Raw genomic sequence first — 144,179 nt, 5'->3', positions numbered from 1 at the left:
CCGCTAGTCGAACCTCGGATACAGGAGGAACAATGCGGTTTTCGTCCTGGTCGCGGAACACTGGACCAGCTCTTTATCCTCTCAAGGATACTTGAGGGTGCATTGGAGTTTGCCCAACCAGTCTACATGTGTTTTGTGGACTTGGAGAAGGCATTCGACCGTGTCCCTCTGGGTGTCCTGTGGGAGGTGCTACGGGAGTATGGGGTGTCTGGCCCATTGCTATAGGCCATTTGATCCCTATACAACTGTTGCAAGAACTTGGTTCGCATTGCCGGCAATAAATCAGACTTGTTCCCGGTGGGTGATGGGCTCCGCCAGGGCTGCCCTTTATCACTGATTCTGTTCATAATTTTTATGGACAGGATTTCTAGGCGCAGCCAAGTGGCGGAGGGCTTTCACTTAAGTGGCCTCAGAATCATCATCGTGAGTAGCTTAATGTTGTTCGTGTGTAATTTTACGTTGAGTAGGCTAACCACGTTATTAAATTAATGCATGTAAGGTGAACTAGCAAACATCATCATAGCTACATGCGGCTGTCTTCTTGTTTGATGGTAGATACTCCCTTCACCCTGGCCAAAAAGGCTAAAATGACCAAAGAAAAAGTGGAAAACAGTTAAACATGAGAGGTTTTTGGACAAAGTTGGTGTTTTTTCCATTGTTTAAGCACTGCTTCCAGCCAAGAGTGATACCATATATGCCCCATAGCTGCAGAAAAGGCTAACATTGTTATCTTTTTACAAAAAAGCAGCTGAACATGAGAAGTTTTTGGACCAATTTTGTGTTCTCCATTCTTTAAGCACCGGTTTGAGCATCGTTTAAGCACCGGCACCGTTTCAAAAGTACCGGTTTGGCACCGGTATCGGATAAAACCTAAATGATACCCATCCCTAGTCTTAACAATCCAATGAAGTTGACGCTTCTTGTAGGCTGCAAAACCTTGTGTCAGGATGTTTTCAATGGTGCTTCTGTAGAAAGTTGTGAGGTAAAGTGTGGAGAATCCTGCTCTGCTTTTCTGAGTCTCCTGAGGGAATGGAGACGCTCTGGTGCTTTTTTTGAACTGCTGTGGTGTTAATGGAGAAGGACAGGTCATCAGCAAGGTGTACACCCAGGAACTTAACACTGTTGATCCACGGCATCACCATCTATGGTGAGGTCAGTGTGGTGATCTCTTCCAGCCTTCCTGAAATCGATTACTATATCTATAAAAAATGTCTTTCACCAGTTTTCAGCTAGGTATGTTTGAGCTGGGTCAGTCTAACCCGGCACTATGTGTGTTGTGTTTAGGAGGTTGGTGTATCATCAGAGACCTCATAAATGACTTTTCTGAATTCTTAGTTGGAATGATTGTGAAAAAATGACAGGATTTTAATCTTCGCACCCTGGAAAAAATTTTTCTGAATGACCATGTCATTGTGCAGGACTGTCTCAGGGGCATCTTTGCACAGCCTGCACCTGGGGTTTTGAGTGATATGGTAGACCCCTGCCTCTGTGGCTCTTGTGGATCTTAGTGCCTCTGTGTTGTCTTGGAGTCCATCAATGTCCACTGGCAGAATTTCTTAATATCCGCCACTTCTTCTATCTTCTGGTGGTAGACAAAAGAAGGTGAAGGTGGCCACAACACGGTCAGTTGTTGTTGTGATTTACTCATGAATGTTTGTTGTCTCACCTTTACAGTGAGTCCTCAACCTCCTTCTTTTTGTTTAGCATATAGCCTCAGGGTGCTTACTGGGGTGAAATCCTCCGTGCATTGTGACCAGCTTCCTTGTCTAGATGTCAGTGGCATCTATCTCCTTGTTTTTACAGCTGATTATCCCAGCTGGGTATCTGATCACCGGTGTAGATGTTGATTACCTGGATCTTGTTCTTCCCATTCAAACGCGATGTTGCCTGTGAGGAGCTTCGATGTGGTACTGAGGCAGGTTAATTGGCCAGTATTTGGATGGGAACGGTTCCTTTTGGGGGTCCATGAGGATCAGGACTGTCCAGCCTTTGGTCGCCATTCTGGATGTGTCTTATCATCTAGCAGTTTGTTCATTTGTGCTCATAAGCGCATGGAGTGCATAAAGCTTTTTCAGCCATTAGGCATGAATCGTGTCAGGGCCTGTTGCTGTCCAACTTTTCATACTGGAGACTCTTTCTTCGATGTCTGCCACTGTGATGTTTATTGGACCCTGTTCGGGGAGGTTGCTGTGGTCTGCCCTCAGATCCACTGGCCACTGAGCATTGTTGTTATCGGTTGTATCGTTATCCCAGATGGTCTTCCAGTATTGTTCAATCTCTAGCCTTGGTGGAGCTGTTGTCATATTGTTCCCTGCCACTGAGAGTACACCTTGGATGGTTCAGTGGACTACAGCTTCAATAGTTGTCTAACTTCCCTGCTGCCTTGATCTTAGCCTCTAGTCTCCTTCTCCATGGAGGGTACTGCTCCTTGTGGCTGTCCGTCTTATACCCAAGCTATAAGACGGACGGCTGTTTACTACTGCAGTGCTACAGATCAGCTGGTTAGTTTTGGTGAAGGTTGCAGTAGGGATTGTCCGTAATGCTGCATTCACATCCTCTGGTAGACCTCCAGAGGGTATTTCACATAGTCTTGGTCACGGAGAGCCCAGGTTTCCCGCTTCACCATGATCATCCATCTCTTAGGTCAGGAGTGTCCAACTCCAGGCCTCGAGGGTCCGTGTCCTGCAACACACCTGAATCTAATGATTAGTTCATTCTCAGGCCTCTCGAGAACTTCAAGACATATTGAGGAGGTCATTTAGCCAGTTAAATCAGCTGTGTTGGATCAAGGACACATCTAAAACCTGCAGGACACCAGCCCTCGAAGCCTGGAGTTGCCTACCCCTGTCTTAGGTCATCTGGTCTTGCATGCCTTGAGCTCTACTTGGGGCTTGGTAATCTTGAGTGAGGGTGATGATCTCTCCCCCCAACCTGACTTCATGGCTCACACTTCCCATAGCATTTGTGTTGTACTTCATCAGTATCCAGCTGTTGGAACACTGCACTTTAAGAAATAATGGATTGGATTTAATTGACAAAGTTAAGGCAATCTTTTCCACAGAACCTGGTCAATTAAACATAAATCAATATGGTTATTATCTGCAATTTCAATGGTGATGTATATCAGAAGTGAAATTGTTCTATAAAAGCAACAGCTTTCCTTTCATTGTTACTATTTAACACCATTAATTAGAATTTAAACACTTTGTTCATTTTATTAACTGTATTGCTTTAGGTTCAATTGACAATATTAATTTGAATTTAATGGCACCGTTTAGATTGCGTTTTGGACCTAATTAATTTGATTAATTATGATTTAATTAATAGTTTCATCTATATGCTAAATGTTTAGGTATCAACAAAACAAGTCTAGAAAGGTTCCTGAGTTGTCATCTATACATTGTAATTAGGTGTTTGGACCTTTCAGAAGTCTTCAGCAAAGGTCTAACACTTAACTACAGAGTACAGGTGACAACTCAAAAACCTTTTTACACTTGCTCACACGTTACCATTTATAACATTCAAGATCCTTGCACTTCAATAGAAAACTCCTACACCAAAGCATACATAAAGTGTAAATGCAAAAAAAGGGTGCTGCATCAACAACTTTATTTACTGTGAGCCTTAACAAGGCAAAGCTTCTACAGGGAACAACACTGCATAAGGCAATATTACATGCTTAAAGTGCATGACCAAAATTTAAACATTGGAAACAACTTTCCGAGTTTCAACAAAGTGACATTGTAGTATGCCGTAAGATGTCAAATTCAATACAACTTGTGATTATAGTCAGTACTGCAGATTTACCACAGCAACTTAAAAATCACTGCATGCAATGCAATTACAGAAAATACCTAAGTGACACAAAAAGGTAAAAACGATTTAGTCCCCAGTTACAAAAATCTGATTCAGAATTATAAGTTTTCTATTATATAATACATTTTACAATAAAAAAAATGCATATAGCAAATCTCAAAATATTCTTAATTAAATGCTAAGACCAAAAATCCAGCACTTAACTTGAGTACAGGTGACAACCTTAGAACCTTTTCACATTTGTTTGCACATACACTTTAACATTTATAACAATCAAGATCCTTGACCTACAATGGAAACCTGGTACACAAGAACTAATATGAAGTGTAAAAACAAAAAAAATTGTGTTGCTTTAACAACTTGAACAAAAGCCTTCAACGAGGCAAAGCTTAAACAGGGAAACAACACTGCATAATGCAACATTAAATGAAGTGTGTAAAATAAAATGTAAACATCTGAAACAACTTTCCAGTTTCAACTAAGTGACAGTGTAGTGAGGAGTAGGATGATTTCAGGATCTACAGTTGTAGGTCTGCAATGGCTACAGTCTGCAGAATTGCCACAGCAACTCAAACTGAAGAAAATGTTGTGAAACAAGAAAATATATCCATCTGCGTAATTTTGTCCCCAGTTCCAAAAACTCAGTTTCTGAATTATGTTTTCTTTTTCACAATCAAAAGAAAAATGGCATTCAGTAAATCTCTTAAATATTAAAGCTATGACAAAATATTTACAAACAAGGATCAACATATATATATTTATAAACTTTTAAACAGTGAAACAGAGCACTTATTTTGGGAGACATTTCGATCTAGAAGAGTCATTGCGTCTCCTTTTGGCAGAGTTTGTTCTTCAGCACTTGTATTTTGTTAGACAGTTTTTTGTCTTCCAGTCCCATGAGCACCTTCTGGAAGAACTCAAATGTGTAGCGAAGTGGCTTTGGGTAACTCAGATTCAGGCAGTAAATTAGCCCAAACAAAAGTGCACACCTGCTCGCCACATCGTGAAGATCCTGCAAGACGGTGCATCTCTCGATAATGATGCCAACATCTTCAAGCCTGAAAGCCTGAAAAGGACAGAAATATTTTAAATCCGTTGTATTTTGGTCATTGCATCATCTATCTATTCACTCCATTTTAGTTCAAATGGTCCACACTACCCTAATTACACATATCCCTGAATGAGACTGAGAAGAACAGACCAAAGAAAAATGTGGATTTAAGACAATCACCAAATAAAGACCAAGAAGAAGATACATGAAACATGGACAGAGGGCAGAAGGAGTATACATTAATAATATTATCAATATTCTGCTGACCAGGGCCATTTTCTTTAGTTTCGCATAAAACAATGTAAGTGAATGGAAACAAAATCCTAGTATTTTCCATTCACTTTATTGTTGTAAGCTAATTTAAAGAAAACTGATTGCTGCCGGAACAGGAGAATGCCTGGGCTTGTTTAGAAAATACATGTTTCAACTTACAAAACTCTGGGAATTATGACAGTCAAAATTTTACTGAGGGGTGGAATATCCCTTTAAAAGAAACTTACCATGTACTCTTTGATGAGATTTTCAGGGTTCTCATTCAGGTATATAATCACAGCTTTAAGGATGCATTCACGCTTCACTTCGATTCGGGAACTCTAAACAAAACAACACATGCAGTGCAATTACTTTTTTGAAGTTTTTAGAGACTCCCACAGAACTTAAGTCAATTTTTATTGTTGTTTAACCAATTCATAATTGTTTCTAAGTAATTTTAAACATGCTTTTTGCAAGCAAGTAGTATTTTGTGTTAGAGAATGAGAAGCTTACCAATTCAAGTTATGAGTCCAATTACACTGATTGCGATACATTGGGTCGTGGAAAATGCAGCTTTAGTGTGGTGTACCACCTGAAAGAAGGAAGAAAAGTGTTGCTGCATAGGAGTGCTGTTCAAAGGAATCAAAAACATTTTGATAGAGATTTCCAAAAATTAATGACAAAAACTACACACTGTCACATTAATATGAGGTATGCGGGCTACCACCACATTTGCAGTATTCATACCAAGTTTGAGTGAAAAAAAATAATCTATTGTGTTACTGAGTTGTGGCGAAATGTGAAATGTTGTCTGCCTTTGTCTTTTCTCAGTGTAGCTAATTATTCTTTTGGAAAATTAATGAGTAACAAAAAAAAGAAAAGAAAAAAGCTACAATGCCAGCAACGGCACTTATGGCCTCTAGGGACATGAGTTACTTAGTTCTGCTTTGTGTCAGGACCAAGTCCAGAATATAAGCCAAAAGCAAGATGAGAAGTATAACGCAGGAGAGAACAAGCATAAAATAACCCAAGAAAGTTAAAAATACAGGTTAATAACCAGACCTCAAATCAACCTGCAACTAATCTATTAGTTACAGAACATTATAACAAGACAGAATACCCGTGAAATTGCAGACAACGCTGCTGTGATCCGCCGCACTGTTTCCCCTCCTTTTTTTCGTAGAATCTTCATCAACTGGTCAGAGTACTGGTCAAGACTGCGCATGAATGTGGACAGCAGTGGAACTGTGGTGATAACCTAAAAGACCAAATAAGAGAATTCAAAATGTAAAATTGCGTATTAAGGAAAAAGTAAATAATATGCAAGCATTAGGTACCTTCAACATGCACTTTTGGAGCACAGCTCAAATCTCCGCAGCTCCAAAATCCACAACCAGCAACCTGAGAGAAAAAGAAAAACAGAAAAAATGAATCGTGTACAGTGAGACACATGCAAAGGGGTAGCACAGAGATGGTCTAAACTTAAGAACACTCCTGTTTCTTTTAAAATGTATTAATAATACAAGTTAAATTTCAAATGCTCCAAAATTTCTATTACTCATTTCATAAATCTGTTCCTGTGAGCACGTTTACCATTATATACCGGAGCAGCCCAGTCTGTGAACGTGACCCTTTGAAGGTGACCCCCACTTGCCCCCAAAAATAAAATCAAGTATACTGGGTGGTTAGTGCTCCGTTTGTGTCGGTTTGTGCTGGTAAAATCATCGTTTGTATCGCTAGGTGTCAAAGATATTACACTTTTATTTAATAGGTCATTCAGAGTTCACCCCCCCCCCCCCCCCCCCCCCAAGCAACACGAAAATGGCCCAAAATAGGTCAAAACATGCCACAAAATGCTCGGGTGCGAGCGAGCGTTCCCTACGACGTCTACATCACCCGGACGCTCACTCGCGCCCGTAAGCACGGGGCGCGTGCTCGGCGCCCGTGACGTCACCGCGAAAAAGTAAAACATTAATAACTGGTTAACCGTAGCAGCACAAATGTTAATTTTAACGGCACAAACAAGCACTAACCAAGCAGAGCATTTTTTGGCATGTTTTGGCCTATTTTTGGCTGTTGTCGTTTTGCTGGGAGGGGGCTCTTCAACTCTCAATGACCTATTAAATAAAAGTGTAATATCTTTGACACCGTAGCAAACAAACGGAGCACTAACCACCCAGTATACTTGATTTTATTTTTGGGGGCAAGTGGGGGTCACCTTCAGAGGTCTCTTTGAGACTTGATGCGCGAAGATATGCAAACTACGCAGCTAGCGGTTCTCTTCAGTGAAACAGACGAGTCCTCAACAATCACTGCACGTGTATCCCAATTCTTCTTCGGGCTAACGTTCTCCTAACTTGGTAGTGCAATAAAACAAATAAAATAAGTGTGCTATTCGGAGTTCGAATGAAATTTTAAACGCAGATGGGAGAATATTCAGATGTGCAGTAACGTCGAATATGCAAATGAATGTTTCCAATGCTAGCAAAATGCTACAACCTACAGAACACATACTGCCCACATATTTACCGGAAAAATATACGCCATATATTATCACAAAGTACTAGTTAAATTATATTCTATTAAAAATAGGAAGAAATTACCTTAACTCCAACGGATGAATCGTGATTAATCCCTCTTTCCAGACACGTGGCCAAAGCACACTGCGGCGTAGATGAAGAAGGTCAATGCGTATGCGCGAAGATTTTTTTCATTCTCTGCGCATGCTCAGAAAGGATGTGGAAAGGGCTCTTTGGATTTAATTAAATGTGTTCAATAAATTGGAAATATCAATATTATTTAACATTAAAACGGTATAGAATTAATTAAATCAAATTTAAAAATATTAATTACACCCATAAGATTAACAATTTTAAGTATATTGAACATAAAACTAAGAATTAATTTTTAAAAAGCCCATGTTTCATTTCTTAGAGTGTGAGCTACTAGTTGTTTCACTGTCAGTCTGGATGTTGGGTAATGAAGATTTCATATGTTCCACAATGTCTTTATATGTTTATTTATATAGTGCCAAATCACAGCAACAGTTGCCTCAAGGTGTTTTGTATTGTAAGGTAAAGACCCTACAATAATACAAAAGATTATTCTTTAGCGATTAAAAGCTGTACTCTCTCACAAAACAAAGCCAACACTAGACCTCTGTTCAGTGACTATCTAAAAGAAATGATACACTTGCTTTACCTCTATTCCTACCTCATCATTTGAAATTGCTTCACAGTGTTTAAATGAAAATTAAAGTAATGACAGTAGCATCTTAATAGAATTGGAACTTGCACATGAACTCCCCAGAGGTACACACACACACAGCATAAAGCATTCTCTCAGGTGACACTACTCTGAATCCCATTAAAATGTCTGTGGTTATTATTGTCATTTGATTGGACTGTATTTTGACACTTGCATAATATTACAAACCTAACAGCACATTGTGTCTGCAACCCTCAGAGATAATGCTGAATGAACTGAGTATCTGCTGACAGTCCTTGACACTCCTTGTTTGCTTTGCATATTGCCTGTATCTATCAAGGGTGTTAATACGCACATTTCATTAACACTGAGAGGACTTTTTTTTTCTAACTGAAGACATATAATCTGTCAGGATGTCCTCACGGATTAGTTTTATTTTTTTCCTATCCATATTTGGTTGCCTGCTAAAATTCAGATTCATTCATAGAATAGAATAGAATAACCCTTTATTGTCGTTGTACATCTGAAACAAAATTGCTTGTGCTCCACACCAACTGTACAGGAATAAAATATAAATACTAAGACAGCAGGAATAAAGAGCAAACGTGAGAAATATATCCAAACAGGAGGAATACATACAAAACAAGAGAAAGGCACACAATAGAAAACTTGGACTTGGTGGCCTTAGAGACGAGGGTTATTTCTCAGACCATGTCACAGATTGGAGGGTCAGTGGGCAGAGGTGGGGTGTGTGTGGGGATCAAGCAGATGTTGGGCACCCATGATGTGTTGGGTTTTTTCACGAGAGAAGACAAATATGCTCAAATGATAACTTTTCACAATTTATTATCAAATGGTTAGAATTTCAGATTTGTTTTACATGGCACCATGGACCTTCGTCTCTCTGGCTCAGAGACAAAAGCAGTAAATACTCAGGCAATAAACACTTTTACTGCATGTGGTGAACACAGAATGGTAACCTGATTGGTCAAAAGTTGGAGGAAAGCCTTTAGACCCCATGTCTGGCTCACGTTTCATCTCCTGCACCTTTCAGACATCTCGATATAAGGAGATGACACTTTTGTTGGCAAATCATTAAATAAATCATTAAATAAGTCATGTAAGTGCTAGAAAGAAACTCTAAGTTATGTTTTGTACGTAAGCTAATAAGCAAGTAAACGTGATGATGCGCAGGCAGAAAGTTCTTGCGTCCATGGAAGTAATTATATTTCTCATCGCTTGCTTTCAGTGTGTCAACAGAGATATTATTGCAATACATGTGGGAGATATTTAAATTTTGCCTACACATGACTCATACAGGGAAAGGGAAACGTTAGAAAAGCCATTATGAAAAGAAATGGAAAATAAGGTTTTCTGCATCTCAAGTTAGTCTTTCTTTTTTCACTGAACTCAAATCCTAAAACAAACAAAAGAAAATATGGGGTTGTTTCTGAACTTGTTTACTGAAACTGCTCTGAAAAATATAGAAAAATGCTCTGAGAGTTAATAATCTACTTTGAAAACAATACACATGCATATGTATTAAAGTACTAATAAAGTAGAGCACTACACTATTGCTTTGTAAAGACTATTGGAGGAAAAAGTTCCTCTCAGTTTTGCCTGCAAGCCAGAGGATATCATGTTGCTGTCACAGCAATCGTGTGATGATGAGAAGGAGGATCCGAGTAGCAGACCGCGGCGGTGATGTGGGTGAGTTTATTTACAGTGCACAATACATAACAAAAGAGAGGGCTGAACTAAACATAAACCTAAATTGGGAAAAACTAATAAACAAACCTGAAAACATAAGGACACCGGAAGATACACGGAGATGATACGGAGAAAGCAGGGCAGAGATAATACAACTCTAAACACCAGAACCAAACCCTAAGAACTAATACAAAATCAGAATTAACACAAAACACAAAGTGATACCAAAATGAAACTCAAAACGCTGGGTCGAATGACCCAGGACCATGACAGTTGCCTTCACAGTACATCAGTGCTAACCAAGGATGGAATCTGCACAGTAAAGGGCCCCATTCACTAATACAGTATATGTTCAGTCTGTGTCCATTTTAAATGTCTTCATACTGTATGAACAAATAAAGGTAAGAAAGTATTGATGGACTTTAAATTGGTGCATGAAACATTCATATGCATAGATTTCTGTGTATGCACTGTTTGTGAATTGTCAAAGAGATTCAGATCCCCCATCCCATCTTTCCTCATAAGTGGAAAAAAGCACAGCTTTTTTATGGGAAAAATGATACAAAGTGCCAAACAGAGTTTATCCTATATGTGACTTTGCTAATGGTGAATCATGCTTAATGTTAATAAAGTATAATTAAGAATAAACCAAATCAGTATGATGAAAAAGAAAATGTAGTTTGAGTGACAAAAATAGTCTTGAAGTCTGTCTTTCTCGCCCACATTTCAGGGGAATTAGTATGACTAGGATGTGTCCTTGGCTTTTTCTGTGTTTGGGAGAACAGCACAATGATGTGTGCGTGTGTGTGTGATTTTGTAAAAGACAGACAGTTGTGAGAATCCTTGACTCTAACATGTATGATTTCCAAAATGATCTATTGAATATATTGTAATTGACACACAGAGTCATGACGAGAAAAAATACCTGACATGAGGTGATGCTGGTGTTAAGGAGTTGAGGTGGAGAGAAAGAACATCTACACCATTCCTCTCCTCTGTTACTTAACAATAAATAAATAAAATAGACACCCCGCTCCCAGTACATATATATGTATATATACATACACACACATATATATATATACTGTGTATATATATATATATATATATAAAAAAAAACACCCAGCACGCCCCTGCGGGCGGTTTATCCTTCAAGCTCGGGTCCTCTACCAGATATATATATATATATATATATATATATATATATATATATATATATATATATATATGTATGTATATATGTATATCACTGTTCCAAAAAATAGTAATGTCAAAGTATCTTACTGTATATTTTACAGTTTTGTACTGTCTTTCTAGAATATCATTAAATTTACATAAGTATACTGTGATTTTACATGTCAAAGGTGAAATAACATAACATCACTGTAAATACAGTATAGTAAAACACAATTTACTTGTTTTTAAATATATTTTTTGTACATATGCATATTTAGATTGTAAAAATACATTCAGAAATGTATCATAACTTCACTAATATTTGTCTGTTATGTGAGAGAATGATCTGTTAAATTCAAATGTAATACTATGGAAAAATATATAAAATTATTGAAAATCAATGCGAATAATCAATAATTAAAGGAGTATTTGAATTATAATTTTGCTGAAAATTTCATTTCATCTAGGTCTGATTCAATAATTCAGAGGTAACAAGTGAAAATATAATTAATAGGAATAAAAACTATAAAAAACATATAAAACATTGCACAGCCACGCTGTGCTAATTATATATTTAAAAAAGAAATAAATGTAGAGGTAGGAATTGCAATTAATATAAGTCTCAAAGTATTCACAACATTCCTGAAAAGAAATAGGCCTCTGCACCTGGGGTGAGGGTGTGGCCATGAAAACAATGTGACATGCCATTGGATGTTGGGACACATGATGCTAAGCATCGGCCAATGAATGTGAACTAACAACCACAAGGTCGCGGGTATGGCTGCACTGTAGGAAAACATCCTAATATAAAAGTATTTTACTGCATTTTACAGTTTTGTTCTGTTCTTCTAAAATATCATTAAAGTTACGTAAATTGGCTGTGATTTCACATTTCAAATGTAAATTAACGTTAAATCACTGTAATGTAATAAAACATAATTGTCATGAGTATTAAATGTATCTGTCTGTACTTATGCATATTTAGATTAAAATACATTCACAAATGTATCATGATTTCACAAATATCTGTCCGTTATTTGAAAGATTGAACTGTTGAATTCAAATGTAATGCTATGGAAAAGTATATAACATGATTCCTATAAGCTTGTGTTACATCACATAAATATTATTATCATTGCTCTTCAAGGTGATCGTGGCTCAAGAGTTGCCAGTTCGCCTTGTGATCAGAAGGTTGCCGGTTCGAGCCCCGGCTCGGACACTCTCGGTATATGTATGTATGTATGTGTATGTATGTATGTATATATGTATGTATACACGTATATATATATGTGTGTGTGTATAGCATAGTAGTAAGAGGCCTATGACTGAATGCTCCACACCTGGTTCCTGGAATGCCTAGAAGTATACAAGATCAACAGGACCCTAAGAGCCTTAATCAGGAATTCAATGGGGATGTGCCAACTTCAAGCCCATAGCACAAGTCAACATCAAGTGCGCGATCTACCAAGGAGATGTTCTGTCCCCACTGCTGTTCTGCATAGGCCTGAACCCCCTCAGGTAAATCATTGCCAAGACTGGCTACGGATACCGACTACGGAATGGAGCAGTTGTCAGCCACCTCCTGTACATGGATGACATCAAGCTGTATGCCAAGAGTGAACGAGACATCGATTCTGTCCTGGGTCGTTTGTGTTTTGTGTTTAGTATTGCCTTATGTTTTGGGTTCTTTCTTGCTTTCTTGAAAGAATTCTTGTTTTCTTAGCTTCTTGGGTTTTGGTTCTTGTGTTTAGTGTTTCTGTTATCCCTACCTGCGTCCTCTCCCGGTGTTCTGTTCATGTCTCTGAGTTTGTGTGTGTAAAACAGTCTGTGAATTTCCTGTTTTACTTTGAAGGTCTGTATCTCGTTATGCCCGTTAGTTTTAGCTGTGTCCACCCCTGCGTATCATTTCCTCATTACCTGGTGTTTATTCATAGTGTGTGTTTGCCTCTGCTCGTCGTCACTCCGTCTGTGTAATTTGGTAAACCTTCGCGTCTCTTTGCTTTCCGTTCTCAGCTCTTCATCCTCTGTGTCACCTTATGTTTTCCCTGCACGTTATTCTCTGAGTTAGGGTTTCAGGTTTTGTTTGTCATTAGTTTCCCCAGTTTAGGTTCATGTTTAGGTTCTGCCCTTGCTTTTGTTATTTTCACCTTCTGCAATAAAGCTCCCTCGCATCACAGCAAGGGTCTGCATTTTGGGCCCTTCATCACAACACCACACAACTGCTGCCCCAGCCATGACAGATTCACTGATCCACACCACCAGGATATACAGTAGAAATGTAGTCAGATGATAACAAAGAGAGGGGAGGTAGTCAGAACTGAGTGGATCGAACTACCAGAATGCAACATTGCAGACATAGATGAAAGCTACAAGTACCTGTACCTGTACCTCCCTCAAGGAAATGGGAACCATGAAGAGGTCGCTAGGAAAGCTGAAACCACCAAGTACCTGCAGAGGGTCAGGCAAGTCCTGAGAAGTCAGCAGAATGGTAAGAACAAGATCCGGGCTATCAATACCTACGCCCTGCCCATGATCAGGTACCCTGCTGGCATAATAAGGTGGCCAAAGGAGGAGATAGAAACCACTGACATCAAGACAAGGAAGCTCCTGACCATGCATGGAGGGTTTCATGTAAGTCCAGCACCCTGAGGCTGTACGCTAAGCAGAAGGAAGGAGGCCGGGGACTGGTGAGCGTCAGCACGTCAGCACGATGACACAATGAACATCCACGAATACATCATGAAGATGGCCCCAACTGACAGCGTGCTCAGTGAATACCTCAGGCAGCAGAAACCCAAAAATGAAGAGGAAGAGGAGGCACCATCATGGAAAGACCCGGCACAGTATGTATCACTGGCATAAAGCGGATGTGGCTGATATCCAGAAATCCTACCAGTGGCTGGACAAAGCTGGACTGAAAGACAGCACAGAGGCACTTTTTTTCTTTAGGTCACGAGCAGTTGTCTAAGCATTTCTCTGCATATCGTACTGTGTATGACTGTGTACGTGACAAATAAAAATTTGAATTTGAATTTGATTTAAATTTGATTTGATTTAATCATGGCAGCACAGGAACAAGCTCTGAGTACAAGCTCCATAGAGGCTGGGGTCTATCACACCAGGCAAGACCCCAGGTGCAGGCTGTGTAAAGATGCCCCTGAGACAATCCAGCACATAACAGCAGGGTGGAAGATGCTAGCAGGCACAGCATACATGGAACGCCATAACCAAGTGGCCGGCATAGTATAAAGAAACATCTGTGCCGAATTTGACCTGAAAGTCCTGAGGCCAAAATGGGAGACACCTCCCTGGGTGGTGGAGAATGACCGAGCTAAGATCCCGTGGGATTTCCAGATACAGACTGACAAAATGGTGGTGGCTAACCAACCGGACATAGTGGTGGTGACAGGAAATGTGGAGAAAGGTAGACTTGACAACAGGACATGGACTACAGACTGGAGGAATGGAAAGGAACACAATCAGAGGAACATGGGAACAGATCAAGGGGACGAGGAAAGGACATAACTAAAAGTTATACATAGAGGACACGACAAACTTACACAGGAAACAGGCAAATGACAGATAAAACAGAGAGCATGAATGACAATATTAACTAGACTTAACCTTAAATAACACTAGAACTGAACATTATCCACAATACATCATAAGAAATGAAAAAATAACTCAATTTGGGTTGGGTTTTATATTATTTTTTTAGCCATTTGGAGGTGAACTTGCTGGTTTGTTTTGGCTCACTGTCCTGTTGTATAACTCAAGTGCACTTGTGCTTAAATTCAAGATAAAGATAAAGACCCAACAATAATACAAAGAAAACCCCAACAATCATAAAACCTTTTTAGGAGTAGGTGAGAAGGAAAAACTCCCTTTTAACAGAAAGAAACTGCCGGAAGAACCAGGAGGGGCAGCCATCTGCCACAACTGGTTATGGGTGAGGGGAAGAAGACAGGACAATGACACGCTGTAAAGAGAGCCAAAGAAAAATAATAACCAATTTTGAAATGCAGAGAGCTGTATAAACACAAAGTGAGTGAAGAAAAAACACTCATGATGGGAAACCCCAAGCTGCCCTGTAATAGTTACACTGCAAAAGGGATGGTATGGTACTTACGTATGGTACTTATTGTTTCCTTTCCTCATTATTTAAAAATTCCGAGTAGTTGTCAAACAGCTAACAGATCATCTGCAGAGGAATGGTTTATTTGAAGAGTTTCAGTCAGGTTTCAGAGCTCATCACAGCACAGAAACAGCTTTAGTGAAGGTTACAAATGATCTTCTTATGGCCTCTGACAGTGGACTCATCTCTGTGCTTGTCCTGCTAGACCTCAGTGCAGCGTTCGATACTGTCGACCATAATATCCTATTAGAGCGATTAGAACATGCTGTAGGTATTACAGGTACTGCGCTGCAGTGGTTTGTATCATATCTATCTAATAGACTCCAGTTTGTGCATGTAAATGGAGAGTCCTCTTCACACACTGAGGTTAATTATGGAGTTCCACAGGGTTCAGTGCTAGGACCAATTCTGTTTACATTATACATGCTTCCCTTAGGCAGCATCATTAGAAGACATAGCATACATTTACACTGCTATGCAGATGACACCCAGCTCTATCTGTCCATGAAGCCAGATAACACACACTAATTAGTTAAACTGCAGGAATGTCTTAAAGACATAAAAACCTAGATGGCCGCTAACTTTCTGCTTCTTAATTCAGATCAAACTGAGGTTATTGTACTCGGCCTTGAAAATCTTAGAAATATGGTATCTAAGCAGATTCTTACTCTGGATGGCATTACCTTGGACTAATTCTGTTTACATTATATATGCTTAGGTAGTATCATCAGAAGTTATAGCATACTTAAAATGCAGTTAACACCAACGTCATCTGTCCATGAAGCAAGATAATACACACCAATTTGTTACGCCCCAAGGATACAGGAACTGCAGGAACTTAAACTGCAGAAATGTCTTAAAGACCTGTATGACCTCTAATTTTCGGGTTCTAAATTCTCATAAAACTGAGGTTATTGTACTGGGCCTACAAATCTTAGAAATATGGTTTCTAACCAGATGCTTATTCTTGATTGCATTACCTTGACTTCTAGTAACACACTGAGAAAATACAGTCATTTTTGACCAGGATATGTCCTTCAGTGCACATAGTAAACAAACAAATATGTAGGACTGCTTTCTTCCATTTGTGAGGAGCGTGACTTTGATGATATGGGCACGTGGTCAGAAGTGACAAAAACTTGGTGGCAAGAACAGCTCTGCGACTCAGTCCCCAAGGCCGGTGACCAAGGGGCAGACGAAAAAGGCGATGGATAGACCGAATTAAAGACGACGTGAAGAAGAATGAACCTGAACGACTGCTCTTGATCTTGTACAGTTCTAGGCATTTCAAGCATCCATGTCTGAGGAATTGAGTCATAGGCTTTCTTGTAGTCAATCCAAGGTTGTAAACATGTTGGTCAGTCTGGTCCTTCAGACTCAACTAACTGTTTTATCTAACAATAGTTGGTGTTTTGCTCACCTTGTTTCTTGCCAATTCCTTTCTGTCCCCAACTCATATATTGAACCATATATTGTGCCTGTTCATCTTAGCTGCCCGATGCCTGACAGGAGCTTCCATGTGGTAATGAGGCAGCTTATTGGCTGATGGTTGGATGCAACCAGTCCCATCTGGGGATCCTCAGGAGTCAGTACTGTCCAGCCTTTGGTTATTCTGAATGTGTCTCATCCATTAGCAGCTGGTTTTATTTGTGCTGTCATCTTGGTCTCTCATCTCCTTCTCCATGAATGGTGGTTGTTCATCTTAAATGGGCTATAAACACCTACATAGTGCCAGTGATCAGGTAACTTACTGGGATAATAAGTTGGCCAAAGGAGGAGACAGAAGCCACTGACATCAAGACCAGGAAACTCCTGACCATGCATGAAGGGTTTCATGCAAGGACTGAAAGACAGCACAGAGGCACTAGTAATAGCACCACCAGAAGTAGCTCTAAGCGCAAGATCCATAGAGGGTGGAGTCTACCACGCCAGTCAAGACCCCAGGTGCAGGCAGTGTAAAGATGCCTCTGAGACAATCAAGTCCATAACAACAGGGTGCAAGAGAGGTGCAGGGAGGCCATATATGGCATACGGAAACGTCTGTGCCAAATATGGCCTAGAACACCAGAGGTCAAAATGGGAGACGCCCCCTAGGGTTGTCAAGAATGACCATGCTAAGATCCCGTGGGACTTCCAGATACAAACGGACAAACTGGTGATGACTAACCACCTGGACATAGTTTTTGCCCCCCCCGGGGAGGAGACCTAGGACGCACTCAAAGAGATTATATCTCTCAGCTGCCCCGGGAACACCAGACAAGCTGGAGGAAGTTGCCAGGGAAAGGGAGGCCTGGGCTTCTCTGCTTAGGAAGCTGCCTCTGAAACCCGGTCCTGGATAAGCGGAAGAAGATGACATAATCTGGCCTGGGTGTCGCTCACCTCAGGTTTCCAAAAATGGTTAATCAGAGTTAATTTATTACTTAATTATTCTTTATTTAACCATGTTTTTTGGAATGCTGCTGAATGTTACCACATGGAGCTAAGTGAAGCCATTGTGGAATGCCTTAAATTTGCTTTTTTTCTTTTTTTTTTTTTTTTTTTTGGCCTGTCCCGTTTGGCTCTTTTGCCATCAGAATTGTTGTCTAAAGGCAAAGAAAGATGCCCAACGGATTTACTTTACCAAACTGACCATCCCAGCCTTGTCGTAATGGTCCATTTGATTCACCTTTTATTGTTTATTTTATTTTCACTTACTGAATACGGGACAGACTTGACTGGGGGAAAGAAGGGGAGAAAGAAAGAGGGAAAGAGAAACAGCTGAGAAGAGGGACGGGGGAGAAGGGCAAAAGACAAAAACCAACAGAACGGGCAGAGAAAAAAAAATGCATATATCAATCACCTGGATCACCTGCTGAGAAAGAAAAAAGAAAGCAAGCAGAAGAGAACAAGAGTAATAGAATAAACAACATCACAATGATATATGGGAATATGACAGTAAATACTAAATGTTAAACATTATTGTGCAGCACATAAGATCAACAGAACACAGTGTGCTTTGAGGTAGGAGCCAAAAAGGGTGTAGTTTGTGGGTGTGATCACCCGTGTGTACACCTGTGAGCATGGACGCGCTTGTTTTTTGTTTTTTTAAAAGGTTCCTTCATGTAATAATCTGCTAGAGGGTGTGGGGGGGCCACAGCCCCGTCGTCCAGGGCGTGAAGCAGGTGTGGAGGAGATCAAAACTCCAGACATCCAGAGGCCCCCAGAACACAAGAGACCAAGGAAGACCAACAGAGGGGCAGCTGCGCCACTGTCCTGGAAAGAGCTGAGGAGAGTCCCAGATGAGGGGTCACTCAGCAGCCGCGGAGCAGAAGCCAGGGGGAGTTGCAGTGATGCGCCCGTGAGCTCCGCCGGCAGCCAGCTGCGCCTGAGTGACCGAGCCCCAGGCCGAGTGGCCGGTGGCACCCCACCTCCGAATTGGCCCGAGCGAGCCCCAGGCTCCAGGCCCCGATAAGCGGCCGCCAAGGAGTGAGCCGGTGTGTACCTGGACGCCCATCCCCGGACACAAAGAACCACCAACGCACCGATGTCTGAGGGAGTCCGCCACTGGCAGGGGAAGTGGTGGTAGGGGGAGATAGGCCTCCAAACCTTGGAGGGCCTGAGATGTCCCCAGAGAGGTGGCGCCTGACACCCAACCTGACATATAGACACAGACATACAGGCACACACAGATACAAACATCCATTCCCACCCTCATGCTCTCATATGCACTTACTCCACACTCAACCAACGTGGAGACAGACATAAAAAGACGTTGTACACACAATCACACTCCCCAAGCGTACTCTACAAACCGGGTCTAGGTGCCCCCGCCCCTGGAGGGGGGAACTGCACCCAGACCCAGGTGGTGTTTCCCTTTTCCCTGCGGTGGGGGGAGGCAGACCGCCCCGACTCCGCAGCAGCAGGAAGGCTCCACACTCCAGACCGCAGTCGGACGGCCAACTCCTCCTCCTAGTCCTAGCCCCCCTGCTCCAGCAGGTCGCAGAGAACGGGGGTGAGAGAAGACTCCGAACCTCCCTCCACCCGCTCATTGTAATGTTGATGCATGTGTGTTCTAAGGTGCATTTAAAACCCAGGAGGGCTTGGAGCTACCTGCCAGAGAGCAGCAGGTAAGCGCATGGTCCCTCCTGCTAGCCCTCAATGTCTACGTGTATTTAAAATTGAGAGGTGGGCAACAATGCCAGGGGTGGGGTGTACACCCTGATGGTACTTTGGACTCCGTGTATCGTGCCCACCCCCAAGATCCTATATGTATGTGTAATGAGAGTGTGAGTAATGTGAATGTCTAAGTTGTGGGATAAAATTGAGGCAGAGGCAGCCAGAAGGGGACAGAGGGGGGGGGGGGGGGGGGTAGCCTCCTCTGCACCCTGGTGACATACCCCTACTCCAAGGCCCTGCATGTGTGGGTGGTTGTGGTGGAGCGGGAAGAGGGAGGCAGCTGGAGATGGGGAGGGAAGGAAGGGAGGGGCAAGTGACCCCTCCCTGGGGCCAGCTCCCCCGCTGACCCCAGTAGGCACCCCCATACTCCGCGACCCGCCAGGGAAAGGGGGCCCAGGCCCATCCAGACTGGGCCCAGTGCAGCAGCGCCGCCCGGCCCCACAGAGCCCGGGACAGTCCACCCAACCCCACCACAGAGAAAACTGCACCCACCCCACCATCCACTCATCTTCCAGACTACATAAGACAATAAACACCCAGGCTGAGATCTTCCTCCACCTCTCCTGTATCTCCCCCTCCTGCAGAGGGAGCTCCTGAGGAGAGGAAAGCTCCTGCAAGATGTGACAATCTCCCCCACCAGTTGAAGAGCCCCCCAGGTGGCTCGACGCACCGGCGGCACCCTGCTCCAGGGCTGGGCCCCCATGCACCCACCCGCCCACAACCCCGGCAACACACCAACCAGGACCCAAGCCCCCGAGGCCCGGTCCGGGTCCCAGCCCAGAGACGGAGCGCCCCCAGAACCTCACGCCCATCCCGGACCCACCCAGGGGCAGCCAGGCTACCAGGTCAGTAACCCACGTCCGTCAGCACAGACCCTCCCCTAGCCCCGCTGCACGCAGCCGCGAGGAAACAGTCACCGGAGAGCCAACAGAGCCCCTAACCGGACATGACCGCTACCCCGGGTTGAGCCCCCCAAGGAAGATGCCTCCGGGGAACCCCCCGACGCCCTAAGCCTGTCCCTACCCCCACACCAATCACAACAGTGAAGGCGGGACCAAACTATGACCCCCCACCCCCACTAGGTGATGGAGCTGATCAAAGGAGCCCAGAGCAATTGATCTGATGTGGTGGCAGAGGCCGTATCAAGACTAATGTAATCTAATAGATAATTTCTATATTGGTTAGAATTAAGATTATTTTTATTTTTCCAGTTCATGAGGACTGTTTTCTTGGCTATGCATAGGGCAGTGAAAACCATATGGGCGATATTCTTTTCTGAAGTGACATTATCTAAGCTGCCCAACAAACACACTAAGGGGGAAGTTGGAATGTTACATTTCAGACACTTCGATAAGTCTTCACATATCTCGCGCCAAAACTTCTGAACTGGTGGACAGAACCAAAGAGCGTGGATATAATTGTCCGGTGAATTGGTTTGGCAGTGTGAGCAGTTGTTGGTAGACGTAAAGCCCATCTTGAACATCCGATGACCTGTATAGTGCACTCTATGTAATATTTTGTATTGAATTAATTGAAGACTGGGATTTCTAATTAGATGAAAGGTTTTTAAGCAAATCTGAGACCAGAAGTTTAGGTCTAAGTTAACTGATAAATCCGCTTCCCATTTTGCAATAGGAAGTGATATTGATTCATCTGTTTTAGAAAGTGTTCTGTATATTTTGGATAGTAATTTGGGGGGTTTAAGAGTAAGAAATTGAACCACACTTGGTGGTGTTTGTAGTTCAACTTGACCCGGTTTAAATTTCTTTTTTACTATGGATTTAATTTGTTGATATTCTAAAAATCTTTTCTTGTTGATCCCATATTGTGTAACTAGTCCGTCAAATGAAATAAATTCTGTTCCTTCTAGTATATGTTCTAAATATTTGATTCCTTTATCACTCCAATCTGAAAAGTTTATCATATTATTGTTTTGTAATATGTCAGGGTTGTTCCAGATAGGTGTACGTTTGCATGGGATTAATGAAGACGCCGTCAATTTTAGAAACTCCCACCATGCTGTCAGAGAAGAGCTGATGTTGATGCTTTTAAAGCATTCATGTCGTTGGATGTTTGAGCTGATAAATGGTAGGTCTGAGATCTCTAGATTATTGCAGAGTGCTTGTTCTACATCTAGCCAAGGTTCATCTAAGAGGGTGTGTTTTAGCCATCCTGAGATAAACTGAAGCCTGTTGGCTAAGAAGTAGTGCTGAAAGTTAGGCAGTTCTAGTCCTCCTTTATCCTTGGTCTTTTGTAGTGTTTTTAAGCTTATACGTGGGGGTTTATTTTTCCAAAGGAATTTGGACATACATGAATCTAGAGATCTGAACCAATCTTGTGGCGGTTTAGTTGGGATCATTGAGAATAAATAATTTATTTTTGGTAAGACCATCATTTTTATAGCGGCAACCCTTCCCATGAGTGATATGGGTAGACATTTCCATCTAGCCAGATCATCTTCTACCTTCTTTAAAAGTGGGATATGGTTTAATTTAGTTAGATCTGCAAGCTTGGGAGAAACATTAATACCTAAATATTTTATATTTCCCGATTGCAGTGGTGTAGAAGAGGAATTATGGAAGGAGCAATTAATCGGTAGGACTGTAGATTTTGACCAGTTAATTGAGTAATCTGATATTCTTGCAAAAGAGTTTATCAATTCAATCACCCCAGAGATATTGGTTTGTGAATTTTGGAGAAAGAGTAACACATCATCCGCATAAAGGCTGATTTTATGTTCCACATTCTTGCATTTTATGCCCTTAATTACTGAATTCTGTCTAATTGCTGCTGCTAGTGGTTCAATAAAAATTGCAAATAGTGAAGGGGAGAGTGGGCATCCCTGCCTGGTGCCCCTCAAGAGACAGAAGCTGGAGGATGTCTGGTCATTTGTTCTAACACAAGCTGTTGGGGAATTATATAATATTTTTAACCAGTTTATGAAAGAGGATCCAAAACCAAATTTGTGTAAAGTTGCAAATAGAAATTTCCAGTTAACTCTGTCAAATGCTTTTTCTGCGTCTAAAGAGAATATTGTAGTTTCTAGGTTTTTACTGTATGAGTAGTCTATCAAATTAAGTAATCTACGTGTATTTGTTGATGAGTGCCTACCTTTTATGAAACCAGTTTGGTCAGGATGAATTAAGAGGGGGGTTATTTTCTCCAGTCTCTTTGAGAGAGCTTTGCAGATTATTTTAAGGTCTACATTTATAAGGGATATTGGACGATAGCTTGAGGGATATACAGGGTCTTTGCCTGGTTTTAGCAGGAGATTAATGTTTGCAGAATTCATATTTGATGGAAGTCTGCCCTTTTCTTTAATTTCCAACAACGTTCTGTAGAAAACTGGTGCTAGAATCGACCAGAATTCTTTGTAGAATTCTGCAGGAAAGCCATCTGGACCTGGAGCCTTATTATTGTGCATACTTATCAGGGCTTCCTGGAGTTCACCTGGTGTCAGTGGTGAATCCAGTGCCATTGCTTGAGTGTCCAATAATTTTGGAAGAGTTATGTTGTCCAAAAACTGATCAATTTCTTTTTTAGATGGGTTTATTTGTGGTGAATACAACGTTTTATAGAAATCCCTGAAAATGTTGTTTATTTGTATCGGTTCATATAATGTGTTCCCAGATGAATCTTGAACAGCACATATAGTTGTTTTTTCTTTATTTATTTTTAGCTGGTTTGCTAGAAATTGACCGGATTTATTACCATGTTCATAATTTTGTAGGCGTAGTCTTTGTACTAAGAATTTTGTTTTTTTATCAATTATCTCATTTAATTCTAGTTTTGTTTTGCGTATTTTGTTCAATGTTTCCTGATCTTGGTGGGACGCGTAGGCTTCTTCTAGTGATTTGATGTTTTTTTCTAATTCCTGAATATTTTTGTTTTCTTTTTTCTTTTTATGTGATGAGAAAGAAATTATTTTACCTCTCATCACAGCTTTCCCTGCTTCCCATAGAACAGAAGCTGATGTTTCGGGAGTGTCATTATAGTTCAAATATGAAGTCCACTCTTTTTTAAAATATTTAATAAAGTCTTCATCTTTAAGTAGTGATATATTAAATCTCCAGTTTTTTCTTGGCGTAGTATTATTCTTGTGTATTAGTGTTAAAGATACAGGACCATGATCACTGACAGCTATAGGGTGAATCTCAGTGTCTGAAATGTCGTTCAGCAGTGAGCTGCTGACCAAAAAATAATCCAGACGAGAGTAGGAGTGATGGACATGTGAGAAAAAAGTATATTCCTTACTGGTGGGGTGAAGGGAGCGCCATGCATCGCAAAGACCAAAGTCGCTCATATACTGTTTGATTATATTTGTGGACTGCCAATTACGCTGAGTTCCCGCTGTATTGAGCCTATCCATGTCTTCATTTAGTCCAAGGTTGAGGTCACCTCCAAGAACAAGTGTGCCATCTAAGTGTTCAGAGAGTGCACTGAAAAAACCGTGAAAGAATGAGGGATCATCAACATTTGGACCATATACACTTGCAATACATAGCTTTTTATCACGTATAGATAGTTTAATGATTAAGAATCTGCCCTCTGGATCTATAACTGTATCGAGTACTGTGAAATTAATATTTTTATGTATTAAAATTGCTGCTCCCCTTTGTCTAGAATTATAACAAGCTGAGAACACATTAGGAAACTCAGGTGTTTTAAGTTCATTCGAACCTCTAAGAGGTCTGTGGGTCTCTTGTAATAGGACAACATCTGCCTGTAGTTTTTTGAGTTGGTTAAATATTTTTAACCTCTTTTCTCTGGAGCCAGCTCCATTTATATTCCATGTAATGAACCTCAGTGTACCCATAGATGTTTGTGTATAACTAGGGATGTATGCTGTGTGCGTTGCTTAGACAGGTGGAGAGAATACGTCACTTGTTCATAAATAAAGAGAAGGAGAGAGAGAAAAAATGTGTGGCGAGATGCTCCCTGAGTCTGACTTTGTGTATGCATAGTTACTTTTTTTCTAATAACTAGCTTGTTGCAACTTTTCTGGTATCAAAAACCAATCAAATTATACAGTCTTTAAGAAAATGGCTTTCCTACCCTTTTGATTTGTGACCTCAGTAAACACTTTCTTAATCTTAATTTTTGTAACATTATATTTACGTCAGACTGTGATTCATAAAATAGACAGTACTGCAGCGTATGCTTTAGGGCTTGTGATTTACATTTGATTTCCAAACTTTGAAATGGTGATGACAAAAATGTTTCCAAACAGGGCTTTGCATACCATGGTGTCATGCAACCTTCTATATGTTTATATTTTTTTAAACACAGGCATATTACACTACCTTTGATGATCCTGGTGTGTTTTCCCCGCTCTTACGGCTCCTATAGTGACCCTGTTCATATATTTTCTTTTACGATGACCATTTAAAATCATTTTGATGGCTAATTGGGACAATATGAACAGTGTGCAATTCCATAGAGCACTATATCTAACAAATATAAGTATAGATGTCATATATCACATGCAAAGACCAAACAGGATGTTGAGCGTGACTGACCATAACTAGCGTTCAGTGATTGGAATGAGCTCCACAAAAATAAAAACCTGCAAGACTGACACTAGTCTCTGCTTCCTGCTGTTTCACTAATGTTACCTAGATTGCTGACACAGCGGAACATCAATCAATAACGCAAAGTTGTACTGCTAGTTTTTCATTGTAAGCCCTTGTCACTTTGATACAAGTTTAGCTACAGGCTAGGCATCGTAATGACAAAAGAAGTAGTTGCTGGTTTACTCATCTGTTAATATAACTTCTGTTTGGTTTCATGAATTTACCACTTTTTAGGATAAATTCATGATATATCTCAACTTTTTTAAACTATGCTTTGTACTAGAACTCTGTGTTGCTGTTTGTGACACAGTCTTCATTATAAACAAAGAGTGAATGTTACAAAATAAACTCAATTGTTGTCGATGATTTTGTTTCTCAGTTGTTTCTTTAGATCAGCAGAGAAACTGAACATCTTTTAGTTGCCTGTTGCTATGGATAGTCAGTTTAAAAAGCAAAACAAGTAAAATAATATGCGTATCATTAATTACTCAGAATATGCCAACATGTTACATTTGTTGGCTTTTTTTCCAGAAATGCATGACTACATGATGTATCTGATCATAACTTTCTGCAGCTCTATGAACTTACAGGAGTCCCATCTGGGAGTCTTTGTTATAATAACTGATTGAAAAGTGAGTTTGAAATAATATCTCAAATGTGAAATCAAATAAAACAGAACCAGGATGTATATATGATGCTAAAAAAATGAATATTCTCAGTCTGAACAGTTTTCACCTTCACTCTTTTGACTTTCAGTGACAAACCTTTTTTCCCTTCACACCCAATTCCCACTCCACAATCGACAATTCTAATCATTTGTTTCATTCCCAAGTGCTGTTATTTCTGATAATTACCTTCATTGTCACCATGTTTGATTTTAAATATTTGAATGGATGATTTCAATATTAAATGCCTCTCCTTACTGTCTCTTTTCTGGGACCAGACGATAACGACCCACATCTAATTGGTCTGTAACTTTGACAGTTAAAGCAATTAAGATGACAGGTAAGAGTTTTTAAAGGGTCTTGTGCTGAACAACCCCCACTCATCTGAGTTGGCAGCTCCTGCTTTAGTCCCTGTTTCTTTATCTCCCACCTCAGTTCCACTTTTTTGTGCATTTACTTTACTTTGCCATTTTTGCTGAAGTACTCCATGACTGCCATTCTTTCTCAGTAGGCTTATTTTGCGGTCTTTCAGTTTTTGTGTTCTTTTTGAATAAGAATTTCACACTGAACCATGAAGATACCATTTGTCTGTTTTTTATTAGATACTACATGTTTAATGTTTTATATACAGTGTTGTAACAATTAGATAAAGACAATCAGAATGAACACAAAATGCCGTTTTTAAGTCATTATTTCAACTATTAACAAAAAGAACCTACCTGGCCCTTTTTCAAAAAGTAATAGGTCCCCTTGTTAAATCTTGAAATAACAGCATTTTTTGGAAGCCTCAATTTTACTGGCCAGTTGAGTTTTTACGTTCAAGTTTTTTTTAGTCAGTATTGAGTTTAGTCCTTTTAAGTTTCAGAGATTATTTGTAATTTCTGGTTTATTTTATCTTGTCTATTGTGTTTGCTTTGTGTCTTCGTCCATGGGTGCCTTGCTTCCCGTGTATGTGTGTGTCTCTTGCTGACTTGCTCTCCAGGTGATAAGCAGGTCCTTGTGTTTCATCTCCCTCGTCTTTTCCCATGTTTCATTCCGTATTCAGTTTTGCTTCCCCCTGTTTCGTCTTGATTTGTTCCTGCTGTGTTCCCTATGTGTTTCCACTTCCCTCGTCATTCAATTCTCTATATATTGGATCTTTTTTCTGTTTGTCAGGTTGTCTGTTCATCTCGTGGCAAGTTCCAGGTTCTCATGTTCAGGTTTTTTTTTCCATCTTTAAAGTTTTATTTTCTTTGTCTGTAGCTTTTAGTGTTTTACTTCTCCCAGTTCGTTCTAGTTAGTTTCATATTAGTTTCCTTCTGCCTTTTGTTTCTGTTATGTTTTATCAGCCAATAAATTGGCTTGCCTTTTGTTAATATCCTGCTTCAAGTCTTGTTAATCTTCGTTTGGTTCCTCACCTCAAATCTCACAAGGTCTGCAGCCGTGGACCCCTGACAATTTGGAAAAGTGGTGAACCTTCCCAGGAGTAGCCAGCTACTCCAAGTGTGCATTGACAGACTCATCCATGAGGTCACACGAGAACGCAGAACAACACCTGAAGAATTGTAGGCGTCACTTGCTTTGTTGAAGGTCAGAGTTCAGAATTTAACAATAAGAAAGAGGGCTTTAACGTTTAGTGGAATATCATTATTACAAGGTGCTATTTTTTCAAGCGTGATCATGAAGTGATGAAGGAAAACAACACAAAGGAAACATCGAGAGATGCTGTGAATGCTCAGATCAGGACAAATAAACACAATGAGATCAGCAGACAAAGCAATGCAGAGAAGCAATCATTCAAATGAAAGCCCCTCGGAGGTGCGCTCTTTATTGAATTCAGACGTTTTCTATTCCAAGCTCATCTGCTGCAGCAATAATAGAGAGAATGTGTTAGTTGATTAGCTACCTGCCGTGCTGTCGTGATACATAATATAGAGGAATACACTCATCAAAACATTCAAAATGGGACTGATAATTTCAGGGAAAAATGGAAGTAGATGGCAGAGCGAAGAGGAGGGGGAGCAGAATTCTGACCAGATAAGCTTTTGCTGGAAAACACCAGAAAAAAATGTCCTTTCCTCCACAGAAGCAGAGGGGAAAAGAAATAAAAGCAGGGTGAGAGAAAAGAAATGAAGAAGGGAATTACCAGGACTAGAGAGGAAACAGTGGAAAAACAAAGCTGAGGGTCTTTGTAATGTAGTATTGGTGGATCTTCTCCCTCTTCGTTGCCTGGTTCAATTGCAGTGACCTAGAGCAATTCTTGAACAAATAAGATTGCCTTTGTGTGTGCATTATTTTCTGTTGACATTTGCTAAGCGCTAGAGCTCCTGGCCATGGGAGATAGATGAGGGCCCTAAAATGTCTCTGTATCTGCCAGGGCCTTTCATGTTACCTTGAGAGCAGCGAGCATGTGTGTGTGTGTGTAAGGGAGAGGAGAGAGAAGGATAAAAAGCAATGTGATTGCCGTTCAGTAGAAATCCACTGGAGCTTTGTTTCTGACAGCTGAAGGTAAAGGTTATTGCACTGCTTTCTTCCTCTGCCGTTGTGTGCTGTTTTGGTGGAAAACAGGCATAGAAATACTCTATATTTTTAGGTGATATCTCAGTGGAAGGTAGGCAATTGACAGAATCTCATTTGTGGGTATGCGACTTTGGAGGAATGCGTGTTTTGTTTGCAGATCGGAGTCCGTGATTCTGATGTGCTTAGGTGCCACAGGTTATTGGGATGTGAAAACTCTCAATTATATATCAGTCAATTGCCAGTACTGTAAATATAAATGTGCTGAGCCCAGATAAGATAACTTTTCCCAAAAAGTGCAAAAAGATGATACCTAATCAAATCCAGTTAGCCCTTATTTTGTTGAACGTCCAGTGATTTCCAAACTTAAGAATGCTATGGACTGAATTGTGATCTATGAAAATCTCCAATGCACAATGATGACTTACACTCATTGTGGGCATTCTTTATATTGATTTGCTTATTAAGCTTTATTTTGCCATGGAAAATAAAACCCACTTCATAAATAAATATTACTAACCTAAATACAAATGAATGAGTTGAAACAAAAGTACAGCAACTGTCATACCTGCAGTAACATCTCTGGGGCCACTAGGGGGCTGACACCTACATACAGCCTAGCTGCTAGCCTGTATGATAGTTTTAAGTTACTAATATAAAGTGTTTAAAAAAATTAAACCTGGGTTGCCAAAGTTATCATACACAAGGCATTTTTTAATTGTCTAGGCCTTTTATTGTAAAATTGTATATTGTGCTGGAACCGGCCACATGAGGAAAAATCCATTTCTGACTCCAGCTTGTCGGTCAGGTGAACCACCTGTCACCTGACTCAAACACGCTCTCCTTCACATTGTCCTCATTCATAAAGTGCTTTACAAAACTGAACTGCTAACAGGTGGATTTTCCCATTTGAGTGCAGCTAGCCAAACAACAAGGAATCACTTAGAGTGAAAATGGAGAGTATATCCTCTGTTCTTAATATAATACTCATTGTTACAGGTAAAGGCAGTTTAAAAGTGTTCCCCTTAAAATAATTTGTAGTAATAAGTCCCCTTGTTTTCCCCTTAGTTCTTGGTTCTGTTACTAGTTAGCTAAATTAAGCTCATGTCTCACCCAATAATATTACATTCTTTACTGGCACAAGATGGTGCTAAACATATTTTAAAAACTTTAATCTTAAGCACTTATTTCTTAAATCCAGCTTCACAGACAGAGTTTTTGAGAGCAAGGCTCTGTTGTGGAAAATCTAACAATAACCTGCAACACACCCAGTGAGATTGATTTGAAGTGGGTTTAGTAAACGCATTGCAATGTGGAGAGAGCATCCCAGTGGATCACCAGGATCACCTCTGAATTGTGGCCACCACCCTTACATCTTATATACAGAGACACAGACAAAGAACATCCACAAACTCTTACATGTTGGCCCCTCTCATAGGAGGGCTATACCTCCTCCCTCACATAGAGAATTATGACCTTGTTTTCCGCTTGGCCGTCACCTAAAGATTTACATCCCCGATAAGGAGAAGGAGTCCCACTATCTGTTTAACGTCTCCCATTACCTCCCATGGCCTCACTGTGTTAACATTCCACATGCATGCAAACTGGTGACAGGAGTGCTCTTACTATAGTAAAGTGAGAAAGTGGTATTACTATAACTAATGTGATATGATTAAATATTTGATTAATACATGAGAAAAGAAATCTGCCACCACAGTAACACATAAGTGTCCCATGTCCACTTTAAAGCGAGAGGAGTTAAAACAGTTTGCCTCAGACAGAGGATAAACTGAGGATATGATAAATAATGATTATTTTGAAAGGTAAATGATATAAACCAAGACCAGCAGAGTCAAGAATAAAGATATAAACTGGAAATGAACATTATATATTGGTCCCTCTGTATGAATTGTCCAAAATGGGTGAAACTGGGGAACCAATGGTACACCCATGTTTCCTGTAATACCAGCTCTTGTATGTGAAACATGGAAGGAAGACACAGTTCCAAGAGCAAACACACTTGGTGAGCACTGCGAGAGGTCCATTTGTGAAGGATGGGGTCATCCTCTAATCTCTTACGAACAATCTCCACCGCTTCAGTAAGTGGAACACAAGTAAAGAGAGATGTAACATCATATGTGAACATTGTTTCATAAAGACATTTCTCACCTTCTCACCAAACTCTAAAGTGTTGTGAATATGGTGTTTAGAGCTGCTCACCAACAGGTTGAGGACCAAAGCAGAAACTATGAGGCCAATTGTCTGTCAATAGCGTTGTTCTTTTATAATTGTTTCAGACAATCTATCACCCTCTTCCTAACTTCTACCTGGATCTTGTTTCAGAGGCTCAGTTTTAGAAACACGGTGCACCTCTTCTGATCTGCCAGAATAATGATGATGATGTTGTTGTTCTTACTACGTTACGTGAGTGCTTTCCTCTCCTCCATACTGATATTGGAAGCTGTGGGCTATGCATTGGTGAGACAGACTGAAACATTTTGATTCTTGCTCTCTTTCAGATGTTTGTTTAATTCAATGCAACTCAATTTTATTTATATAGCGCCAAATCACAATGATTGCCTCAAGGCGCTGTATATTGTAAGGTAAATACCCTATGATAATGATCCCCCTTATGAGTAAGCATTTTGGTGAAACTGGGAACTCCATTTTAAAAGGAAGAAACATCTAGCAGAAGCACCTACCTCTATGCTTTCTGTAGGATTTTACTACGTCAGAAATCACATAAAGTTGATTCGGTTCATCTCTAACTAAGGGAGGATTCAGGGTCACCTGGTCCAGCCCTAACTATATGCTTTAGCAAAAAGGAAAGTTTGAAGCCTAATCTTAAAAGTAGAGATAGTGTCTGTCTCCTGAATCCAAACTGGAAGCTGGTTCCACAGAAGAGGGGCCTGAAAACTGAAGGCTCTGCCTCCCATTCTACTTTTAAATACTCTAGGAATAACAAGTAGGCCTGCAGTGTGAGAGCGAAGTGCTCTAATAGGGTGATATGGTACTACAAGGTCATTAAGATAAGATGGGGCCTGATTATTTAAGACCTTGTATGTGAGGAGCAGGATTTTGAATTCTGGATTTAACAGGAAGCCAAAACAGGAGAAATCTGCTCTCTCTTTCTAGTCCCTGTCAGGACTCTTGCTGCAGCATTTTGGATTAACTGAAGGCTAATCCATCCATCCATGGTTATTGCATGGCCTGACCTTGGGGTGAATGATTTAGGATGTCCACAGCTGGAACGACTGAGAACATGTTAACAAACACCTAAAGAGTTAAGACCAGCAAACCCCCCAAATACTTTCTTGTATGGAGCGGTTCACACTTAATGATCAGTTAAGTTAGTGATCCTGAAAAAACAGCTCATATATTTCTTACTTCTAGGGTGAGCTATTGCTACTCATTATTATCAGGTCACTGTGAAAGCTCCCTGAAAAGCCTTCAGTTGCAGTAGGCTTACCTGTATTTTCTAGAGATTTTGAAACAAAGAATGGGAGTCATAGCCTTCTGCAATCAGGCCCCTCTTCTGTAGAACCAGCTTCCATTTTGGATATGTTACAAACCCTGTATCAAGTTTTAACATTGGCCTTTCCTTTTTGACAAAACTTAGGGTTAGGGCTTGATCAGGTGACCCTGAACCATCAATTAGTCATGCTGGAATAGGCTTTCCCATGCCTTGACCATATGATCAGAGTTGATGGTCTGCTCGTTCACCCTTACGTGGCACAGAAGTACCCATAACTTTCATTGATTAGGGACCGGGGGTATCGTGTGTATCATGGCATTATAACCCCATGGCTGGTTATATGGGATGCATGCTGATGTTGTTTTGTGTTAGTGCTATTAGATTACACAACACAATATCCCAAAATAGTGCATTTCATAACGAAGAGTAGCACGTAATGTCCAGCAGCAGGATGCTGACAGATCAGGTCAAATTGGTGAAAGTTCATTAGTGATGATGAACACAAATGGGTCCAGCGGTTGAATCCTCTGTTGTTTGCATTATGAGAGGTAACCCAGGCCTCTGCAGGATTTTGTTCCTTTCAGCAGGAAACCCTGCAGGGTTCTGGACCCCCTTAAGGAAAACTAGGAGGAAGGTCCGAGACTCAGTTCCATAACATTAAATTAATTTTTTCTGAGAGCAAGCTCTATAACAGCTTCCTTCTTTTACCTCTAATTATCCATCAACTGGCAAGGACCCTTCATGGAGACTGGGAGATGTCGACAATGAGGTTATGCGAACATCCAGAGGAGGAGCAGCACAGGTTTACCACCTCAACCTCAATCTAAAAGGCATGGAGGGAGTCTGTCCCACCCTGTTCCTCAGTGATGACCATCTCTCACTGGCCCAGAGAACAGATATTGCAGAGTTGCAACAGCAATTTGCTGACATTCCCCAATACCTGATATATGTTCTGAGTGACAATAAAGTGGCTATTCTATACTATTCTGAAAAACAATTTTCTCCACTCCATATGAGCTGTACTCATTTGTCACACTTGCTTTGTTTGGTGCCCCAGCCACCTTCCAGTGCCTCATGGACAGAGAACTGCGGCCCCTTTCTGTGCACCCATCAATGTCATCATGATTCACAGTAACACCTAGGTGGAGCATATGCAGCAGGTGGCAATGGTGCTATAGTCTCTGAGGCAGGATGGGCTGGTCAGCCCAATGAAGTGTGCAGTACCTGGGGTATCAGTCAATCCCAAAAGTTCATTATGTATTTCATGGATCTGACCTCCCAAATGACCTCTCCCGAAAAGTGCCTGAGATGGAGCAGTGTTTAAGAAAATGTATTTATATAATATATATATATATATATATATATATAGCAAAGTCACCTGTATCCCAGCTCAATGTTATGTTAGCCTAATAAATGGTTGTAATGGGACAACATTATTAGACTAATTAGTTAGCTTTTAAGGCAGCACGGTGGCACGGTGGTTAGAACTGTTGCCGCACAGCAAGAAGGTCCTGAGTTCAATTCCACCATCAGGCCGGGGTCTTTCTGTGTGGAGTTTGCATGTTCTCCCCGTGTTTGCGTGGGTTCTCTCCGGGTACTCCGGCTTCCTCCCACCGTCCAAAGACATGCAGCTTGTGGGGATAGGTTAATTGGATAATCCAAATTGTCACTAGGTGTGAATGTGAGTGCGAATGGTTGTCTGTCCCTGCGTGTTGGCCCTGCGACAGACTGGCGACCTGTCCAGGGTGGACCCCGCCTCTCGCCCTATGACAGCTGGGATAGGCTCCAGCGCCCCCCGCAACCCTGAAAAAGGAGAAGTGGATGGATGGAGAGTTAAATTTTAGAGCTCGAGAGTTAATTAGACTTAGGTGCAACCAAGTGCACGTCATCTTTTTACTTAATTTCATTGTCTTATCTTTTATTCACACTTTTCCCTTCTTTCCTAATTTACTGTTTTACTTCGTTCCATTTTTTGTCATTCACTCAATGGACAGAGGTCTTTTTTTCTTTCACTTAATATCCTATTCACTCAGTACTTTCACACTAACATCTAACAGTTGGCACCCCGTTTTTTCATCCCACTCCTCTTCATCCTGTCTCACTCTGTACACTCCGGGCATCCCCCACCTCTGAAACAGCTGTTTACACACAGACCTGTTTTTTTTCCCCTCATTTTCATTACAAGGCAGAACATCCATTTTGTCTGAACATGAGTATCTAATTGGCTTGCCTTCACAATTCACCCAATTCATCATGTTATATTGGGCTGTTAGTGGTATCCAATATGCTGGTGTTCATCAACCTACATATCCATTAATGCCTCAGCCTGAGTTGTCATGTAGCATCACTGGAATGGTTAATTATCGTGAAGACAGCTTTGGTGTGCAAGGTAAAAGCTAAATTGATCAACTATGAATGTTATTATTATTATTATTATTATTATTATTATTATTTAACATAAAATAATAGCAGTGATCTAGAGCTTCAGCCAAATAAGGCATGATATGCAGATTTTACAGATTCACACATTTAAAATGAATGCAAAGAAAGCATGAATATTGTCGGGGAAGATGATGGTCATTATACAGAGTACTGTACAAAAGCTTTATTAGATTCTTGTTCTTTATGAAACGCCATAACAGGAGGTTTTGACAGACGACGGACTCCAACCAATTAGACTTGAATGGTGGAAAGTGGTGGAAAGGTGTGGAAAGTGGTGGAGCAGAGGAGGGAGGAAGTGGAAAGGCTGCAGCCGAGTCTAAAGAGGGAGAAGACTGCTGTGGCCCCACAGTAGCTCCTTGTGTAGAAACCAACATACCTTGTGTAGAAACCAACAAGCCCCAAAGGATTTTTGAGCTTCCTGTTCAAAAATGAAATGCCCAAAATTAATTGAGTATTTCTCTGCAATTACAAACTCTGTGTATACAATATTGGCATCATAAAGCTAACACTTGTGAAATTTCATCAGAGGTGTAAATATTGCAGCAGATATTACTGTGTCAAAGTTACTGAGACAGGCTGACCTGGAACCCCCTTTTACACATTTCATTCCAGAAATTCAGTAACCAACATATAAATATCATTTGTGGAAAGATTTATGTTTCTAAAGTGAAACAGTGAAAAATTACAGCACTGTCAATACATGAGTATCTAGACGTTGTACAAAAATGTCCAATTCTGGCACACACGGAACACCATGGCAGTTGAATTTTTTAGGTATTAAAGAGCAGAAAGGATTTAATTTATTAACAGGCCTAAACATACTTTTATATGTATATATATTAGGGGTGCAACGATACTCGTATCGATATTGAACTGTTTGATACAGTGCTTTCGGTTCGGTACGCATATGTATCAAACAATACAACATTTTTAATTTATTTTATCAACTTTTCTTCTGACGATGCTGTCTGGGTTGAGCACTCAGTGGATCTGCGTTCGACTACTCCACCTAAGCTGCACTGTCGAGTGCAGATCCACTGAGCGCAGCGCAAGCTAGCAAGACAGAAGCTAAGCTAGTTGCAACATGGCAACTACCTCAACGCTACCTAGGGTTGCCAACCATCCCTTAAAAAACGGAATCGTCCCGTATTTAGAAACAAAAGTACACGTCCCGTATTGAGCTAATAAGGGACGCACTTTGTCCCGTAATACAGTGAGAATCAAAAGTAGTCTATAACTTTTAATGGAATTAACACTTTGTTTGAAAACATAATTCCCAGCCCCTCTCCTGCTTTGTGACCAATGAGCTGACAGCACACTTATGACAATTCAGATTACCGCTCATCTCATTGGTCGAGGAAAGGTCGCTTACGGAGAAAATACCGGAAGACAACAGATGACCACAACAAGAAGCATGGCCAACAGGGAAACAAATGCCGACACTGCGGTGCAAGTCTCGGACGACAGTACACCTAAAGCTGGACATACCCTGTGCGATGTTTTTCAGTCACGTTATTCAGCTCCTGCTCAAACTGCACGATTGACTCACAGGGGTTAGAAGTTCATAGGTCACGATGCAGGTCTCACACTATACCGCCCGATGCTCTGATGCGACCTGAGAGCTCACACTGTGCCTCCATAAAATGAAGGTTATAGCAGAAAATCTGTCACTCGCTCTCCCTCTCTGTCTTTCACTCACACAGACACACCACTACCATCAATTTTGCTAAATTGCTAATGAAAAACATGATCAGGCAGCTGTGAATGAGCAGCAGTGTAGATCCAACTATTTTCATGGTTGTTGTGGTCGTGATAATTTTGTGAGGCCACATCGAAAAGGCTCGGATGAGCTTTCCAAAGTTCTACAAGTTGTGCCTCCATCGCTTGTGTCCAGATCACACGCTGCACAGCCGTGCTGCTCCGTCTTTTTCACCGACGTTTACGTGTTTGCGCGTGAGCAGTGTGAGCAGCTGCGGTGACACCCTCACGAGCGATTGATGATCGGGAGCTGGTCGTGAGGTATTAATCACTTCTCGTTACCCCACATATACTACACGACGCACGATGAAGGCCAAAATCGGTCCGATCACCAAATCGGTCGCACGACTCAAAAATCGTCTCAAAATGGGCCAAAAACCGCACAGTGTAAGCCCAGCATTAGAGCAGCAATGTTTGTTCCCCTCAGAGAAAGGGAAGAATGGGAAAAGGAAAACACCTGGCTGGAAAAAGTTAATATGGGCATGTGCAGTGAATATCAGCGCTATGTGGCCAGAAGTGTGATAATATAACTTATTTTGTGTAATAAACAACTGCAAGGATAGATGATTACAACAAATAGATGACTAATACATAAAAGTAATACATAGATGAATAATGATGATGAATTAAGATGCGTAATCATGGGAACAAGCGGGTTTACAAACAGGAGCAGCTGATTAGCATTAGAAAAGCAGAAATAATACCTCAACTGAAGCCAATTGTAGTAAATGCACTATATGTGCACAGTTACAAGAATATTTTTCTTTCTATTGTTTTCTATTATTTTAAGTTAAGCAGGACAGAGTTCTTTTAAAGAAAGATTTACTTATATTCTCAAAAGTTAAGCATGACAGGCTTCTGTTTAAGAAAGAGACCTGTTTTACTGTGTTAATGTTGTCATTTTGAGCTAAAAATAAATGGCTAAATGATCATTTGTTTCACATGTGTTCATATCACAAAGAATAGAATATGATTTAAGTAGAATATATCTACTTAAATCAACTTCAAGTCAAATGGTTAAAAAAATGATTTCACACACAAAAAAAAGAGCTAGGAAGGGTGAAGACAACTGGGTCGCCCGGCCCTGGCCACGAGGTGTCCCTTATTTATTTTTCAGGGAGTTGGCAACCCTAACGCTACCCGAAATTTAACCTCCCCACCCTCATTCAGATCTGGCGTTTGGAAACATCTGTGGGATCCTGTTTGTCCGGGATTTGAACCAGGAGAACAAACTGTGGCAGGATCAGCCTGATATTATTTGGATCCCGCTGTAACTTTACTGTATAAAGAGCTAACATCTCCAAAATGTCAGGAGTAGTTAGTCATTACAAGAAGTGTTTGTGAACTAAAAATCAAGAATGTGGGATACTGTTTCTCCGTGATTTGGACAGCCCAGCGTGTGCTCCCGACGAAGGGAAAACCAATTATGCAGGGGAGACCTACCTTGGCACTTGTGCAGATGAAGCCAAAGGGAAGACATGCTTCATCATATTTTCTAGTCATTGGCTTAGAATGAAGTTGGTTTGGAAACATATTCAGCTATGCTTCATCTCCTGCTTTGTGTTTGTGTGGCCGCCCCGTGCTAGCAGTGTCCAAGCGTTTGTTTGTTTTTCCCCTTTTCATACCGCGCCCCCCCCTGCAGTGGCTCTTTGAGAAGCTCTGCTCTACCTAATCACATGAGCCAAGGTGTGAAAAAGGGTGTAGGTTACAATCAGCCAAGGTTTCGAGTGAGCTCATTGTGAAACCTAGCCCCCACCCTATCATGTGATTTCCTGAGGTCAGATGGCCCAGGATGTGAGTGGGCGTTAAGGCGTCTGGGAAGGGATCTCAAAGAGGAGAGGTGAGAAGTGAAACGTCTTCAAGCAACTTACAGAAATCCAGACGCTTTTCTTTCCAAGCTCCTTAGACTATGATGACCTGGATGACTGAGAACCTTCACAGACACATTCACGTTAATTCAACCAATCAGATGTTACAAGGCCAAACCCCAGATGGGACCAAATTTACTGCATGTGGCATCTGTCCAGTCATGTGTCTGTAGGTAGGTCTAAAATGGAAGTTGTTGATGGCTCTGATGCAGCTAGTTAGCCGTGGTAACTGCTGATAATCATGAGGCTACCGGCTACCAGTGAAAATAAAAGGGGAAATCGGGACAGTAAGCCAATTTCTGTCTTTGCGCATTTGCGCCTGTATGTGCTTTTGTGGTTTTCTTTTGCGGCTCTTTCAGTGAATTTTAGTCAGACCGTGGTAAAACTTGGTGTTTGGAATCAGTGATAGCTCTGGAACATACCTAGCCTTTTTTTTTAGCCGGTTACATGAACTCTGAAGAATTTTTGGTTTGGTTTTGTTTGTTTAGTGAACTTGTGCACATTTACGTAACTGTTATTTTAATCATGGCTTGTTTTCGTTGTGTTTGGTGGTTGTAGAAATAGTTTATATGAGATTTTAGCTGAGATTCAGAGGTTTCTGTGGATACCACACATGTTGGGACTTGTATTTCTGACCCTGTGCTATAACCAATTAAATGTGATCCCCTCCCTTTTACCCCCGGAAGCAGGGTAGAGTCAGCTGAGTCCATGGCTGGCTGGATTATTCTGTCATGGTTTGCTGAAAGAGAGGACACATAATGCAGAACTCTTCTCATTGCAAAACAGTGCGTTTATTTACAGTGCCCAATAATCCACAGAATAAGCAAAGTGTAAAGTCCAAACAGTGCTTTTCTCCCAATTCCTGCTGCGACTCCATCCGTGATATCCAGCGACTGTGTTTGTGCTCCCCAACTGTCCACTTCGTCCCAGAAAACAACACACGACAGGTGAGTAGGCTTCCTAGCCGACAACCTTACTGCAACACAGAGCTCATTGACACTACCGGCTTAGAGTAATAATCCAGCGCTGACTGTCGCCGGACCACACCGTTAAATACTTCTACCCAAGCTGAAGGAAGCTTAGAGGTAGCTGGCAGAAAAATTAAGTGCGGGTGATCCAGCTTCATGCAGGGTTGCTTCTGGGTTGGAGGCCGCCTGGCTGATTCTTTTCCGGAAAGCACGAACTTCCATAAACAAATGCACAGATGAGCAGGTCGGAAAAGGGAGAGAAACACACACACATATAACAGGCAGGTTGTCCGGGGAGGACAGTCCGATTATGACACTAGCTATAGCTCACAGTTTAGGTTTCACGTTACAAAGTTTTGTCTCATAGTTCATAATTTTCTAGCTCACAGTTCATAGTTCATAGCTTTCTGAATTTCTTGCAAAATTACTGTTTGTTGTTATCAAATAAGTCACTGTAAATAAAACACTGTATCCACGTCAGTTTTGCCTTCATCTGTGTCTGCACTTGAGTCCACACACACATGGCCACCTTTTGGAGGAAGCCGATTTCCGCCGCTTGTATCCACGTTGTTGTTCTTTCGGTCACTACCCACAGCTCGTGACCATAGGTAAGGGTAGGAACGTAGATCGACCAGTAAATTGAGGGCTTTGCTTTTACACGCAGCTCCCTCTTCACAACAATAGACAATGAAAAAGACCCCGATATACCTAAAATCCTCCACTTGGGGCAGGAACTCGTTCCCAACCTGAAGTGGGCACTCCACCCTTTTACGGCCAAAGACCACCGCCTCAGATTTGGAGGTGCTGATTCTCATTCCCACTGCTTCACATTTGGCTGCGAACGAGAGATAGGGTGAGTAGTTCAGTCATCTGAGAGGGGCTCAGAGTAGAGCCGCTGCTTCTTCACATTGAACGGAGCCAGTTGAGGTGGTTCAGCGATCTGACAAGGATACCTCCTGAGCGCCTCCTGGTTGAGGTGTTCCACCTCCCACTGGGAGGAGGCCCCAGGACAGGATGGACACACTGTAGTCCGTGCTGCAGGGAGAATGGACTGCCATACCCATTATGTGTCTGTGAGCGCGAGGGAGGGGAAAAAAGGAGAGTGGAAAAGTACGAGTTGTCACGGAGCAGAAACGGGAGCTGGAAGCATGTAAATATAATAATAACCACTGCACCCAAAAAGAGTGCCTGACGAGCCCAGTTGTAAGTAAGCTATTAAGACTCGACTGTACACCGTGTTCTCCTCCAAAACAATAAGTTCTGTTGCAGCAGCCTTTCAACGCCTCTCTCTGTCTCTCGCTTGCAAAGTCGACCCAGACAACAAAGTAAAGCTAGTTTTCAGCTATGAGCCCGACACGAACCCGACATATTAGCCAGAGGTCCCTTTACTAAGGTTCGGGGCCGCGGACCTGTTTTATATACACACAGAATAGTTTTCTATACGAGATCGCTGCAAAAAGTGCAGCCTTACCTAATGTCCACCTACTGTTACTCATTTATATCAAGATTTAAATCTAGTTGGTGTTGGTATGGCGAGTATCCTTAAGTAATAGTAATAAATCACATAGCAATAGAACATTCATGTAGTTGTAAAAAGCATGATAATATATTAAGTAATCCAAAGTATTCAGAATACATTACTCTGATTGAGTAACGTAACACGTTACAAATACATCTTGGGGCATGTATTCTGTAATCTGTAGTGGAATACATTTTAAAAATAACCTTCCAAGCACTGTAGATATTGCAATGTTTAGCAAAACTGTTGCTACAAGGCAACCTTTCACCTTCTCTGGTGTTTTTAGCATTAAAAGTCCACCTCCTGAGCAGTACAGAGTGATGCCTTGCAGAAATGAAAGCACAGAATGGGTGTGAAGCCTGATAACACAGTAATGCTGGACTTACTGCTTCCCTCTGTTATTGAGTGTGATAGAAATCAGTATGAACTGATATGATCAGTCATTTCACTTGCCATAAAGATGAAAGTGCTCCAGAGAAGAGTCACATATGATTGTAATATTACGCACTGTTGAAAAGAGAATAAAAAACACATCAAAAACACATAGGATCTTTCGGATCAAGACTTTTTGCCTCCATGACGTTAATGCACTATAGCACACAATATTGCCTGTAAAAGCTAATATTTAAGCAATGTGTCATAAACCCTAGAGTGTGGAGTGATATTAATAATAATTGCACATGTTTTTTTCTTAGATATGTTAGCCTCCCTCATGTGTTTTTCTTTTTTTCCTGTGGAGAAAAGGCAAATCGCTGAGTTTAAAAAATGAGTAAAAGTGTCTCTTTTCTGTGCCACAGCCTCATGCAAAGCTGTTAATTTGCCATGTGGGAAACATTATGGAGCCATTAGAGGCTCTTAAATTGGATTTAAGGAGGAAAGTCATTATTGTCCACATAAGGAAGATTTCAATTGAGAGTGCTTCATGTGATATTCGATATAACTACCATATTAGAGGGAAATGTTGAATCAGATTCTCAGGCAAGGATAATTCTTTGCAGCATTGGGGCATTAACTTTATTTCATTTTAATAAGAGTTGTGGATTTGTTCATCTTTTATTTCCCTGCTGAAAATGTTTCTATATTCTGTATCCTTAAAGCAAAGAAATTGGTGTGGTCAGTAAAGCTTCATTGCTATAGTCCAAGCAGAATTTCTTTGACCTAGTCTTCTCTTTATTCTGTAGTTCTGTTTATTGCCTAAATGGATGGAAGAGCCATAGATTTCCAGCGCATTCACAATGTAAAGTATAACATCTTTTAGGAAAAATGAATCATACCTTTATTATTGCGTTAACTGTTCAGTACTGTACTGTGAGCAGGAGAGATTGGAGGAGACTGTAGGAGACAGAGAAACAGAAAAGAGAATCAATCACTTATCTGGCTATTGGAGCAGAACTGGAGTCTGGATATATTTAGAGTTACTATTGGCATAGTAAGGTGAGCTATTTACCTTTCGGTATTTATGCTTGGTTACACCCTGACTCAAGGGCGTAGATTTGGTTTCGGCATTGGTGGGGACGGATGATTCAACCACCGAACTGTTTCTTTGTTTTTCCTTCCTTTTTGTCTTTGCTTCTTGATAAAAAAGGAAAAATATACTTGCCTACATATCGTATTCTACATGCTTTTAAACCATTTAAAATTACAATTCATAGTTTTATATGTGAATTATATAATGTTAAATTATTATTAAACAAATGATTAAGTATTTTAGGCTTTAGTTTACTTCAGCCATATTCCACATAAATCAGGTAACATACAAAAATAAAAATAGCTTCAAATAGAGTCATGACAATAAAAGAATATGACTTTAAGGACTTAACAACATTACTTCAGTTATAGTACATCCACATCTGTTATACATTTAGCACTAAGGGAACACTGAATGACCTGGTGGTTTTTGTCCATAAAACTACTCATCTAAGATTACTACAAAATTATTATTGTGTGCTTGATGTGCCTTTGGCCCTGGCTCTTCCCTCTGACTGCACTAGGACATATTGCCAACTGATAAAATGACACATTGATTCCTGCCATAAAAAAAGTGAGACATGTCAATTCAGATTCTTTGTCAAATGTACACTAATGAATCAATTTACATCAGCAGCCTAACCAATTGTCATGATAATAAATACTAGTTAATCTATAGCACCAAACCATCAGTCAGTCACCTGTGACCTCGCCTCTTCACCTCTGTCCGAGCTACAACATGGCAGAGCTGCCTCTGTCACCTGATGAATAACAGTGAGATACTCCACATACATGCAGTCACACATGTGCTTCAAATACAGTAATGAACCACCAAGTCATCATCCAATTCCACCTGTGATCTTGTGTCACCATCACTCTCTGAGCTTTGTGTTGGTTCTTCTGTCACCTGACAAATAGGAAATACATGACAATAAGAATAAAATGTGGAGCTGCTTCAGTGTTTCTGTCACTTTGTGCAGATCTTGACTCGTCAGTAATGTTTGTAGGGTAAATGCATTTTTAAAACAATTTGTGCAAACTGCACTACAAGGTGGAATATTTGCAAAATCATGACTACCTCACGATATTTTGTCTCAAAAATTAACCCTATGAATATGTCAGTGCCATTAGAATGAAATTATTGTGTCACCAACATTTTAATGTTAGACATATAATTCTAACGGCCTCTGTAAACTAATATCCTGGCTGCTCAAAGCTGCCGTTTTCTCTGACAATCAAAATTAGAAATGCTGCTCTGAGACTGAGAGAACTAACAGTGCTGCCTGTTGTACAGTTAGTTTCCAAAACACGTTATTCATGGTTAACGTTAATTTTAGACTGACGTGGGCTATGCAGGCTATGCTAGGCCAAAGCCTAGCATAGCCTGCAATGTTATTATGACGTACACATTTTACGAGTAAAGTTGACTTTAAGTAACTTACAGGTCTCTTTGAAAAATACTTTCTTATATCCAGGTTCTTCCTTTTTGCAGCCATCCTCCTCTCCTCCTTACAGGTCGTTGCAGCACAGGGTTGCTGCTGCTAAAACTAGATAGAGCTCCCTGAAAGTCACAGCCAATCACATTGGCCATTTTTGTCACATGAGGTTGGACTCCGGTAGAGACCGTAATTTAACTCTTTCTGCACCGCTGGGTGAATGAGAAGTTGACAGATCGTTTTTTTTTTCCACCTTTCTATCGGGTTTGTTTTTCTTTACTCAAAGAGATCAAATTATTGGTGGGGACAATTCAGTAATCGCTGGATATTGGTGGGGACATGTCCCTTCTGTCCATGCCAAATCTACGCCGTTGCCCTGACTGGAGCTGAAACTGCAAATATGACTTTGATGTCCATTTTTTCAGAAAGAAACTTACATAATTATAACAATTTGAAGCTACTTTGCGAGCAGCACTAACAGTGAAATTAGAAATATCCTGTCTCAGAGTGACGCTGAAAAACTAGTTCATGTTATTACTTCCAGGCTGGACGACTGTAATTCATTATTATCAGGATGTCCTAAAACCTCCCCGAAAAGCCTTCAGTTAATCAAAAATGCTGCAGCAAGAGTACTGACAGGGACTAGAAAGAGAGAGCAGATTTCTCCTGTATTGGCTTCTCTTCATCAGCTCGCTGTTAAATCCAGAATTGAATTCAAAATCCTGCTCCTCACATACAAGGTCTAAAATAATCAGGCCCCATCTTATCTTAATGACCTTGTAGTACCATATCACCCTATTAGAGCACTTCGCTCTTGCTCTGCAGGCCTACTTGTTGTTCCTAGAGTACTTTCAAGATTAGGCTTCAAACTTTCCTTTTTGCTAAAGCATATAGTTAGGGCTGGACCAGGTGACCCTGAATCCTCCCTTAGTTATGCTGCAATAGACGTAGGCTGCCGGGGGATTCCCATGATGCATTGAGTTTTTCCTTTCCAGTCACCATTCTCACTCACTATGTGTTAATAGACCTCTCTGCATTGAATCATACATGTTATCAATCTCTGTCTCTCTTCCACAGCATGTGCCTGGTTCTGCCGGAGGTTTCTTCCTGTTAAAAGGGAGTTTTTCCTTCCCACTGTCGCCAAAGTGCTTGCTCATAGGGGGTCATATGATTGTTGGGTTTTTCTCTGTATCTATTATTGTACAATCTACTGTACAATATAAAGCACCTTGAGGCGACTGTTGTTGTGATTTGGTGCTATGTAAATAAAATTGAATTGAATTGAATTGAAATAGAATCTTGGCATAATCACAGTATTTTTATGGACTTCCTATCTTTTCACTTCTTCAACAGATTGATTCATCCAGAAGGCAGTCTTCAACATCGGCTGCAGACTCATCCACCCCCACTGCTGCTGTTCCACCTCTGACACCTCAGCCACTACACACCTCCTCTGCTCACTACTCCTCACACCCAACCACAGCATCCAGCACACAACCAACACACGACTCCAGCCTGTCTCTCTCAACCATCCAGGTTTGGAGGGAACCGAGGAGGATCAGAACCAGGAAGGCAGCAGGTCCAGATGGCATCAGCTCAAGGGTTGTCCTGTCAACTGTGTGGGGTGAATGCGCACATCTTCAACCTGAGCCTAAGGCTGGGGAGAGTCCCACAGCTCTGAACACCAATGCCAAAGACGTCCCAAGGACATCAACAGCTACAGATCGAAGGCTTTGACATCGCACCTGATGAAGACCCTGGAGCGGCTGGTCCTAGCTCAGCTTCGGCCCCTGGGAAGCTCATTACTGGACCCACTTCAGTTTGCCGACCAGCCTGGCACTTGGTGTTCGCGCGCTCTGCGGTAGAGTACCACTTCCTGTTCCTGCTCAAACACAGTGGTGTTTCTGAGTAGCTTATTTGCTTAGCAATTTAAATTAACAACTTTTAAATACATTCTTTTTCATAGTATAATCTTCACGTGCTTCATCCGAAGCACACTTTCTGTGTACTCACTACCCAATTTATAGCCAAAGTATTCACTCACTGTCTCTGTACTGTTTCGCTAGCTTAGCTTAGCTCGTAGCCGACTCGTTAGCACCATGGCTACTTCACCTGCCCCTCCTGCACTTTCTTGCTCATTCAATTCAATTCAATTCATCCATCCATCCATCCATTCGCTTCCGCTTATCCTTTTCAGGGTCGCGGGGGGCGCTGGAGCCTGTCCCAGCTGTCATAGGGCGAGAGGCAGGGTACACCCTGGACAGGTCGCCAGTCTGTCACAGGGCCAACACACAAGGACAGACAACCATTCACACTCACTCGCACATTCACACCTAGTGGCAATTTGTATTATCCAATTAACCTATCCCCACAAGCTGCATGTCTTTGGACAGTGGGAGGAAGCCGGAGTACCCGGAGAGAACCCATGCAAACACAGGGAGAACATGCAAACTCCACACAGAAAGACCCCGGCCTGATGGTGGAATTGAACTCAGGACCTTCTTGCTGTGAGGCAACAGTGCTAACCACCGTGCCACCGTGGTTAGCACAATTCGATTTTATTCATATAGCGCGAAATCACAACATAAGTCGCCTCAAGGCGCTTCATAGATACAGAGAAAAACCCAACAATCATATGACCACCTATGAGCAAGCACTTTGGCAACAGTGGGAAGGAAAAACTCCCTTTTAACAGGAAGAAACCTCCGGCAGAACCAGGCTCAGAGAGGTGCGGCCATCTGCTGCGACCGGTTGGGGTGAGAGAAGGAAGACAGCTATTTCGCTTTTTTTCAACAAACATAGTCATTAGTCAGAAGTATTATGTTTGGCTGATAAGAAGGAAAAAGAAACTCAATCAACTACAAAAAGGTTATTTAGAAAATCATCAATGAACACACAAAACATATAACATAGCAGAGGTGGGCTAGAGCAACATAAAACTACACTGTCAGCTAAGAACAGGAAACTGAGGCTACATTTTGGACCAAAATTGGACAAAAGATGATTGGAAAAACGCTGTACTCCAATTGCACCCACAGTCACCTGATCTGAGTCAAGCAGAGCATCTTTGGAATGTGCTTGAAAGGAAAATGATAAGCAGCTGACAAATCTGCTTTCTGTAATTAGAAAGCAGTCCTACAACTTTTTCAAAGAAAAGAATAGGTAATGAACTCAACCGCCATGGCCTGTATGCGCACGTGTTAAGTCCCTGGCCACATTTTGGATCAATGTGTCTGGATTGTGTCTTTAAGTGTCTCTGCAGGGCCTCCTTCTGATTGGGGAGCTGTCTTGGGCTGGCGTTGACCTGGCAGCTGCTGATTGGTGCCCACTACCAACTGGCAATTTTAAAAACCCTGTCTCTAGCAGTTGTTCTCCTGGCAGCAGTTGGCAGCAGGAGCAGACCTGTCCTCAGCATCCAAACACTCAGTTTTGTGTGCATCTTATGAGAACCATTAGGTTTTGTATACAGTGTTGTAAATACTCTTGTCCATGTGTAAATAAGCACTGAAGCAGAAAGGGTGATCATTTTTCATACAGTTTCTCTTGTTTATTAAAATTGGGAGTTAGAAATAGTGTTTGTGTTTGGTTTTGTTTCATGCAGGTAGCACTTTTTTGGAACAGCTTTTTTTGTTTATTATTTTGACCAGCAATTATTTTGGAGTTAATGCTTTCACGTACCTTTAACAGCATATTAGCTATTGGGTCTGTCTTTGGGGACCGGGGCGGGGACAACGTTTCTTTAACCCTGCCTCCACTTTCCTGTCACTTTTCACTGCATCGATCTAATAAAACCAGAAATAGGCAAAGACAGCACATTTAAAGTTTACTGAACAACGTTTAAACAGGCTTCTGATTTACTGGGAGAATGCGGTGTGGTCAGATGAAACCATAACTCTTTGGATGCCATAATACACACCGTGCTCTATTTGTTTTATCATCTGATGACTTTTATTTGTGATCACTACGTTGAATGAAAATAATGTGTTTTATGTGTGACTCACAATGAAGCTTATAATCAGGCTACTGTTTCCTGCCAGAGTGGTTGGGAGCTGTGTTTAGTTGCATGGTAACTGCTAATTAAATGAAAATGTCAAATGCAGCGCACATGTTATGTGTGGCTGCATGTAATGGGCGTGTGTGCATTTTATTCAAAGTCTTTGACCCACAGAGACAAAGTCTTTTCATCATCACGACGGAAGACTTGACAAACACTAACAGGGTAACTAAACAGATTCTATATAAAGATGTCTATATAAAAAGAACAATTCTGTTAGAGTAGATCCCTAAGGAAATAGTCTGCTTTGATGAGTTCTTTAGCTTTCCTATGCAATCATCTACAGTATGTTGCTCTTCTTTTACCAACGTCTGTAGCTTTTCGGACAGGAAAGGAGGCAAACCCTGGTTTATATATGGAAGTCAACAGAAGGCATGTGGACTGTCATTCTCATTGTCATTCTGAAATGTCATTCTCACCACACTTAATGCAGTTTCTAAAACAGATGCTTCTGACATGGAATTCCCACCAGGTGTCGGTAACAACCCATCCAATCCACACATGCAAAGAAATTAAACTATAGATGTCCATAAATTATGTGTAATAATGAAATGTGGCACGGGGAAAAAAAGCATTGAACACATTAAGAAAGGAAGGTCCCTGAGAGTGATATCGGCTGTGATGAGAATAATGGCATTAAAAATTTTCAGTTACTGGAACATGCCGCCATTATCAACACACGAGTCAGATTCTTTCAAGTCTCTTATTGCCAAGATACCAGCAAGAGGAGTAGGCCTGCCATGTAGATAGACTATTTCCAAATACATAGACAGTAATTATGCTAAAATTAAATTCGAGCTCAGAAAGACATTTGAGGAGTAGACTATGTCTCTACAACAGCAGACATCTGGACTGAACGTAATAAAAGCTATCTTGTGTAATGGTACACTGGATAAATCCACACACCATGAAACATGGGAAAGCAGCACTGGCATGCAGAAGTTGTTATACTCATGACAATATTGCTGTTGAGTTGGACGACATTCACTCATACTACGACATATTCCGCAAAATACCATCAACTGTCATGGACAATGACTCAGTTTTGTCAAGGCCTTCAAAAAGTACCAGCCAGTTGAGGAGGATCACCAGCACACCAACATGACGTTAATACTTGTGCAAAATGTTAGTAATTAGGAGGAGGACGGTAAGTGACGGAAGTGACAAGTAAGGTAAGCGACCCATGTTGTAGGTGACGTCAGACGCCGGAGAATTGGCGGAAAAAAAGCAAATGGTAGCATAGAGATTAACAAAGGTTTTTCAAGCTTCAGTATTACCAAATATACTAATCAATTGTCATATAACTAACAACATCTGTTCTATCATCTCCAACACCCTGGAGGACAACGGGGAGAGTTTAGACGCTCTCCAAGAATACATCGACCACTGTTTTCAAGATTTAGTAATGAAGAAGGCCCAGAGTGCATCCTCCCCGGCCAAAATTGAGACGCCGTCATCGAAGAGATGTCGCCCGGCAGACTCCCCCGGTACAACATCGCCTGCCGGCAAAGACATCGCAGACATCCTGGAGTCAATTGACAAGCGATTGTCCAGTTTCGACGCGAGGCTGTCCCTGGTGGAGATTTTACACCGGGAATTTAAATCTCTGAGAGAATCCCTGGAATTCAGCCAGCAGCAGGTGGAAATGCTTGCCGCTGAAAATACCACGCTACGGGAGTCGGTCAAATCTCTCACCGATAATGTGACCCAGCTAAACATTGAAAATAAAAAAATAAAAGAGTCCGTTATCGATCTACAAGCCCGTAGCATGAGAGATAATCTTGTTTTTTCTGGTATTCCAGAATCTGCCGGAGAGGACGCGGAGGCAACGGTGAAAAGCTTCATCAAAATCCACCTGAAGCTGCTGGAGGACACCGTAAAGAACATCGACTTCGATAGAGTACATCGCTTGGGGGGCGTGAGGTTGCGGACCGGGAGACCATGGCCTATTGTGGCCAAATTCGGTCAATTCAAACAGAAGGAACAGGTGAAGAGTCGCGGCAGAGAGCTGAAAGGAACGGACTTCAGCGTGAACGACCAGTTCCCCAAAGAGATCCTGGAACGACGCAAGGTCCTGTTCCCAGTTCGACGTAGCTTCATCCAGAAAGGCTCCCGTGCTGTCATCGCCGTGGACCGGCTCTACGTGGACGGACAGCTCTACCGCGACCCCGGCACCACACCGTGGTTATATTGACTGCACTCCAGATAAGAACCCGCTACACTCTTTTCTTATTCATTCACACTTTCTCCTTTAACATGGGTTTAACCTAGTAATATCAATATGATGTCATAGCAGATATAACACCGTCACCCTCCGTCATTACTTTAATTGGAATGTTTCCGTTTCGTTTCTTTTTTTTTTTGTTTTTGCTCACAGTTCATGTGGTTTCTTTCTTTCTCTTGTCTTTCACTGCTGTGATCACCTACTTCCCCACTCACCTACAAACAACACCCTCTATTTCTCCATATTTTCACACCACAATCACGCAAACACATCCGCTCAACGGCAGCACATTCACAACAGCCTCACAGCACGCACAGACTTGCAGGACACATAACACAAGCCACGCTTGTTCATATTAGTGAATATTCACACACATAGTCAGACTTATGGAGCCTCTCACTACACTTTTTTTTTTCTCTCTCTCTCTTTCTATTTACAAACAAGGGATGTTTCCACATTCTCTTTTTTTTTTTTTTTTGGCCTGTCCCGTTTGGCTCTTTTGCCATCAGAATTGTTGTCTAAAGGCAAAGAAAGATGCCTAACGGGTGGTATTTACTTTACCAAATTGACCATCCCAGCCTTGCCGTAATGGTCCATTTGATTCACCTTTTATTGTTTATTTTATTTTCACTTACTGAATACGGGATAGACTTGACTGGGGGAAAGAAGGGGAGAAAGAAAGAGGGAAAGAGAAACAGCTGAGAAGAGGGACGGGGGAGAAGGGCAAAAACCAAAAACCAACAGAATGAGCAGAAAAAGAAAAAAAAGAAGAAAAAAAGAAAAAAAATGCATATATCAATCACCTGGATCACCTGCTGAGAAAGAAAAAAGAAAACAAGCAGAAGAGAACAAGAGTAATAGAATAAACAACATCACAATGATATATGGGAATATGACAGTAAATACTAAATATTAAACATTATTGTGCAGCACATAAGATCAACAGAACACAGTGTGCTTTGAGGTAGGAGCCAAAAAGGGTGTAGTTTGTGGGTGTGATCACCCGTGTGTACACCTGTGAGCATGGACGTGCTTGTTTTTTGTTTTTTAAAAGGTTCCTTCATGTAATGATCTGCTAGAGGGTGTGGGGGGGCCACAGCCCCGTCCTCCAGGGCATGAAGCAGGTATGGAGGAGATCAAAACTCCAGACATCCAGAGGCCCCCAGAACACAAGAGACCAAGGAAGACCAACAGAGGGGCAGCCGTGCCACTGTCCCAGAAAGAGCCGAGGAGAGTCCCAGATGAGGGCTCACCCAGCAGCCGCGGAGCAGAAGCCAGGGGGAGTTGCAGTGACGCGCCCGTGAGCTCCGCCGGCAGCCAGCCGTGCCTGAGTGACCGAGCCCCAGGCCGAGAGGCCGGGGGCACCCCACCTCCGAAGTGGCCCGAGCGAGCCCCAGGCTCCAGGCCCCGATAAGCGGCTGCCAAGGAGTGAGCTGGTGTGTACCTGGGCGCCCACCCCCGGACACAAAGAACCACCAACGCACCGATGTCTGAGGGAGTCCGCCACTGGCAGGGGAAGTGGTGGTGGGTGGAGATAGGCCTCCAAACCTTGGAGGGGCTAAGGTGTCCCCAGAGAGGTGGCGCCTGACACCCAACCTGACATATAGACACAGAAATACAGGCACACACAGATACAAACATCCATTCCCACCCTCATGCTCTCATATGCACTTACTCCACACTCAACCAACGTGGAGACAGACATAAAGAGACGCTGTACACACGATCACACTCCCCAAACGTACTCTGCGAACCGGGTCTAGGTACCCTTGCCCCTGGAGGGGGGAACTGCACCCAGACCCAGGTGGTGTTACCCTTTTCCCTGCGGTGGGGGGAGGCAGACCGCCCCGACTCCGCAGCAGCAGGGAGGCCCCACACTCCAGACCGCAGTCGGACGGCCAACTCCTCCTCCTAGCCCCCCCGCTCTCCACCTGTCTAAACGAAACACCCAGCGTACATCATTAGACATACACACACAATTATGGGCATGCTGAGGTTTGTCACATGGAATGTAAATGGAGCTGGCACCAGAGGAAAGAGGTTAAAGATATTTAACCAGCTTAAAAAACTACAGGCAGATGTTGTTTTATTACAAGAAACTCACAGACCTGTCACAGGTTTAAACGAACTTAAAACACCTGAGTTCCCTAACGTGTTTGCAGCCTGTTATAATTCTAGACAACGGGGAGTAGCAATTTTAATACATAAAAATGTTAATTTTACAGTACTCGATACAGTTATAGATCCAGAGGGTAGATTTCTAATTATTAAACTATCAATATTGAACAAAAAACTATGTATTGTAAGTATATATGGTCCAATGACAGTAACAAACCAGCCATCATTGTGAGATTTGCAAACAGAAAACAGAAAACAGCACTGTTAAAACAAGGAAGGAAACTGAAAGGATCCGATGTCTTCATGAACGAACATCTGATAAAAAGAAATGCGGACATTGCCAGGAAAGCACGTTACTTGAAGAAACAGGGAAAAATTCAAAATACATGGACCACCAACTGCAAAGTATTCATTAAACTCAATGGAACACCGGAACAAGCCAAAGTGTTGGTCATCAGAAATATGGAAGAGCTGGACAAATACTGAGGTCAACTTACTCTGGAGGTATGAATACACATGTGACGTGACACACAACACAACACATGGCACAGTCCAAAAGAACTTCATCTGCATCCGGCAACAATATCAACATGACTCATTGGAATTCTCTTTATGATAATCTGGAACTGAGAACATTTCGATACACAGACCATAATGTTCTAGACTTAGAAAAGGATATAGACCCGGAAAATAATTTCTTCTACAACATCAGCTGTAACTGCTGCTACTTCACTGATGAACAGTTTAAGCACACCATCAACACGGAAAATAAATTATCAATAATCCATTTTAATAGCAGAAGTCTGTATGCCAACTTCAACAATATAAAGGAATATCTAAATGAGTTGACAAATCCATTTGGAATTATTGCCATTTCTGAAACATGGATCAATGCGGAGAAAGGAATGGACTTTGGACTGGAGGGATATGAAGTGAATTTTGTAAATAGAAGGAACAAGAGTGGAGGGGGAGTAGCTGTGTATGTGGATAAAAACCTAAACTACAAGGTGGTAGAAAGTATGACAACTGTAATTGATAATTTACTAGAATGTATAACAATTGAAATTTATAAGGAAAAAGAAAAAAATGTAATAATTAGCTGTATATATAGAACACCTGGCTCTAGTATTCAAGTATTTAATGACTTCATAGAGGAAATATTCTCTAAAACAAATCAAAAAGTTATGTTTATCTGTGGTGATTTTAATATTGACCTGTTGAATACAAAAAAAGCATAAAATGACCGACGAATTCCTAAACACTATGTACAGTTTGAGTTTACATCCTAAAATAACCAGGCCTAGCAGAATTACTCCACATTGTGCCACCTTACTTGACAATATTTTCACTAACAATATGGAAAACAACATTGTGAGCGGAATATTAATTAATGACATCAGTGATCACCTACCAGTTTTTGCAGTTTATGACACTAATTATAAGAAAAATCAGCATGAAGAACAACTGAGATACAGACGTGTAAGGACAGAAGAAACTATGACTGCATTTAAGAACGATCTATTAAATCAGGACTGGGACAAGGTGTACAAAGAAGCTGATATTGATATTGCATATGGCATATTTTTAAGAATATTCATGGAGTTGTACGATAAAAACTGTCCAACAATAAAATACAACAGAAAGCACAAATATTCAGATAGACCATGGCTCACTAAGGGTTTACAAAATGCATGTAAAAAGAAAAATACACTCTATAGGGAATACCTAAAACAAAGAACAAAAGAAGCTGAAAATAAATATAAAAAATACAAAAATAAGTTGACCAATATTATACGTGTATGTAGAAAGGAGTATTATAGTAAAATATTGAACAACAATAAACATAATATGAAAGGAATATGGGATGTTTTAAACGGTATCATTAAAAATAATTCTGGACAACAAAGTTATCCACAATACTTTATCGATAATGGCAATATTATGGAAAACACTGCTGATAAGGTCAACAGCTTTAATCATTATTTTGTAAATATTGGACCAAAACTGGCAGAACAAATTCCTGAGTCACTGCCATCAGTAGAATGTAGTGAAAACCTGATTGATAGGAACCCTAACTCAATGTTCCTCGCATCAGTGGAGGAAAAAGAAATAATTGACATTGTACACATGTGTAAATATAAAACATCCACTGATTGTAATGATATTGACATGAAAATCGTCAAAAAGGTCATTGAAGGAATTGTAGGACCTCTAACATATATTTGCAACTTATCATTTCAGACGGGAAAAGTGCCAAACAAAATGAAAATAGCTAAAGTTGTGCCGCTGTATAAAACCGGGGATAGACGCCACTTCACAAATTACAGGCCTGTTTCTTTACTACCACAATTCTCCAAAATCCTAGAAAACCTGTTTAATAAACAATTAGACAAATTCTTAGATAAATATAAATTACTCTCTGACAGTCAATATGGATTCAGATCAAAAAGATCAACATCTCTGGCATTAATCGAATCAATTGAGGAGATTACGAATGCTATAGATCAGAAACAGTATGCAGCTGGAGTATTTCTGGATCTCAAGAAAGCATTCGACACAATCAATCATGACATATTAATTAATAAACTGGAACGGTATGGGATTAGGGGGGTTGTACTGCAATGGGTGAAAAATTATTTAAGTGACCGGAAACAATTTGTGAAGCTGGGTGTCCATTCCTCATCATGCTTGGACATTGCTTGTGGTGTTCCACAAGGCTCTGTACTGGGTCCAAAATTATTTATTATTTATATAAATGATATTTGTAAGGCATCTGATATATTAAAATTAGTATTATTTGCAGATGACACAAATATTTTTTGTTCTGGGGGGAATCTAAAGGAGCTGCTGGATACAATTACTTCAGAAATGTGCAAAATTAAAAAATGGTTTAACAGGAACAAACTATCGCTAAATCTAAGTAAAACTAAAATTATCTTATTTGGGAATTCCCTTAGAAATGCACAAGTGCAGATTCATGTAGATGGTGTGGAAATTGAAAGAGTACTTGAACATAAGTTTCTTGGTGTGATTATAGATGATAAATTAAACTGGAAGTCTCATATAAATCATATACATAACAAAATTTCAAGAAGTGTCTCAATCTTGAGTAAAGTAAAACACATTCTGGACCACAAATCACTCCACATTCTCTATTGTTCCCTGATTGCACCGTATTTGAATTACTGTGCAGAGGTTTGGGGCAATACTTACAAATGTTCGCTATCATCAATCTTTATATTACAAAAAAGGGCCATAAGGATAATCCATAAAACTGGTTACAGAGATCATACAAATCCACTATTCTTAAAATCAAAAATTCTAAAATTCACAGATCTGGTTCATTTTCTCACAGCACAAATTATATATAAAGCAATAAATAACCTGCTTCCTGACAATATTCTAAAAATGTTTTCTAAAAGGGAACGGGGATACAATTTGAGGGGGGAATTAAATTTAAAACATCCTCGTATCCGTACAACATTAAAAAGTTTTTGCATCTCTGTGTGTGGAGTGAAGCTGTGGAACAGACTAAGTAAAGATATGAAGCAATGTCCAAGCATGGCGCAGTTTAAAAAGCGGTTTAAGGATATGGTTTTTACAGGGTACAGGGAAAAGGTAGAGATTTGATAGGGTGTTCTTGTCTAATATTTTCATGTGTGCGCGCATGCACGGGTTTGTTGGTATGGGTATATATATATATATATATATATATATATATATATATATATATATATATATTAAATATATATAAAATTGTAGATTGTGTATCCTTCAGGTGTTAATGGGGTTATTGAAAATGTGTATATGTGCGTATGTGTGTATATACGTAGGTATGGATAGATAGAAACATATGTGTATATATTAAAAAAAAAAAAAAAAATTACACATAACATATAATGTAATTACAAGGAGGTATTTCTGTAGTCTATTGATACTAGATAGTGGAAAAGGGGTGGGATTAAATAAGCTTATGCTTCTTCCTGCTCCTTTTTGAACATGGACGTTATTTGGAGTTGTGGTTGCTCGTTTTCCTTTTGTTTGCTTTGTTCATTTGTCTCTTTTAATTCTATTTTTTTTTTTTATACTTTTTCAACATGTTCAAAATAAAGATTCAATCAATCAATCAATCAAATGTTGATGAACCCTCATTCTTCCACGGATTTTTTAGTGCACTCTCTAAACACCTCGATTGCACACTCATTCTTGGCGGTGACCTCAACCTTGGACTAAATGAAGACATGGATAGGCTCAACACAACAGGAACTCAGCGCAATTGGCAATCCACAAATATAATCAAACAGTATATGAGCGACTTTTTTCTCGCATGTTCATCACTCTTACTCTCGTCTGGATTATTTTTTGGTCGGCAGCTCACCGCTGAGCGACATTTCAGACACTGAGATTCATCCTATAGCTGTCAGCGATCATGCTCCTGTATCTTTAACACTAATGCACAAGAATAATACTACGCCAAGTAAAAACTGGAGATTTAATACATCATTGCTTAAAGATGAAGACTTTATTAAATATTTTAAAAAAGAGTGGACTTCATATTTAGACTTTAATGACACTCCCGGAATATCTGCTTCTGTTCTATGGGAAGCAGGGAAAGCTGTGATGAGAGGTAAAATAATTTCTTTCTCATCACATAAAAAGAAAGAAGAAAACAAAAATATTCAGGAATTAGAAAAAACCATCAAATCACTAGAAGAAGCCTACGCGTGCGACCAAGATCAGGAAACATTGAACAAAATATGCAAGACAAAACTAGAATTAAATGAAACTATTAATAAAAAAACACAATTCCTTATACAAAGACTACGCTTGCAGAATTTTGAACACAGTAACAAATCAGGTCGATTTCTAGCTAACCAGTTAAAAATAAATAAAGAAAAAACAACTATATGTGCTGCTAAAGATTTATCGGGGAACACAATATACGACCCTGGAAGAATAAACAACATTTTTAGGGATTTCTATGAAACTTCATACTCACCACAAATAAACCCATCTAAAAATGAAATTGATCTGTTTCTTGACAACGTAACTCTTCCAAAATTACTAGACAGTCAAGCAATGGAACTGGATTCGCCACTGACGCCAAGTGAACTCCAGGAAGCCCTGATAAGTATGCCCAATAATAAGGCTCCAGGTCCAGATGGCTTCCCTGCAGAATTCTACAAAGAATTCTGGACAATTCTGGCACCAGTATTCCACGGAATGTTGCAGGAAATTGAGGAAAATGGCAGACTACCACCAAATATGAATTCTGCCAACATTAGTCTCCTGCTAAAACCAGGCAAAGACCCTTTATTTGCCTCAAGCTATCGTCCAATTTCTCTTTTAAATGTAGACCTTAAAATAATCTGCAAAGCTCTCTCAAAGAGATTAGAGAAAATAACCCCCCTCTTAATTCATCCTGACCAAACTGGTTTCATAAAAGGTCGGCACTCATCAACAAACACACGTAGATTACTTAATTTAATAGACTACTCATACAATAAAAACATCGAAACCATAATATTATCTCTAGATGCAGAAAAAGCATTTGACAGAGTTAACTGGAAATTTTTATTTGCAACTTTACACAAATTTGGTTTTGGAAACTCTTTCATAAACTGGATAAGAATATTATACAATTCCCCAACAGCTCGTATCAGAACAAATGACCAGACATCCTCCAGCTTTTGTCTCCTGAGGGGCACCAGACAGGGATGCCCACTCTCCCCTTCACTTTTTGCAATTTTTATCGAACCTCTAGCAGCAGCATTTAGACAAGCTACAACAGTTAAGGGCATAAAATGTAAGAACACAGAACATAAAATCAGTCTCTATGCGGATGATGTGTTGCTTTTTCTGCAAAACACACAAACCAACCTCTCTGAGGTAATTACTCTAATAAACTGGTTTTCAAGAGTTTCAGATTATTCAATTAACTGGTCAAAATCTACAGTTCTCCCCATTAACTGCTCCTTCCATAATTCTTCCTCTGCCCCACTGCAATCCGGAAATATTAAATATTTAGGTATTAATGTTTCTCCTAAGCTTTCAGACTTAACTAAATTAAACCACATCCCACTTCTAAAGAAAGTAGAAAGCGATCTGACTAGATGGAAATCTTTACCCATATCACTCATGGGAAGGGTCGCCACTATAAAAATGATGATCTTGCCAAAAATAAATTACTTATTTTTGATGATCCCTAACAAACCATCACAGGATTGGTTCAGATCTCTGGATTCATATATTTCCAAATTCCTTTGGAAAGATAAACCCCCGCGTATCAGCTTAAGAACGCTACAAAGAACCAAGGATAGAGGAGGATTAGATCTGCCTAATTTTCACCAATACTTCTTAGCCAACAGGCTTCAGTTCATCTCAGAATGGTCAAAACATACCTTCTTAGATGAGCCCTGGCTAGATGTTGAACAGGCACTATGCAAGGATCTAGAGATTTCAGACCTACCATTTATTAGCTCAAACATCAAAAGACATGAATGCTTTAAAAGTATCAACATCAGCTTCTCTCTGACAGCATGGTGGGAGTTTCTAAAAATAACGGAGTCTTCATTAATCCCATGCAAACGTACACCTATCTGGAATAACCCTGACATATTACAAAACAATAATATGATTAATTTCCCAGAATGGAGTTGTAAAGGAATTAAATACTTAGAACATATATTAGAAGGAACAGACTTTATTCCATTTGACAGACTAGTTACACAATATGGGATCAACAAGAAAAGATTTTTAGAATATCAACAAATTAAATCCATAGTAAAAAAGAAATTTAACCTCAGTCAAGTTGAATTACAAACACCACCAAGTGCGGCACATTTTCTTACTCTTAAATCCCCCAAATTACTATCTACAATATACAGAACACTTTCTAAATTAGATGAATCAATATCCATTCCTATTGCAAAGTGGGAAGCAGATTTATCAGTCAGTTTAGACCAAAACTTCTGGTCTCAGGTTTGTTTAAAAACCTTTAAATTGATTAAAAATCCCAGTCTGCAATTAATAGAATACAAAATACTACATAGAGTGCACTATACAGGTCATCGGATGTTCAAGATGGGCTTTACATCTTCCAACAACTGCTCACACTGTCAAGGCAATACACCAGACAATGAAAGTCACGCTCTTTGGTTCTGTCCACCAGTGCAGAAGTTTTGGCGCGAGATATGTGAAGACTTATCAAAGTGTCTGAAATGTAACATTCCAACTTCCCCCTTAGTGTGTTTGTTGGGCAGCTTAGATAATGTCCCTTCAGAAAAGAATATAGCCCATATGGTTTTCACTGCCCTATGCATAGCCAAGAAAACTGTCCTCATGAACTGGAAAAATAAAAACAATCTTAATTCTAACCAATATAGAAATTATCTATTAGATTACATTAGTCTTGATACGGCCTCTGCCACCACATCAGATCAATTGCTCTGGGCTCCTTTGATCAGCTCCATCACCTAGTGGGGGTGGGGGGTCATAGTTTGGTCCCGCCTTCACTGTTGTGATTGGTGTGGGGGTAGGGACAGGCTTAGGGCGTCGGGGGGTTCCCCGGAGGCATCTTCCTTGGGGGGCTCAACCCGGGGTAGCGGTCATGTCCGGCTAGGGGCTCTGTTGGCTCTCGGGTGACTGTTTCCTCGTGGCTGCGTGCAGCAGGGCTAGGGGAGGGTCTGTGCTGACGGATGTGGGTCACTGACCTGGTAGCCTGTCTGCCCCTGGGTGGGTCCGGGATGGGCGTGAGGTTCTGGGGGCGCTCCGTCTCTGGGCTGGGGCCCTGGCCGGGCCTCGGGGCCTTGGGTCCTGGTTTGTGTGTTGCCGGGGTTGTGGGCGGATGGGTGCATGGGGGCCCATCCCTGGCACAGGGTGCCGCCGGTGCATCGAGCCACCTGGGGGGCTCTTCAACTGGTGGGGGAGATTGTCACACCTTGCAGGAGCTCTTCTCTCCTCAGGAGCTCTCTCTGCAGGAGGGGGAGATACAGGAGAGGTGGAGGAAGATCTCAGCCTGGGCGTCTATTGTCTCATGTAGTCTGGAAGATGAGTGGATGGTGGGGTGGGTGGAGTTTTCGCTGTGGTGGGGTTGGGTGGACTGTTCCGGGCTCTGTGGGGCCGGGGGGCACTGCTGGGCTGGGCCCCCATCTAGATGGGCCTGGGCCCCCTTTCCCTGGCGGGTCGCGGAGTATGGGAGTGCCTACTGGGGTCAGCGGGGGAGCTGGTCCCAGGGAGGGGTCACCTGCCCCTCCCTTCCTTCCCTCCCCATCTCCAGCTGCCTCCCTCTTCCCGCTCCACCACAACCACCCACACATGCAGGACCTTGGAGTAGGGGTATGTCACCAGGATGCAGAGGAGGCTACCCCCCTCTCTCTGTCCCCTTCTGGCTGCCTCTGCCTCAATTTTATCCCACAACTTAGACATTCACATTACTCACACTCTCATTACACATACATATAGGATCTTGGGGGTGGGCACGATACACGGAGTCCAAATTACCATCGGGGTGTACAAATGCACCTTAGAACACATATGCATCAACACTGGGTGGAGGGAGGTTTGGAGTCTTCTCTCACCCCCATTCTCTGCGGCCTGCTGGAGCGGGGGGGCTAGGAGGAGTTGGCTGTCCGCCTGCGGTCTGGAGTGTGGGGCCTCCCTGCTGCTGCGGAGTTGGGGCGGTCTGCCTCTCCCCACCGCAGGGAAAAGGGTAACACCACCTGGGTCTGGGTGCAGTTCCCCCCTCCAGGGGCAAGGGTACCTAGACCCGGTTCGTACAGTACGCTTGGGGAGTGTGATCGTGTGTACAGCGTCTCTTTATGTCTGTCTCCACGTTGGTTTAGTGTGGAGTAAGTGCATATGAGAGCATGAGGGTGGGAATGGATGTTTGTATCTGTGTGTGCCTGTATGTCTGTGTCTATATGTCAGGTTGGGTATCAGACGCCACCTCTCTGGGGACATCTCAGGCTTGGAGGCCTATCTCCACCCACCACCACTTCCCCTGCCAGTGGCAGACTCCCTCAGGTGTCGTTGCGTTGGTGGTTCTTTGTGTCTGGGGGTGGGCGTCCGGGTACACACCGGCTCACTCCTTGGCGGCCGCTTATCGGGGCCTGGAGCCTGGGGCTCCCTCGGGCCACTCCGGAGGTGGGGTGCCCCCGGCCTCTCGGCCTGGGGCTCGGTCACTCAGGCACAGCTGGCTGCCGGCGGAGCTCACGGGCGCGTCATTGGAACTCCCCCTGGCTTCTGCTCCACGGCTGTTGAGTGAGCCCTCATCTGGGACTCTCCTCAGCTCTTACTGGGACAGTGGCGCGGCTGCCCCTCTGTTGGTCTTCCTTGGTCTCTTGTGTTCTGGGGGCCTCTGGATGTCTGGAGTTTTGATCTCCTCCATACCTGCTTCATACCCTGGAGGACGGGGCTGTGGCTCACCCACACTCTCTAGCAGATCGTTACATGGAGAAACCTTTGGAATGCAAGCATGCTGATCCACACAGGTATGCACACAGGTGTACACACGGGTATTCACAGACGCGGACTACAGCTTTCTTGGCTGCTGCCTCAAAGCACATTGTGCGCTGTCTATCTTGCGTGCTGCACAATATCGTTTATTATTTAGTATCTACTGATATCTACTGCTAGCTAGTTTATTGTGATGGTGCTGTTTTTTTTATTATGTTGCTCTTTGTTGTTTGCTTTCTCTTCTGTTTTTTTTTCTCCATACAGTTGATCCAGGTGTTTTGTTTGTTTTGTTTTTTTTTTTTCTTTCTTCCCCCCCCCCCTCACCGTCTCTTCTCCCCTTTGGTTTTCTTTCTCTCACTCTCTTTCTTTCATTCTTTCTCCCTGTCCTATCCCCCAGTCATGTCTGTCCCGTTTGTAGCAACTGAAAATAAAATAAATTCATAATTATAATAAAGGTCAATCAAATGGACCAATATGGCAAGGCCATGATGGTCCACTTGGTAAAATAAATCCGCTTGGCATCTTTCTTGGCCTTAAGACAACAATTCTGATGGCTAAAGATCCAAACGGGACACACACAAAAAAAAAAAAAAAAAAAGGTTTAATATCACATCACATATAATAACATAATAACACACCCTGCCTTTATGTGCTGGATTGTGTCAGGGGCATCTTTACACAGCCTGCACCTGGGGTCTTGCCTGGTGTGATAGACCCCAGCCTCTATGGATCTTGTGCTCAGAGCTTGTTCCTGTGCTGCCATGATTAGTGCCTCTGTGCTGTCTTTCAGTCCACCTTTGTCCAGCCACTGGTAGGATTTCTCGATGTCAGCCGCCTCCTCTATCTGCCGGTGGTACATACCGTGCAGGGGCCTGTCCTTCCATGATGGTTCCTCCTCTTCCACCACTTTCTTGGGTTTCTGCTGCCTGAGCTATTCATTGAACATGCAGTTGGTTGGGGCCATCTTCGTGATGTATTCGTGGAAGTTCGTTGTCTCATCCTGGACCATGGTGCTGACTCTCACCAGTCCCCGGCCTCCTTCCTTCCGCTTAGCGTACAGCCTCAGGGTGCTGGACTTGGGGTGAAACCCTCCATGCATGGTCAGGAGCTTCCTTGTCTTGATGTCAGTGGCTTCTATCTCCTCCTTTGGCCAGCTTATTATCCCAGCTGGGTACCTGATCACGGGCAGGGTGTAGGTGTTGATAGCCCAGATCTTGTTCTCAACATTCAGCTGACTCCTCAGGACTTGCCGGACCCTCTGCAGGTACATGGTGGTTGTAGCTTTCCCAGTGGACTCCTCATGGTTCCCATTTACCTGTGGGATATCCAGGTAGTTGCAACTACTATATAAGACATATCTGCAGTGTTACCTTCTGGTAGTTCGATCCCCTCAGTTCTGACTACTTTCCCTTTCTTGGTTATCATCCAGCTACACTTCTCCAGTCCGAACGACATTCCGGTGTCATTGCTGTATGTCCTGGTGGTGTGGATCAGTAATTCGATGTCTCGTTCACTAACGGCATACAGCTTAATGTCATCCATGTACAGGAGGTGGCTGATGATTGGTCCATTCTGTCAGTCAGTTTCTGAAGCCAGTCTTGTTAATTATCTCACTGAGGGGGTTCAGGTCTATGCAGAACAGCCGTGGGGACAGAGCATCTCCTTGGAAGATCCCATACTTGATGGGGACTTGTACTATTGGCTTGAAATTGGTCTCCACTGTTGTTCCAAATATACTGTGTATGATACATCGGTTTATGCAAGCATGGATCTACGAGGCAAGCCAAAAAGGAGACAAATGGTGGCCAAAGTTAGCAGTTGTTGCCCCACTTCTTCTTTGTCTTGATCCAGGGATAAAACTGAATGTGCAGACTCCCAGTAGGCAGCAGTCTGCCACTTACTGACAGCCAGCTATTTGCACACTGTTTCTATTTATGCTTTTTACACAGAAACTACCACAGGTATTTCCAGGTAATAATCACACACTTTCTAAGTTTGCTTTAATAGGCTATTAAATAGAAACAGACAGTTCTGCATTTTGCAGCTGTATTTCCTGCTTATTACACAGAAACCTCCAGAGGTAATTGAGTAGTAATAACTTAGAAACTAGAAAGCGAAAATTTCTGAAGAAATTTTAAGTGTGCCTATGCCGCTGCTAATCAGTATAGGTTGCCATTCAAACGGCTACAGAGAGCAAAACTCAGTGGAGCAGCCATTCTCCACCATGAACTATGGTAAAACCAAACACCGCTCGCGCCTCACAGATGACAGCTTACAGTTTTGTGTAAAGATGAGGTGACTTCGTACAGCCCCAACTTGTAGACGCTGTGCGCAGAGGTTCATAAGCAGACCCGACAATGTTTGCATGAACACACTTTGAAACGTTACGTTATGGACCACTTTTCACACATAGTTGCTGTACCCACACAGCCGGCTGTAGCTTTTCATCTCACAGCCCAACACATACAAAAAAAAAAAAAAAAAAAAAAAAAAAAAGCAGCTGTCAGCTACACAAAAAAAAAAGGAGCTTGGTGTTAGTTGTCTCTCAGAAACAGTTCATAACTTCCCTTCAACTCATTCATGTCACCTAAAAGGTAAACCTGTTTCTCCATCACCAGTTCAGCTCTGATGACTCAGTAAGGACATCTCATGGTTAGGACCAGCCCTTTTTTTTCAGCTGTGGCTCCATCAAACATCAGCTGATACTAGAAATTAAAATCAAATGAATTCTAACAACAGCTGATCAAGCTTAAACGTGCTGCTGTTGTTTAGCGCGATAAACAAACAAGAGAGAAAAGCCGATCATTGATCAGTTTCACGATTGAAGTTGCAACAGGCGAGAGAATGACAGGGGAGCCCGAGTAACGACAGAATAAATCCAGCTTTGTGTCTTCTTCCATTCTACCTGAAGTACAGGACAAACTGTGTTCCTTTTCAGCTCAATACGAAACGCGTAATATTTTCTCTGAATGCGGGAAGATTTCGTTTGCACGGGACGGTTGACAACCCAATAACTAACCTTATGAATACAACAAAGTTCACCATCAGTAACACAGCACCCACCCAGCTGTACGACTTATTGGTCGTGTCCAAATTCATGGGCTGCATCCTCCTGAGGCCGCATTTGTAGACCGATTACGTCATGGCGCGGCCCAGCCAAACTCCAGTTTCCAGCAATGGCAACTGAACTTGAAAGTGTTACTCATTTGTTTTATGACTGTTTATATAGTGCTACATTTTGGAGAGAGCTTGAAAATTATATACTGTGCAAGACAACATACGAAATCAAAATTGAAGGGAAGAACATTATCACTTATTTTGAAACTAAAGAAAAAGAAAAATGTGCCATTGTCAATCTTTATATCTTATTAGGGAAATTCCATATACATAAATGTAAATTTCAAAACTCAACCCCATCATTTAATTTGTTTTTGATTGAAATTGAATATTATTTAAACTCTCTTAAATTAACTTCCAATAAGAAAGGTTTATCACTGATTGAAATTCATTCAGAAATGTTTAACAAATGAGCTGTCACAAGTACTAAAACAGAAATAGTATGATTTAGCACAATAGTAATAAGTTAAACAGAAAAATTGGAAAAGCAAAATGGATAGCTGAAAAAATGATGAACATGCTGAGGGTCCCTCAAATATACTTGTTAAATGACAAAAATCTGCCAAAAAATTTACGACAGCCACACAATTACAAATATGTACACATGAGGAAACACACATGCACAGAGAGACACACACACAAGATCCAATTCAGTCAACCAGTCTAAATATATTGAATTTGAATCTTACAATGAGATCATCCCATTAAAAGGCTTTCTCTCTCTCTCTCTCTCTCTCTCTCTCTCTCTCTCTGTCACACACACACACACACACACACACACACACACACACACAGGGAGAGAGAAGTAAGTTTCTAGGTCAGCCTGGGAGCTGCTGAATTTGAATCCACCAGAGAGCCTGTGCACTTTTTCCCGCCAAAACAGGTGCTTCTGTTTACACACGCAGCACAGAGACACACAGGATTATTGCAGTCTATTTCTCATAGTGACGACTCCCCTCAAACAAATGACCATAATTTCCTAACCGTAGGGGCTAGAAGGGTCATTCTTACACCGTTTTGTTCAGAAGAGATGGGGGAATCTTCAAGTGTTGACAATTTATCATTAAAATATGAATTTTTAGAGATATATGACATGGATGACTTGTTGACTTAGAAGCCACGAATTCCCCAATATGCAAATTTGAATGCCTGGAGCCCACATACATGATTGGCTGGCTGGGAAGCCGTGCAGGCCCTGATTTGTGGATTTGAATTCCTCAGCCCTGATATGATTGGCTGGCTTAGAAGCCATGAAGGCCCCAATATGCAAATTTGAATGCCTCAGGACACATATATGATTGGCTGGTAAGCCGTGCAGGCCCTGATTTGAAAATTTGAATTTCTCAGTCCTCACAGAGGATTGGCTGCCTGGGGACCTGGCAGAAATATATAGAAATACTATGATTAAGCATAAATACTACATTTAGTAGAAATACTATGTTTTAGCACAAATACTATAAAAAGCAGAAATACTATAATTTAGCAGAAATACTATATTAAGCACAAATCCTATAAAAAGCAGAAATACTATATTAGGCACAAATCCTATAAAAAGCAGAAATACTATATTAGGCACAAATAGTATAAAAAGCAGAAATACTATAATTTAGCAGAAATATTATGTTAGGCACAAATCCTATAAAAAGAATAAATACTATAATTTAGCAGAAATACTATATTAGGCACAAATCTTATGAAAAGCAGAAATAGTATGATTTAGCAGAAATACTGTATGTAGCACAAGTACCGAAAAGTACCAGAAATACTATGATTTAGCAGAATAGTAATAACTTACAAAATTACAAATATGGAGGCATATTGAAACACAAATGCACAGGGGGACACAAACACAGGCTCTAATCCAGTCAACCAGTCTAACTATATTCAATTTAAATCCTACAATGACATGCTGCCAAATAAGGGCAGGGTCCCCTCTCTCCCACTAAACACACACACACACACACACACACACACAGAGGGAGAGAGCTGCCGAATTTAAATCCACCAATCAGAGTGCCTGTTTACGTTTTCCCGCCAAAACAGGTGCTTCTTTTTACACACGCAGCACAGAGAGGCACAGGATTATTGCAGCCTATTTCTCATAGTGAGGACTCCCCTCAAACAAATGACCATAATTTCCTAACCGTAGGGGCTAGAGCGGTCATTCTTACACCGTTTTGTTCAGAAGAGATGGGGGAATCTTCAAGTGTTGACAATTTATCATTAAAATATGAATTTTTAGAGATATATGACATGGATGACTTTTTGACTTAGAAGCCACGAATTCCCCAATATGCAAATTTGAATGGCTGAGCCCACATACATGATTGGCTGGCTGGGAAGCCGTGCAGGCCCTGATTTGTGGATTTGAATTCCTCAGCCCTGATATGATTGGCTGGCTTAGAAGCCATGAAGGCCCCAATATGCAAATTTGAATGCCTCAGGACACATATATGATTGGCTGGGAAGCCGTGCAGGCCCTGATTTGAAAATTTGAATTTCTCAGTCCTCACAGAGGATTGGCTGCCTGGGGACCTGGCAGAAATATATAGAAATACTATGATTAAGCATAAATACTACATTTAGTATAAATACTATGTTTTAGCACAAATACTATAAAAAGCAGAAATACTATATTAAGCACAAATCCTATAAAAAGCAGAAATACTATATTAGGTACAAATCCTATAAAAAGCAGAAATACTATATTAGGCACAAATCCTATAAAAAGCAGAAATACTATGTTAGGCACAAATCCTATAAAAAGAATAAATACTATAATTTAGCAGAAAAACTATATTAGGCACAAATCTTATGAAAAGCAGAAATAGTATGATTTAGCAGAAATACTGTATTTAGCACAAGTACCGAAAAGTACCAGAAATACTATGATTTAGCAGAATAGTAATAACTTACAAAATTACAAATATGGAGGCATATTGAAACAGAAATGCACAGAGGGACACACAAACACAGGCTCTAATCCAGTCAACCAGTCTAACTATATTCAATTTAAATCCTACAATGACATGCTGCCAAATGAGGGCAGGGTCCTCTCTCTCCCACTAAACACACACACACACACACACACACCCGTTTCTTGGGTTAGAGGGACAATTTCTGAAATTTTTGGCAAATCAGACTGGACATAGGGCTATGGGGACACCGGGTTCCAGAGGTGCTAGAGCTACAATATGCATATCAAAAATCATGAAAAAAAATCAGCAAACCTATACACAACTTAAAATTTAAACATTTTCTTTGCTCGACTGAGATATAAAAAAGGCTATTTTTTCAGACATTCTGGTGGTTTGTAGAGACTTTTCTGTAGCTCGGTCTATAAGGACAGTCTGGTGTACAAGGTCAGTGATGTCATCATACATATACACAAAGTATAGTCTGTTCTGAAGGGACACATGATGTGTAAAGCCAGTCTACTGTACACACACACACTGATTAAATCTGGTTTAAAAGGACACATGGTGTGTAAAGCCAGTTCACTGTACATATACTCACACATGCACTAAGTATAACCTTCTTAGAAAAGAAGGTGTATTATAAGACTGTGACTGATACATCATTATAGTAAAATTGAATAAATTTGCTTAGGCTGCTGCCCCTTCGACCCGGCCTCGGATAAGCAGTTGAAGATGGATGGATGGATGAATAAATTAAAAAAATAATAAAAAGACTATATTTTGGTTTTCTCTGATGAGCATTACAATCTGACATACAAGCTTACATAAAACACCACAGATCATATCTGTTGTGATCTACTAACAGGTGGTCAAAGTGTCATTAAAACAACTAGAAGCATAACACAACAGTGCTTGCATCAACTAGAACAAACTATGTATTATAGAGTTTTTCATTGTCCTGAAGAAACTGGCACTGAGTGGCTGACCAATAAAACAGCACCTTTGCACACCAGGGGTGAGTCGGGCTGACACCATGACTTATACATAAGACTTATATCAACACACAACACATTTGTTGAATTACTGAACTATATTTAATATAACCAACTCAATAATCAATTCCTTAAAAGGACAGCATTGTAACAATTATTGAAGGAAAATAAAAGTGAATCCTGGCATTAAAAGACTCAGGCTAACCACACATCAAAACAAAACACTGCCTGTGAGCACAGTGAAGTCAACTACATACTTTTTGAATGGAGAACACTAACCTTGAAATCAGGCCCAGAAAGGTAAAGGCTCAGACTGTCAAAAAGTGCATTTAGTGTTTAACATTTATTTATTTTTTTTTAAAGGCCAGTCCTCTGTTGCGCACAAAATCTCAAATGTTTTGAATAGATCTCGTCTCCAAGATAGGTTGTTCCTTTTCTTTGCACTTCAGACACTGCTGGTTGGTGACAGTGATACCGTTTTCAATAAAAGGCTTCATATGTTTCATCACCGCTCCTATCTCCTCCTCAGACCATGGTCTCTTCACACACCGCCTTGATGAAACACGTAAACCTGTTCAATAAAACAAAACAAATTTGAAGTTTAAAAAGATCATGTGAGATGCACTTGTAGGTAGAGATGGTGTTCAAAACTGTGAAAACAAGCTGGTACTTGTCTAAACAAATTGTGTGTGATAATAAATAGACTGTAGACCTGATAAAATTTAAAGTTTGATTGTTTTCATTAACATGATAGTTCATCACACTGCTTGGTAAACACAAAATACATTCAGCTTCTTTATATGTTATATAATGTCTAACCACATGATGTTGGTGTTAACTGCACATAGTGCCTAGTGATGGACATGGCATCTGATTTATATCATACCTTTAGTAACTGAGTCAGGGACAGGAGGTGAACCAGAAGTCACACAGGCATCATTCCCCTGGTCATCTAAAAAATATTGCACAGTATAAATGTATGGGCTTAAAGAGGCTTTCTGCCTACCAATCAAACACCATGAGCACAGAGGGGACAATGACAGCCAGTTCTATTATACTAACTATACACATGGCAATGCTGCTGAACTGGATGAAGTCAACAATACCTTGGGTAATAAGTTTACTGGGAAATGATGTAGATTTTGCACAGGCCAAATCTTGCTTGGCCAAAACTGATGAAGCATCAAAATACTAGTCATAAAGCATTAGTGTCACAATTAGGAATGGAACAACTAACAATCGACCATGTAAAAATGTACTGATGGTTAGTAATATTGTTCTATACACAATCCCAGGTTATCGTAATCAGCATAGTAGTGTTAATAGTAAAGTCTGATTTCATTTTTAATGCAATGAAAAACAGAGATGCAAGTGGCATTAATGAAACAAGAGAGCATCGTTATCATACGTGATGTGCGCTGTTAAAATACGTTACTGCATATTTCACTGGATTTGTCTCTTTTTTTTTTTTTTCTTTTCTTAAATGACATCAGAAACAGCAGTATGCGACATTACGTGATGGCAGAGCTTCAGTTCATCCTTTGTCATTTTTTTTTTTTTTTTTTTTTTTTTAATAAATAGGACAGGGGGAATGAATGAGAGAAAGAGGGGGAGAGAAAGAAAGAAAACCAAAGGGGAGAAGAGACGGTGAGAAGGGGGGGGAAGAGAGAGAAAAAAAAAAAAAAAAAAAAAAAAGAACTCCTGGGTCACCTGTATGGAGAAAAAAAAAAAACAAACAAAAAAAACAAACAGAGGAGACAGCAAACAACAAAGAGCAACATAATAATAGAGAAAACAAAACACCATCACAATAAACTAGCTAGCCATAGATATCAATATTTACTAAATAATAAACGATATTGTGCAGCACGCAAGATAGACAGCGCACAGTGTGCTTTGAGGTAGCAGCCAAGAAAGCTTTAGTCCGCGTCTGTGAATACCCATGTGTGCATACCTGTGTGGATCAGCATGCTTGCATTCCAAAGGTTTCTCCATGTAATGATCTGCTAGGGAGTGTGGGGGGGCCACAGCCCCGTCCTCCAGGGTGTGAAGCGGGTATGGAGGAGATCAAAACTCCAGACATCCAGAGGCCCCCAGAACACAAGAGACCAAGGAAGACCAACAGAGGGGCAGCCGCGCCACTGTTCCAGTAAGAGCTGAGGAGAGTCCCAGATGAGGGCTCGCCCAGCAGCCGGAGCAGAAGTCAGGGGGAGTTGCAGTGACGCGCCCGTGAGCTCCGCCGGCCCCCAGCTGCGTCTGAGTGACCGAGCCCCAGGCCGAGAGGCCGGGGGCACCCCACCTCCAAAGGGGCCCGAGCGAGCCCCAGGCCCCAGGCCCCGACAAGCGGCCGCCAAGGAGTGAGCCGGTGTGTACCCGGACGCCCACCCCCAGACACAAAGAACCACTAACACACCGACACCTGAGGGAGTCCGCCACCGGCAGGGGAAGTGGTGGTGGGTGGAGATAGGCCTCCAAACCTTGGAGGGCCTGAGGTGTCCCCAGAGAGGTGGCGTCTGATACCCAACCTGACATATAGACACAGACATACAGGCACACACAGACACAAACATCCATTCCCACCCTCATGCTCTCATATGCACTCACTCCACACTCAACCAACGTGGAGACAGACATAAAGAGACGCTGTACACACAATCACACTCCCCAAGCGTACTCTACAAACCGGGTCTAGGTACCCTTGTCCCTGGAGGGGGGAATTGCACCCAGACCCAGGTGGTGTTACCCTTTTCCCTGCAGTGGGGAGAGGCAGACCACCCCGACTCCGCAGCAGCAGGGAGGCCCCACACTCCAGACCGCAGTCGGACGGCCAACTCCTCCTACTAGCCCTCCCGCTCCAGCAGGCCGCAGAGAATGGGGGTGGGAGAAGACTCCAAACCTCCCTCCACCCGCTCATTGTAGTGTTGATGCATATGTGTTCTAAGGTGCAATTAAAACCCAGGAGGGCATGGAGCTACCTGCCACTGGATTTGTCTCTGAACAAGACTAACTCACAGATCCCAGCTCATTACATAAGATATGTTGGGCAAACTTTGAGTACAGCATTGAAAATGTACCTTGAGCTGCAGTCTCGGAGAAGTGAGGCAAATCAGAAGTAATATTATTTTATTTATTTATATATATATATATATATATATATATATATATATATATATATATATATATATATATATATATATATAGCTTGATGTCATCCACACCCATGTGTGTTGATTTCTCCCTAAGATGGCAAACTGAAACACTCCAAGTTGGTGACTTTTGGAGATTTGTTTCCCTGGATGATTGAGAATGCATCAAGATGAAACACAAAAGGAAGCTCACCGCTTTTGTTGCTGCCATAAATGCCATTAGTTCAGGGAGGTCCATGAACCAATGAACATGCTCCATGCACCACTCAGCAGGCCATTTGTAAATATGTGTACAAATGGTTGGTTTTTTGTACTGTTTTTATCAATAAATGTCAGCAACAAAGGACATACAAAGGACATGTGTTGATTTCTCCCTAAGATGGCAAACTGAAACACTGAAACACTCCACTCCCCCACCCCCTCAATCACTCACTGAGTGATTGAGGGGGTGGGGGAGCTGCTAAAAGCGGTGAGCTTCCTTTTGTGTTTCATCTTGATGCATTCTCAATCATCCAGGGAAACAAATCTCCAAAAGTCACCAACTTGGAGTGTTTCAGTTTGCCATCTTAGGGAGAAATCAACACACATGGGTGTATGTCCTTTGTTGCTGAGATTTATTGATAAAAACAGTACAAAAAACCAACCATTTGTACACATATTTACAATTGGCCTGCTGAGTGGTGCATGGAGCAAGTTTTGGGTGGCTTGCGACCTAAAATCCAAGTACACAGATGCAAAAAAAATCAGGCCACTGTGCGATGTGTTCACTGCTACAGGTACACATGTGGTAAATGCAGACGACAGATACCGTGGCAGTGCCAGGATTGTGAGTGATTGCTGAAAATGTTGAAATGTACTCATTCACTTTTTATCATTATTTGTAAATATGTGTACAAATGGTTGGTTTTTTGTACTGTTTTCATCAATAAATGTCAGCAACAAAGGACATACAAAGGACATGTGTTGATTTCTCCCTAAGATGGCAAACTGAAACACTCCACTCCCCCACCCCCTCAATCACTCACCCCCACTCCCCTCCCTCCAGAATTCCTAGGTAACGACCTAATATACATATGAACGACTCCAGCATTTGACTGACTGCTCTCCGGCTTTTAAAGGTAGAAACGCAAAATGATGACTCCGCGGTCAATTTAGCCAATTTAGCTTCCACTTCCACCATTTGACTGCTCTCGGGTTTTATAGGTAGAAAGGTAGAAGCCTGGGGATGCTAGTGTTAACTCTTTCAGAGAAGAAGTGCCACGCTGACCTCCAACAGAATGCACCTAAAAAGATGCAAAGATGAACAAGCATCAATGGTACAGTGTCCATCTGATCAAGAGGGACACTCTCAGTCAAACCTTAAAACACCCAAATGATGTTGAGAGGGAAATGCACTGTTAAATGATGACTACCTGTACTTACAATGATTTAAAGACTGTACATGCAGTATAATTGTAATCAATTGATAAACATGATCTTTACAAACCACACTATTTACCAAACTACACATTGATACAATCTTTAGTAAACAGATGAATCCATGCTAACCTCATGCTCAGAGTTGTCTGCTGTAGGTCTAGATGACTGACACTCTGCTTTTAATTCTCTGTCTGTAGAAGAGAACACAAGACATGGAGGCATAGTGCTTTGCAAGACCCCAGGGTTTAACAGGTAGTGCTTACTCAAGCAGGGACTCACCTGTGAATGAGTCTGTAGAGATCACATGGTGCTCCACGTCATGGGCAATAGGCTCTGCAACACACTGTTGACCAGAAGGGATGCTTGCGATCTTTAGCTGGGTATGAAAAGTAGAACAAATATTGTAAACATCTGGCAGCTACAGTGGAAATGTATTTAATCCACTACGAGTGGTCTTTTCTAACCAGTGTCCCCTCAACCCATGTGTTTTTCTGAGTATGCCAAACACTGGAGATGAAACAGTGAAAGACTCAGTTTGAGCTCAGATGTCAGGACAGTGTTCTCACATACCTTGAGTTTGTCTGTGTCAGACACACACACATAGTTAAGCATTTTCTGTTTCACCTTCAGTTAAATACAGTTCTAACTCTCACCCTAACTGCAAGGAAACAGAGTGATTAACCCTTACCTAGTTAAGTGAAGCCAAAGTAAGACAATACTAAGAAGCTAAAGTGACTGTGAGTAAAAGGTGCATGTATATGCCTGACACAGAAAAACCCAAGGTTTTCAAGGACACTGTCCATCAGCCTCATAATGACATCTGAGCTCAAACTGATGCTTTCACTGTTTCACCTCCAGTGTGTGGCCACTCAGTAAAACACACTTGTGGAGGGGACACAAAACAGATAAGCTTGCAATCATCACTTGGGAAAGTCATACAAATTCAAGATTTAGTTAAACCAGATTGAATACCACCAAGAGGACATTTAAATATTGTGACTAGGGCTGAAACAACTAATCGATTAATCGACAACTAATCGATTATTGAAATAATCGTTAGTTGCAGCCCTAATTGTGACATCTAGATATGTATGTTTTAAACAACAATTCATAGGGGGAAATTTTTTTTTAAATGACCCACCTTTTTCCGCCAGGGCCATTCTTTCCCACCATAGTCATAAGTAATTTCACTTCCTGCCGCAATTTCCTTCAGTGCAAAAAGGCAGAGATGTGGCTTCCCTTCTGCTTCAATCAACTTCATTCTGCAATTTGGTGTCCTGTGTTCATCGTTTACTAGTCGCCCAAATGACCCATCTTCAAGTGCTCCATCAATACTGCAAATTTGGAAACATACATTAAACAAACATTTATAGTGACATGCCTATGAACTATACTATAATTTTTAAGCACCAACACAAACACAACATCCAATACAAGTTTAGTTGTTAAATGCATAGTTGATAAGTTAAAGAGGGTCCATCAGTCAAGGACGCATTGCTTTCTGACTGAGATAAGTGTTTGCGCTTCTACTTGTGCTTAGAGCTTAAACGTGGTTTTGTTGTACTGTTGCGCTGACCTAGTAGGTGTGGCTGTTACTCTTCTCTTCTCTTCCTCCTCTTGCCCACTACCTGCTCTGTGCTGCTGCTTGCGCGTGGCCACTGATTAGACCTTGTGCAATCTACAGCTAAGCGCAGCCTGGTGTGCACTGCTCTGCCAGGTGAGTTGAATTAGAGCAATCAAGGGCGGGCGTGCCTAGTAGACCTTAAAATGCATGCAGCAGTCATTTGACCCGAGTGCGACATACTGAGAGGACAGCAAACCAAGCACAATCCACTTTCCACTGTGAGGAAGACTTTGAGTTAGACGGGCTATCGGTAAGCTCGGACTCATATTTGCTGCTTATATGTTTGGGAAATATGGAAGCTCAATTGTGGAAATGTATTTATTAGTGATGGGCAGATGAAGCCCCATGAAGCACTGAAGCTTTTCATCCAATTGGTTCACCCCAACGCGAAGCTTCATGAAGCTTCATTTGCTCTAGCAGGACACCTACTGGACGTAAAAATAATAGCTGGCATGAATTTGAAGAGTGTGGCCTTTTGCACACAGCCTGTAAATGTCAACAACAAAAGGAGTGTGTAAAACATGTATATTGTAGTGATGGCAGTATACTGTGTATATTTATAGTGGCAGTATGGGAAATGATTATTTGGAAATGCTTGAAATGGAAATGATCATTTACTGTGAGGTGAGGTGTGGTTGGGGTGTGGACAGTGGTTGTGCTTTTGTAACGTTGAGGTATGGACAGCTACACACTGAGGCTTTGAGCCTCAGTCCTGCCTGTTCACATTTTATTCTGTAAAAACTAAATTTTCACTGCTTTTATGACCTTTTTAGTGGGGAGAACATAGCTAGGATTTAATGATTTAACAAATCTTTTGAATCCTTTGTCCTCCACAATGCTAAATGGCTGGGAGTCCTCAATCACCATGCTGACCAGGTCTTCATCTATTTGAGATTGTTCTCCTGAGGAAAGACAATAAAGACAAAGCACAAATATAAATATCACACACGTAACTTATAACAGTTGTATAATATTGTTATATCATTTAGTAACATTACTGCATGCTATATTATCATGGCATTTGATGGCTCACCTGGTCTTGCTCCACAATCGGTGTCCCCCTTATTCTCATGCAAAGCTCTGTAGTGCCTAAGCATGGATGAGGTGTTGTTGTTATATCCCAGCTCCCTGGCACATAGAAAACACTTCACCTTGTACAAAAGTCAAGACAGCTCAACATAAATTGTATTGCACCATCAGTATCATGAAAATACATCTTCTGTAGAAATTTACATACCTTGTTGGGATGAATAAGATCAAAATGTTCCCACACAGGGGAGGACATCCTCCTCTTCTTAGCTGGCTCTATTCTCTCCTGACTTTCTCTCCTCACTCTCATAAACCTCCAAACGGTCTCCAAACTCTCACTAACCGCAACTCTCCATCAAACACCCACATTGTGAATGAAGTCTGAGGGGTTTATATCGCTGTCATATCTCGCGGCAAAGTTCGAACCACTTCATGAACCAGTCACGTGGTACAGCCGGGCAGCGAGGCTTCGGACGTCATCATTTTCAGCTCCTCCCATAAATGAAGCAAGCCTCGATACGCGCTTCGCGGAAACGCCCCCTCCATTACTCGACACACGCTCCGAAGCCTCGATACAGAACGTCCCATCACTAGTATTTATGCTTTGGGAAATAGTTACTGCATTTAAGTTTAAAAAATTATTGATATTAAAATAAATGTTTTAGTTTGAATAGATTGTTTATGTAGATAGTGTTTCCCACACATTTATGTTAATTAATACTAAAAGTAATTACCCCAAATCCTTGGTTAAATCTTAAAACTAGTGTAAATATGTTTGGTTTAATTTAAAGAAAATAATTCTTTGTAAAAGAAAATCCTTGGTTAAAGTCTTTATTAAAATATTTGTAAACTCTAAAATGTATACTTTAAAAATGTAATTGTTACAGAAAGTGTAAAAAGTGCAAGGTAGACCACAGTTTATTTCATCTTTGTTGTTTGAAATTACTCACCTCTGATTCAAAAACTAATGAATGTAAAACTAAAACTAGGATAAATGATAGTTTAGACAAAAGTGGCTTTACTGAAGTGTATTTTTGTTATTTCATTTGTCTTCTGTATAATGCATTTAATTTATCTGAATGATTAATGAAATGTTCTTTATTTTTTGTGTTGAAAGGTTTTTCACCTATCCATCAAGCCATCCATCTACCTACCTCACAGGCAGAACACTTGACATGTACTATTTTGGCATTGTACATATTATACAGTAGTTTTGGACACAGTAGAACAGTGCACGGGTCTCCGTGTCCACATGTGCCAAATGCGCACAGACACAGGGCCGCTCATTCAGCCCTGGCCATTTGAATTTTCTCTATCTCTATATTATATTTTAAATCTTCACAGCAGCGTGAGAACACTGTCTTAGCTGTAAAATGTAGGCTTATATTATTACCCCTCTAACCCCGTACATTACGCCCGTGAGTGTGTATTAGAGAAGGCACACACAGGCTTAATACGGGGACTAACGGGCCCTCAGCATATGTGGGAGTCCCGTCAGTCCCCAGTACCGAGAGTTCCCGGGGACCACAGGGTCACCGGGAAATGACGGAGCCTCAGTAAGAATGAGATCCTGCTATTCCACGGGTCCGTCACTCCCCCTTCTATAGATTCTGGGGACTGACGGGGCCGGGTACTAGAGGTAAGGACTCGTTAAAGAGCAATATGAGATGTTTGCTTCAGAAATCCTGACCTTGCAATAGAAATGTAAACATTGAGTCATTTTGAATTTACCACAATGTCTTCTGCTTCCATATGAATTCAAACATGAAGCCTGAACATGCGCTGGGGTACAGGTTACGTCTGTGTTCAGCTTCAGTTGCATCAATAAGCTCCCCTCTATACTCGACCACAAAGTCTCCTTGTTTGAAATTGGCTAAAGTGAAGATGCCACGACCTGAAGAAACAACCATATTAGAGCCACAGGTGTGGCAGCACTGCAAATAATCAATTCATTAAATATGTATATCTGTAAATAACAAGTATGCAATGTTGTGCTTTTTTCAATTCTACATATATAATAAAGAAAACATGTCAAAGTGCAGAAAACATAAATAGCCAGGCTCGCTAATAACTAAATTATTAAAATACCTTTAATTTTAATTTATATTGATGTTTGTACAGGTCACCACTGGTGATGCGTAACCCCTCAGTCTAGCCTGCAGCGTGTCGAAGTCACTCACCTTTAACTGAATTAATAAATTTAATTTCTAACATTGAATTCTTGTCTCTTCTTGCAAGGATGTGATTAATGGCATCCTGAAGGGGAGTAGTTCTCCATGACATGATTTGCTAAGGAAATAAGATAAAAATGTAAACAACATCAAAACTTCAAGCCTTTATGCTTACAAGGGCATTAGTAAAGCCTGAATGAGAAGCACCCCCCCCCATGTTAGTGTACTATTAGTTTAAGGTTATTTTAGTTTGATGAGTGCTGGAGGGATTCTGATTAACAGATAAATGGATGGGGGCAAGGCTGTATTTGTGCAGATTAACTTGACTGTGTTCCACCTGTGTTGATTAAGTCAAGTATCTGACATGCTCCACCCAATATTTCTTATTTCACTAATAGCATGGATACTGAAACTGTTTCAATTGAGTTCTATGCTTTCATTACATTAACATAACAGACACAGACAAGGCTGATGTCTGAGTTGTTTTAACAGAAAGCATGCACTTGCAGATATTAAAGATACTTAAATGTCCTAATTTAACTAAAGCCTGTCTGTCAAACTAAGCTTTAGATCTCTCAGGAATAATGTGCTTCATTAACAAAACTATAAGAGAGCAAAACAAATGTGGTGTTTGGTTTTTTTTTTACAATATTTTATAAACAAATGTGTGCAGAGTGACATCAATACTGTCTCAATTAAATTTCATGAATCTAAAAAAGTTTATTTGTATTTGCCTTCCAATGTTTCCTTGGTATTTGGGCAAAGATCATCTTTTAATATCTTAAATAATCATCTCAGAACAGGAGGAAAACAGCTCCAACTACCACAAAAAAGACAGGTGTGAGTACTACTGCTAGTACAACTGCATCTACTACAACTACTCCTACCATTAGTACAATAGGTAGTAGTTAGTAGTTGTAGAAGTAGCAGCCATTTTACATTAAACAAGTGTAGTGATCTTGTAGTGAAAAAGGCCTTCTTTCAAACTCAGTGAAACATCACACACTTGTGTAATTTCTTACCTTGAAACAAGTGATGAGATTAGGCCAGGGTAAAAAAAAAAAACCATCCCGGTGCTTGGGACAGTCCGGGAATCCCCGCCCCGCGTGTTGCTGTGACCTCCGTGAACCGTTCCACGTGCTCCGGCCCGCTCTGCCGTCCTCACCTCGTCGTGGTCCGGTCCCCGCGGTGCGCTCTCCGCCGTATGCTTTCCACCGTACCTCGTCGTTCCCTCACCTGCCGCCTCACCACGGCTGTGCCTACTCTGAAGCACTGTGTCTGTCAGAACGTCCGTCTTTTAAAAGTTTTATAATTACCGTCTTACCTTTTCTCCAAAGCGTGTCAAAACTCTGCCAAAATTGGGCGCTTCTTATTCATCCATCAATCAGTCGGTCTAAATCATTGATGTAAATATCAATGGTCTAAATGGGTAATGTTAAAATGCGCATGTGCAGCTTCCAATTTCGCGCCATGTGTATAATGTCCCGCGCTCGTGTATAATTTCCCGCGCTTGTGTGTGCGGCATGCAGGGACAACTCGAACCGACAGGGGGCAGTGGCGGACACACAAATATACAACATATGTCAAGTTTTTGGTTTACAAAGACTTTTGAGAAAAACACTTTTTGGGTATTAAAACATGCCCAGAAACCATTTTAAAAGGTCAATTTTATGAGGACAGCAAAATGTCCTCATGTAACAGAGGGTCCTCATAGCTCTTTGATTTGTCTTGAAAATTGTCCTCCTAAAACGAAAAACACACACACACACACACACACACACACACACACACACACACACAAACACACACAGAGGGAGAGAGCTGCCGAATTTAAATCCACCAATCAGAGTGGCTGTTTACGTTTTCCCGCCAAAACATGTGCATCTTTTTACACACGCAGCACAGAGAGGCACAGGATTATTGCAGCCTATTTCTCATAGTGACGACTCCCCTCAAACAAATGACCATAATTTCCTAACCGTAGGGGCTAGAACGGTCATTCTTACACCGTTTTGTTCAGAAGAGATGGGGGAATCTTCCAGTGTTAACAATTTATCATTAAAATGTGAATTTTTAGAGATATACGACATGGATGACTTAGAAGCCACGAATTCCCCAATATGCAAATTTGAATGCCTGAGGCCACATATATGATTTAGACTATGTTTTAGCACAAATATTATAATTTGGCAGAAATACTATATTAAGCACAAATCCTACAAAAAGCAGAAATGGTATGATTAAGCATAAATACTACATTTAGTAGAAATACTTTGTTGTAGCACAAATCCTATAAAAAGCAGAAATACTATATTAAGCACAAATCCTATAAAAGCAGAAATACTATATTAAGCACAAATCCTATAAAAGCAGAAATACTATATTAAGCACAAATCTTATAAAAAGCAGAAATACTATATTAAGCACAAATCTTATAAAATAGCAGAAATAGTATGATTTAGCACAATAGTAATAAGTTAAACAGAAAAATCGGAAAAGCAAAATGGACAGCTAAAAAAATGCTGAACATGCTGAGGGTCCCTCAAATATACTTGTTAAATGACAAAAATCTGCAAAAAAATCTATAACAGCTACACAATTACAAATATGTACACATGCGGAAACACACATGCACAGAGAGACACACACACAAGATCCAATTCAGTCAAACAGTCTAAATATATTGAATTTGAATCTTAGAATGAGATCATCCCATTAAAAGGCTCGCTCTCTCTCTCTCTCTCTCTCTCTCTCTCTCTCTGTCACACACACACACACACACACAGAGGGAGAGAGCTGCCAAATTTAAATCCACCAATCAGAGTGGCTGTTTACGTTTTCCCGCCAAAACAGGTGCATCTCTTTACACACGCAGCAGCACAGAGAGGCACAGGATTATTGCAGCCTATTTCTCATAGTGAGGACTCCCCTCAAACAAATGACCATAATTTCCTAACCGTAGGGGCTAGAACGGTCATTCTTACACTGTTTTGTTCAGAAGAGATGGGGGAATCTTCCAGTGTTAACAATTTATCATTAAAATGTGAATTTTTAGAGATATATGACATGGATGACTTGTTGACTTAGAAGCCACGAATTCCCCAATATGCAAATATGAATGCCTGAGACCACATATATGATTGGCTGGCTGGGAAGCCGTGCAGGCCCTGATTTGTGGATTTGAATTCCTCAGCCCTCAGATATGATTGGCTGGCTTAGAAGCCATGAAGGCCCCAATATGCAAATTTGAATGCCTCAGGACACATATATGATTGGCTGGGAAGCCGTGCAGGCCCTGATTTGAAAATTTGAATGTCTCAGTCCTCACAGAGGATTGGCTGCCTGGGGACCTGGCAGAAATATATAGAAATACTATGATTAAGCATAAATACTACATTTAGTAGAAATACTATGTTTTAGCACAAATACTATAAAAAGCAGAAATACTATAATTTAGCAGAAATACTATATTAAGCACAAATCCTATAAAAAGCAGAAATAGGATGATTAAGCATAAACACTACATTTAGTAGAAATACTATGTTTGAGCAAAAATCCTATAAAAAGCAGAAATACTATATTAGGCACAAATCCCATAAAAAGCAGAAATAGTATGATTAAGCATAAATACTACATTTAGTAGAAATACTATGTTTTAGCACAAATAGTATAAAAAGCAGAAATATTGTAATTTAGCAGAAATACTATATTAGGCACAAATCTTATAAAATAGCAGAAATAGTATTATTTAGCACAATAGTAATAAGTTAAACAGAAAAATTGGAAAAGCAAAATGGACAGCTGAAAAAATGCTGAACATGCTGAGGGTCCCTCAAATATACTTGTTAAATGAAAAAATCAGCAAAAAAATGCACAGGGAGAGAGAAGTAAGTTTCTAGGTCAGCCTGGGAGCTGCTGAATTTGAATCCACCAATCAGAGAGCCTGTGTACTTTTTCCCGCCAAAACATGTGCCTCTTTTTACACACGCAGCACAGAGAGGCACAGGATTATTGCAGCCTATTTCTCATAGTGAGGACTCCCCTCAAACAAATGACCATAATTTCCAAACCGTAGGGGCTAGAGCGGTCATTCTTACACCGTTTTGTTCAGAAGAGATGGGGGAATCTTCCAGTGTTTACAATTTATCATTAAAATATGAATTATTAAAGATATTTGACTTGTAATGCACCATAACTGAGTAGAGCGAAGCAAAAACTGCCTTGACTTGCCCTCAAACAACGCTTTCTAACTCGAAATCTATTTGGAGTATCGATATCATTCTTTCACCGTAAGAGACAGCAGGCTTTGGTGAACAATCATGGAAATTTTCAGGTCTCTGTGGAAATCCAACAAAAAGTTATGACGAGAGAAAAAAGTGGTTCATTTCCAGAGTTTTAAATCTGAAGAAATCTGAGCGAAGGACAAATTTCCTACCCTCAAACAAGTCCAACTCATTTCAGAACGGTAATAGGTGAGAAAGAAATTCTTAAATTGTGAGCGTCAGGGGTGTCTGAAGATATTCGGGGACAAGCCTCATGTCTTAACTTTGCTTCGTTAAGGAGATATGACGATTCGAATATGCCTCTCATTACAGAAATCCAGCGGTGATTTTGAACAAGCTCTCCATTCACTTTATATGGAGAGTTTTCTGACCTTGTGTTAGTCTGAGGAGATTTGCAAAAATTCTATAAATCCCACAACAATGATGGTGACATTTTCTGAAAGCCAGCAAAAATACCTACGTTTTGATGTATAATTTGTGGAAGTTGAGTGAAAATTGAGCAAGTAGCAAGAAGTTGTTCGGACATGAAGTGAAAATTGCAAAACCTTCAGTGACACACTGGAAGCCAAGAGCATAGCAACCATAACAACGCATGTATTTTGTGAAAAATCACAATTTTGCAACTCAAAACTTTAAGAGGCATAAAAGTAAAACAGTAAAAGATTTCAAAAAGCTGAATCATACCTGAATAGCCCAATAATTTGTGAACATTTTAAAATTTGAATGGTTGTTCTAGGTGAAAGTATGAGGAAGTAGTTAAGTTTCAAAAACAAGCAAAATTTAGCAGAATTGCAGAAGTTTCCCATTCATTTCAATGGGACAAATTAAAGGAAAAAAGCTTAATATTTTAAAAAGTATAATAGTTAAAAATAGCAAAAGTCATAGCAGGAATTAGCAAAAATAGCAGAATAGTTTAAAATTTGAACGGTGAAAATCGGCTGAAAATTGTGGAAGTAGTTTAACGGCGAAAAGTGTACGGAAACACCCGGAATAATAATAATAAAGATAAAGAATAAAGAGAAACAGGAACTCAATAGTGTGGATGCTTAAGCATCCACACAATAATAACTAGAAAAATTTGCATTTCCTGCGAAAATGCAGTGTGGATGCTTAAAGCTGAAGCTGTATGCAAAAAGTAGCTGAAAAAGCTGAAAAGTTGCAGAAATTGTAAAAACTTTGCAGAAGCAAAAGAAGTTTGCTAAAATGGAATAACTTAGCAGAACTGCAATATCTTAGAGGAAACATAATACTTGGCAGAAATACAATAGCATAGCAGAATTTAGCAGAAATATTGTAACTTACCAGAAATATGATAACTTCTCAAAAATACAAGAATTTAGGAGAAATAGTATAAGATAACAGAAAGAATATATTTAGCCAAAAATACTTAAACATTACAGAAACACTATGATTTAGAAAAATAGTACAACAGAGCAGAAATATTGTGATTTACCAGAGACACTGTGATGAACTATGAATATTGTAATTTTAAATTAAGACTATGTTTTAGCACAAATATTATAATTTGGCAGAAATACTATAATTTAGCAGAAATACTATATTAAGCACAAATCCTATAAAAAGCAGAAATGGTATGATTAAGCATAAATACTACATTTAGTAGAAATACTTTGTTTTAGCACAAATCCCATAAAAAGCAGAAATACTGTACTATGATTTAGTAGAAAAACTATAATTAATCAGAAATACTAAATTTAGCAGAAATACTATATTAAGCACAAATCCTATGAAAAGCAGAAATAGTATGATTAAGCATAAATACTACATTTAGCAGAAATACTATATTAAGCACAAATCTTATAAAAAGCAGAAATACTATATTAAGCACAAATCCTATAAAAAGCAGAAATACTATATTAAGCACAAATCCTATAAAAGCAGAAATAGTATATTAAGCACAAATCTTATAAAATAGCAGAAATAGTGTGATTTAGCACAATAGTAATAAGTTAAACAGAAAAATTGGAAAAGCAAAATGGACAGCTGAAAAAATGCTGAACATGCTGAGGTTCCCTCAAATATACTTGTTAAATGACAAAAATCTGCAAAAAAATTTATGACAGCCACACAATTACAAATATGTACACATGAGGAAACACACATGCACAGAGAGACACACACACAAGATCCAATTCAGTCAACCAGTCTAAATATATTGAATTTGAATCTTACAATGGGATCATCCCATTAAAAGGCTTTCTCTCTCTCTCTCTCTCTCTCTCTCTCTGTCACACACACACACACACACACACACACACACACACACACACACACACACACACACACACACACACACACACACAGGGAGAGAGAAGTAAGTTTCTAGGTCAGCCTGGGAGCTGGTGAATTTGAATCCACCAATCAGGGAGGCTGTGCACTTTTCCCCACCAAAACAGGTGCATCTGTTTACACACGCAGCAGCAGAGAGAGGCACAGGATTTTTGCAGTCTATTTCTCATAGTGACGACTCCCCTCAAACAAATGACCGTAATTTCCTAACCGTAGGGGCTAGAACGGTCATTCTTACACCGTTTTGTTCAGAAGAGATGGGGGAATCTTCAAGTGTTGACAATTTAATATTAAAATATGAATTTTTAGAGATATATGACATGGATGACTTGTTGACTTAGAAGCCACGAATTCCCCAATATGCAAATTTGAATGCCTGAGACCACATATGTGATTGGCTGGCTGGGAAGCCGTGCAGGCCCTGATTTGTGGATTTGAATTCCTCAGCCCTCAGATATGATTGGCTGGCTTAGAAGCCACGAAGGCCCCAATATGCAAATTTGAATGCCTCAGGACACTTATTTGATTGGCTGGGAAACTGTGCAGGCCCTGATTTGAAAATTTGAATGTCTCAGTCCTCACAGAGGATTGGCTGCGTGGGGACCTGGCAGAAATATATAGAAATACTATTATTAAGCATAAATACTACATTTAGTAGAAATACTATGTTTTAGCACAAATATTATAAAAAGAAGAAAAACTATAATTTAGCAGAAATACTATATTAAGCACAAATCCTATAAAAAGCAGAAATACTATAATTTAGAACAAATAGTATAAAAAGCAGAAATACTATAATTTAGCAGAAATACTATGTTAAGCACAAATCCTATAAAAAGCAGAAATACTATAATTTAGCAGAAATACTATGTTAGGCACAAATCCTATAAAAAGCAGAAATACTATAATTTAGCAGAAATACTATATTAGGCATAAATCCTATGAAAAGCAGAAATACTATGATTTAGCAGAATAGTAATAACTTATTGAAACACAAATGCACAGAGGGACACACAAACACAGGCTCTAATCCAGTCAACCAGTCTAACTATATTCAATTTAAATCCTACAATGACATGCTGCCAAATAAGGGCAGGGTCCTCTCTCTCCCACTAAACACACACACACACACACACAGAGGGAGAGAGCTGCCGAATTTAAATCCACCAATCAGAGTGGCTGTTTACGTTTTCCCGCCAAAACAGGTGCATCTTTTTACACACGCAGCAGCACAGAGAGGCACAGGATTATTGCAGCCTATTTCTCATAGTGAGGACTCCCCTCAAACAAATGACCATAATTTCCTAACCGTAGGGGCTAGAGCGGTCATTCTTACACTGTTTTGTTCAGAAGAGATGGGGGAATCTTCCAGTGTTAACAATTTATCATTAAAATGTGAATTTTTAGAGATATATGACATGGATGACTTGTTGACTTAGAAGCCACGAATTCCCCAATATGCAAATATGAATGCCTGAGACCACATATATGATTGGCTGGCTGGGAAGCCGTGCAGGCCCTGATTTGTGGATTTGAATTCCTCAGCCCTCAGATATGATTGGCTGGCTTAGAAGCCATGAAGGCCCCAATATGCAAATTTGAATGCCTCAGGACACATATATGATTGGCTGGGAAGCCGTGCAGGCCCTGATTTGAAAATTTGAATGTCTCAGTCCTCACAGAGGATTGGCTGCCTGGGGACCTGGCAGAAATATATAGAAATACTATGATTAAGCATAAATACTACATTTAGTAGAAATACTATGTTTTAGCACAAATACTATAAAAAGCAGAAATACTATAATTTAGCAGAAATACTATATTAAGCACAAATCCTATAAAAAGCAGAAATAGGATGATTAAGCATAAATACTACATTTAGTAGAAATACTATGTTTTAGCACAAATAGTATAAAAAGCAGAAATATTGTAATTTAGCAGAAATACTATATTAGGCACAAATCTTATAAAATAGCAGAAATAGTATTATTTAGCACAATAGTAATAAGTTAAACAGAAAAATTGGAAAAGCAAAATGGACAGCTGAAAAAATGCTGAACATGCTGAGGGTCCCTCAAATATACTTGTTAAATGAAAAAATCAGCAAAAAAATGCACAGGGAGAGAGAAGTAAGTTTCTAGGTCAGCCTGGGAGCTGCTGAATTTGAATCCACCAATCAGAGAGCCTGTGTACTTTTTCCCGCCAAAACATGTGCCTCTTTTTACACACGCAGCACAGAGAGGCACAGGATTATTGCAGCCTATTTCTCATAGTGAGGACTCCCCTCAAACAAATGACCATAATTTCCAAACCGTAGGGGCTAAAGCGGTCATTCTTACACCGTTTTGTTCAGAAGAGATGGGGGAATCTTCCAGTGTTTACAATTTATCATTAAAATATGAATTATTAAAGATATTTGACTTGTAATGCACCATAACTGAGTAGAGCGAAGCAAAAACTGCCTTGACTTGCCCTCAAACAACGCTTTCTAACTCGAAATCTATTTGGAGTATCGATATCATTCTTTCACCGTAAGAGACAGCAGGCTTTGGTGAACAATCATGGAAATTTTCAGGTCTCTGTGGAAATCCAACAAAAAGTTATGACGAGAGAAAAAAGTGGTTCATTTCCACAGTTTGAAATCTGAAGAAATCTGAGCGAAGGACGAATTTCCTACCCTCAAACAAGTCCAACTCATTTCAGAACGGTAATAGGTGAGAAAGAAATTCTTGAATTGTGAGCGTCAGGGGTGTCTTAACTTTGCTTCGTTAAGGAGATATGACGATTCGAATATGCCTCTCATTACAGAAATCCAGCGGTGATTTTGAACAAGCTCTCCATTCACTTTATATGGAGAGTTTTCTGACCTTGTGTTAGTCTGAGGAGATTTGCAAAAATTCTATAAATCCCACAACAATGATGGTGACATTTTCTGAAAGCCAGCAAAAATACCTACGTTTTGATGTATAATTTGTGGAAGTTGAGTGAAAATTGAGCAAGTAGCAGGAAGTTGTTCGGACATGAAGTGAAAATTGCAAAACCTTCAGTGGCACACTGGAAGCCAAGAGCATAGCAACCATAACAACACATGTATTTTGTGAAAAATCACAATTTTGCAACTCAAAACTTTAAGAGGCATAAAAGTAAAACAGTAAAAGATTTGAAAAAGCTGAATCATACCTGAATAGCCCAATAATTTGTGAACATTTTAAAGTTTGAATGGTTGTTCTAGGTGAAAATATGAGGAAGTAGTTAAGTTTCAAAAACAAGCAAATTTTAGCAGAATTGCTGAAGTTTCCCATTCATTTCAATGGGACAAATTAAAGGAAAAAAGTGGAATATTTTAAAAAGTATAATAGTTAAAAATAGCAAAAGTCATAGCAGGAATTAGCAAAAATAGCAGAATAGTTTAAAATTTGAACGGTGAAAATCGGCTGAAAATTGTGGAAGTAGTTTAACGGCGAAAAGTGTACGGAAGCAACTAGAATAAAGTATAAAGAATAAAGAGAAACAGGAACTCAATAGTGTGGATGCTTAAAGCATCCACACAATAATAAAGAATAAAGAGAAACAGGAACTCTATAGTGTGGATGCTTAAAGCATCCACACAATAAAGAGAAACAGGAACTCAATAGTGTGGATGCTTAAAGCATCCACACAACTAGAAAAATTTGCATTTCCTGCGAAAATGCAGTGTGGATGCCTTAACGCTGAAGATGTCTGCTGAAAAAAGCTGAAAAAGTTGAAAAAAAAAAAAAAAAAAAAAAGCTGCCCTGAGCAGGATTCGAACCTGGCCCTCCTGGTCAAAGGGCAGCTATTTAACTCACTGAGCCAAACACTTTCTCACAAAGAAAAGGTGGAGAGATTGACAATTGTGCTGAAATGAGCAGAAGCTGCTGAGAATTGTGCTGATAAGAGGTGGAAAGGCTGAAAATGTTTCAGAAGAGGTGAATAAGCAGAATTTGGGCAATAAAAGAGGTGAAAATTCTGCTGAAAAGAGTTCAATCAGCAGAATTTCTGCTGAAAAGAGGTGAATGAGCAGAATTCTGCTGAAAAGAGTTTTTTTCTGAAAACAGCAGAAAAAAATGAAAATTTTGCTGAAAAGAGTTGAATGAGCAGAATTCTGCTGAAAAGAGGTTTTTGCTGAAAAAGAGCTGAAAAAGTTTGGATTTGTGCTGCAAAGGGGTTAAAAAAACTGAAATTTTTGCTGAAAAGGGGTGAAAAAGATGAAATTTGTGTTGAAAAAAGTTTAAAAAAAGTTTAACTGTTAAGTGAAAGAAATGTTGCCCTAAGCTGGATTTGAACCCAGGCCTCCCAGTCTGAGAACGGATGCTTATCTCACTGAGCTAAAACACAGCTCAGCCCATCATGCAAAATCAGTGACCACATTGATAATGTGTTCCATTCATTTCAATGGTCAAAAGAGCAGAATTTTTTAAAGTTTAAACATAGTATTTCTGCTAAAACTTAGTATTTATACTAAATAATATTTTTTTCCTGCCAAATCATAGCATTTGTGCTGGAACACAGAAAGTTATGCCAAATCATACAATTTGTACTAAAACATTATTTATGATTTAGCAGAAACACTGGGACTTGGTAGAAATACTATGATTTACATGAAATACTTTGACTTAGTAGAAGTACTACAATCTAGGAAAAAAGTACTACAGCATAGCAGAAATTCTATCATTGAGCAGAATTACTAGGATTTAGAAGAAATACTAAGATTTGGCACAAACACTGATGTGGCTCAAGAACCTTTATTGTGCAGTTATACTATGATTTGGAAGAAATACTATACTTTGGCACAAATACTATGATTTGGAAGAAATACTATGTTTTAGCACAAATACTATGATTTGGCTCAAATACTATAACTATCCTCGGTCAGAAGGAGAGGCTGACATCCAGGGATTAGATTACCACAGGTGGAGTTTATTGCGGTCAGATGGATGGTACAGGGAGGTATGGCATACAGTAGGAGGATGTGGAGAGGTGATATGGTGTGGTTTCTATGATTAAGAACAGGGTATGCATTACAACATGCATACAGATTAAAGATTAAGAAAACTGGCAACAAATTCCTCCACTACAAATCAGTCTGATGCCACTTTTTACAGGGTTCCCATTTACTAAGGCACTACCCAAAAGGCACCACAAGAGGGCACTCCAACACAAGAGATGACCTATTTGCACTGATGCACTTAGTAAACAGCCCCTACTTAGCCACTACATAATACAGTGATATTACAGTATACAAATTCACACAAATACTATGATTTGGCAGAAATACTATGACTTAGTAGTAATACTATAACATACCAGATTTCCTAAAAAAAACTATGAAATTGCAGTAATTCTATGAATTGGCAGAAATACTATGACTTAGTAGTAATACTATAACATAACAGTTCAATGTTCTTGCACAAATACCACAATATGGCAGAAATACTATGTTTTAGCACAAATACTGTGATTTGGTATAAATACTATGATTTGGCACACATACTATATTCCGCAGATACACTATAACATAACAGATATTCTACAACTTAGTAGTAATACTATAACATAACAGAATTATTATTTGGGCACAAATACCACGATTTGGCAAAAATGCCATGATTCAGCACAAATATGATGACATGGCAAAAATACTATGATTGGGTACAAATACTATGATTTGGCAATAATACTGCATTTTAACACAACTACTGAGATTTGATTGAAATACTATGATTTAGAAGAAATACTATGACTCCATACAAATACGATGCTTTGGGACAAATACTATGTTTTGGTTCCAATACTATGATGTGCAACAAATACTATGATTTGGCACAAGTACTATGATTTAGTACAAATACTATGATTTGGCACAAGTACTAAGATGTAGTAGAAGTACTTTGCTTTAGCAGAAATACTATGATTGAGGAGTAATACTTAAACATAGCAGAAATACTGATACACAGACACACATACACAGACAGTAAAGGGAACAGGAGCTGTTGAGTCTGGGCTTGGTATATGTAGGTCAGTTAAATTAGCTGCACCTGCTGTAGTCAGCCCTTACACACACAGACACAGAGAGAGGTGTGAGTTTTCTTCAGTGTATTTCTGACATTCAGGATTCCCCTCGAACAAATGGCCATAATTTCCTAACCGTAGAGGCTAGAACGGTCATTCAGACATCGTTTTGTTCAGAAGAGATGGGGGAATCTTCAGGTCTTCTTAATTCAGAGATAAAATATAAATTATTAAAGATATATGACTTGTAATACACTGTAACTGTGTAGAGGCGAAGCAAAAACTGCCTTGACTTGCTCTCAAACAACCTTTGGTAACTCTAAATCTATATGGAGCATCAAAATCATTCTTTCACCGTAAGAAACAGCAGGCTTTGGTGAACAGTCATGGAAATTTTCAGGGCTCTGTGGAAATCCATGGAAAAGATATGATGAGAGAAAAAAGTGCCTCATTTCCAGAATTTGAAATCTGATGAAATCTGAGCGAGGGACAAATTTCCACCACTCAATCAAGTCTAACTCATCTCAGAACGGTAATAGGTGAGAAAATAATTCTTGAATTGTGAGCATCAGGAGTGTCTGAAGATATACAGGGACAAGCCTTATGTCTTAACTTCGCTTCGTTAAGGAGATATGACAATTTGAAAATGCCTCTCATTACAGAAATCCAGCGGTGATTTTGAACAAACTCTCCATTGAGTTTATATGGAGAGTTTTCACACTTTGTGTTACTCTGAGGAGATTTGCAAAATATCTATGAGTCCCACAACAATGATAGGGGCATTTTCTGAAAGCCAGCAAAAATACCTACGTTTTGATGTATAATTTGTGGGGCTTGAGTGGAAATTGAGCGAGTAGCAAGAAGTTGTTTGGACATGAAGAGAAAATTCAAACAGTTTCACTGTCCCCTCTGAGTTAATTGCATAGCAACCATAGGAACGCATGTATTTTCTGAAAAATCACAATTTTGCCACTGAAGACTTAAAGAGAGATAAGATGAAAACGGTAGAAGATCTGAAAAAGCTGAATCACACAGGAATAGCCCAATAATTTGAGAACGTTTTAAAGTTTGAATGGAGTTTCTAGGTGAAAGTATGAGGCAGTAGTTAAGTTTCAAAGACAAGAAAGTTTTAGCAGAATTGTGGAAGTTTCCCATTCATTTCAATGGGACAAATTAAAGGAAAAAAGTGTAATATTTTAAAAAGTATAATAGTAATAAACACCAAAAGTCATAGCCGGCATTAGCAGAAAGAGCAGAACAGTTTAGAGTTTGAACGGTGAAAATAGCACAAAAATTGTGGAAGTAGATCCACGGCGAAAAGTGTACGGAAACACCCGGAATAATAAAGAATAAAGAGAAACAGGAACTCAATAGTGTGGATGCTTAAAGCATCCACACAATAAAGAATAAAGAGAAACAGGAACTCAATAGTGTGGATGCTTAAAGCATCCACACAATAATAATAAAGTATAAAGAATAAAGAGAAACAGGAACTCAATAGTGTGGATGCTTTAAGCATCCACACAATAATAATAAAGTATAAAGAATAAAGAGAAACAGGAACTCAATAGTATGGATGCTTAAAGCATCCACACAATAATAATAAAGTATAAAGAATAAAGAGAAACAGGAACTCAATAGTGTGGATGCTTAAAGCATCCACACAATAAATCCGAGCAATAGTAATAAGTGTGCCTTTTGGCATAGGCACACTTAATAAGAATAAGAAATCCGAGCAATAGTAATAAGTGTGCCTTTTGGCATAGGCACACTTAATAATAAATCCGAGCAATAGTAATAAGTGTGCCTTTTGGCATAGGCACACTTAATTACCAGATTATTACATTCTTTTTTCTTTCTATAAATTTTCTTTCTTTCTATTACAAGCTGTATTTTCATATTATTACCCCCCGTTTTGGGGATCTTATTATCCTATTTTATAAATATCAGGGTAATATTCCCCAACAACCACTTTTGCCACCATGATATTACTTGGATATTAAGTGGTTATTATTTTGGCAATTTCATGGTAATAACTTAGTAATTACCACATTATTAACTTCTCTTTGTTAAATTACTATTAATAAAGGTATTTTAAAACTGAAACTAATCTGTCACACTGGAGTGCATTTTTGAACCTTTGCAGACTGCCCACATCATGTAATTAGGAAGTAATCCAATCCCTCGGTGCAAATTACTATTACCTGGTTCAGTCCTAGCTGACTGCCTATAAAGTGATGTGTCACACAAGGTGTCATGCAAGAAACATCTCATGATGGGTAGGGTTAGAAAAATTCCTCAACTACTGAAGGTTCCAGTGAGCACTAGTGCGGCCATAATCCAGAAGTGGAAAAAAATTAATTTCACCATAAAACGGAAACTACAAGGTGCTCCCTGCAAGAATGGTCTCTAACAGATTCAACAGCATCATGAACTACATGTTCTACCTTGTGATTGATGCAATGAATAACGATCAGGTTAGGGCTGACTATCATTCATTTCATTTTAGGGCTGCACTGTGAATTATGAATCTAACTAACCATGCATTTATGCATAACATTAACTCCAAGGCACTTTTTAACTGCAGGTTGTTTCAGAAAGTTGCTCTGCATAATTCTAAAATCAGAACCTGCAAATTTCACCTTTCCAGAGAACTCTGAAATCGATAATCAGCATGAAACTGATGGTGACAATAATATTTCTAGGCAATTTTTGTAACGCTCCAATAAAGTATAAAATAAAGCTGTAGGCCCATCAGGGGATAAAAATTTATTGAAGGACATTGAAGAACAACAGAAAGAAAGGAAGGTTGGAGATATGGGTCATTTCATTACTTTGCTGAGGGATAAAAAGGTACAATTACCAAATTGTTTTGCAGACCTGCCCTTTTTCTGTCTTTTTTCCTCATGCTGTGTGTCTCTGCCACCCTTCTGATCCTCCTGTTCTTATTATCCAGCTCCATCAAGGTGTTGGCACTTTCTTCCATCCAGCGTGAATGTGAAAGGTCAGGCCAGTGATCAAGCCAGTAATTAGACAGACCTGGAAAGAAAAACTAGATCACTGCATGTCACCCTCTTCAAATGAACAGCCAGCCATGTCTCCTTCCTACGAAGCGACAGATTAAGTCTGTGCCTCTTTTCATCTAAAAGGGAAACAAGAAGAGAACACAGTGAGGTGGCTCACCTCCCTTTATGCCTTAATCCACAGCTATTGGCTTCTAAGCCTATTAGTGTCTGGGAACTTTAATACAGAAGCTAAGAGACCCCTGGGAGATAAGAGGTGAGAATAGTTTTTTAATGTTTGTACATTTTTATGCTTTAATAAAACAATCTAATACAACAAACTGACTTTGGCTGTTCTAATGTTAAGATGACTGTTTAGCTGAAAATGTAATCTTTAAGTTGGATGAGTATTAAACTGTAAGAGCAACAGACTAGACTCTCCTTCAACTGTTGTCTAGAGCTGATTATTAAATATGTACAAACAGCAGCATGTCTTGTGTCTCTCTCCACATCTGTAAAGGCAGCAACACCAAACTGAAAAAGCGTGCACTTCAATAACCATTCAATAATGGTGGATTAAACACAGTTTTAACTGAAGATGAATTACAGAGCATTGAAAATGCCCTCACAGTATGTATTTTTTGACTGCCTGTAAAATCAGTTGCAGTTTTTAGCCGAAATTTCTGTTTGTAACTAACAGAGCTGATGTCCACACACGAAAAGAAAAACGATTAAAACACCAATAATCTGCTGAAACCAACTATGGACATATGGCAGCTTAAGCCAGAATTTATGTTTAATTTTTCCATGGATTAATTTTTCAGCACCAGCCAAAAACAAACAAACAAACAAACAAAAACAAATATATAAATTAAAAAAAATCCCCCTCTCACCCCTAGGACTGTGGCCTACTGGACAGGGATCTCAGATGTTGTTCCTGGAATCTGCTGGAACCACTTGCCTAACTTGGGGGTAACTGCACTGAGTGCTCTGATTACCACTGAAACCACTGTTGTCTTCACCTTCGCGTTTCTTCTTCCACAGGATCTTAGCTCAGTCATTCTCGACCACCCTAGGGAGTAGATCCCATTTTGACCTCAGGACTTCCAGGCCATACTCTGCACAGATATACCTGTATACTGTGCCGGCCACTTGGTTATGGTGTTCTTATATAGTGTTTTTCTACTCTATCTGAGCACTTAAAGCCCTTTACACTTCCCTCTTTCAACTATGCTCTTTCTACATAAGTGCTTTCTATCTAATATTCACACACATTCATACTCAGATGGATGCATCAGAGAGAAACATGGGTTTACTATCTTGCCCAAGGATACTTGGCATGCAGACTAGAGCAGACAGGGGATTGGCAGGTGACCTGCTCTGCCACCTGACATGACAGTGGCCTCCATCTTCCATAAATGAAAAAAACTATAAGTATTGAAGGCCTTAGCTCTCTGACTAGTCTAGACAAGACACGTGGCCTTAAATCAGGGTAGAAGGGCCTTAATCTAGTCTAGACTACTCAGTGAGCATCCAAAAACCCGGAGATCTCTGACAGAGCTCCAACACTGCTCTGTGGAGAGAGTGCAATGCTGGAAAGACTACGACCTTTCAGAAAGACTACCACTCCTGCATCATTCCACCAATAAAGCCTCTGTGATAGAGGTGCCAGAGGGAAGTCACTCATCAGTAAAAGGCACATGCCTTTGGCAAACACCAGAGTTTGCTAAAATTAGCTCAATTAGTTAATTAGTTACTGCAGGAATATCTTAAAGGTTTAAAGAACTGCATGACCTCTAACTCTCTGTTTATTATCAGGAAGTCCTAAAAACTCCCTGAAAGCCTTCAGCTAATCCAAAATGCTGCAGCAAGAGTCCTGACAGGGACTAGAAAGAGAGAGCAGATTTCTCCTGTTTTGGCTTCCTGTTAAATCCAGAATTCAAAATCCTGCTCCTCACATACAAGGTCTTAAATAATCAGGCCCCATCTTATCTTAATGACCTTGTAGTACCATATCACCCTATTAGAGCACTTCGCTCTCGCTCTGCAGGCCTACTTGTTGTTCCTAGAGTATTTAAAAGTAGAATGGGAGGCAGAGCCTTCAGTTTTCAGGCCCCTCTTCTGTGGAACCAGCTTCCAGTTTGGATTCAGGAGACAGACACTATCTCTACTTTCAAGATTAGGCTTCAAACTTTCCTTTTTGCTAAAGCATATAGTTAGGGCTGCACCAGACGACCCTGAATCCGCCCTTAGTGACACTGCAATAGGCCTACACTCCCATGATGCATTGAATGTTTCATGTGTACATACTTTTTTTCCCCTCACTGTTTTATACAGTATGTCTTGAATAGTTTTTACGATTTCAGAGAATATTTCCTTAGAAGAAAAAAAGTACTGAGTCTAGAGACAGTTGAATAAAAATGGAAATTACACACAGAGTATGTATTTTTACATTACTGAAAAAATTCAACCAGCTTTATAGACAGTGTTAAATTGATCATGCCTTTTTAGAGTAGGGCTCCATAGAGTAAATTAGCCTTTATACTTGTAGTGTCTCATGCCCACCTTAAGTGATTGTGGTGGGCTGGGCTCGCGGCAACAGTCGACATGGGATTATTACTCCTAACTGGTAGAGTGTGTTCGAGAAGTGTGCTTTTGGTATTCGGCTAGCGAGTTGCTAATTGTGGATTTCTTTCTTCCTCCAGGAGTGTCGGATGGAGAAGCAAGTTGGGGAGCACATGCACTCACGGAGCCTCAGCACGGAGAACACGGGGAGCAAAGGACGAGCACTGTTTGAAAATTGCACTTTTGGAGTGAATTGTTGGACTCACCTGTTTTGTTTCACTGTAAATAAACGCACTGTTTTGCTTTTGAGGAGAACCGCGCCTGGATCCCTCTTTTCCGTGGCACTAAACATTTTGTAAAAACTTCAAATACTTATTTCTTAAATCCAGCTTCACAGTCAGTGTTAAATTTACAACGTTTTTTGAGACCAGGGCTCCAAAGTCTAAATTAGTCTCTATACATGTAGTACTTCATGTCCACTTTAAGCTATGGAACGAGTTTCTTCTGCTTTTTCCTCTTATATGGCCGTTCCTCTTTCAAAACGACTTGTGAATTTAATACCAATCTCCTTTTTCCAGTGTATTTGGCAACATTTTCCAGTTAAATCTTTCCCAAACTTTGTCTTTTGTTTTTGTTCTTTGTTTTTTTGATACACGTGATAAAGTTAGTTAATGTAATATTTCTTATATCTTTTGACTTTAGGGTGCTGCTCTTTTCTCAGCATCCTATCCACTCATTCTGATTGATCATCACCTGGCCTCTACAAGAACAGATTATTGTCCTGGCTCTGCTCTTTAAACGATAATGTTCCAACCGAACGTCTGTGGTGGTGGTGTTGTTGTTGCAGTGATGGGGAGCAATCTTCATTGAAAGGCCAGTGTCAACCGTGGCTGAGGCAATCAATACAGAGAGAGCTCACTTGAAGGTCACACACTAATGAGAATACCCTAATAGCGAATATTCATCTTATGAGTGCTTACCTCAGGGATCAGGTTATCAATTAAACATGTACATAGACATGTGGCACCCACACACTTATAGTGCATCTCAAAAATGGAAAATTGTAGCTCAGGGAAATAAAAACCACTATCCGAAACTATTTAAATATGTCCAAATATTTCCAACTTCTGAAAAACAAATATTCATTTATGAACTCCCTAATAGGCTTTGATAGTGGCCTTCAGTTCATCTTTATTTTTGGGTCATATGTTTCACATCTTCTTTTTGATGCAAATCGATAGATTTTTGGATGGGCCATTGAAACTCTGTAATAAGATGGTCATCAAACAATTCAATAGTATTAGCAGTGTGGATAGTTTCCAAGTCCTCATGGGCCAAATACAATAATCTTAGTGTTACCTGGATTTAGAAGCAGGAAATTAGAAGACATCCAGGTCTTTAAGTCTTTAAGATATTCCTACATTTTATCAGATGTAGGAATAGATAGAGGACAGATACAGGGAGTGCAGAATTATTAGGCAAGTTGTATTTTTGAGGGATAATTTTATTATTGAACAACAACCATGTTCTCAATGAACCCAAAAAACTCATTAATATTCAAGCTGAATGTTTTTGGAAGTAGTCTTTAGTTTGTTTTTAGTTTTAGCTATTTTAGGGGGATATCTGTGTGTGCAGGTGACTATTACTGTGCATAATTATTAGGCAACTTAACAAAAAACAAATATATACCCATTTCAATTATTTATTTTTACCAGTGAAACCAATATAACATCTCCACATTCACAAATATACATTTCTGACATTCAAAAACAAAACAAAAACAAATCAGCGACCAATATAGCCACCTTTCTTTGCAAGGACACTCAAAAGCCTGCCATCCATGGATTCTGTCAGTGTTTTGATCTGTTCACCATCAACATTGCGTGCAGCAGCAACCACAGCCTCCCAGACACTGTTCAGAGAGGTGTACTGTTTTCCCTCCTTGTAAATCTCACATTTGATGATGGACCACAGGTTCTCAATGGGGTTCAGATCAGGTGAACAAGGTGGCCATGTCATTAGTTTTTCTTCTTGTATACCCTTTCTTGCCAGCCACGCTGTGGAGTACTTGGACGCGTGTGATGGAGCATTGTCCTGCATGAAAATCATGTTTTTCTTGAAGGATGCAGACTTCTTCCTGTACCACTGCTTGAAGAAGGTGTCTTCCAGAAACTGGCAGTAGGACTGGGAGTTGAGCTTGACTCCATCCTCAACCCGAAAAGGCCCCACAAGCTCATCTTTGATGATACCAGCCCAAACCAGTACTCCACCTCCACCTTGCTGGCATCTGAGTCGGACTGGAGCTCTCTGCCTTTACCAATCCAGCCACGGGCCCATCCATCTGGCCCATCAAGACTCACTCTCATTTCATCGGTCCAAAAAACCTTAGAAAAACCAGTCTTGAGATATTTCTTGGCCCAGTCTTGATGTTTCAGCTTGTGTGTCTTGTTCAGTGGTGGTCGTCTTTCAGCCTTTCTTACCTTGGCCATGTCTCTGAGTATTGCACACCTTGTGCTTTTGGGCACTCCAGTGATGTTGCAGCTCTGAAATATGGCCAAACTGGTGGCAAGTGGCATCTTGGCAGCTGCACGCTTGACTTTTCTCAGTTCATGGGCAGTTATTTTGCGCCTTGGTTTTTCCACACGCTTCTTGCGACCCTGTTGACTATTTTGAATGAAACGCTTGATTGTTCGATGATCACGCTTCAGAAGCTTTGCAATTTTGAGACTGCTGCATCCCTCTGCAAGATATCTCACTATTTTTGACTTTTCTGAGCCTGTCAAGTCCTTCTTTTGACCCATTTTGCCAAAGGAAAGGACGTTGCCTAATAATTATGCACATCTGATATAGGGTGTTGATGTCATTAGACCACACCCCTTCTCATTACAGAGATGCACATCACCTAATATGCTTAATTGGTAGTAGGCTTCCGAGCCTATACAGCTTGGAGTAAGACAACATGCATGAAGAGGATGATGTGGACAAAATACTCATTTGCCTAATAATTCTGCACTCCCTGTAGAGCTGAGTATCATCTGCATAGCAATGCCAATCTATGCTATACCTTTAAATAAAATTCGCGAAGCAAAGCATGTATAATATAAACAATATTGGTCCTAGCATGGATCCCTGTGGAATTCCATCATTAACCTTTGTTTGTGGAGAGGACTCCCCATTTACGTGACTCCACTGTCAGAAGATCATTTGTAACCTTCACTAAAGCTGTTTCTGTGATGTAATGAGTCCTGAAACCTGACTGAATCTCCTAAAATAAGCCATTCGTCTACAGATGATAAGGTAGCTGTTTTAAAACCACTCTTTCAATGATGAAAGGAAGGTTGAAGATTTGCTTATGATTAGTTAAGACAGCTGGGTCAAGTGATGGCTTTTTAAGTAACAGTTTATCTAATGCTAGCTTAAAGGCCTGTGGTGTGTAGGCGCCAGTGTCCGGCAGCCTCGCCTCTGTCAGTGCGCCCCAGGGTGGCTGTGGCTACAATGTAGCTTGCCATCACCAGTGTGTGTGAATGTGTGTGTGAATGGGTGGATGACTGGATATGTAAAGCGCTTTGGGGTCCTTAGGGACTAGTAAAGCGCTATATAAATACAGGCCATTTACCATTTACCATTATTGGGATTTTTATCACAGGGTCTTTACTTTACAATATAAAGTGCCTTGAGGCAACTGTTCTGGTAATTTGGTGCTTTATGCATAAAACTAAATTCAATTGAATTGAACTGACGAATAGTCGAGGGTGAGTGAGAGTTTACCCAACAAGTCCACATCTCTTTGGTGGGCTTAGGGAAGGCACTTGACTTTTTTGTGGGAACTATTCAAGGTGCATGGGGTGTTTGGCCCATTGGTATGTGTGATGGCTGCACTTACAGGCTTATACATAACAACGCATTCACATTCACATTTGTCTTTCTTTAAATATAGGAATTAATTTACAGGACAATAAATAACTGGTTTTGGTTTAGAGTTAATTCACACATCCACATAACACGGCATTCTAAAATAAGTGGGCACATTTTAGTTTACACTGTTATGTATGATTTAATCTTTGTTACCTTTGTTGCAGCTGCTCCAGTCCCTTGATTGAGGAGCCAAGAGGTGGAAAAGGGGCGGAGCGAGCTTTGATGGAAGACTGCAAATTGGCTCATTCCATAACTCGGGACCATGGGGGGGGGGGGAATTGGAGTTCATTATGTTAGTTTCAGTTAGGTTTTGTGTGTTTTGGCGCTATATAAATAAAATTGAGTTGAATTGAATTGAATTACTTTGGTGGCCTCAGAATGTCATCTTAGCCTTTTGTGGATAATATTGTTGTGGTGGTTTGATCAGGTGCCCTGTAGCTTGCACTGCCGAGGTTTGCAGCTGCGTGTGAAGTGGCGTGAATGAGAATAATCACAGCTAAATCTGAGGTCATGATCCTCAGCTGGAAAAGGGTATTGTTAAGGAAAAATATATTTTCTAGTGCTTATTTTCTGTGTATTTTGTTTTATGTATTTTAATAATAAAGGCCTGTATAAAGGAAGGCCAGCTTTGACGCGCAAACAAACTGCTCAGCCAGACTGGAACTGTGCAGAACAGGAAATCTTGTGCAGAGCTGCAGAGGCAGTTTATTAAGAACAGGATGCAGACGGAAAAGCGGAACTAGGCAGAGGGTAGCACACGTAATCACTCTACCAGCAACACACACAGATAAAGTAAGGGCAGAGGTAAAGAAGTTGTTTTGATCGAAACTGTATATGACATGTCCAATGAAGTACCAAAATAACAGGAGGCGTGGGGGCTAGATGAGGAATGCTGAAATTATAAATGTAACAGATCCAAGGACGGCTCTTCAGATCTGCCGATGCTTACCACCATGCCTACTCCAAGTCAGGGATGAGTCACTGCCCCAAGCAGAGGAACTTAAGTATCTTGGGGTCTTCTTCATGAGTGAGGGAAAGAGTGGGAGATGGAGAGAATGTTGGAGAAAATACATCACCTCTTTTTTTTTCTTTTTTTCTTTTTTTTTTACAGTTTCTGCTATATTGAATTTAAGCAGATAGCTAATATAACTCAGGACAGGGCACCGAGACAACGAGCAAACGCTCACACCCACATCTGATACACTATTATATTATACATATGGTCGTGAGGTCTTAATCGCTTCTTGTTACCCCATGTATACTAGACGATGCACGACAGACGATGAAGGCAAAACTCGGGCCGATCACGAAAACTGTCACGGCTGGCACACCGTGGAGATGTAGGGAATGAGGACCCAAGCGCGGAGCTCTGTGTGTAGACAGTGCGTTTATTTACAGTGTGGTAAATACTGATGCACAATTAATCCCCGTGCTCCCCAAGACTCCCGTGTGTGTCTTCCAGTGGCGTCCGTGTTCGTGCTCCCCACTGTTATGACTGTGCACACCCTGTGCGTGCTGTCCTTCCTCTCCACGCTCCTCCTGCAGAGAAAATAATGGAAGCAGCCGTTAGACACTGACCCCTGCGGGCAAACACGATAAGTCCTTCCTGGACTAACACTGACTTGGGAGTCCAACTCAATGATCCCACATCGGTGGGAGCTCCAAGACTCTCCTAAGTAGCTCCCCCGACGAGCCCTGATCAGCAGCAGGTGTGTGGCTTCGGGTGTGGCCAGTCCCCTAGCAGGGCCACACCCACCAGGTCTGAAGGCGCCTGTAAACAAGTGTTCAGACACACCTGCACCCATATACACACCCACACACACACTCATATCTACAAACATGGAGAAGAGGGGCAGCAACACTAAAAATACATATAATATCACAAGTCCATGACTGCCCAGTCATGGACTTGTGACTTGCCCTGACAAAAACGGTCGCACGACTGAAAAATCGGCTCAAAATGGGCCAAAAATCGCACAGTGTATCAGTGCATGCCCAGCATTATGTGGCTAAAAAAGTAGCCTTTTCATAATCATCTGTTTCACTTGCATCAAAGACATTTTGTCTCATCCGTGTGATTAAATTAATCTTTCTGCTTAAATTAACAAAAATAATTGAGCTCCTAAGATGTTTTCAGTGTATCTTTGTAAATAATATTTAGATAGTTTCAAGCTCATACTTTTCTACATTTTGTTCTTTCAGTTGACGTTTTTAAAATTGTCATGTTTTTTTCACATTTCAAGTAAAATATTTTTCATCACATGATGGTTGAGTTTATTCACCTTTTGTTGAGGCAAACCCATTCAACTCTATGCAGCAAAAACAGTTTTGGTCAATAGGTCTTTTGATTTTGATGCCCTAAAACACAAAATTATACTTTATTTCCCTTTTTGAGAGCAGCTTCAGCAAATGCAGATCAAATTTCCTTATTTTGATGTATATGACAAGTGCGCTATTTCTTTTCTCATTTCTAACTTTAATACTTTTTAAAATATTCAACTTTTCTCTCCAAAATTTTATAATTTATTTTAATTGACAGAATTGAAACAGCTACAGATACCTTTCAAACATTTGGATCAAATATAGCTCGATGGTCCCACCCTATTTCTTTCTCTTTGGGGCATAGTTAAATAATTAAAATGAATTATACTCCATAATTGAGTTCCTTACTACAAGCCATCTACTGACAACAAAGTACTTTCATCAATTTAACAGGCTGTTCAACAAATGCATTGATAAGTGTCCATTTCTCTGGAGACCGTGAATTCGTAGAGGAATTCATCTTCTTCACAGTGTCAGTTTTTGAAATATTTGCAACTTCGACATCTACTGCTCCAGCTCTTTGGCTCTCCCGCCACACCTCCTTTAACAATAGGCTTATGTTAGGAAAGTCTTTGGGGGAGGTTGTGAGGTATCTAAATATTATTCAGTGCTTTAAAAGGACACAGATAAAGGCTCCCCACACTACGATCAACCTGGGAAACTGACCTTAGTATAGCTTTACTAATCAGGAATGGACTATGATTCTTCCGAATATTAAAAAGATGTACAGGGAACTTAGAACATGATAACCCAATGACTACAGTCCGTTTGTTTACAGTCCGATATTTTATTTTTTTCAGACCGTGCTCTGTAAACCCAGCAGATGGATGTGTGGGAAATTTGCCAGTAGATCAACAGTTTTTGAAATACTCAGACCAGACCATCTGGCATCAACAACCATGCCATGTTCAATCACCTTTTGCCCCCACTGTGATCAGTAGTAAGCATTATGCACTATTTATTCCCCAACATTTTAACTCATGCATGGGCGTGGGTGTACATGTGCATGATCCTCTGTACAAGGTACCTTTGCTAGTTCATGAGAAAGGTATCACTGAAAACGGGTAGTAAGGGATCAGGATGTAAGCCATGGCCTAATGAGGGTGGTGGGTATTCAATCTTGTCTTCGGCATATGCAACAAACCAAAAACACCCGCCACACCCACCAGAATAGAAAAAGTTAGATCACTTTTCCTGTCATTAGTTGTGTTAAATAAGTACATTACTTTGCCAATGCCACCATACACTTGAACACTATAATTAAGCTATGGCTCTGAGGCCAAATCAAAGAAGGTGACAGTGTCTTATTGTTCATTTTCCTTATAGAAGGCAACTTTCCTTGATGGAAACTACCTGCTGGAAGGCCTGCAGTTTTGTCTGTGCAACAAAGACATTTTTCCTAAAGATGAATCACAGACATATACAACAGTGGGCTACCAGTGCTATCACATTTAATTTAGTCAAAAGATGTTACCCGATACCTCTCAACCTAAAACACATGATTAGAGAAAACACATAGTATGCATATTACACCAATTTAAATCACAGTTTAAAACTGTTTTAGAGCTAACTCTATAAAAAATAAATAAACTCCTGATCAAGAATGTAACATGGCATTTAAATACACCTCTTAATAGAGATTACTTTCATTTGACTGTAAATATAAAATCCACAAGGCTCAGCATTGTCACCCCCTCATGGATGCATTTAGCTCAGATGTCTCAAATGAATTATGCACTGAAATTTTCAAAAAAACAGCCAAAAACCATACTACTCATATTTTGAATAAGTTCATGACTATTTTTTGGAAGTTATAATGTTTGATGTCTGGTCGAGCTAAGTATCTATAAGACAGTTTATTCTGCATACTCATACAAATCATTTATATTATTCCTGAGTTAAACTTCATAATAACATACAATTCAAAGAATCCATTGAAACTATATATTCCTCATTCATTCAGTGGTATAATACATGATGACAGAAAGAATACGTCAACATTTAAAAAAAAAAAAAAACATCAGGGTTAAGTGCAAGACTCTCCAGAGAAAAAAAGTCATGTCTTCTGTACCAATTTGAGAGCCAATAGACAAAAACCTGGACCAATTACACTAAAAGCCAATGGTCACATGAACCCCCAGAGACTGCTGAGAAGCAGCCCCAGGAACTCACTTTTCTGCACCACTATAAGACATATGGTATGTTGCAAATAGCAGTTTTGGAGCTCATAAGCACAGTTCTAAATGGAATTACACAATGGCTAGACATTTGCATAGGGTTTGGCCCCTAATAAAAGGAAACATTCATGCCTTTCCCCAATGAAAAATATTACTGCCTACTAACTCAAATGTGTGATTCATGATCAAATCCTTTTTAAGCTTCTATGCATATTGTGTGATGTGGTGATTATTAACGTGATCTGGTTGCTTGAATAAAAAAATTCAATTTTGAGCTTGTTTTGAGTTGAAGATTAGGGGTTTTTTTTCCCCATTTTTTTGTTTTTCTAGGATAAGAGCTCAGCTAAGTTTTGGTTTTGTCTTTTTTGGTGGGTTTTTTTGGCACAACCTGACTGTCCCCTTCTCCTCCACATTTGTTGTATGAATTTGGGTTATTGTTTTTGTGAGAAAGCTACCATTAAACTTGTTTCTGTTTATAACACTTGTACCGAGTTTCTGGAGTTGTTGTGTTACCCCTTCCTGCCCTCGAGGAGGCGTAACAAGTGGTGATATGAAGCAGATGACAGAGATAAGGAGGGGCAAGGTTATGAATACACTTAAACGTGAGAACTAAGATTTTGAAGTTTATCCTGGCTTCTATGGGCAACCAGTGAAGCTGTTGAAGAATTGGGGTAATATGGTCTCTTAAGGGAGTCCGAGTTATGACCTGAGATGCAGAGTTCTGAAGAAGTTAAAATTTATGGAGGGACTTATTGGGGAGACCAAATAGGAAGGAATTGCAATAATCGATCTGGGAAGTAATAAGACTATGGATAAGGATGGCAGCAGCATGGGGAGTAAGGAAGGGACGAAGTTAGTTACGTAATGTTAATGTTACGTAAGTGAAAGTATGCAGACTGGGTTATGTAATTAATGTGAGACCGAAATGAGAGAGTACTGTCAAGTATGACACCCAAACTCTTTACTTGCAGGGAAGAAAGTATGGGGGAATTTTCAATATTAATGGACAAACTGTGAGATTTGGTTAAGGTAGAGGCTGTGCCAACAAGTCAGACTTCTGTTTTATTACTGTTAAGCTTGAGAAAATTGGAGGAGAATGTTAAGGTTCACATATTGAGGAAGGAGAGTACAAACAACCATTGGTCCAGAAGATCTTGGTCAAACAATTGATTTTAATGAATACACGCGTGGGAAGACCACTCTGTACGCAGACAGGGATTGATCTTCGACTTAATCAAAGCATACACAGATTTTTATAGCATCAGGGTTTGAATTAATGACGCCCCTTCATACATCACAGATACATTTCATACATAGGTCACATCAAAACCACAATGACTTTTGTCAATGGAAAATTGTATTTAGTAGTCAGTATAATCTTTTAGTGATATAAGTTTGCATATGGTAGAATACTGCATGTAGTTATTTGTATTAGGAAATATTTAACCATGTATACTTAGAGGCATATAATTAATTGTGTAGTGACAGGATGTGTGATCTCTAACAGGCTGCAGGCTTGGTGTGCACTCCAGGAATGCACCCCCACGTCCTGGGAGCATTAGAGTTTGTACCTTGTTTTATTGTTTTACGGTAGGATTAACGTAGCTATGTATGTTTTTGTTTAAGTGCTTCTTTACATATAGATGAACTGCTGGACTTCCTCACCATGCTATTTAGGGTGAGGGGGAGACTACCCTTTCCTGACCAGACCAAGGATGTACCTTTTGTTCTTTCATGGCCCTTTGATCAGCAGGACACACACACACACACACACACACACACACACACACACACACACACACACACACACACAAGTATAAAATAAAGACCGGGGCAGTTTCTCAGCGCGAGTCTCTCAGTCTGGAGGCTGCCCTTGCTAGCAAGAAGTTCTGTGTGTTTCTCTTCTCTGAGTCTTTACTGAAGAAGTGTTTTAGAACATTTTCCTTAACAACTTTTAACACAGTTTAAAAGAACGTTGTCTTCGTCTTCATGGCAGGTACATCCTGTCACTGCCGGATGCTCTCTTGTCATCTTGACACCTCAGCAGCAGTTCTGCGACAAACTGCTCTTTTGCAACCCCAAGCAAAACATGATTAAACTTCCACCTATAAATGATTCTCTAACTGAGTGTGTGTGTGTGTGTGTGTGTGTGTCTATGTCGTCCTCAAATGCTCTCTCATCTCACCCGTTGCACTTCTGACCTTTTACCAGACCAGAGGCTCATCCTTATGTGTAATAACCTAACTGAAACTATATGTACTATGTTGAATAAATGTTTTAATCAAGAACCTCTACTAAAAGCTTAATAAAAGAATATAAAAGTATAACAGACAATTTGAATAACCTAGTAATTCAAATAGCCTCGTCTAACCTGCTCCTCAGAATAACTTAGACTCTGCTTTCACTTCTTCAAACTCTCTGCAACTTCCTGTCAGCCTGCAACTTAGTCTTTCTGAAAGGCACACACACTGTTTAAACATCTGAATGCAATATCAATGCTGCCGATTATATTATTAATGCAATAGTAATGATGATGATTATTTACCAATAGCAGTAAAATGATTTCCCTGCTCCACAAGAACCATGATCTCATCTCCATAACATGGAGGGAGTTAGGTGGAAGGGATGAATTAGGTTTGGAGGAAATGTAGAGCTGGGTGTCATCAGCATAACAATGAAAATTGATATTATATTTTCGGAATATATATCCAAGAGGGAGCATGTAGATAATGAATAAAAGAGACCCTAATACTGAACCCTGGGGCACACCAGCAGAAACAGGAAAGAAACTTGAAGAGTGGGATTTAAATTGAATAAACTGAGTGCGGTCTTAGCCAAGGGGGGTGCCAATGGATGCTAATCTGGTCATTGAGGTATGAGTGAAGCTGGAAGGCAACAACTTTCTCAAGGATTTTCGAAATAAAGGGGAGGTTTGATATTGGGCAGTGATTATCAGAATTATTGGGATCTGCATCAGGCTTTTTGAGAATTGGAATGACAAAAGCAGTTTTCAGGGATGGAGGAATAATTTCAGTGTTAAGGGAAGAGTGGATAATACTAGTTATGAGAGGAGCCATTGAGGGAAGACTAGCTTTAACTAACACAGTGGGAAGAGGGTCGAGCTGGCAAGTGGATGATTTAGATTTTTGAATAAGATTTGATACATCAGCTATGGAGGGAAGAGTAAAACTTGAAAATGACTGGGAGGAAGACAGTCTACTTCAAAGTTAGAAGCTCCTACAGAGTTAAGTTTTTGGTGGATATCAGCGATTTTATGAGCACTAAGCAGGAGAGGAACTACCAGACCCCCGTCATCAACGAGTGCCCAGTGGAGAGAGTGGACAGCTTCAAATACCTCGGAGTTCACATCACGCAGGACCTGTCATGGTCCTGTCACATCAACACCGTGGTGAAAAAGGCCCGTCAGCGTCTCTACCACCTCAGACGCTTGAGAGACTTCCAACTGCCCTCCAAGGTGCTCAGGAACTTTTACTCCTGCACCATAGAGAGCATCCTGGCGGGAAACATCTTAACCTGGTTCGGGAACAGCACCATGCAGGACAGACGAGCTCTACAGAGGGTTGTGCGGTCAGCTGAGCGCACCATCCGCTCCGGGCTCCCTGACCTGCACTCAATCTACAGCAGGCGGTGCTGGACCAAGGCCAGGAAGATCGTGAAGGACCTCAGCCATCCCAACAACAGACTGTTCTCTCTGTTGAGGTCAGGAAAGCGATTCCGCTCCCTGAAGACCAACACAGAGAGACTGAGGAGGAGCTTCTTCCCGCAGGCGATACGGTCTCTCAATCACACCACCACACAGTCCTGACCCACACATACAGTTCTTACACACACACTGGACTTTCTGGACTTTGTTTTCACTTCATTACTTAAATCACTTTAAACATATTTGCACTGCACAAAACATAATGTGGATTGCACAACACTGGACATTATATTCTTCATTTCCAGTTAATACTTGTACAGCTGCTATATATATTGTGTATTTTGTTGTACAGTTATTTTATTTTCAACTTTAATTTATATATTTTATCTTATTCTTTCCCAGTTAAATTTACCCTTCATTCTAATTTGTGTTGTACAGTTATTTCATTTTTAACCATAATTTATATTTTATTCCTTCCTAGTTAAATTTACCCTTTTTAATTTTTCATATTTATTTCCTATCTTATTCATAGCCTTTTCCTTTCTTTTTTTCCCCTTTAGGTCACGAGCAGTTGTCCAAGCATTTCACTGCATATCGTACTGTGTATGATTGTGTACGTGACAAATAAAATTTGAATTTAAAATTTGAATTTGAAAGATATAAGAGAGTTGCAAAAGTCAGCAGAGTCCATATGAGAGGGGAATAAGTCCGGAGGTTTTGTAATTTCATTAAACAATGGTGAACTTCTATCGCTGCACCATCGAGAGCATCCTGACCAACTGTATAACAGTCTGGTACGGGAACTGCTCTGCCTCGGACCGGAAGGCGTTGCAGAGGGTCGTGAAAACTGCCCAGCGCATCGCCGGAGCACCACTTCCTGCCATAAAAGACATCTACAGGAAGCGGTGTCTGAAAAGGGCTGGGAAAATCATCAAAGACCCCAGTCACCCATCACATGGACTCTTCACCCTCCTGCCCTCTGGGAGGCGCTACAGGAGCCTCCGGACTAAGACCACCAGGTACCGGAACAGCTTCTTCCCCACAGCTGTCAGACTCCTGAACTCTGCCTCCTGACATCTGACCCACGTTAAATTCATGGACTGAACATACACACACCCACTAGCACTTTATATAGCCTCTGTAGAAACTATCTACACCCTCACTTATCTTAACTGCACTACTGTATAGCTCTGTGTAAATAATCATTCTGTACATTCGATAATCTTTAATCCTACAACTGTTTACAACTTGCATAGTTCCCATTTCTGTTTACAACTGTTTACAACTTGCATAGTTCCCATTTCTGTATAGCTGTATATCCCAGATTCTGTAAAGTTATTTATTTCATATTCTGTATAGTTTTTCATATTTATATCCTGTTCATATCCTGTACATAGCTTGTACTCACTACAGCCTGTACATACTTATAGTTATAGAATATTCACAACATACTTCATACCGTGTACATTATAACATACCATAATAGACCCATTTCTGTAATATACTCACATATCTATATTATTGCTAATATATATTGTAATATATCTATATCACTAAAGCACTTCTGGATGGATGCAAACTGCATTTCGTTGCCCTGTACCTGTGCATGTGCAATGACAATAAAGTTGAATTCTATTCTATTCTATTCTAAAAGAAAGACCTGGAGTTGCCTTTACTAGAACTGATTAAACCAGAATAGTATGCAGATTTGGCTGAAGCAATGCAGTCCAACAACATACAACAAGATATGATCGTTATACATTTCTTTGTGTATGGTAAGTCCGGTTTTCTCGAACAGATGTTCCAGTTGGCGTCCTTTATCTTTGAGATGGCACAGGTTAAGAGTAAACCATGGTGCTGAACGGGAAAATTAAGTGAAACAAAACCATTACGTTGTTGCCACATTTCAGTCAAGCAAAGAAAATCCAACTTACGGTCCGAGAGGAGATCCTGGACGAGATGCCAATTACCAGAGCGGATATTTAATAGACCAAAGTTGATGCTGGAATTACCATGTCTGACAGTAGGCTTAGCCGCTCTAACAAGGTGGGCCAGCAGATTGTGGTCAACAGCCCGGTCAGTTTTGCAATGAGTTTTGGCCCAGATGGACACTGTTGAGTTAGTGTCATTGGTATTGAAGTTTCGCCGGAACCCATGGTGGCTGTACCTGCAGCGGGGCTTGAAAGCAATGTAAAGAGGTCAATCAATCAATCAATCACCTTTATTTATAAAGCAGTTTAAAACAACCACAGCTAACACAAAGTGCTGTACATTGGAACCATAAAATAAAATTACATAAGCTATAAATAAAAGCCAAATAAAAGAAAGAAAAACTAAAATAATTAATTAAATAACTAATTTCATTTCAATAAGAAACTAAGTTTCAGTGAGGTTAAAAGCCAAAGAACAAAAGTGGGTTTTAAGACGCGATTTAAAAGTGGACAGTGAAGGGGCCTCTCTAACGTGCAAGGGCAAATTATTTCATAATTTTGGAGCCACAATAGAGAAGGCCCTGTCCCCTCTGAGCTTCCTCCTGGATCTCGGTACCTCCAGGAGCAGCTGGTCAGCTGACCTGAGAGACCGACAGGGTATGTGGGGATGAAGAAGCTCAGAGAGGTAAGGCAGGGCAAGACTGTGAAGGCATTTAAAAACAAACATGAGAATTTTAAAATGAACTCTAAAAGACACAGGCAGCCAGTGCAGAGAGGCTAGCACGGGGGTTATATGCTCTCTTTTACGAGTTTCTGTTAGGAGTCGTGCAGCAGCATTTTGAACCAACTGCAGACGTGACAGCAACGACTGACTGACCCCCACATAAAGTGCGTTACAGTAGTCCAGGCGGGAAGAAATAAAAGCATGGATCACTATTTCAAGGTGCTGCCTCGAAAGAAAAGGTTTTACTCTTGCCGGTTGCCTTAAATGATAAAAACTGGACTTCACCACTGCTCTGAAAATGCGCTTAGGCGATTCACTGCCATCAGAGGTCCAGCAAAGCTCTTACATTCAGACTGAGGCACAAACTTTGTTGGTGCATGTAAAGAACTTGGTATAACCCCAGAAGATGCAACACTTCATTCTTACCTCAAAGGCCAAGGCTGCACGTGGGACTTCAATCTTCCACACTCCTCCCACATGGGGGGAGCATGGGAAAGAAAGATAGGGATGGCTTGCCGCATTTTGGATAGCATGTTACTCAAGATGCATTCCCCTAGTATTTCACACGAAGTGCTCACCACGCTGATGGCAGAGGTTGCAGCCATCATGAATGCCTGGCCAATAGTCCCTGTGTCGTCAGATCCAGACATGCCGACCATACTCACCCCTGCTATGCTTTTAACACAAAAGGTGGACTCCGTGTCTGCTCCCTTGGAAGACATCAACCTCAAGGATCTCTACCGGAGTCAGTGGAAGCAAGTTCAAAGCCTTGCGGATTCATTCTGGAAAAGATGGCATCAAGAGTACCCGACGAAGGAAATGGCAAGCAGAACAAGCCAGCCTGCAAGTTGGAGATGTTGTGCTCCTAAAGGACAAGGAGGCTAAACGAAATCAATGGCCCACAGGACTGGTGGTAAATACCTTTCCGGGTCAAGACAGCAGGCTCCGGAAAGTGGAGGTGAGAGTTGTTCAAGCAGGCACCCCCAGGGTGTATTCGAGACCCGCCACTGAAGTTGTGTTGTTACTCAGAAGGGACATAGTGGTATAGTACTCTATACCAGGCGGAGAGTGTGCTCCCCCTTTAAGGCAGGCATGATAATTTGGGTGTGTGTTTTTTATACCAGCAGACTTGCCGTAGTACCTCAACAGTGAAAAACAGTCCTTTAGCCAAACTGTCGTCTTTTCCACTTTTTGTTTACTTTTTCTTGCTGAGCCTGAGAGAGCACATGCCTGTAAGTAGTTGCTATTTGTTTTGTAAGCTTTCCAGCGTTAGTTTTGTGCAGCAGTTTAGAGTTTTGTGTGAGAAACTTTCTTTTGTGAGGAAAAACGGCTGCGATGCTAACACGTTAGCCCATCTATGGGATTTCCCATGTAATGTTAGCATTAAGCTAATCGCTAAACGCGTGGGCCTAATAACCAGTGAAAGGGTTGGGATAAGTTTGTGTTTATGTGTTATATACATTGTAGTGCATGGCTTAATGTTTGATGTTGTAAAGAAAATGCAATTACAGCAGAAATGTAATATTTTATTTTTGTTTCTGTACCAGTTTTACAGGGCTTCAAGAGTAAACATCTAAAATGTATCCGCTGACTCCTGGATGTTTATTGTGGACCTGTTAGTTATCTGCCAAGCTTGAAACCAGCTAGAAACCGGAGCCGATGCTCCTTTACATCGAAAGGAGCCACCTGACAAGGATGACTCCTGGATGAGGGCATGTCCCTCTCGGAGGAGGCTGGGGGAAGAACTAGGACACACTGGAGACATTGTATCTCTGTTCTCACTGTTTGTGTTATTTTTCTATTTTTGGAAAAAACAGTGAATCTGCCTTCACAAACGGCAGCACCCGCACCGTACCATCTATACCAGGTGCCCAGCCCTCCCTGACTCTTTCTGGACATGCACTAATCAGATTCCCCATCTATCCCACAGCTGACACATTTCATGTTTTTGGATGTGACATTAATGGTGTAATCAAAGTCTCATCAATCCTAAATTTGAAAGCCAGATTTAAGATCTCCATATTGTCCTTGAGAATCATTAGAAGTTGCCTTCTAAACAATACTACATGTTTTAAGTGTGGAAATTTGCAACCTAAAGGGAACATTTTTATAGAAGATAGGAGTTTACAGCTTCTCCAAAAGGTTGTTTCTGATGAACGGTGGAACATTGGAGATCGTGACTTTCTTTACAGGATTTAATAGCGAGAGAAGAGAAATGAGTGTATCCTTAATCGCTACACCATTCTCAACAACCTCATACACTTTGTCTACACAAAGATGAGCACTGCATTATTCATTCAGGAGGCTGATTTTACACTGCTATACCCAACTAACTCACCCACAAACTGCATTTCTCCACCGAGCAGCTGACAGCCAGCACCAGCTTAACAGCATGCCGGCCAGTCAACTGCTCCGAAACAGAATTCTGTACCACCACCATGCTGACCAGCAAAGGTAACAGTTAAAAGCCTCAGCCCAACCTGCCAACACCACCCAGTAACCCTCCACACAACAGAAAAAAACTAAAACCACACAACAAAGAGAAAGTTTGACACAATGCACTCATGCTGCACCACACTCCTCGACTCACTCACCACACCCACTCAGAGAGAGAGAGAGAGAGAGAGAGAGAGAGAGAGAATAAAGACTGAATGAAAACACTAAACACTAAAAGTGATGATTGCGAATACCCAGTATTTAGATGATCTATTGATCTTAAAGACAGAAGTCTGCTGGTAGGTTTATTTAATAGAAAAGAAAGAGAAAGAAATTTTCAAAAGAAAGGAGGAGAGAATTCTTTGTTTTGAAAGAGTTGTGATGCTGCAGTGTTAATTATGTGCAGAGACGCTTACTTCAACCATTTTGGTTATTTCCGCCTTCCACAAAGAAATGTAAAGTAATTACAATTCCTGGTGAGCAGTATGTGCGGGGGAAGATAGCAGGACTGTGTATGTACATGTGAGAGAGAGTGTATGTATGTGTGCATTTCACACAAACATGAACATACGCTTTGCAATTAATTTCTGTGATTTTCTACCAGTCTTTTTACAGGCTTTTTAAATGTCATCCGCTGCTATGATTGACATGCAAATTTGTGGCTGGCAGAGGGGCTAAATGGGAAAGCAGGTTGAGTGAACCAGATAAGGGCATTGTTTCCCAGCTATAGGCTTAGAGAGGCAGAGCATGGGTTCACTAGGTTTAACTCCTGCTGTGCCACTGACAATACATAGGGGCTGGACACATCACATTGAGTGTTGGCATTTAATTTAATTGCTCAGTGTCTGATCAGAGTTCCTCCCAGTTTCAGTCAACAAATTAATGGCTTGCATTCAGTTGAACCTGCAGAGAAACCTTCACTGATTTCAAATCAAATCAAATCAAAATTTATTTATATAGTACATATTAAAACAACAGTGTTGACCATAGTGCTTCACAGTCAATAAAAACATGAGACAGTTAAAACAAACAATAAAAGAGGACAACAAACAATAGGTAACAACGCAACAAGCTAAAACAGCCAACTAGACAGAATCAAAAGCCAAAGTAAAAAAATAAGTTTTAAGACGTAATTTAAAAGACTGGATAGACTCGGCAGTGCGAATATGAACGGGGAGGTTATTCCAGAGTCTGGGTGCCACAAAGGCCCAGTCGCCTCTCAACTTCATTCGAGTCCTAGGTTGTGCTAGGAGCCTGTGGTTGGACGATCTAAGTGCTCTGTTGGGATTGTATGAATGGAGTAAATCAGAATTTAAACCTTATTGCTATAAAAGGCATGTCTGCAAATGTTGTGGCTCTTGCTCACTATTATTTTTAACCTTTTATTTTGATTTGATCACACTTGTACGGCAAAGAGGAAAGTTGGAGTGCAGTGACAAATGACATCATCACAATATGGCAAGAAACAGCTTTGCAACAGGCTTTTTTCACATTATCAGTGTTTCATCTAGAAAGCAGGCAAGAGCAAGAGGCAGGAGCAGGGGTCAGAGACAAAAACCTGTGTTCGTGTGGAATGGGTTAGAGCATCCATCAGCATGTGCATGAAGGCATCGAAAGGCTTGCATCATGTATGATTTAATTCTGATTTAAAATGCATAGAAGATGTATTTTGTCATTGCTTCTGATTTACCCTTAGGTTGCAATTGAATCCTCAGATAAACTAAGAGGAGTGACCCATAAGTATCTACGTGTCAGCCATAACAAGCAAGCCCACAACCACTTTCTCTTTCACTGGAAAATCAAAAGTCATTGAGCAGAAGCCATAACCATCACAGTACGATGAGGGATATTAAATTCTGATGAACCATTGATTCAGTTCCTTAACTGAATCAGAGTACCGATGAGAGTTACCTTTAACAAGGACTCAGCATAATGTAAAAGCAGCTATTTAGTAACAACTGGCAATACAGCAAGAAAGTATCTGTTTAAAATAAATAAATATTTCAATCACACTAAAGCCAGCAAAGAAAACATGCCAGTAAACTATTGTCTTTTTATTTACTGTGGATGAGGCAGACCACAGAGATCCAGTTTACACAAGTGAAGTGACAGCTTCACCTTTTGATTTATTAGCTGCATTTTGTTAATATTAGCTCCGTCATCAGTTAAAAGGTTAACTGGAGCTGTGGAGAAAAAATTCCTAGTTGTTATTCTGCTAATGAGTGTGCATGCAGTGGTTTAAGAAAAGCAGCAAGTTCCCCAACGCAATGTATAGTTAAGTTCGTAGGTTTTGGGGAATTATACATTTTTATGGTTTTGTGTCTGAGGAAGATCACAACAGATTTTAAATCCACTGACTTTACATCCAAAGTTTGCAGTTTAAGGGGTTTAACATTGTTGTGACTGTTTCCCTTTCTCAGATGTTAACCCTCAAAAATTATTAGTTCAAATATTTATTACAAATTTAAAGGTAACTTTAATGTTTTAGCCTGTACATGCGGCCAGTGGTAAGAATGCTCATTTTATACAATATTTAAACCAATTAGTATTTATTAATTACTGGTGATAGGGGAGTGCACTGTGTTATCCATTACTTTATTCATTACTGCCTATAGAGAGCAATTTGCTACACTACTTGTTACATGACGTTGGGATTTCTCTGCAACACAGCCTGAATAATTGCTACTTAACAATATAAAACCAAACTCTTCATATAGCTTAATTAGCATCTGCACGTCCTAATAATGATGCAAGATATACAGATGATATTTCTTTTAGTAGCCTTTTTAAGTATTAGTACAGAGTGGGTAAAGAACATCCCAAAGAGCACATCTCAGAAACATGGGGACTTTTACTGTAGAAATATGTAATAGTACATATGACCGTACACACTTTATCCCTGATGTTATTACTTGATGAAAATCAACCTTTGACCTCTAGGTTGGGCTTGGCACACTGTTTGATCATCGATCGCAATTTAGTAACACTTCGCATACATCAAGATCAAAATGAAGTGTAGCTATAACTGTTATCCTACACTAACACAGTGATTTCCACATTAGAGCCTGCTATTCAGAGCATTAACTGAAAAAGGCAAAAATGAAGTCTTACATTTTTAAAACTTACATTGTGTATTTTCTTCCAGAAGTTAACAGTTGGCTTTTTGTACCACTATTTATAAAGGGACTGAGAGCAATGATGAGCGTTCTGTCCTATAATTTTCATGGCTGTCTGCTCCACGTTTAGCATCCTCAGTACACCAAAGGCAGAGCAAAACAGAACTTATACACATGTGTGCTATGGAGACAAATTTAATTTCATATCTGCAACTTCAAATGGAAGCTATGAAGGTTCATACACATTTCATTATCTGAGAAGGGGTGCCCTCTATAAAGAAATGAAAATCCAAGAGGGAATATGACCAGCATCTGGATAGAATATCATCCTTTTCCCCCTCACCTCAAGCTTCTTCTCCTGAACTGATACACATAAATAGTTATGAACATGCCTTTTTATTCTCAATATTGTCACACCTATTCATTGTCAGACATTATACTTATCACCAGACAACAGCAGCTGATTATAAGCTAACATTGCTCAAGCTACAACAGTTAACCACTATAGAGATCGAAAATGTGACGTCATTCAGGGGTAAAACCGCAAAGGATTCTGGGAACTCGTGGCAAGAGGTACTAGCGCACGCAGGCTTTCAATTGAAATCAGTTATACAGCGATAAAAAGAAACACAAAAAATGGCAAGAAGCTGTTGTATTATTAACTGCAATAGCCGGTCGCATGACAGTCACGGGAAGCCGACGGGTAAAGAGATCGGTTGTTATCTGATTACGTCATTGAAGAGAAAATGTTCGAGCCATGTTTCCGAAGTAACAAAGAGCCATGGATGGCCTGGATTGCAGCCATTCAAAGACCAAATATAACGTCCCAGAACACTCCAGCTCACAGGTTAGTCTGCTCCAAGCATTTACACGAAGGTCAGTCTTCTGTTGTAGTTAATACGTCATTTTTCATAACATAACTGGTGATATAGGTTACAAGCAAGTCTGGCGCTGAACAGAAATTGTCGCGCTATGCTCCTTTGTTTATTGTGCATAAATAGTAAATTGTCCTGACACAATATTGCGTTTTGCTTCTGTTATTATGGTACATTGACAAAAACATATACTTTTATTCACAGGATAAAACAAATTTTTTTGTATCACTAATTGCCCAGTACGATTACAACATACAATATTATTGTCACTGCTACATTTCTGTAATGTGAACCAGAAATTATTTCCACTACTAATTAAATACCGTTGAGCTTAAAGGTCCTATTAATGAACGGTTAACGCATGTGTATTCATGACGACGATTTGTGAGACTGGTAAACTTACCTTTGTTCGTACGATGGTCTTTCGTTCTACACGGTGCATTTCAAGGTCCTGTACCCATCCGTCGGTAAACTGTACCTGGGCTTGTTGCAGTGACCTGAAGTTACTAAACTTCATGAGTGTATGCACTCACTCCAACAACCGTATAATTATAAATATGAGCGTGGTGAAAGTTGGGCAGCACGCTAACGTATTTTGTCCACTCTGTGTGCTCGTAAGGGTCTGACCCTTTCACTCCTTTGATTTTTTCCTTTTTCCTGTACTTTTCGTCGAGTCTGTCTTTGTACGGTCCGGCATTGTTGTCCTTCGTTTTGTACATAACTTTTTTGGGGGACAAAGAAAAAGCAAGAAGGTATTGGAACCGGAGAATGAACGTTTTGCGGTGCTGCAAATGCTTGCATTTGATGCATTGCTTTGATTGTTTTGCCACGAGTACCCGGCATGCAATGTGCAAAAGTCACATGGTCTGTCAATCTCTATATCACTGCCATCAGACTGAGGTGAGCTTCCCTGATCCATCAACTTGTATCAGACTCTTTTAACAAAGGTTTACCGTCTCTGTCATGCTAAAGTACTCATGCCCAACCGGTTTGTTTCCCTGCATCAGGAGCGCACACTGGGCAGGGGGAGTGGATCCAGTTGGCGTTGCCTCCATTCCAACCAACTAGACCTGGAAGTAGTGATGTTTTACTTTGTGAAAAAGTGAAAGATGAGTGTCCCAAAAGGTCTGTTCATCTGGACGTAGCGTTTTCAGTGGGAGAAACGTTTCGTCACTCATTCAAGTGACTTCTTCAGTCTCAGCTGACTGCAGGTTTCCCCAATCTTATAAACAGTACCTTTGCACAATGACTGAAACCCTCACCACTGAATGAACAATGGGCTGTGAGGTCAGTTCCTTGATCATTAGTATGCAAATTGTCATGACCATTGATCAACATCCACTGATCATGGATCATAGACCACTGAATAATGGCCATGAGTTGGGGAATGGTTGCAATCACAGCACTGTAAGATGGTAACAGATGTACCCTTAGGCCCCCTCCTCGATTCATAGATGGTCTTTCCCTTTTAGCGTAAATGGCCTCCTTGATTCTGCACTCAAACCAGCGTTCCTCCCTGTCCAGGATGTGTTTGATTTAAACAGGGGGAACAAATTGTGGTAAGGTCAACCTGATAGCATCTGTTCCCGCAAATAGGGGAAAGCTGTGGCAGAAAGACTTCAAAAGACAAAGATTAAGTGCAGTTACTTATTATAATCTTGAAGATATGTAAATTAAAATAATAAATAGGTTGACTAGATGGGAGATACGGATTCTGGCAGTGTGGAATGAAATACAAAAGTTGATGTTAGAACAGACACTGGCTTTGTTGAAGAGAATATAACATGAACAAGTTGTCTGTCTGGTGTGGATGCTTTAAGGTGTAAATATGCAACATAAACACAAAGTTAAGTGCCAAATGAGTCATCCCCCTGCCATATTTGGGTTTAAAGTAATGTTTTGCCTGAAAGTAATATTAACATTTCAGAGTCCTGTCTTTAATCGATCATGTTGGCCCTGCTGCAATTTTTTCCTCTGTCCAAATCATGAACAAACAGTATCCCACATTCGTGTCTTTCAACTACAGAATTATGTTTTACAAGAATAAAATAGACTTCAGCAGACATAACTTTTGGCAACATGCAACAATCAGAAAATGTTTTATTTTTTTAGGACGTCTGAAAACAAACTTGGAGCGATTTACTTGTTGAAAATGTGGTATATTGAATATTAAAGTTTATATGAATGGAGTTTACACAGACATGATTCACTAGCTGGGCCTACGTCCTCATTTTAGGTTTGACAGCGTTTTAGTAGGTAAAGGCGAATGGCTTGGACATGAATTGAGCTGCAGTTTGGGGAAGACCTCGAAGTGGACTGGTGATGGCTCCTGGGCCTGGCAGATCCTCATGTGCTAAATAAAAATGAAGAGGTTAAAGAACTGAAAAGGGGAGGGTGGGTGGGGCACATAAAGAAGAATGAACAGCTTGTAGAACTGGGGGAACCTATATAGATGAGAACCGGAAGGAGTGTGTTTGGAGGCGTGGTCCTGCTCCTGAGATTCCAATACTTAATCTCCAATTATCCTCTTATTTGGCAAAATGTCCTCTGTTTGTTGAAATAATCAAAACTGATACCACTACCCGATACCACAATAAATCTATCTTTTTCTATTGTAACCCCAAAACTGAATGGTAATGTAACAACACTCATCTTTCATGTTTTCAGAAAAGTAAAACATCACTACTTCCAGGTCTATTTGGTTGGAATTGAGGTGGAGTCAACTTGATACGCTCTCCCTGCCCAGTGTGCGCTCAAGATGCAAGGGAAACAAATTCTGTTAAGGACAGAGTGAATAGACGTGGACACCAGCTGAGGTAAACACCAAACTAACAGGCTACACTAACTACAAATGAATGGCAGTAAATGTTCGCCTGTAGTGAGCTGTTTTTAAAGTTACTGATTTATTTTTTGCCAAGATACACAGAAATGTAGGGGAAAAGCAGGAAAGATCTAGCAAATATATCTACTGAGTGTAGTCATATGTCTAGCACCCACTTAGTGGTTAGGTTGACCGAGATAAAACGTTTTTTGTTTGTTTGTTCTTTATATTCATGACCTGACTGATGGTCAAATACTGCCTTTTCCTTAGTATAACATGTCAGTTTCATTTCGGATTTACATATCATGGATGTCTACCAAAAATGTAAATACCTACTCGCTCCATCTCTGTCACACACAGACACACACACACACACACACACACACACACACACACAGACACAGACACACACAGACACACACACACACACACACACACGCACACACACAACAATTCAAAGGATTCGTATACAGAGACCAACAATAGAGAAAAATGTCTTGCACTTTTAGTAGGACCTCAAAGTTCTCTTTCGATAGCACAAGTTCAAAGTGTGGCTCGGCTAAGAGTCTTTTCATTGATCTGGCTGCTGCATCTTGAAAGGAAGGAAAAATATATTGATGTCAGATTTAAAGAATAGATAAAAGAAGGAGCAGAGATGGTACATGTGTCATCATCCAGATTTAGACTACGGGGGGGGGGGGGGGGGGGGGGAGTTATCAGCTAATGCTTGAAGGCTTAGTTCACAAATAATTTAATAATATATTAACTGATACTGATACTCACTAATTTTTAGCCTGAGAGAATCCATATTGGCGAATCATTAAAAAACAAAAACAAACAAGTGTGTGTGTGTGTGTGTGTGTGTGTGAGTGTGTGTGTGTGTGTGTGTGTGTGTTTGTTATTGAGCAGGCCTGTAAATATGACATTTTCATTGTGATATTAAATATTTTACCTTGGAAGCCTGTGGGGATGGATTTGCTTTTTGACACGCTTTTACTTTGTAAACTGTAAAATGTGCATTATTGCTACAGATTACAGAGTGTCCTAAATGATATACAGCCATATTTATTCTTGCTATTTTTAGTGCAGTGCACAAGTGTACTCACAGTACTCAGAACACTTGCATGAAGTGCGCTACCTACATTGTTAAGTATGGAACATATGCCGGAAGGCATATACTGAGGGCAGGGATAGCTCAGTAAGTAGAGTGGTGGCCCCTATGATCAGAAGGTCTGGGGTTTGAAGCCACTGAACGGCTACCCTGAGGTACCCCTGAGCAAGGTACCATCCCTATACACTGCTCCCCGGGTGCCCAATGGCTGCCCACTGCTTCACTGGGTGAATGGGTTAAATGCAGAGAGGAATTTCCCCACGGCGCTCAATAAGTTATACATTATTATTACTTCTATGGCAGCTTTGTAGGGAGAGATCACCAACCAATTTTCAGCCAGGAGATGTTGGATGATGGATAATTCTATTTAGCTAGTAGAGACAGAGACATGACAACTTGTAACAGTTTTCAAAATGAAGTACATACCACAGTTATCACAGTTAAACTTTACTGATATAATAGCTGGTAACTGCCCAACAAAATTCCAAAAAAACACAAGTGTTACATCCTGATCTAGGGGTACCGGAATGCAAAATAAGGGTTTTGTAAGGTTTATATTGTGGATTGTCATTTATGCTTGGAAATATATACTCATATATCCTCAGAGTTTAATAATCGATTGCATAATGATAGAGGTCTGATCCTTAGCAGTCTGCAAAGACTCTGTGTGCCTTCCAGAGTGTTCTGGCATACACACACATCCTAGGGTCATGAGAGAGGTCGTACCTTCTCTTACTGATTTATGGTACAGGAGGACTCCTACTCTGTATCTGCTTAAGTATAAGAGCCCTTTGTTTAGGTGGACCGCTGGGCTCCTAGCACCAGCTTTGGGGAGTCGTTCACAGGGTCACATCTTGACACACACACACACACACACGCATGCCTATACGTACACACAGACAAGGTACTCTTTGTTCACATGTATGCCTGTGTAAGACGTCATATGTTAATGAACTTATGCATAATCATGTAACCACAATAAAGAGCAGTGTTAGGGGGAAGCTGGCTGAGAGCGACTGGGGTTCGAGCGGAAGGAACGGCGCTCGTCACAGTTCTCTCCCTCGTGCACGAGATCAGACAAAGAGCTCTGCTTGGTGTCCAATTCTTTTTGCTGTTGTAGTGTTGTGCTAGACAGACCCATCAGGTTTAAAGGAAAGTGACCCCACCCTAGTCCCCAAAACCATACCCTGGTTTACAGGTGAAAGGTGGTTTTATCTTGTCTAAACTGAAAGCTCAGCTCCGGGGTGAACAAAGGCCAAACTAACAAACAAAACAAGCTTATTCGAAAAGGGAGGTGCTATCTAAACCCTGAAAACAAAAAACAAACAAAAGACAGGTGCTACCCTTAACTCCCTAACTCAATAAACAAGAGAAAGTGCAGAAAATAATAAGGCATTTCACCCCGTCAGCTTCAGCACCTATTTACACATAAAAAGTAATCTGTTTACAAAGCTCAACAATCCTCGGGAAAACACACGCACAAATGTCCCTGAGGGTTTGGTGGCCAACAACGGGTCTGCTGCTGCTGTTAGTTGCTGCCAGAGAGACAACTGGTCTAGAGGGTTTTTCAAGACAGCCACTTAATCAGGAGACCAACCAGTCGCCAGCTCTCCAATCAGAAAGGACCTGCAGACTCTTAAAGATACAGAACACAGAACAAAAAAACAGCCAACAGGATTCAGATTATGGCCGGGGCCGTAACAACAAGTTTGAATTTATTTCAAAGTAAAGTACATGTACAGTTTCAAATATATACAAATGTATACTGTTAAGGTTCAAATATTGAGGAAGGAGAGTACAAACAACCATGGTCCAAGAGCTTGGTCAAACAATTGATTTTAATGAAAAACACACGTGGGAAGACCAGCTCCGTTCGCAGACGACGCTGATCTCCGACTTAATCAAAGCATAAACAGATATTTTATACCATCAGGGCTTAAATTTAATGACGCCCCTTCATGCGTCATCAGATACAATATATGCATACGTCAATTCAAAACCACAATGACTTTTAACACAGTTTGAAAAGGAACATTGTCTATCTTCATGGCAGATGTTGTCACGGGCTGCGATGGCAGACCGTGGAGTGACAGTGAAAGCAGGGCCCAAACGCGAGACTCTAAGTGAAGGACAGTGGATTTATTTACAGGAGGTGAAAAACACACAACTATATACAAAATCCCAGCACTGTGGTCCCGTGGTGATTCTCCCTGAATCCCACACAGTGCAGATGTCCGTGAGAAGTGAAAGGTGGCGACTCCAAAAAACTCCAATTCCCACACCGTGACTTTAGAGGCGTACTCCGCTCCCGATTCCTGGTAACACAAAAGGCAGAGGGTTAGCAGGGGATCTGTTCGGAGGTTACGTAAAAGCTCACGGCAGTACTGACGAGTTCTGACTCAAGGATCCAGCGTCGGCCTCAGCTCAGCTGCAGTCCTAAATGCCGTTCCTAGACGAGCGCAATCTGCTGCAGCTGGCAGAGGACGATGAGCGGCAGGTGCGGCTGTCTCTCGAGTAGACCACTTCCGGGTTCGCAGTCTCCTCAGCGAACCCACACCTCCGGAAGCTCACACAGACACATGGAGAGACGGAGAGCAAACCAATACAACACACGGAAAACATAAACATAAACATACACTGAAAATGCCTGAGCCCTGGGTCCCTAGACCCAGGCCATGACAGTACCCCCCCTCTAAGGGTCGGCTCCCGACGACCCAAAAGAAACCAAACACAAAACAAAAAAAACCACAGCACAACCAACCCCGGGCGGGCGGTGGGGGACCTGGACGGAGGGCCCCAAAACCCCAGTTCAAAAGTCCAACCACTGCCATGGCGGCAGCAACAGTTCCTGCGGCCTACCCAGCGGGCCGCAAAACAGGCAAAACCCGCTACGGTTCAGGCAGTGGTGGGGAAAACAGTTCTGGCGGCCTACCTCCACCCCCGTGATGGAAGCAGAATGCTTCAGGCGGCCTGCCACGGATCCGGTGGCGACGGCGTTGCAGCTCCGGCGGGCGGCCACGGGTCCAGTGGCGACGGCGTTGCTGCCCCCGCCTCAGCACCACCCACGATTCCCGATGTCTGCTGGACGTGGCGGCCGGTCTGCTGGACGTGGCGGCCGGGCTGCGGGACGTGGCGGCCGGGCTGCGGGACGTGGCGGCCCCTCCGGCACGCCGACCTCCAGCTCTGGCTCAGCGGATCCCTCCGGACCTCCGAGCTCCTCTGGTGGCAGCGCGGGCTCACCAGGCTCGCTGAGCTCCTCTGCTGGCAATGCCGGTCCCTCCGGCTCGTTGAGGTTCGCCAGCAGCGGTGCGGGGTCCTCAGTGGGTGGCTCGCTGAGCTGCTCCGGCTCACTGTGCTCCTCCGGCATTAGCTCGCTGAGCTCTACAGCTGGTGACGCGGGCTCCTCCCGCTCGCTGAGCTCCTGCTCGGGCTTGCTGAGCTCCTCCGGCTCGCTGGGTTCCACAGCTGGCGACGCGGGCTCCTCCGGCTCGCTGAGCTCCCGCTCGGGCATGCTGAGCTCCTCCGGCTCGCTGAGCTCCTCAGCTGGCGACGCGGGCTCCTCCGGCTCGCTGAGCTCCCGCTCGGGCATGCTGAGCTCCCGCTCGGGAATGCTGAGCTCCTCCGGCTCGCTGAGCTCCTCAGCTGGCGACGCGGGCTCCTCCGGCTCGCTGAGCTCCCGCTCGGGCATGCTGAGCTCCTCCGGCTCGCTGAGCTCCTCAGCTGGCGACGCGGGCTCCTCCCGCTTGCTGAGCTCCTGCTCGGGCTTGCTGAGCTCCTCCGGCTCGCTGGGCTCCACAGCTGGCGACGCGGGCTCCTCCGGCTCGCTGAGCTCCCGCTCGGGCATGCTGAGCTCCTCCCGCTCGCTGAGCTCCGGCTCGGGCAGAGCGAGCTCCGGCTCCGGCTCCCGCTCAATGAGCTCCGGCTCCCGCTCGATGAGCTCCAGCTCCCGCTCAATGAGCTCCGGCTCGGGCAGAGCGAGCTCCTCCCGCTCGCTGGGCTCCGGCTCCCGCTCGATGAGCTCCGGCTCCCGCTCGATGAGCTCCTGCTCGGGCTTGCTGAGCTCCTCCGGCTCGCTGGGCTCCACAGCTGGCGACGCGGGCTCCTCCGGCTCGCTGAGCTCCCGCTCGGGCATGCTGAGCTCCTCCCGCTCGCTGAGCTCCGGCTCGGGCAGAGCGAGCTCCGGCTCCGGCTCCCGCTCAATGAGCTCCGGCTCCCGCTCGATGAGCTCCAGCTCCCGCTCAATGAGCTCCGGCTCGGGCAGAGCGAGCTCCTCCCGCTCGCTGGGCTCCGGCTCCCGCTCGATGAGCTCCGGCTCCCGCTCGATGAGCTCCGGCTCGGGCAGAGCGAGATCCTCCCGCTCGCTGGGCTCCGGCTCCCGCTCAATGAGCTCCGGCTCCCGCTCGATGAGCTCCGGCTCGGGCAGAGCGAGCTCCTCCCGCTCGATGAGCTCCTCCCGCTCGCTGGGCTCCTGCTCCGGCTCGCAGGGCTCCACAGCCGGCCGTGCGGGCACCTCCGGCCGCGCTTCAGCCACAGATGGATGATCCGGAGGCGAAGATGGTGATGCGGTGTACGCAGGCGGGGAAGGTGAAGGTAGAGCCGGTGAAGAAGATGGCTGAGGGGTGACTACATGCGGATGAGATGACGGCGCTACATCCGCAGACGGTGAAGCCGGTGAAGCTAGTCGTACTGTAGGCCGGCTTGCAGCAGCGTCAGCGGTGTCACCATCCACTGAAAACAAAAAAGCAGATGGGGTGAGAAATGAAAAAGTGTCCTTATTACTCACCACAGCTGGTTCTTGAGATGTCCGGGAGGGCGGCTGCGGTGAGGAACGCCGGCGGCGCGAACGTCGTTTCCATGTAGACGTCGGGGCCGGCGTCTCAGGCTGTGAATCCACCAGCTGTCCGGGCCGGTGAGCAGCCTGAGGAGGAGAGTGGAGGTGGAGGGTGGAAAGCAGGAAGTCCAGGACTACTGAATTAAGGGAGTCCACCAACCAGGGGAATTCAAACAGCATCCCCTGCAGCCGCCTCTCCACGGCGCGACGCAACCCCTCCGCGGGCTTCTCCCACCACAACTCACACATGCAGTAAACCTTGTCCATAACCTCCCCCCTGAGCCTCTCCTCAGAGACCGCTGGGTCCATACGTGGCGCGGTAAACTGAGCTGAAGGTGGCCGCTGATCGGCCAACCGAACTGAAGATGGCTGCTGATCAGCTAACCGAACTGAAGGTGGCTGCTGATCAGCTGACTGAACAAACATAGCCCCAGAATAAAGAGTTCTAGACGAAACAGTCTTGAGTCCTGGATTTGAAAGAACGTCAGGCGCACAATCTTCTGAACCTATGGGAGAATAATCGCTCTTAAAACGAAAACTTCTATTTTCCCAAACCGGAGAAACACGAGCTGTAGTGTTCATGAAGCTGGCGGAACGTGACGAGGGCGGATTTTGATGTGGCTGCTCCTGCAGTGATGTGGGAGCGCTGGGTGTGTCGGGTGGCATGAGAATAATCCCTAGCATCTTATAGAATGCCTGAGCGGGCATAAGCTGATTGCTGTCTGGCTCATAGTAATCCTCCCGGGACCGGCTAGGGCGTTCTCTGCGAGACCGAGGCGTCCGCGGAGAGGAAGCAGACGAGTGGGCCGAAGGGTAGGCTGCCAGCGAGGAACGGCAGCACGGAGGCCCTCCAAGCACTAGTCGGGTCCCGTCAAAACGGGAGCTGCGCTTCCGCGGTGAGTCCGCTGGGTCCATAGTGGCTGGATCCTTCTGTCACGGGCTGCGATGGCAGACCGTGGAGTGACAGTGAAAGCAGGGCCCAAACTCTAAGTGACTCTAAGTGAAGGACAGTGGATTTATTTACAGGAGGTGAAAAACACACAACTATATACAAAATCCCAGCACTGTGGTCCCGTGGTGATTCTCCCTGAATCCCACACAGTGCAGATGTCCGTGAGAAGTGAAAGGTGGCGACTCCAAAAAACTCCAATTCCCACACCGTGACTTTAGAGGCGTACTCCGCTCCCGATTCCTGGTAACACAAAAGGCAGAGGGTTAGCAGGGGATCTGTTTCCTCGGAGGTTACGTAAAAGCTCACGGCAGTACTGACGAGTTCTGACTCAAGGATCCAGCGTCGGCCTCAGCTCAGCTGCAGTCCTAAATGCCGTTCCTAGACGAGCGTAATCTGCTGCAGCTGGCAGAGGACGACGAGCGGCAGGTGCGGCTGTCTCTCGAGTAGACCACTTCCGGGTTCGCAGTCTCCTCAGCGAGCCCACACCTCCGGAAGCTCACACAGACACATGGAGAGACGGAGAGCAAACCAATACAACACACGGAAAACATAAACATAAACATACACTGAAAATGCCTGAGCCCTGGGTCCCTAGACCCAGGCCATGACAGATGTTTCCTGTCAACCCGCTTCTCCAAACCCGCAGACAATGATTTTGCAGTGAGCGAGCACTTCTGCAAGCCCACAATTACAAGACAACGTGATATGTCACGACCTTACGTGGCACTCTGTGTCACCTCTCACCTACTAACGCTCACAGTCAAACAGAGGCCACTGTCAACCTTTTACTAAAACTATAGATGTAATGTAAATTGAATAAATGTTTTAACCAACTGATACTACTTAAAACTCAATACAAGAATATGAACATATAAAAGATAATAAAAATGACCTGATATAAGTGTTTTGTTCCTTCTATGTTCTAGTTTCCATCAACATGTATCACCTGGACAGTCACGCCAGTGAAGCTTAAGACCCTTAACGAACCGAACATCAACTCAAAATAAGCACAGATATGCAATATGTATAAAATAGTTATAACTGCATCTGGAATACAAAGTTAATATGATAACCAGTGTTGGGGAGTAACGGAATACATGTACCGCCGTTACGTATTTAGAATACAAAATATGAGTAACTGTATTCCGTTACAGTTACCGTTTAAAAAGGTGGTATTCAGAATACAGTTACTTTGTTGAAATAAATGGATTACACTGCGGTACTTTCCTGTTTCATATTGTCGCGGGTCAGGACTGTTTGGATTTTGTTTGACAGCTACGTTCTGTAGTTCCAGGCGGCAGCGTTACAGTTGCCATGGTTACAGCTCGCTCGCTCTCTCTTTCTGCGACTGTGTGTTTCCTGGGTGAGAGAGCGCCTTTTCGTTGTTGTTGTTGTGCTAAGCTAACAGGCAGAATGCTACAAGCATAGCTCTAAAGAATGTAGCATCATGGGCAGTGTAGTCCGTGTTGCAGGGAGAATGGACTGCCATACACGTTATGGGTCTGTGAGCGCCAGGAGGGAGAAAAAGGCGAGTGGAAAGGTACGAGCTGTCGTCGAGGAAAAACGGGAGCTGGAAGCATGTAAATATAATAATAACCACTTCAGCCAAGAAGAGTGCCTGACGAGCCCAGTTGTAAGTAAGCTATTAAGACTCGACTGTACACCGTGTTCGTGTTTTCCTCCGAAAACAATAAGTTCCGTTGGAGCAGCCTTTCAACGCCTCTCTCTGTCTCTCGCAAGAAAAATTGACCCACACAACAAAGTAAAGCTATTTTTCGGCTATGAGCCGACAGGGACCCCGCCGTATTAGCCAGAGGTCCCTTTACTACAGTTCGGAGTCGCGGACCTTCAGTAATAGTAATAAATCACACAGCAATAGTACATTCACGTTGTTGTAAAAAGCATGATAATATATTAAGTAATCCAAAGTATTCAGAATACGTTACTGTCATTGAGTAACGTAACGGAATACGTTACAGAATACATTTTGGGGCATGTATTCTGTATTCTGTAACGGAATACATTTTAAAAGTAACCTTCCCAACACTGATGATAACAGTATGCATAAACATCTTAAGGCCATCTTAAAGCTATCTGTTACATTGTTAAAGCAATGATCATACTGCAGATTATATTATGCTGGTAAAATACTTTTGTTCATCCCCAATATACACATGTATAGATTCACCCACCAATATTTGGTTCAACCACATGCTATAATTGATTTCAAGGTCCTGTTTAGTCCTTCTTTTACTCAGTTTTTGGACTTTCCTATATTTCTGAGTATTGGTCAAACCAACAAGTGCCGTCAAGCATATCCTTTTCACAATAGCAAAGAGAAACTACTAGTTAATGCCGATCAAGATCACCAATAAAAATGAATTGTCCTTGGCCTTCTCAAGTTAAAAGACATTGGAGAACCTTTAGTAGGCTACCACGTATTAAAGCAATGTATGAATTCAAACTTATGCATCCAATTCTTGTTTGTTTTGTTTTAGTCATTTAACACGTATGCTGGACTGGACCATGGAAAGAGAAGAGTTCAAAGAAATCAGAAGTCTCATTCATCTTATTGCCAATCATCTCACTCTTGGTTTCAGTGATCGTCACAGAAATGGTTGCAAATCATTGTTGTATATATAGCAGAGATGGTGATAATACCCAGTTAGGTTAGAGTTTTTAAACATCATGTCCATGATGTCCTTTGTGACAGTTAAGTTACATCTGGACATAGTCGGCCAGACTTGATTAGACAGGTGGTGCAGTGGTTAGCACTGTTGCCCTACAGCAAGAAGGTCCTGAGTTGGTCTCCACTGTTATTAATTAACAACCAACTGTATTTTGATGGGGTTAAAAAAGGAAGCTCTCAAACGAATGCTTGCATTTGCAATTGAAGTTGTTTTTTTTCTGCTGAACAAAAAAACTTGCTTCTTCATTAATCAGTAGCATATATTGTGACCTAGTTATATGACTGTTGACTACAATGGGGTCTAAGCTGATGCTTGTGTTTCTCAATAACTAATCTGATTAATGAAAAACACCTTTCTTCTCAGCTTTGCTGAGTGTGTTTGCTACTAGTATGCATTCAGCAGCTGGACATCATCCCGGGGAAAGCATTAGGAACCCAGTGTCATCTTGGCTCTTAATCTCAGCACAAAGGTAATGGATGCCCATATTCAACTGTTACTTTATAATCCCTGCTTTAAAAACCTTTGAAATGTGACCTGCATCCCAAGTTTTTTTCCTCAGTTGCCTCCAGCCACCACCTCATGTGGGCTTTCATTTTTTCTTTGACATATCCCTTTAGACTTGTTTTTCTCTTTCTCTGACAGGGTTAATGAGGTGGCAACATGGAGGCCATCCGATGCTCTACTTTTCCTTATTTATACTACATCTTAATGTACTCCGTGTGCCTGGGTATTATTTAACACTGTGCCCTTGGGTTGCTGCTGATTTTTTATTCAATTCAGTTAGGTGGCAGGAGGTCAGGGACAGTGCTGAACCTCTGAGTCACACAGTGAACACAGAGGAGCACTCCGCCTCCATCTTACTCCATTTTCTGTCCCTCTACATTCAGATTGTGACTGATAAGGTGTGATTAATGAGAGCAGGATCCTCTCAAAGTGTTAGAACATCTGTGACTGATTTATTCTTTTGTGTTTTTTCATCCAGCTACCTTTGTATATATGGATGTGTGAGTGTATATACTTGTTAGAGGGAGAGCACAGGGATCACTTGACCATCCCTTCCTTCCCTCCCCATCTCCAGCTGCCTCCCTCTTCCCGCTCCACTACAATCACCCACACATACAGGGCCTTGGGGTAAAGGTGTGTCACCAGGGTGCAGGGGAGGCATCCCCCCCCCTTTTCTGGCTGCCTCTGCCTCAATTTTATCCCACAACTTAGACATTCACATTACTCACAGTCTCATAACACATACATATAGGCCAAGGTCCTATATGTATGTCTCCAAAAGACCATCAGGGTGTACACCTCACCCCTGGCGTTGTTGCCCACCTCTCAATTTTAAATACACGTAGACATTGAGGGCTAGCAGGAGGGGCTATGCGCTTACCTGCTGCTCTCTGGCAGGTAGCTCCAAGCCCTCCTGGGTTTTAAATGCACCTTAGAACACACATGCATCAACACTACATATGAGCGGGTGGAGGAAGGTTTGGAGTCTTCACACACCCCCGTTCTCTGCAGCCTGCTGGAGCGGGGGGGCTAGGAGGAGGAGTTGGCCGTCCGATTGGGGTCTGGAATGTGGGGCCTTCCTGCTGCTGCTGAGTCGGGGCAGGGTGCAGTTCCCCCCTCCAGGGGCAAGGGTACCTAGACCCGGTTTGTAGAGTACGCTTGGGGAGTGTGATCGTGTGTACAGCGTCTCTTTATGTCTGTCTCCACGTTGGTTGAGTGTGGAGTAAGTGCATATGAGAGCATGAGGGTGGGAATGGATGTTTGTGTCTGTGTGTGCCTGTATGTCTGTGTCTATATGTCAGGTTGGGTATCAGACGCCACCTCTCTGGGGACATCTCAGGCCCTCGAAGATATGCAGGCCTATCTCCCCCCACCACCACTTCCCCTGCCGGTGGCGGACGCCCTCAGACATCGGTGTGTTGGTGGTTCTTTGTGTCCGGGGATGGGCGTCCAGGTACACACCGGCTCACTCCTTGGCGGCCGCTTATCAGGGCCTGGAGCCTGGGGCTCGCTCCGGCCACTCCGGAGGTGGGGTGCCCCCGGCCCCTCGGCCTGGGGCTCGGTCACTCAGGCGCAGCTGGCTGCCGGCGGAGCTCACGGGCACGTCACTGCAACTCCCCCTGGCTTCTGCTCTGCGGCTGCTGAGTGAGCCCTCATCTGGGACTCTCCTCAGCTCTTTCTGGGACAGTGGCGCGGCTGCCCCTCTGTTGGTCTTCCTTGGTCTCTTGTGTTCTGGGGGCCTCTGGATGTCTGGAGTTTTGATCTCCTCCATACCTGCTTCATGCCCTGGAGGACGGGGCTGTGGCCCCCCCACACCCTCTAGCAGATCATTACATGAAGGAACCTTTTAAAAACAAGCGCGCTCACGGTCACAGGTGTACACACGGGTGCTCACACACACAAACTACACCCTTTTTGGCTCCTATCTCAAAGCACACTGTGCGCTGTCGATCTTACGTGCTGCACAATTGTCACGGTTCTGGGTCGGTTCAACCCAGTAGTTTGAGTTCTGATGTTTTGGTTTGTTTTTGAATGATTGTTGTGTTTTCGGGTGCTATTATTATTATTGTTATTAGAATTCTATGTTTCTGTTTATTCATGTTTAAGGATTTGTTCTTCGGTTGTGTCTCACATTTAGTTTAGTTCAGGTTCCATGTGTTATATTCTGTCTGTCTCTCAGTGTCGAGTCTGCGTCTTTGTGTAGTGTGTTCAGGTTTCCTGTTTTATTGTGAAGGTCTGCGTCTCATGCGAGTGTGTTCAGTTTTACCTCCCTTGTCTCGTCTCGTTAATTACTCCCAGCTGTGTCCACCACCTCTGTGTAATCTCCCTGTGTTTCTCTGTGTTTATTTAAGTCGCGTCTTCTGTCATTGTACTTGCTGGTCCGTTTGTGTATCTACCATGTTCCTTTCGTGTGTTCTCCCTGCTGTCACCATCATATACCATCGTCTATCTTCCTTCATGTTCAGGTTCGTGTTTTGGTTCATGTTCAAGTAGTTAGTTGTTCCCAGTGTAATTTAGTTCTTTCTCCGTTTGCCGTTTGTCCATTTTTATTTTTGGTGTTCAATAAACCACCTTCACAACTGCCTGCGATTGGATCCTCCTTTATTATATCCACACGGCTCATCTCACTCGCCGTGTCAACAATAATGTTTAATATCTAGTATTTACTGTTATATTCCCATAGATCATGCCTATTCAACTACGAAGTTAGTTGGGCCAGATTTTCAAACCGAGGAATTTATCTGGGCCAGATATTTTTTTTGAAGCCAGTAAGCAGCAGATCATGATCAATTTCAAACCCACACACCTGTACTGAAAAACAAATATTTTTTTTTTTTTATTCCTTTTCCCCTATAAATCTGGTGGTGACCTCTCACAAATGCACACCAAAAGGTCCATTTAAAAAAAAGGGAGCTATAACTAAACTATTTTTTGCACATTTGAAATAATAATAATAATAACAAAAAACATTTTGATAATTCCCTTTCAAATTAAAATAAATATTTCGCTGACCACTCACTTTTCCTGCCATGGATGGAGCCCCATCGGTCACAAGTATACAGACACGCTTCATATCCAGACCATTTTCCTCAAAAAGAGCTTAAATCTTCTCAAACATCATTTCGCCAGCTGTGTGTCCCTCTAACGGTAGTAAACCGAGCAATTTCCCATCCAAAAAATGGACATATACGCACAACTGTGCATTATCAGTTCTGTCTGTGATCTCCTGCTATAGACATTACATCAGTTTTCTTCAGGTCATCTAACAGCATTTCAAACTCGTCTGATCACGCCGCCATCTTCCTCATGCCAAAATACAAACAAAGGCTGAAACAGGAAGTTCCAGTTCAGAGGAAGGTCGCGCGCTGGACGGATCAATCGGTGGCCGCGTTACAGGATGCACTCGATGACGCAGACTGGGGCATGTTCAGAAACAGCTCCGACGATGACGTCAACGTGTTTACGGAAGCGGTTGTGGGATTCATCGGGAAACTAGCGGATGATACCGTGGAGACAAAGACTATCACAACGTTTCCCAACCAGAAGCCGTGGGTGGATAAAACCATCAGCGACGCTCTGAGATCCCGCACCGCTGCCTACAACACGGGACTCATGACGGGGGACATGGACCCGTACAAAGCCGCGTCATATAACGTGCGGAGGGCGGTGAAAGAGGCGAAGCAGCGTTACGGGAGGAAACTAGAGTCACAACTCCAACAGAGTGACTCTAGGAGCCTGTGGCGGGGACTAAGGACAATAACGGACTATAAAGCACCAACAACCGGTATGACGAACGCGGCCGTGACTCTGGCAGACGAGCTGAACACTTTCTATGCTCGCTTCGAGGCTGCAGCTAAGGTCTCCAACAATGCTAGTGTTAGCGGCACTAACGGCTGCAGACAGGAAGATACTGCCAGCACCGGAAACGTGCTCGTCATCTCCGAGCATGAAGTAAGGAGAGCCTTCAAGAGAGTGAACACCAGGAAAGCAGACGGCATCCCAGGTCGTATCCTAAGAGACTGCGCATACCAGCTAGCTCCTGTGTTCACTGAGATATTCAACATCTCTTTATCTCAGTCTGTGATCCCCACATGCTGTCCCGAAGAAACCCCACCCTGCTTCTCTCAATGACTATCGCCCTGTAGCCCTCACCTCAGTAGTGATGAAGTGCTTTGAACGCCTGGTCAGAGACTTCATCATTTCTTCACTACCAGACACACTGGACCCACTACAGTTCGCTTACCGTCCAAATCGTTCCACAGACGATGCCATCTCTCATCTCCTCCACACATCACTCACTCACTTGGACACTAGAAGGGGGAATTATGTTAAAATGCTCTTCATAGACTACAGCTCTGCATTTAACACCATAATTCCCTCCACACTCACCACCAAGCTGGAGCATCTGGGACTCAGCTCATCTATGTGTCAGTGGATCTCCAACTTCCTAACTGGCAGACCACAGGCAGTAAGGATGGGCGGACATGTCTCAGCCTCCACCATTCTCAGCACTGGAGCGTGGGGTGTGTTCTGAGCCCCCTGCTGTACTCTTTGTACACATATGACTGTGTGGCCACTACCAGCTCCACCACCATCATCAAGTTTGCTGACGACACCGTTGTGGTGGGCCTGATCTCTGATAACAACGAGACGGCCTACCTGAAGGAGATTAGGAATCTGGAGAACTGGTGCCAGAGGAACAACCTCCTTCTAAACGTCAGTAAGACAAAGGAGCTGATAGTGGACTTCAGCACTAAGCAGGAGAGGAACTACCAGACCCCCGTCATCAACGAGTGCCCAGTGGAGAGAGTGGACAGCTTCAAATACCTCGGAGTTCACATCACGCAGGACCTGTCATGGTCCTGTCACATCAACACCGTGGTGAAAAAGACCCGACAGCGTCTCTACCACCTCAGACGCTTGAGAGACTTCCAACTGCCCTCCAAGGTGCTCAGGAACTTTTACTCGTGCACCATAGAGAGCATCCTGGCGGGAAACATCTTAACCTGGTTCGGGAACAGCACCATGCAGGACAGACGAGCTCTACAGAGGGTTGTGCGGTCAGCTGAGCGCACCATCCGCTCCGAGCTCCCTGACCTGCACTCAATCTACAGCAGGCGGTGCTGGACCAAGGCCAGGAAGATCGTGAAGGACCTCAGCCATCCCAACAACAGACTGTTCTCTCTGTTGAGGTCAGGAAAGCGATTCCGCTCCCTGAAGACCAACACAGAGAGACTGAGGAGGAGCTTCTTCCCGCAGGCGATACGGTCTCTCAATCACACCACCACACAGTACTGACCCACACATATGGTTCTTACACACACACTGGACTTTCTGGACTTTGGTTTTGCACAACACTGGTCACTATATTCTTCATTTCCGGTTAATACTTGTACAGCTGCTGTTATTGTGTATATATTTATTTATATTTAGATTTCTTCATACATTCTTATATAGTTCTATATTGTGTATTGTGTATTTTGTTGTACAGTTATTTTATTTTCAACTTTAATTTATATATTTATCTTTATCTTATTCTTCCCAGTTAAATTTACCCTTCATTCTAATTTGTGTTGTACAGTTATTTCATTTTTAACCTTAATTTATATTTTATTCCTTCCTAGTTAAATTTGCCCTTTTTAATTTTTCATATTTATTTCCTATCTTATTCATAGCCTTTCCTTTTTTGTTCTCTTTAGGTCACGAGCAGTTGTCCAAGCATTTCACTACATATCGTACTGTGTATGACTGTGTACGTGACAAATAAAATTTGAATTTGAATTTGAATTTGAATTTCATTGTTTCAGAATCTGTGAAAGGCCTTTTCTTCTTCGCCAAGAAGCAAACACGAAGGGAAGATGCTGCAGCTCTCTCTTGGGCTGTACAGGACCCTCAACATTGTAGTACAACTCCGGTTGTAAGATTATTAAACTCGGTAAAATGAATAAGTATTTCTCAGTCCAGGCAGGGTTAAACCGACAGTTTTCATTGTCAATTTTGCGCTTTTGGAGTGAGAAAGACATGCTGTTGTCCCATCATATATTACGATGATTGTTTAATATGTTTACATCACGGTGCATTGTGGGTTAAATATTGCTAGGCTACTAGGAGTGTTGCATTCACAGTCTACACTACGCTGTAGGAATTTTTTATTTTTTTTAAATTAATTAATGAATTAATTTTTTGCATTTTCTCTGTGTTTCTGCCAGGACCACAGGCAGGGCCACTCGCAGCTTGCCATAGATCATCGTGATGTTGTTTATTATGTTGCTCTTTTTTTTCTTGTGCTTGTTTTCTCTTTTTTCTTTCTCAACAGGTGATCCAGGTGATTGATATATGTATTTTTTGTCTGCTTATTTTGTTGGTTTTTGTTTTTTGCCCTTTATCCCCGTCCCTCTTCTCCGCTGTTTTTCTTTCCCTCTTTCTTTCACCCCTTTGTTTTCCCCAGTCCAATCTGTCCCTTATTTAGCAAGTGAAAATAAAATAAAATAAAATAAACAATAAAAAGTGAATCAAACAGACTATTACGACAAAGCTGGGATGGTCCATTTGGTAAAGTAAATCCATTGGGCATCTTTCTTTGCCTTTAGACAATAATTCTGATGGCAAAAGAACCAAAAAAAAAAAAAGAGGGAGAGCACAGGGGATATCTGTAAAGCTTATTCAGTGAGATGCAACATTTGATAAATGGTGTCTACAGAGGAGGTGTCCAATTAGGTGGTGGTGTAACAAGAATAGTAGTCTACAGTTGTCCTACTGGCTTTGTGTTTAAATTTAATACCAGTTACTGATAACAGCCTGTTCGATATAGGACTTTTAACACCGATGCTGATATTTGGAGATTTAAAAATTGTATATATCGGCCAATATTTTTTTCAGATACATGAAACATAATAAAATTCTCTAAAATGTGTTATATGTAGTTATTTACGAGTGCTCACTAAGATAATACAACAACACTGTTTAAAAATGATCTTGATTTGCCACATATATATTGGAAAGTTCAGACCCCCCAAAATCAGATTCTGTTAAATGATGGAGTAAATAAACAAGTGAAGATGAATTTAGTAAAGATGAAGTTCAACAAAAGGCAGTAAACAATGTCCATAAAGCAGCAGGAAAAACTCACAGGCTGACATGCAGGAAACAAACAGTAGAAACGTTAAGAGTAGTTGGAAGCCACAGGTAGAAACAATTGGGGAAACAAGGTTGGGGAAAGTAAAACTGAATACTAAACATACGAGACAAAGGCTATCAAAACAAAAGAGGAAACACCCTAAAAAAAAACAAAATCAAAAACAGGGAGCGACTCAGTTTAAAAAAAAAAGGACCAAAAATTGTCTTGGTTGGCCTAGCCATGAGGCAATGTGGGACAATTCTGGGCCAAGTGGTCCTTGGCAGGGACAAACCAGTTTAGGAATCTGACAGGGAGGCCAGCAGCAGAAATGGAGTATCTCAGGTGCTTTGCTTGAGGCCAACAATAGCGACAGAGGCCCTCTGGTGCTATGATTGGAGACTGAAGCTGGCAGAGGAGACTCAGGGGGCCAAATGGAGGATGGTAGAACCCTTGCATTCGGGGTTCACTGGCTCAAGAAGCACAGACAGCTTTGGGCCCACATCCTTTCGCTGAGGATTCAAGCTTGAGGAACAGATATACCATCTGATGTAATTGTATATGATAAAACTGTAATTTTATCATTGCTGTAAGTGATTCTTTATATTATAGGACAAACAGTTGAGTGGGGGAGATCATCACCACCACCCGAGATTGGGTATCAAGCCCCAAGTGTGATGGAAGAACGATCGTTAGTTCTGAGAGGTTACCAAGATTGCATGAAGTACCCTCACAAGTTCTAGTAGATAATGTGAACGCAGCACTATGATTAATGCCTACTGTGACCATTATCGAGACTAACCAGGTGACACTGTCGCCAGCTGTCACCTGTCACTTTCTCCAGTTTTGAACTGAATATGTTTGAGCTTGGTAGCAGTCATCCTGTTCTTTGTGCGGTGATCTACCGTCCACCAAAATATAATAGGAACTTTGTTAATGACTTCTCTGAGTTCTTGGCTGAAATAATGCCAAAGTATGACAATGTTTTAATCTTGGGTGATATGAATATTCATGTGTGTTGTCCTACTAAACCATTGGCAAAGGACTTTTTAAACCTACTTGATGCTTTTAATGTTTTGCAGTCTGTCACTGGTCCCACTCATAAATATGGACACACTCTGGATCTGGTTTTGTCTTATGGTTTACCTGTTTATAATCTTCAAATTTATGATGTCGTCTTTTCTGATCATATGCCTGTATTGTTTGAAACTTCTCTTCCCTGTAATATCACTACCTGTGGCCCTCCTACTGCTTCTCGCATGTTTAAACCATCAAATGCCGTCCAGTTTTCTACCGCCTTTAATAAGGCCTTAAATGTTGACTCAGAGCTCTCGGTCTGTGCCGACACTGAGGTGCTGACTGCAAAATTCTTATCTACTTGTCAAATCATTTTGGATACTGTTGCTCCTCTGAAGGTCAGGCGGCCTAAATTGAAGTCTGAGCCGTGGCTGAACGACATCACTCGGGCTGCTCGAAGAGAGTGCAGAAAAGCAGAACGCAAATGGGAAAAAGACAAGCTACAAGTGTCTTATGATATCTTAAGAGATAGCTGGCATAGATATCAGAAAATTGTCAAGAACCAGAAATCCGCCTATTTTGCAGGTGTTATTAATGACAACTGCCATGAGCCCCGTGTCTTATTTAGTATTTTAAGCTCTGTTCTTAACCCTCCCCAATCCAACTGTATAGAAGCTTCTGCTGAAACTTGTGAAGCTTTTTTAAATTTCTTTGTGGAGAAGATTTTATCTATTAGAGCACATATTTTACCCCCTTCTTATGACCCTTCTGTTATTTTTACGCCTTTAGCAATTTTTAGCCATTTTGAACCTGTGTCTCTATTTAAACTGGGTAAAAGTGTCACCCAAATCAAGTCTGGCTCTCCCAGTGATGTTCTTCCCCCTCGCTTTTTTAAAGAAGTTTGGGGCACTATTGGACCTTATATTCAAAGGCTTATAAACAGCAGCCTGACTTTAGGCCATGTACCTGTAATTTTTAAACAGGCAGTGGTCCAGCCTCTGCTGAAACGCCCTGGCTTGGATGCCTCTTTGTTGAGTAATTTCAGACCTATTTCAAAGCTTCCTTTTGTTTCTAAAATGTTAGAAAAAGAAGTGTGCTCACAGCTGCAGACTTTTTTAGAGAGTCAAAACATTTTTGAGGTATTTCAATCTGGTTTTAAAGCACTTCACAGCACAGAGTCTGCACTTTTGAGAGTTTTTAATGATATCTTATTAACTGCTGACTCTGGGAAGTCTGTCTTACTTGTGCTTTTGGATCTCACAGCAGCTTTTGATGCAGTAGATCACAATATTTTGATTTATCGTCTAGAACATCATGTTGGAATTAGAGGCACTGCCTTGGAGTGGTTTAAGTCATACCTCTCTGATAGAAGTTTTTCAGTCTTACTTGGTAAATTTCATTCATCTTCCGGCCCCCTCCCATGTGGTGTACCTCAAGGATCCATCCTTGGGCCCCTTCTTTTTAGTATTTATTTACTTCCCCTTGGCCATATTATTAAAAAACATAAAGTCTCATTTCATTTTTATGCAGATGATTGTCAAATTTATCTACCGCTGAAACACAATGACCTTAACCCCCTCAGGCCTATTTTAGAATGTCTTAAGGATATCAGAGCATGGCTGGCTCTGGAAAAGAAGACCGAAGTCATTATATTTGGGCCAAATGGACCTGGTATCCCTCCATCTGACTTGGGTCCTCTTACATCGTGTGTCAAATCAATTGTCACCAACCTTGGAGTAAAATTTGACACAGCTCTTAAAATGGACAAACAAGTAAATACAGTGGTGAGAAAAAGCTTTTTTCAGTTGAGGCAGCTCTCTAAAGTAAAAACTTTTATTTCTTTTTGTGACTTGGAGAGAGTTTTGCACGCATTTGTGACCACTCGCCTTGATTATTGTAATGGACTTTATATTGGTATTGATCAGGCTTCACTATCACGCTTGCAAATGGTCCAGAATGCTGCTGCTCGCCTGTTGACAGGGACACGCAAACGTGCGCACATTACCCCTGTTCTTGCCTCCTTACACTGGTTGCCTGTCCATTTTAGAATTCATTTTACAATTTTATTGCTTGCTTTTAAAGTCTTAAATGGCCTGGCTCCGTCTTACCTTTCAGACCTTTTACACCAATACACTCCACAAAGGTCTCTCAGATCATCTGACCAGTCACTCCTTGCTGTCCCCATGTCGAGACTGAAACACCGAGGGGACCGAGCTTTCGCTGTTGTGGCCCCCAAACTATGGAACAAACTGCCCCTCCATATTAGGCTGGCCCCAATACTTGAAATGTTTAAATCACTTTTAAAAACACACTTTTTTTCAAAGGCTTTCTAGGAGTGTTATCAGAGCCAGTTTGTAGTCAGTTTTTAGTCAGCTGTTGGTCATTCTTAATCTTTTTACTTTGTTAATCTTATTCATTGTATATCTTATTGTTTATTCTACTCATGTTGATTTATTTTTATCTTCTTTTTCAATTATATATTTATTTTGTTTATTGATTTCATTGTATGCTTAAAGTATGGTTTTAACTGCTATCTCTGTTTTATTATTGGAAAGCACTTTGGTCAACTTTGTTGTTTTTAAAAGTGCTATATAAATAAAGTTGGATTGGATTGGATCTTATCTACTCTATGGCAGCAGTGATCAATGAAATGCTTGGCTACAAGTTCAACAACCATATGGAGCAGTATCCTCCATGGAGAAGGAGACTAGAGGCCAAGAATCAGGTAGCACAGAGGGAAGTTAGCTAACTGCAGAGCGTGCTAAGAAGAAGTGCACCAAGCTGTCCATACTTTGTAATCTGGCAAGCAAAGACTGGCAGCCTTGGCAGCTGCTTGAAGAGATATAAGAGAGAAATGGAAGGCAGAAGAATAAACCAGCTGTTCTCCACAGAACCATCAAAGGTATGATAAATGGACTGATTCTTATATAGTGCTTTTCTACTCTCCCAGAGCACTCAAAGGGTTTTATACAACATGCCACATTTAATTTGTTCTATGCTTTTTAGCTGCATCAGAGAACAACTTGGGGTTAGGTTCTTGCCCAAGCACATTTGGTATGCAGGCTGGGCAGCCAGGGATCCAACCATAAATCTTCCGATCAGTAGATGACCTGTTGTACCCTGAGCTACAGCCGCCTCTCGCAGTGGCAGGGCAACAACACCACCATATAAGAACACCACCACCACCCCTGCAATACTGGAAAAGCATATGAGAGAAGGACCTTGTGGCGGAGGCGTGGCCCCGGGCGCAGCTGCAGGGGAGGAGTGCAGCAGAAGGCTCAACAGGGCGGCGCTGCGAGGCCGGTAAGAACAGCTGATGGTGTTTATGTACTGATGATGGTCTCCCTCCGCTGTGTTTATAGTGAGACGGGGAGGGGCGGCCAGAGGAGAGATCAGCTGGGCTCGTGAGCTGTCAGACTGTACGACTGAGTCAGCTGTCAAAACTCAACACTCAAAGCTTCAATAAATGTGGAAGTTGGCAGTACATACCTGTGTGTGCGTGTGTCTGTGCCTGGTGTATTCCACAAGTGGTGCCGAAACCCAGGAAAGTGCCGGTGGGGGAATGTCCGACCCACAGGCCGCGCCACCCGCCCAGCCTCTGCAATTCTTGGCGCAGATGCTAGCGGAGATGGCGACGATGAGCCGGGATCAGGCGGCCGACCAGCGTGCCCACCTGGCCGCGCTGCAGGAGCAGACGGACCGACAGACGCAAATTCTGGAACGGCTGGTCGGGGCCGCTGCCACGCCGAAGCCCTCGCCACTGTCGGTGGCGGTGCCCCGGATGGGGGACGGGGACGACCCACAAATTTTTTTGGAGACCTTCCGTGCCACGGCGGAGGCTTGCCAATGGCCGCGGGAGGAGTGGGCTCCGCGGCTGCTCCCCCTGCTGTCTGGGGAGGCACAAACAGCGGCCCTGAGTCTGCCTCCGGCGTCGAGGAGCAGCTTCTCGGACGTGAGCCGGGCGGTGGTGGACAGGCTGGGGCTCACCGCCGAAGACCATCGCCGGCGGTTCCGGGCCTGTCGGCTGGCTACAACGGACCGACCATTCGCCTGGGCCCGGCAGCTGCGCGACACGGCGGTGCGCTGGCTGCAACCGGGGGCATCGGAGGGCGAGACGAAGCTGGTGGACAAGGTGGTGCTGGAGCAGTTCACGGAGGGGTTGCCAGCGGAGACGGCGAGATGGGTCCGGTGCCACCGGCCCGCAAGCTTGGAGGTAGCAGTGACGCTGGCGGAGGACCACCTTGCCGCTGGAGCAGGGGAACCCGGGGACGCCGGACGGAGGCCGAACAAACAGGCCCCAGTGCCGGCCCCGAGGCGCCGTGTGCCGGCACCAGGGCAGGCCGAGCGGCTGCCGGCGCTGAGCCCCACTAACCCTTTCGCGGCGTTGGTGCCGTCCAGGGGAGCCGAGCCAAGTGGAGCCGCCCCCGAGCCACGGAGAGCAGCACAGACGCCGGGGCCGGAGTGTTGGAAGTGCGGGCAGCCGGGGCACCTGAGGAGGGATTGTCCGCTTATGGAAGTGGGGCAGGTGTTCCGCGTTGCTGGCGCCCCAGCACCCTCCCCCGGTCCAGGAGGGACATACAGTATTCCGGTAAGGACTCGAGGGGGTATACGCCAGGCGTTGGTGGACACGGGCTGCACGCAGACCCTCGTACACCAAAGCTTGGTTCGCCCCGGGGCATTGCTGGAGGCAGAATGGGTGGAGGTGAGGTGTGTGCATGGTGACGTTCACAGGTATCCCATAGTGCCGCTGTTATTAAAGTATAAGGGCAAAATGCATAGAGTAACGGCGGCGGTTAGCCCGCGCCTGTCGCACCCCCTGATTCTGGGTACCAATTGGCCGGGGTTTCATCAGCTACTGGGGCAGTACGCGGGGGTGCGATCACGACCGGAAGCGGGGTGTAGCGTGTGCGCGGCATTCAGCGGTGACGCGGGGTCGTCCGACACCGACTCCGGGGGGGAGGAGCCGGCGGGTCCCTCACGGGACGTCCCGCCGGCCCCGGAAGTGTCCCCCATGGGTGATTTCCCACTGGAGCAGTCTCGTGACGGCACCCTACGCTCAGCCTTTGACCAAGTGATGGCTGTTGATGGTCACGTGGTGCGCCCTGAGGCCGCGCAGACCTACCCGCGTTTCGTCTTATTAAACGACCGGTTATATCGAGTGAGTCGTGACACTCAGACCGAGGAAACACACACCCAGTTGTTGGTGCCGCAGGGCCGCCGGGAAACGCTTTTCCAGGCGGCCCACTATAACCCCATGGCAGGGCATATGGGCTACGAGAAAACTCTGGAGCGAATAACGGCCCGATTTTATTGGCCGGGCATCCGAGCGGATGTGCGCCGCTGGTGCGCGTCCTGCCCGGACTGCCAACTTGTTAACCAGCCGGCCATACCGAAGGCGCCGCTGCGCCCTCTCCCCCTCATTGAGGTCCCGTTTGAGCGCATCGGCATGGACCTCATCGGGCCGTTTCACCGGAGTGCACGCGGCTACCGCTTTGTGTTAGTCCTGGTGGATTACGCAACGCGGTACCCGGAAGCAGTTCCGCTGCGCACCATCTCTGCAAAGAGTGTGGCGCAGGCACTGTTTCAGGTCATCTCCCGAGTCGGAATCCCGAAAGAGATACTGACTGACCAGGGCACGTCGTTTATGTCTCGTACACTGCGGGAACTGTACGAATTACTGGGCATTAAATCTATTCGGACCAGCGTCTACCACCCTCAGACTGACGGGCTGGTGGAGCGGCTGAATAAAACTTTAAAGTCCATGATTCGGAAGTTCATTAACGAGGATGAACGCAATTGGGATCACTGGCTAGACCCTCTGTTATTCGCAGTGCGGGAGGTGCCCCAGGCCTCCACGGGATTTTCTCCCTTTGAACTGCTGTTCGGCAGGAGGCCACGTGGGGTGCTCGACCTGATTAAAGAAAGCTGGGAGGACGGTCCGAGCCCCGCCAAAAATGAGATTCAGTACGTGTTGGACCTGAGAGCAAAACTCCACACTTTGGGGAGGTTGTCACGGGAGAATTTGCTCCAGGCTCAGCAGCGTCAGCAACGCCTGTATGACAGAGGGGCTAGGCTCAGGCAATTCTCACCGGGAGATAAAGTGCTTGTGTTACTCCCTACTTCCAGCTCGAAGTTGCTCGCCAAGTGGCAAGGACCCTTTGTGGTCACACGGCGAGTCGGGGACGTGGACTATGAGGTCGCTCGGTCGGACAGGGGAGGAGCCACGCAGATTTATCACCTCAATCTCCTCAAACTGTGGCGAGAGGTTGAAACCGCTTCTCTGGTGAGCTTGGTGAAGGAGAGAGATGAGTTGGGGCCTGAGGTGCCAAATTCTATCATTCCCGCCTCCCTC

At 41.8% G+C, this 144,179-nt stretch overlaps 1 protein-coding gene, 1 long non-coding RNA gene and 1 pseudogene across 2 annotated transcripts; all 3 read right to left on the bottom strand.

Moving 5' to 3' along the window:
- Window positions 1–39,609: 39,609 nt before the first annotated feature.
- Window positions 39,610–77,176, bottom strand: LOC146701097 (N-lysine methyltransferase KMT5A-like). The gene is made up of 6 exons (XM_085469287.1): window positions 76,998–77,176; window positions 73,755–73,947; window positions 72,893–72,989; window positions 72,743–72,804; window positions 41,574–41,598; window positions 39,610–39,782 (listed from the first exon to the last, which is right to left on the bottom strand). Exons 1-6 carry the CDS (start codon window positions 77,174–77,176, stop codon window positions 39,610–39,612), a joined length of 729 nt encoding a protein of 242 aa, XP_085325413.1.
- Window positions 75,060–75,465, bottom strand: LOC146701098 (uncharacterized). The gene is made up of 2 exons (XR_014922135.1): window positions 75,271–75,465; window positions 75,060–75,139 (listed from the first exon to the last, which is right to left on the bottom strand). It is a non-coding gene; the product is annotated as an uncharacterized LOC146701098 (long non-coding RNA).
- Window positions 77,177–123,607: 46,431 nt separating the features above from the next.
- On the bottom strand, window positions 123,608–126,465 carry LOC146701096 (uncharacterized; annotated as a pseudogene).
- Between the last annotated feature and the right edge of the window lie 17,714 nt (window positions 126,466–144,179).

Source organism: Copadichromis virginalis, linkage group LG9 (assembly GCF_057382275.1).
Source record: "Copadichromis virginalis isolate Kocher_CV1m ecotype Utaka linkage group LG9, C_Virginalis_male_GT1.1, whole genome shotgun sequence".
NCBI classification, from domain to species: domain Eukaryota; kingdom Metazoa; phylum Chordata; class Actinopteri; order Cichliformes; family Cichlidae; genus Copadichromis; species Copadichromis virginalis.
Note: the sequence above shows the minus strand (reverse complement) of the source record. Positions and strands in the feature narration are given on the sequence as shown.

Coding starts and splice junctions, on each gene's coding strand:
- LOC146701097 (XM_085469287.1), bottom strand. CDS start 77,176: ATGGTTGTTTCTTCAGGTCGTGGCATCTTCACTTTAGCCAATTTCAAA. Junction 73,948..76,997: donor TGGAAGCAGAAGACATTGTG/GTAAATTCAAAA, acceptor CCAAATTTGCAG/TATTGATGGAGCACTTGAAG. Junction 72,990..73,754: donor AATGGCCCTGGCGGAAAAAG/GTGGGTCATTTA, acceptor TTTCATACCCAG/CTAAAGATCGCAAGCATCCC.